The sequence below is a fragment of the Cinclus cinclus genome, chromosome 7, assembly GCF_963662255.1.
Source record: "Cinclus cinclus chromosome 7, bCinCin1.1, whole genome shotgun sequence".
Lineage (NCBI taxonomy): Eukaryota > Metazoa > Chordata > Aves > Passeriformes > Cinclidae > Cinclus > Cinclus cinclus.
Genome location: NC_085052.1, coordinates 6,392,995 through 6,537,173, shown reverse-complemented (window position 1 = coordinate 6,537,173; position 144,179 = coordinate 6,392,995). Strand labels below are relative to the sequence as shown.

The 144,179-nt window shown below is 40.3% G+C and overlaps 3 protein-coding genes across 3 annotated transcripts; 2 read left to right on the top strand and 1 right to left on the bottom strand.

Moving 5' to 3' along the window:
* The first annotated feature begins 2,795 nt into the window (after window positions 1-2,795).
* KCNK18 (potassium two pore domain channel subfamily K member 18) lies at window positions 2,796-7,294 on the top strand. Its single transcript, XM_062496808.1, has 4 exons — window positions 2,796-3,012; window positions 4,022-4,033; window positions 4,076-4,222; window positions 6,483-7,294. Exons 1-4 carry the CDS (start codon window positions 2,796-2,798, stop codon window positions 7,292-7,294), a joined length of 1,188 nt encoding a protein of 395 aa, XP_062352792.1.
* Window positions 7,295-34,542: 27,248 nt separating this feature from the next.
* Window positions 34,543-62,524, top strand: SLC18A2 (solute carrier family 18 member A2). The gene is made up of 15 exons (XM_062496738.1): window positions 34,543-34,747; window positions 36,545-36,896; window positions 44,225-44,283; window positions 46,441-46,524; window positions 48,860-48,952; window positions 49,348-49,437; window positions 49,595-49,638; window positions 49,713-49,773; window positions 53,129-53,224; window positions 56,073-56,151; window positions 56,390-56,441; window positions 56,850-56,913; window positions 57,928-58,047; window positions 58,609-58,742; window positions 60,585-62,524. The coding sequence occupies exons 1-15, from the start codon at window positions 34,627-34,629 to the stop codon at window positions 60,693-60,695; spliced, it is 1,560 nt and encodes a 519-aa protein (XP_062352722.1). The 5' UTR covers window positions 34,543-34,626; the 3' UTR covers window positions 60,696-62,524.
* Window positions 62,525-63,199: 675 nt separating this feature from the next.
* Window positions 63,200-116,066, bottom strand: PDZD8 (PDZ domain containing 8). The gene is made up of 5 exons (XM_062496737.1): window positions 115,146-116,066; window positions 98,767-98,889; window positions 94,655-94,757; window positions 68,822-68,984; window positions 63,200-67,793 (listed from the first exon to the last, which is right to left on the bottom strand). The coding sequence occupies exons 1-5, from the start codon at window positions 116,045-116,047 to the stop codon at window positions 65,608-65,610; spliced, it is 3,477 nt and encodes a 1,158-aa protein (XP_062352721.1). The 5' UTR covers window positions 116,048-116,066; the 3' UTR covers window positions 63,200-65,607.
* Window positions 116,067-144,179: the final 28,113 nt, after the last annotated feature.

Genomic DNA, 144,179 nt, shown 5'->3' with positions numbered 1-144,179 from the left:
ACAATATTCCCATCAGAATCAATGCTAGGTGTAAATAAAAGCAAACCATTTAGTCCATTGCCGTTTATTTTTAAAAAGTGCTGTCATCCTTCAAGTCACTTTGATTTTCTCTAAAAAAGGATGACATTACACTCATTGTCAGTACAGAACGGCGAATCCAGTGGTGTTTCATTGAGCAGGTCTTTGGCAATGTGGCAGGTGACTTAATGCAGGGAGAGTTTTACTGATTATTGAAAAACATTCCTCTCTGCCCAAACAATGACCTTCTAGGTTTAACCTATGTATTCTAGAAATATCAGATAAAATAGAAATTTCATAGTGAGGGTATTTTTACTGGAATTATTTAACTCTGCAGCTGTGGTCAAAAACTTCCCTTTCAAACAGCACCTTACAGAGCATTCACATTTGCCCTAATCAAAGAAATGGAAGTTGGGACAAGTGCAGGTTTGCTGCCCATTAATGTGAATAGGAAATGTGTGTTGCAAAAATCTCTCTCAATACAAGTACCAGTAACTCAATTTGGAATAACTTGTGGTTAGTGGGATTTGCTTTTAAGCAACTAAGTTCAAATATGTAATACAGCAATAGTGGGAAATGGTTTAGATTAAGCAAATAATGTAAAAATCATTTCTGGTTTTATTTTTATTAAATTTTCTTGTTGTCACAAGCTCAGAGCCTGATGCTGCAAATGGCTGAGAAGCTCCTGGGAATTGCTAAATACTTTGCAGTACCATGTGTAGGAGGAGGCTGAGAAGATTTTAAAGCACTTTGTAGGGAAGATGTTTATATCTGAGTTGTAGATGAAAAACTGGACAAATTGTATCAGAATTACCATATTGGTCAGTGAAAAATTTTGTAGAACATTAGTGAATATGTTGCCTCCGACAGGGGCCCATTTGGCCCAGTACCCCATTCTGTTTTTACAGCTGCAAGCTATTTTCAGTTCAGGGGGGTTATTGAGCCCTGCATGGTATGTAGTCAATATTAATGACTTTTCTGAACGTCCCTCCATTCTCTTTCATGTATGGAAACCCAACAGTCTTTGGCAAAGACTTTTCTAGCTATGTGAGAAATGGTCCTGATTTGTTTTGAAGCAGTTTTGTGCTTGCTTATTTTGATGGTTCTCGATTCTGCTTCCAGAAGAGGCTGCAGAGAGCTGATCCCTCACCTGCTCTCTCCAGAACACCTGGGAGACTGAAGACTGCTGCTATTTAGTTCCTCAGTCACAGTTTCCCCCCCCTGGGCAATGGCTGCTCAGTCATTCTTTGTCTGAAAGCTGTCCATACCTTCAGCCATCCTGAAATTTTCCTAGTTTTTAGCTGTGCTACTTGAGAGCAGGATAGCAAACCACATTGACTCTTCCAGGCATGTGCAACCCATGCACCTGGACAGTAGTAAACAGATGTCCAATGTTTTAGTCTCTATTGTAACAATTCCCAACACAAAGGACACCAAATCTATGTACATTATCTCCAAGTACCACCTTGGAGGAAGTTCTGTTGTTTTTGACTATTAATGACCATTACTAGTTTTTAACCCTGTGTTCAGGTCAGTGGGGAAAAAAAAAATAAAACAGAGATTGACTGCAATAAGAGGATTTATAAATCTGTTGCCAAAAAGCAAGACTGAGCCAACAAGGCAGATAACATGAAAAATAACAAGTACACAGGCTTATTTTTGTCTTAACCTTAAAAGTCTCTTTTTATAGTGGAGACTTGCATACTGATGATAAACTATCTTCTGATAGAATTTGCTGAGGGTTTGACCTAGAGGAAATCGTTGTAGTCATGTAGTATTTCTGTGTGGACATGTGGACATGTTCAATATATACAGCTCAGTAGGTCTTGGCTGCAGAAGACGGTTTCAATTTTTAATGAAAGATGCCTGGAAATTAAATATTTAACACCTCTTTCTGTGAAGTCCAACTCCCCTTACTGCCACTACAAAAATTGCAAAGGATACTGCCTGTTGCTCCAAGTTTTAGAGTGAAGGATGAAAAGAAAGGCTTTATTTTTAAAGCTGGATATAATTTGCAAAGATCGCTAACACTGAACTGAGTCTTGCAGTTCTGATTTACTAAGGTAAGTGGGAATTTCCCAACTGAAACTTTTATTTATATAGGAAGATTTTACTCAAGTGAGAACTAGGAAAAAGCTTATTGACACTTTTTATTTTATTTTTTTCTTGGGAGAAAAAGAATTTTAAATTCAAAAGACCCTCCCTGCAAAAATTGAGTGGTATAGAGAGATTCTGTAAGCTCTCTGAAAGAGAAATCAACTGTGCTACAATCTGCCCAGGGGTTACAATTAGTGCCATCCCTTCCTTTTGATTAATTTTAAGTTTTCCTGTTTGTTTCTGAGAAACCTTTAAAGACCTCCATCCCTTATAGTGAGCATTTTCCCTCCTGGGAGCTGGAAGTGTTTCTGATCTGTCAATGGGAAACTGTTTTTCAGGAGAAGAAACTTTAAGCACGAGTTGGCTCCAGGGGAAGCTGATAGGAGCTGGTAATCCATGTGCATTACGGTGCTGACCCATAATAATTCAGGGATAGAGTGGCATGGCGTCAACTGAGAAATATTTCAGGGCTTGATCAGTTGTGCTCCTTTCCCGTGGGGACTCGAGTGCAATCTTCACTTATAAAGACATGTGATCTGAAAGCCTGACGCAGAACAATCCTCGTTTTCACAGGAGAAGCTTTTCTTGGCTGCAAAAGCTTTTACATCCTCATCTTTCTTTCTAAAAGCTGTGTCTTCTCCACAAAATTATACATTAAAAAAAAAAAAGGCAAGATTAGGATGGCAACAACATCACAGCCTCTGCGAGGTAAAACGACATGTAAAAAAATATTTTGGGCAGTGTTTCCTCATGGCTGCTTCATTCTGTCTCTTGTCATCTATGCTTTTCTTGGGGCTCTCATGTTTTCCCACATTGAAGGTACCCGGGAAGTTACTGTAAGTGAAGAATATAGAACATTTCTGCAGAATCTGACGTGCCTCGCCAGAAAGTTATCAGGTATGTACTGGAATTTCAAAATGACTTAATTGTACAGGGAGCTACTCATTCTCTTGCCTTTTGAATGAGGGTTTTTTTTTTTTCTTTTAAAACATTCTTCAAAATACTAGCAGCTGACCCTGCAAACAGGATTTTCCCTCTGCCTAGATAATGACTGCTGTTTTCTTCCTTTACTGTGATTTTTGACTTCAAACTTCCCCAGTCCTTGTGTTCCTGCTTGGAAAGACTTTTCCTGAGATGCCTGTGTTCCTCCCTTTGCTCAGGTTACCCTTGCCCAGGTTCTTAATGAGCAGCTGAGATTTCTTTGCTATTTCCTTCAGTTTGCTGGGGGCTGAATCCTCTCTCTCAGAAAGCTTCTCCAGATCCCTCTTCCCTGCTCTGAGCTTCCCTACGAGCCCTCTGGTGATGGGATGCTCAGAGGGAGACAGGTGCAGTTCTGCACCCCAGACCCAGTGATGCTGACTGGAGGGGGTAGAGCAGAGAAGAAGGGTTAGAAATCCTCCTGGATTTGTGATGGGACTTGTGATGGGCATGGCGTTTCACTCAAGTAGCTGTGCTGACACAATGATCAGTTTGGGGTAATTAAATAATGTAAATAATGTCCTTTCAAGCAAGGCTCATCCACGGGGACGAGGAGGAAAGGTTGCAGGCTCTGGGATTCATAGCAGGGCACTGGGCAGTGACATTCAAGTGGTTCATATCTGTTCCCCACTGTTCACCCCACATTTCTTAGTGTCCTTGGGTCAAAAGAAGACTAATGTCCTGGGATGTCCAAAATTAAACAGGACATTCAGGATGAAAGCTGATTATTCAAACATCTTGTCCTGCTTCTCTATGTTTATTTGCTCCTTGTATTTTTATTCACGAAATCCACTGAACCCACCTGATTTTTTCACAGGTGGGGGTGAGGGGCTTCAAAGGGGAGGGTGAGAAGGTGAATTTTTTTTATCTTTTAAGAGCATATAAGCAAATCCTCAGCTGGAGTATTTTTCACTGGAGTAACAGGCAGACTCCTGGAGTGGTCTGCAAACACTCACTGTGTCTCCTGCCGTGACTGTGACAGATAACGTGACAGAAAATGAGAAGATGTTTAAGAACGACATCCGTCAGCTTTTCAACACCGCTGACCCAGTCTGGTTTATCAATCCAGAAGACAGATGGAGTTTCTTTGGGTCTCTCTTTTTTTGCTGCACAGTATTCACAACTGTGGGTAAGTACAGAGGTAAAGAAACACCCTTCAGAATCAATTCCTGTTGCTGCTTTTGGGAATGCACTTCTTCCAGAGCCTTAAAACCACCCAAAACAAACAGACAAAAAAACAAACAAACAAACGAACAAACAAAAACACTCCTAAACCCAAAGACCAAATCCCCTTGAATTTTTCCCCTGAGTATTGATGATGAGTCTGCAAGTAGTTCTGCAAACACAGACTGCAGAGACAGTTGAGTCACACAAACAAGTCAGAATTCAGTAACTAGTGATGGTACACACCAATTAACTGCATCATTATATGTATACTATAATATGTATTCATGTATGATGTGCACAGAATCATTGAACTAAAAAGAAATCTCCATTTTTTCAGTCAAACCTTTTCCTTCCCAGTGTTGTGTGTCCTCTTGGGTAATGTTTTCTTCTCTGGAAAAGGTAATTCATAATGCATAGATTGTTTTTCAATTGCTTCTCATGTCTAATTCTTATGTCTAATTAAGCTTTGCTCATCTGTGGTTCTGTAATTAACCACGGTGTTCACATTTCTCTGGGTTAACAGCACATGATAGTGTTTAAGTCACACCTTTGAAATCTTTGTCTGACTTCATATTTCAAAGGAGGACCTAGATCAAATAGAAACATCTGCTCTGATTTTGGCTCCCTCTGCATTGCTAAATACGACTCCTCCTGCTCATTCCCAAAGCCACTTTCATCCCTTTGTTAATCTTTCTCAAATGCTGGCAAGTACAGGCACTGTCTATCCAAATTTGTCATAATCAAAGCTGGATGGGAAATATTCCCACAGCATTGTATCACATTGCACAGACATTTCTCCCCTGCATTAGGATATGCTGAAGACCCCAGCATGGGTATGCATCTCACTGTAAAAGAAAAATGGAGCCTTAAAAAAGAGCTTATCCTAGGCAAGGAACAGTGAGAGAGCTGATGTGCTCACTCAGAGCTCTTGTGTGCTGTGTCACAGCTCAAACCTCAGACTCTCATCTCTTAGGTGAGTGACTGTTCAAACTCAGCTTCTTGCAGAAGGCAGAAGTCTGGGTGGTCAGAGACACACTGGGGATGCAACCAAAATCCTCAGGTCTGTGAATACTTCCTGGAACAAACACAGCAACCAAGAACTTTTCAAAGGGGATGCTTTATCAGAAAACTTTGACTTCAGCAAACTGATGAAAAAGCATATTGTTGGAAATGTCTTCCCTGGGTATATTTACCATTAACATGGGACTTGGCAAGTGTCCCCATACATACCAGCCCCTCATATTTATTTCTAAACAGCCAGTACTTTTTGTCTTCATAGCACTGAGTATTAATGCGTCTTCCTCCATTTTGACCTGAGTTTTGGGATGAGTAGAAAGCCTGGAATATTTGCTGCTAAGAGATGGAATAGGTGGCTATTTCCATTGCAGTGGGTTTGTTATTTGCAGTATTAGGAATGGATGAATCACCTTAGGATAGAATCAAATTATCTACCCTGAATTTTTTAGGACTATTGAGGCATCTACTCTGAAGTTTGATGGTCTGAACTGCCATCTCTTCACTGTCTGGGGAGGCTACCTAGTGGCTCAGCTAGGGTAGATTTCTGGATACCTAAATTTAAGATCAGGATAATTTTTAAGCCTGGAAAATGCACAAGGTATTTCTAATGCACATAAATCAACTAAAAGAGGAGTAAATAAGATCACTCTGTTCAATAATGACAATAATCTTCCCCAAATGCTTCAACAGTAAAGTTTAGCATTCCCAGTTAGCCTGTGGGGTAGAGAGTCACCAAGAATAAATAGTATTTCAGTGCCTCACAGCAAAGCAGGGACTGAGGCTGCCTTCAGAACAAAGGCTGTGGCAGCCACAAGCAAAAACATGAATGGATGAAGAGGATGAGGGAAACCATACCTCAGCATATGTGCATATGAGATTATTAAATCTCACAGGTTAAGTACTTGGCCTAGAAGCTCATCTAAGAAAGAGCAGGGTTTCTGAAGGGAGAGAAGGAATACTCAGTGTCTTCTGAAGGATGAGGAGAAAAATGGTTGTTAAAATTTAATACAGCTACTATAATACCAACATTTTCTCCCACTATAATGGAAAAGCACTGACTTATAATTTGAGTTTCCTATCCAATACGTTAGAGGAAGGAAATATAAGTACTCAAATTTGATTTAGGGAAAGGGCATATCTTCTGCTACCATTTTAAGTATCACATCTCTCTTTCTTTTCTCTTCCCCTTCTTGATCTTGTTCAAGGTTATGGTAATACCTATCCTGTGACACGGATTGGGAAGTATCTCTGTATGTTGTATGCTTTATTTGGGATCCCTCTGATGTTCTTGGTCCTGACAGACATGGGAGACATCCTTGCAACTGTCTTATCCAAGTCTTACAACGAGTTCAGGGAACTACAGTCAAAAATTCTTGCCTCTAAACTCTGTTCTGGATCCACATGTAGCAAAAGGAATGAACTGAAATCTAGGGCGCAGTCTAAAATAGTCATCAATGAGCCCCTGACAATTATGGAATTGCTGAGAAGTCAGTCAGGTATGAAACAAAGGCCGGTCAAATATCGCAATGTGGAACTTTTTGAAATGCTAATTGCCAGGGAGAATGAAAACACACAACCAGCAAGAAGTAAAAGCATGGAGAGATGGAGTTCATGTCCTGAACTAGCCAGGGAAAAGACAGTGTCTAGAGTAATAGAGAATTTCGACAAAATAGGAAAAGAGTTAGAAAAATTAGACGTGCCCATTGTATTGATGGTGCTCGTTATCTTCGTGTACATCTCCTGTGCAGCTGCTGTTCTTCCAAACTGGGAAAAAAATATGGATTTTCAGGAAGCCTTTTATTTCTGCTTTATCACTTTGACCACTATTGGATTTGGAGACACAAAACTAGAACATCCCAAGTTTTTCTTGTTTTTTTCCCTCTACATTATGATTGGCATGGAAATTGTCTTCATTGCTTTTAAGCTGGGCCAAGACCGCTTAATTGTCCTGTATAAAAAGGTGATTTCATTTTGTGCAGAGAAAAATCTGCCATCAAAGAAGATATATCCAAAATAAGAACAGTCATTTCTCCTTCACTTGTCAGCATTGGCCACAGCAACAAGATGAAAGTGTTTCCGTGCATTTCTGCCTTGGACTGGCAGGTGCCTTATTTTAATCTGATTTCCTCTGAGAAATGACTGTGAAATGGCTGAATACTTCTGGAGGCACTTGGTGAAGGCATCTCCAGGGAGTACTTCCCAAAGGGGTCCTTTTCCTAAATAATCAAAGATGCTGCATGAGCTGAGAGCTCTCCCTGCCTGTTCTCCTGGATATATTTTGCAAAGCTTTGACTTTCTGCAGCCTTTCTGTCCCCCTTCCCACTGCACGGCAATTCAGAAATTTTGTTTTCATACTTGTCCAAGCACGGCCCTGATCTCCTGGAAGGTCATGTTCTGCCACCTTCTCTGCATGCTGGGCCAGCCTGGCTGTGGCTGTCTGTCCTGAGCTGTGACACGCTGCTGCTGCCACCTGCTCATCTTCAGAGAGAGCTGGGGAGGAGAGGGATGGACCCAGCTGCTGTGTATGGCCAACATCACACCTTGCACAGGCCAGGGAAGTGCTCCATGGGAAGGAAGGACACCGCATTATCCCATCTCTGTCACCAGTCCAGAAACCAGTCAGAGAATTGCTCATCTCTTCAGGGCTGAAGCCACTCCTGTTCCACCACGATTCATGATGTTTGTACTCAGCCTGGAGTCAATTCATGTCCATGGTGTCCAGCTGCCGAGGTGCTCATGGCAAGTTCTGCTCCTGGGTGGTGTCTGGGGAAGGCACTCAGCAAACCTGGAGTGGTTGCAGCCCTGGAGTGATGCTCTGTGTCTTTGCTGCTAAAGGAGCCTGTGTTCAACACCGACTTCATAAGAGCCCACTTCTCACCCACATTTCATTCTGTACAGACTGCTCAACTTCTGGGAGCTCCTTGGCTCACCTGTAGAAGGAAAAGCCCACATGTTTCACTGGGATGTGGGGGAGATCCTGTAATTATATAATTGTGGAGCACATTGAGATGAGAATATTGTTGTTACTTCAAGATTTTGCTTATGTTATTAATAATTTGAATTGTCAATAATATCTTTCAATTAAAACCAATAATTTGGAATAAAAAGATATAATTAATATAAAAGAAACCACTAACTTTAATTAACCACCTTTTAACTTGTAGATGATATGCATGCCCACTAAATGTGAACATCTCTAGACAATAAAAAATGCTTGATTATGACAAAATGCACAATATTCTCCATTAGCGAATTTCGAATTTACCAGTTGGAGCTGAGGTTTTCAGAATATTGACATGCCATGTTATGTCTGTTGCACTCCATGTATGTGGCAATATGTACCCAGTTTTTATTAATAATTAGATGCAATTTAGCATTGATTATATGCAAGTTATATAATGCTTGATAGCAAATAAAAAAGTGATTTATAAGAATAAAAATAATAAATACAGAACTGGAAGAAACTTCAGTTAACTCTGTCATGTTTGCTGTGATTTTGGCCTTATGTAGCAAGTCCCTCTATTCATATCACTACTCTTATGTTACTTAATGTTGTGTCTTCAGATTAAAATCAGTGTAGAACTTCGGTACCATGTCACAGTTCTCAGAAATCAATGAAAGGACTTGCATGACACCATGGGCTTTGCATCAGATAAATGCACTTCCTGCCCCTCAAGCTTTTCCTTGGGATATCCTAAACCAGTCAGCATTTTTAATAACTGATCTTTATGTAATTTAATTTGTTTCTGTCTTATCAGTGGGATCTCATTTATGGAGAGCAGTTAATCCTGAATTTATACCCTATATATTTGTCATTGGCAAAGTACCTTAATACCTTCCCATTTACCTTATGGATTTCGGGAATTTTGGCTGGCTTTACAATAAGGATTCTGCACCAAATAATTCTAGTTATGACCAAGGGATGGCAGTAAACAGCTTTCTTTCCTATAGAATCTGTCAGTTAAGGGGAATAAAAATTGATTTTGTAGAAGGAGAGGGAACAAATCTCATAAACCATTACACTCTATAAACCAATAATGGACCTGACAGTTGAATACTGAGCACATTTCTGGTCCTTCCCCTCCCAGAGGATATGTAAATTTGGAAAAAACTTTATAGCCCAGGGTAAAGGATGAACAAAGATCGGGAACAACTTCCATACGGGACATGCACAGTAGCTCTCTAGTCTGGAAAGAGGTGAAAGACTGATGGAGGGATGTGTAACATTACAAGGGCTCAGAGAAGGGAAACAAGGAATGATGGAATGATTTTCAAACACCTCTCATTATGAGAGCTTGGGCTGACAAATGAATCCCACATGTGACAGGCTTAAGAAAAGAAACAGAAAGAAGAGAAAATGGTGCTTCACACAACATATAATTAAGCCGTAGATACTCCTTGTTATGGGAGAATGTGGCAATTAAAAGTTCCCATTAGATCAATGAGAGATGGGACAAAACCATGAAAGAAAAACTTTAAAGACAATTAAATGCAAAGATAACAATTCTGGCTCAGTAATCACTGAGTTCTAAATTGGGAGGTGAGGAGAAACCTCTCTACAGATTTTGCTGTCTTTGTTTTCTTCCTTTGCAACCTGCTATCTCTCATTAACAGAAAGTATTCTGTCCATCCTGTTCTGATTTCCATGCCTGTAATGCATAGAAACATACTGCTATAGAGCTAAAACAACACTCAGCAAATCTAGTGCCTGAAGAGACATTTAGTTTCATATTTGTGTGACGGGTGGACAAACCAGTCCAGTCTGACTGTGCAAAACATATCGCATCAAAAATTGTGATTTAGGTAACACAACCATTCTGCAGTAAAAGTAATGTGGTCATTTGGCTTGTGCTATGAACCTAAAGGAGGGTGGAGAGTTGGATACACATTGCATTGTCAAGTATAGCAAGGTATTTATGTCTTCAGTTCAGGTGTGCTGCAACAGTGATCCCACACAAACAGGAATAGCTGGGCCTGATTCTCTTACTCTCAGAGCTGGGAGCCAGTTTTCAGATGGCAGAGCAGTGTGCAGCAGCCTTGGCTGGAGTGACAGCAGCAGTTCATACTGCAGAGCAGGATCTGAATGTAAGTACAGTAAATACAGTCACAGAGTTAATGAAAATGAAACAAAGTAGTGAGTAATGGCTCATTTAGTGCACAAATATTTATGATTTGACTGTTCTTATCATGGACCAAATCCTGAAAGAATTTGCAGTCTCTGCCCAGAGAAGTTTTTATTCAACAAAATTGACATGGAGATCAGCTTTGTTTTCTTCAAAGCAGTACAAAATATCTCTTTTCATAAATTTTCCCCATCACGATCTGCATGAGATGGTGGATTAGATGTGAAGGGGCTTCATTGAATAACTCTTCTATCAGGAAAGACGTGACTGGTGGGGAAAGAGTTGCTTGATGTGTAACCCACAGCGGATATGAGTTATTACAGCCCCAGCTGGAGAGCTTTACAGATCAAATGCACTTGATGCTGAAGGATGCTGGATCAATCACCCTTGATTGGGCCAAGATGGCAGCTGTCACGAGCACTTAGGAGTAGAGGGTATTCCTGGTGTGGGAATCACAGGGGAACCATGAAGGAATGAGTAGAAGGAGTGGAAAATAATCTTTGTGCAGAAGGGGAGAAATGACAGCAGTGGTGGAGGAAAAAGTAATTTTCCGTGTAGATGTAAATATTGTCAAGAGGTGATTGAGACTGAAAATACAGAAAGATCTGGCTCCTCTGGCTTGGGGAAGTTTGTGCAGCCAGCTTGGGTGGAGAGCGCTTCTTAAACCAGCACAGTGGTTTTGGATGATGGGCTTTGGCACAGGTCTCACCACCAGCAGCCACAGCAGGGCAGAAAGTCTGTGCAAGGAATCCTCCTGAGGGATAAAACAGTGTCAGAAAGAAGACACAGGGTCTGGACTGAAAGGCCATTAATGAAACCATCAGAAACATTCCTCCTATCTTCTGCTTTGTCATTCAAAGAATGACATTCTGTTCAGAAGCATCTTTTGCATGAGCAGTACATCTGAGGACTCAGGAAATTCTTAATGGGATGTAGGACTTGTCATCTGTGTGCCAGTAGTTCAGATGTGGTCCAGATTTTAGTGGGCTCAACGTTAATAACATCTGATAACACTTTGATGGCTTTTATGCTTTTTCAACTTGTTCCAGGTGGAGATGCACCCACATCATAAAACACTGCCATATAATGAATGCTAATTGCATGTGTGGTGGCAGGCTCAGCAGAGGCAAAGGCTGCAACTCCAGCTGGAGCAGTCCCTGTAGTCCTCTTTGCTTCCAGGTTCCCAGCATACCTTGTGATCCTAATTTTCAGACCACAGGGAGCATCAAATGTAATACGTGTGGCTGTTGCATGCAATGTAAATGTTTTGTGAACCCAGAAGGATGGGTCTTGTCATTTAACCTGGCTTTCACAAATTAAGCACTTTTTGAAAATTTATTATTTTTATATATAAGTGACAATTTTTTTTTATTGCTATTATTGCTATTACTAAGCAACTCCACAGGCTGTATTCAGCAGAAGATACTATATTCTAAGACCACGTTTAAGTATTTAGCTGGGCTACCTGTCCATTTCTTCCTCACCTTATGCATCACTTGTAAGGTAGAAAAAATATTTTTCAAGCCATCCAACATAGCAGCCTGCATTTACACAGAGAGCAAGCGAGATCAGGTTCTTCAGGATAAATTTCAGTTCTCTCTGTTAAAGTACACAGGCACAGATAGTGGCAGAAATATGAGGCATTTTCTCCATCACTCATACAGCAAATCACAGCTATGTGAAGGCAGCAGATCTCTCATATATGAAGCCAATATTTTTAGGATAGCAGTCTGAGGTCTAAGTGCAAACCTTCATGAGCAATGAAGTCCATGAGTGTATTGCTTGTACGTGCCAATAACTGATTGTCTGCACGTGATTTTCATTAGAGAGTTTTGGGAAGTGCTTGAACAAATGCTGGTTGGCTTGTGTGCTTATGGGTTTGCATGTGAATCTGAGATTTTTCTTCTTTTTTCTTTTTCCTCTCTTTTTTTTCTTTGAGTTAAATATTCAGTCTCTGAGTAGATAAAACGTAATTCTTTTGAGGTTAGTTCAGGCTTTTTCAAACTGATTAAGCTCTCAGTGTCTGGCTGGAGACAGAATCCTTCCAACACTTGTCTTGTGCATAAAACTTTATGTCTGTACATTTTCAGGATGCACCAAAGTCCAGAGGAAATGGAAAGCAATGGGCAAGAAGGGAAATGAAAGCAAAGCAAGAAGAAAAGAGTAGAAATTTGACAGTGAAAAATGAATTTCTATGTTAAGCATCTACTGATGAGAAATCAGGGTAACGGTGCTGTCTAACAACATTGATTCATTACATTATCTTCTTCCACAAATTCCTGTGTGAACAGGAAAGCTGAGTGAGAGAACACCACAAAATCAGCATATAAAATTGTCAATGTACTTGATGTGCTGCTGGAAGAAAGTTCCTTTTTCTGCTGTGCACTGCAGACTGTCATAGTGCTCTCAGATCTGTGCCCTGTGGGGGAGAGCCATCCGTCTGCTTTTGTCACACATGGCAAAAAATTTGAGGAACAGTGCCAGAGCTGGAGGCTGGGGTTCTGACTGTGGGTACAAGACACTCACTTTCTAATATTTCCCCCACTTTATACTTTTCTCGGGGAAAGTAATAAAAGATGTTGCTGCTAAAGGAATTTGGGAGTTTGGGGAATTCAATTATGTATTAAACCTTCTGCTCACCAGCTTGATAATGCACATGATTTTAGGCTGTTCATCTCTCACACAACCATCCAAACTCTCAGGAGAGCACTGACTCCCTAGATTTCACTGATGCTTAATGGATGGTGTTCCAAACACACTTGCCAGCTAAAAGTTGCAAGTGTTTTCAAAGCAAATCTGAGTGTAGAGTAGAATTTTTGGCTGAACTGCAAAATGTTGGTGGTGAAGAGAGGGCTTTTGGAAAGGCTTTAACAATTCCACCTTTGAAGGACTCTGCGAGATGAACCATTTATGTTGGTAAGAAGGGAAGGACTCGGATGATAAAGCTCTTTGTGATCCTCCCATGCTGTCACTGTAACTGCAGCTTCTCACACAGAGACATGTCAGGTCACACTGCTGATGGAAGAGGACTGGCTTTTTCCAAGGCTCATTCCAAGCTTTTCCATATCTCCCAGGAGAACACCAAATAATGGTATGATTTTCAAACAAAACAATATGCAGCATTCTTGATAAAAATAATTGTTTCTCAAACAGTTTAAATAACCTTATGATAAGACGGCCTTGTGCTTCCTAGGAAGAGGAAATAAGAGAGCAAACGGAGGCTCATGAATTTTCCTCCGAGTTGAAGAACAGGACATAATTTGCTGTGCTAAGAAGTCTGATTTTCTGAATGTGTCTGTAAATAGTGAATGCTTGGACTAACATCTGACAGCCAACAGTACCTCTTTTCTTCTTCCCTGCAAGAAAAGTTACACTTCCAAACTGTTTTTACAGCAATTTTCTCTGCCAAGGAAATGAACACATTTTGTGCTCAAAGAGACTAAGGACTGGCACGGTTACATGTGTTTGCCTTCTAAATAAGCCACTTACAATGCTATTCAAGAAGTGGTCTAAATTCTGATCTTCTTGATATCCATGGCAAAGCTCACAGTGCTTTAGAAAAATCAGGTTAGGAGAGAAGTGACAAGTAGAATATGTTTTGCCATTAATCACTTTGATTCTGGTTTTAGAAGAGCCATTTCATGCCAAAACTGTTCTCACATGGGATGGTTTATTTCCTGCAAGAAACTGCCTAAATTACTGATTACTTGTCTTTTTTTTTCTCTTGAAAGGACTAGATATTTTTCCAGGTCAGCAGCACTGACCTGCAATGAGGACATGGTTACAGACTCTGGAGAAAAGGAAATTTCTCAATAAATCCAAGTTCTTCTTGGTCAAAGCTAGATAAACATTAAGATGTGTGGTATACCTGCATTAAGCAGTCATGTGGTCATTAATTTTCTTTTTTTGTGGCTATGTTTGTTACTGTCATTGGCTTTGAAGAGAGCTCCCTGTCTCAGAGTTCCCATAAAAGGCTCAGCATGTCCCTGGATCCTCAGGCAGGGCCTGAGAAATGTGACATGTTCCCTGGGACAGCAAGGCTCACCCTGCCATGGCTCAGGGATTTACTTCTTCCAAGGAGAAGCATGGATATATTCCCTCTCTTGGCTTTGTCTTCCATTGAAAAGGAAGCAGCAGCATCAATAATAACAACACTATAAACACTACAATGAAGGTAGTCATTAAACCCAGCCCCCAGGTGGCTTTAAAATAGATTTTAGGGATGATGTTCCAATAAACACTTTGACTTGAGCTTAATTGTAGTCCAGTGCTTTGAGAGTCAGGTATTTTATTTGTTCAATTATAAGCTTTTACTAATGGGAAAGGCAAACCATACTAGAAACTCTTCTCAGAGTTTCTAATGTTTGGAAAAAGGTGTCATAAAACACCATTAGGGAGTCTGTTCCTGTAAAATTCTCCAGCCTACCACTTCACACAGATAGATTTGAAGTGGCTGACTTTGGCAAATGCTACTTTGATGTAAAGGTCTCACCTGCTTTTTAGTCTGGATAGCATCACCATGGGGCTATACAACCTTTCAGAGCAGCTGAATTATAAATAAGGAGGCCAAAAGATTTGGTCCCTGACTCTGATTACACTTCCAGCAGTTTCAGAGGGAAGCAGCTTCACTGAAGTCTGAAAAAATAATGAAATTATGAACACAACATGGGGTTGGGGTCAGGCTTCTTGAATTCTGTTAATAATCATTATTTCTGGAGTTCATTATTTTTATTATGCTGGTTCCTTGGAGCATCTTAGATAAGGGCTTTAAATCCCCATTTATCTGAGAGTTTCTAGCTGCATGCCTGCTAGAAACTGCATGCCTGCTAGTGCATCTCTGTAACTAAAACAGCCCTTATCACTTCCTGCCTGTTCTGGCTGAGCAAGAAAGAGAAACTCCTTATGGCACGTGCACAAATATGTGTCACTGGGTGATTGAGTAGATCTGTGAAGCAGCTGCAGTGTATTTTAAAAAAAGAAGAAGCTGAGTGAAATAGGAGCCGTGAAAGCAGAAGCCTCCTGCACACCATGAGATTTCATGACACGGGAAGTGTCTGCATTGCCCATGTCTCGTGCTCCAGCTGTGACACTTCACCCCTCCAGCTGTGGTCCAGCTCGTGGACATTTGGCCTGGCCAATCAATCAGTGAATGCCCAACCATTGGCTTTGGGTGTTAGTATTTATAAATACCTGTGCTGATCTCTATATTAATCTCTTAGATAACTCTGAATACTGAGGAAAGCATGAGTTTGTCAGCCTTCAGACATTAATTTAGTTTTCATGATGATGGATAGCTCTCGTTCAAGTTGCCCGAAGTTGCCTGGAAAGCTGGAAGAGTGATGTAATCCAGCACAGGAAAAATTTGACAAGCACAGATCAAGGAAATCACTTTTCTCCTCTCTAGAATGAAAAATGTGATGAACTTGCAAAATTGCAAATCATCATCACATTTTATGAGATTGGATTAGAAGGCATATGTGTCGGAAAAGTGCTTATATAGGAGTGTTTATAGTAATATTATTATATTGCTCAGATTAAGTGATTTATAGTAAAAGAATTTGTACTCAGGGGTCCACAAGCATCACTTGTTCATAGATAAAAATTGCCTTAGAACTAAGCTGAAACAGGTGCAGAAAAGAGATCAGTCAGGAAAGCAATCACACTTCAATGCTTGTTATTTTTGAGAAGAGACTGAGACACTAATAGACCCTTATAGGAGATGTTTCAATTCAAAGCCTTCCTGGCTCACTCCCTGAAATATTTGTCAAAATTGTACAGAAAGACGATTAGCTGGAAGAGAGCTTCATGGCAAGAAGGGTTTGAAACAACATGATTTAATGAAAAAGAATGAAAATCAAAGCAAAGCACATTATAATGTCTGAGAGAGAGCTGGGTAATGCACAAATGGTCTGGTAGTAGGTTAAAACTGTCAAACCTGGGAGGGAGATGAGCTCCTGGGCATAGGACAGCTCTCCCCTCACTTCTGCAGGCCTATATGAGTCTCTGGAGACAGCAAAGCAAGATGCATCCTTTCATTCCTTTAGCTCTGCAGAGAGGTCTCTGGGTCCCTGCAGTCTGGAGAACATACCCCTGCTCCTTCCTGCAGGATTAACATAGCAATAACCTCTCTGGACTATTTGCCTTTACAAATTTAATTTTTAGCCACAGACAACACAGTGAGTGAAGGGATGTTAAATTTGTATTTACAAGAGGAAAGCAATATGCATGAAAAATTGGCTCCTCGAGCTCATGTTCTTTTAAAGTCCCAGAGCCTTTTAAACCAAACAGGCTCCTGAAAGGTGTAGGGCACTTTTCAGGAGGATCCTAAAAACAAACACTTCATGGCAAGCAGTCCTTAAATTCCTAGAAAGGCTTTCCAAGTCAGGTTGTACTTCTGTTCAAGCATGACTCAAAGAGCATTCTCAGTGAAGGATTTAGAAAGAATTCTGTCCAGGTGGTTTAGCAGGTCATGTGTTATGTAGTGGATGTGTTCTATTTTCTATGTATATTATGCTGTCTTGAGGAATGAATCAGTTGTATTTCAAGAAGTCTTTAGGCATCCATTAAACATAACCTGGAACCACACAACCAAGTGCCCCTCTCACCCTTGAGGCTTTCCACCCTCTGGCACGACCATGGATGTCCATAGTGAGAGAACAAGGTGCTGTTTACTTAACTCAGGTAGATTCCCACACTCAGAGTGACTGACAACAATTGCAAAACTCTTCAATGGAAAACCAAAGACCTTTAGTGTGACTCTATCCCTGAATAATGTGATTCCAGTCACAATCCTGTCATTCCAGTTGTACTTGTGAAGTCTTTGGAGATGCCTTTCTTTTCATTCACTCAATAAGAGTGATGAGACACTCTCTCTGTAGCTTTGCTTTCACAGCTCCACCTCTCTCTGGAGGAAAGCAAAACTGTTCTTAAGCAACTGCAAAAGGAAGGATGTGTGATGATGATCACAGTCTGACCTCCATAATATCGATCCTGGGAGTGAGAGAGCACAGATGCCTTCTGTTCTATCGTTGTGGAAGAACTTTCTTATTGATTTCTTAAGGATTCTTCTTTTTTTTGTGCTTTGAATGGTGGTAACGGTAAATAAAATTCACATGGAGGGGGAAGGAGCTGATTAAGAGAAAATTCTCATTTTACTCCTGGAGGTGAGTGTGCTTTTCACATTCTCTGTGTTCACTTACAGTTACCTGGAATTGCAAATGCCTCATATGTATTTTTATTATTCAGGCTTGTTGGGGATGTGTTGGAAATAGAATTTCCCTTTGGCTCGGTTACCCGAAGCCGCTAGATGGTGCAAGCAGACCTCGTTCCTTGGGAGGCTCAGTGCCACCAGATGGCACGGCTGAGATGGACCCAAATCCTTCCGTTTGTTCTTCAGCGTTCGTCTGCCCTGGTAACCAGAGAATGCCTTAGAAAATTCTATGCAGCGTTAGGAGCAGTGGGATTGTTAGTTGGGGACTTTAAAAGGAGGAGCATATGAACGAAGTTTAGGAAGGAAAGAATAACAAAATACTTTATCCAGAACCGTCAATCTGTTACTGGTTTTAAAGCAGAAAGGGGCCACAAAGATTGTTTGATGTGATGCCCTACGTTTATCCACATAGACAGAGCACAGATTTTAAGATGGTCCTTGATCAGTTCTTGTTTTAACATTCCTTTTAGACAAAAAAAATATGTAGGAAATATTGAAAAATCTCAGATTTATTAATTATGGCCATATGAATGGGCAAACAGAGGCACAGAAGATTTAAGAGCCACACAGGAGCTCAGGGCCAGAGCCAGAACCAGCAGCTGGGTCTGCTGACTCCACAGTGGTGCTGCTCCCCCTGCCTCTCTCCAATCCCTCTGCTGCTCCTCAGGAGATGAGAAGAGTTTCCTGCAGTGGAGCCTGGAGACCACTGCCCAGAGCAGGGACAGAGGAGGTGACAGTGACAGCTCCTAAGCCAAGCCCACCCAAACCCATGTGGGAGGCAGCCAGTGAAAACTGAAGCCTTTGCAACCCTGCTCACATGCAAGGAGAGCCAAGAAGGGAAAAACCACTGCCCACATTGCTCTGCATGCAGTGGGGGAAGCACTGGCTGGTGGCAAGAGAAACTGATGTAGAACAGGGCATTTTATGCTCTGGTTTTTATTCTGCATCAATTTAGAAGAAAAATGACCAAAAGCAAATTACAGCCTCCCTTGGCTTTATTTGCCCTCATCCATTGAACTGTGGTAATAATACCTTTGAGGGCTGTGGCAAAGCCTAATATGTTGTTTGCTTGCCATAGGAGAAAAGATTTAATTAATATCAGAGGAGGAGCTAGATTCTAATTCTTTGTTCCCATAATTGATCTCTACAGTGGTGTGAGGTGGGTAATCCCTTCAGGAACTCAGTGGGATGGTGTTTGTAAGCATTTCAGAATTGGGAACAGAGGGGGAAAAAATGGATCTGGTTGAAGGATACCCTGAATGCAGGATTTTTCTCTTCAGGCAGATCAGTTCCCCCTGCATTTCCCACCATGTGCATGGAAACAACCAGCAAGGAGGATGTTTTCAAACCACTCTTTAAAGTTGGTGTCACCAGTGGGCAGTCCCAGGGGTTGGACTTGGTGATCGCTGTGATTCCTTTCCAATCAAGGATATTCTAATGTATGAATCCTAAATGCCACCATATATCCTGGATGTGAAATTTATGTCTCCACTCAGATTTCACAGCAAAAAACCCCCTGAGATATCTCCCTCAAGGCACACAGTGCCTCTTCTCCTGCTTTGCAGCCCTGGTCTTTCTTGGAACCCTTCAAATATCATTTTTGCTTCCTGGGTTATCTCTGAAGCTAGCTCTGCCATTTCCATCCCACTGCAAGCAGTGATTTTTTTTCCTATTCTGCAGCCAGTCAATATTTGAATTGGCAGGAAGATGAGGTGTTTCAAAGGACAGATAATCTTTTATTTGTTCCCTTCCATCCTTGCTTATACTCAGCCCAGACTTCTGCTTAAATGTCTCCAGTTTCTCTTATTGTTATTTTTAGTGGAATTTAAGTTCCAATGGTAGAGGCCACAGGACTTGAATCATTCCATCCTATAGTCCTGGTAGCATGGTTGATTATAACTGCACGAGGCAGATCTGATGTAAACACACAAAATGTCAGCTCCTGCACCACAGCCCCACGCCAGAATAACACCGACCTTACCACCCCTCTAAATGCTGCTCTGGATGCTGAACTTTCCCTGCCCTGAATACAGGAAGAAATGTAATGCACAGGGGAAGAGAATGGCTGCCAGCAATGGGCATCAGTGCATGGGGATCACGGATGAAACTGAAGGAAAAGGAGATGTTAACCAGGGGTGACAGGCTCCTAAGTGTCATTCCCGGGCCATGGAGGGGACCGTGTCACCTTGGGTACCTTCTTGAGAGGAGGAGGGAGAATGGGTGCAGATCTCTGCTGGTGGCCCCGTGCTGTCCCCTTTTGCTGTCCCCTTTCGCTGTCCCCTTTCGCTGTCCCCCAGTGCTGCACCTTGCAGGGGTTCTCCGTGTTCGCTTTTGAAGAAGACAGGACGAAGGCTGAGCATGCAGACCAAACACAGCTGCCACAGTGGCCTTCCCCTGTCCTCTGTGTCTGCCCTCTTCCTGCCCCCCCTGCCTCCTCCAGGGCAGTTCTCACATCAGTTCAGACAGAAATTCGGGCAGAAATCAGGGTTGCATGGAGCAGCATGGATTTACAATGAGGGCTTCTGAGAAGGACCAGGGCAGCATCAGCGCTGAGCCCCTTGGGCTGCTCTGCGGATCCTGGGCTGCACAGAGGGGTGAACACGGACCCAAATCCATTTTCCTGACACAGATTTATCACTCTGGGCTTTGTCAGTGTCCTTATTTACTTTTGTGCAAGCCGTGGCTGTGACTCCGTGACTCGGGGCTGCTTTCCCAAGCAGTGGTTATTGTCAGATAAGAGCAAGACAAAACAGAAGAGCTGTTCACACTCAGAGGGAGAAGGGGACTGGACACGTACAGAAAATGAGCCCGAGTGTTCATTTTGCTATCTGCCCAGTGAATGTTGCTTCTCTTATTAGAAAAGACTGGCTGGAAAGCTGCAACAAAAGGCTTAAGGGTTGTATCAGACCAAGTAAATTATTTTGGTGAGTATTAAGTAATATTTATCATTTTTTTTGGGACAAACAAATTTTAAAAAGAACAAGATCTGTTTCATAGAGTTACCTTTGGAGCACCTATCACAAAAGCAGTGTGCTTTAAATGAGATCATATATCCATAGGCAATTTTTGGTAAGGCTTACAAGACCCAGAAAGGAAATGTTAACGTTTAAAAGATGTCTTTGCTGCTGTTTAATGATTTTCACGATACATTTCAGACCCTGCTCTCTTTCTGACCCTGCAGGTTGTGTATATAAAACTGACAAATAGAAACAGAAGCATGTTATCTGTGCAGCCAGGTAGAACTAAACCACACACAAAGGAGTTTCTAATACTATCAGCCTTTCAGACTGAATGGATTATTGTCTCACAAAGAAATTCAGCTGGATTACAATATTTGATAAACACCAGGAAGGAGCATTCTTCTTGTGCAATATCCACAAGGAGAAGTTCCAGCCACAGGACGTTGTTCTGCTTTGCAAACATTTCAAACACAGCACTGCTGTGGTTGATGGAAATGCTGTTTGGACTTAGGTGGTCATGCTCAGGCCGCAATGTAACAAACTGCTCAGCTCAGCTCACATAGAGGGGTGCTGCATGGAGTATTGATGAACCCCTGCTGATGTGTTGGTTCTGCTACGGAGGGAGCCTGGAGTCCCAGCCCAGCGCTGCAAGTCCTTTATGTCATGCACTGCATGACTAAACAATGTAAAGGCAATGCCTGCCCCGAGTAACATCTAATTACTCCAAACAGCAGAGGGAGAGCTGCCAGCAGGAGAACAAGGGGAAAGTGGCCCTGCCTAAGGTCAAGCAGGCAGCAATTTCTGCGTGCCACCTGTGCCAGGACTTTTGTACTCATCGTGGGCTGAGGGGGGACGACGGAGTTCCTTTAATTCTTCTTTGGAGAACGCTTTTGGTGTCAAGAACAGCAGAAGAGGAAGGACAATATATTTATTAAAAACATAACAGAGTCTGAGCATCGGCAGGGGAGCATCCTGAAGCTGGCACAGAGGTGCCCAAGGGCTCGCCTTGAGCCAGGCTCTGTTATTTAAAGCAGCCTGGTTACTCGTGGATGCTGCACTTTCCAGCAGGTGCAGTAAATGCAATTAGTTGCTATGGATATTGATTCTGCCTTTAGAACCTAACTTTGAAGTTGGTTTGGGTTATGTGAAAAACAAAGATGTAGCACGATGCTTTGCCTTCCCTAGGATTGCAAATTATTTCTTTTATCCTCGAATTTTCCTTTTATTGCTTTGCTTTCTTTCTTTCTTTTATTTATTCTTGTGAAGAGACAGTCTGTGCAAATATTGTGATTTGAAAATAGAGGCAATGGAGACAGCCTATTGAAAGCTCCTTTCATGTAGATGCAGGCTCTAGCAGAGCTAAATCAGAGGTAATTTTTTTTGCAAAGAAGTGAGGGTACCTGATTGTTTTTGACAAAGAGAAATCATATAGAAAGAAGAGCATAGTATTTAATTGCAAATGAAATTCTAGAGATGCCCAAGATACAAGTGGATTCAGCTGAGACAGTGAAAAGCCCAGAATACAGATGTCCAGCTTACAAAAAAAAGAAATACTATTTAGAAATATTGAGATTTGAATTTTGAATTTCCAGAACTCCTGAAGATTACAGGAGCTTGATTCTCCTGTGTCATAAAGTTATGAGGGATCTGCTATATACTTACATGACAATCTAATCAAAAACATGAAAAAGGTTTTATATTTTAAAAATCATTATTTTATTTAGGAAATTAGGAATATTTATTTTAGAAAAGTATTCAGTTACAGATGTGCAATATTGAAAAACTGTGCTCTGTTAATATTTTGGTGCTTTATATTTCTTACCAGAAACTTTTCCTTGTGGTGATTTTTGACAGTGTAAAATTTCCAAAGCATGCTTAATTTTCCCTGAATAAGAATTTTTAATAAGAAATCAGGAAAAGTTATTGGGAAACACATCATTACACATCAGTCAACTGGCACCTTCATAACTTCTTCACCGTCTTTACTGTAGACAATCTAGATAGTTAATTGTAATTGTAATAATAATTATAATTATAATTATGGTTATGGAGGTAATTTTCAGCTTTCAGTGGCTATACCTTACCTGGATTCCTCATGGAAAAGGCACAGAAAGAGAAGGAAAAAGTGAATGAAGACATGTTCTCCTGTTAAAATCCAGAGCCTTTTTCCCACATCAGGGCTTTAAATAATGAACTAAGCCAGAGAAGATATTCATCTTTAGTACAAGTCACTGTGATGCTCAGTCCATTTCCCTTTCAATCCAGAATATGTGGTCAAAATGGGATTTCTGCTTTAAATCTGCATATAATTCTTGTGTGAACCATCTGTACTGCCTGGATTTCATCCCACCAACTGCAATAATTTCTGAAAAAGCAAAACCCGCTTTCTTTATGCAAGAATTTCCTTTAATAAAAACAAAAATATTGTAGCCTGTAAACCTGGGACTATTTATTATTCATAAAGCTATTCTTGTCCATAACTTCTCACATATGATGGGAGTCCCTAGAAGCTAAAATCAAGAAACTGTGTGAAAATATTCACCAGCACAGAGTAATAAAACACAGTAAAGGGCCTGAAAGTTGATGAGAAGAGGCTACGAACCTGGTTCTTCCTTAATTTAGCTGAATGAAGCAAACAAACCTTTGGAAAATGAAAATGAAGAAATCAGATAATGAATAACTATAAAGGCTCATTAGACGTGCACCCCTCAAATTTAATTACCTTTAATATGATTTCATCAAATGTCACTGAAGAGCTGGAAACCCATCCTGATGAAACACTTTTCACCCTACAGTGAGGAGGTCTCATCGGGCTTTATAAATATTGACAATGACTGACTCTTCCTGCAGGGAAAATCTGGTGACTGGAAAATGTGGATGTTAAATTTAATAGAGAGCCCAGGCAGCGTCACAGGGCTGGTGGAGGTCGAGCCCCTGTGGCCCCACTCAGCCCTGGTGCCTGTGCCCCAACACCTGCAGCAGGTCACCTCCCCTCAAATCTCCAATGCAGGATGCTAAACACTTGTCAGATATGAATATCTAACTGTGAAACTTCCCTAAGATGTTTAAACTTCACAAGGATTAACTAACCTGCCCTGGATGAAAACAGCAGTTGTGGGGAGCCGCTGTGTAAAGCAGAGGAGCTACAAGGATTTGTGACTGTGGAAAAGCTGTCCCCAAATATTTTGTGTGTGATTGGCTTTGTTTACACAGGAAAATAGAAGGAAAAATGGTATAAAATCATATAGGTTTAAAAAAGTTATATAAAGCCCAAATTGTATGACAAAGAACATACTCCATGTCACAGAATCCTGATTTCACATAAGTTCTCTTTCCTTTTCAGAAAGGCAAAAATGTTTAAATAGTGAAAATCCAATACCTTTGATGTCATGCACAGAGGAATCCCTTCACTCCCTTTGCAAAAAAAAAAAAAAAAAAAAAAATCTCTCCCGCTCATGGGCTGGTTCCTGGATAAAGATGGATGTACTGAAGATTTTTAAATGCAGTGTTCAGCAAATCACATTTTTCGATTTCATGGCTTCTGTGGTCTCATCCATTGTGTTGCATTCTGCTGTATTAAAGAAAAAAATCTCTTGTTGCCAAACTAAGCCTTTTTAATGCTTTCAGGGGAAGCTCTGGCTTCAGCTTAGTTTTTACAGTTCACGGCTTCTCAATTTGAACAAATGCATCTTTTGATTCAGCACTGGCTCTGTTATTTGCAGTTTACTTTTCAACACCCAAGGCCTGAACCGCTCCCTGCCCGGACCCTTGTGAGCAAGATTGGTGCTGATCAGTGGCTGCGTGGGTCTCACCTGACACTCCCATCTCCAGGAGGGCCCTTGCTGATCTCTTTCCTCACCTATGTGAAAGCTGATGGCATTTTGCTCTGAGACCACGTGTTTCACACCTACACATCTCCCTTTCCACATGCCACACACAGCCAGCTGAGACTCCTTGCCATTGCATCTGTTAATTTCTCTTTTTTTTACCCATCTGACACCAAGCCGGCTTTGCTCCTCTGTTGAGTTACTTGGATAAAATGGTAAAAATAAAGGCATATGAGAAAGTACAGGTGTAAAGAGGTATTCTATTGATCTGCTTTCCCCTGGAAGATCCATGGAAATCCTCCAGCCCTTGTACCATTGGGGGCTCATCTGGGACTCCTGTGGCTCTGAGAAGCTGTCACTGTCAGCAGCCCAAACGCACCAGGAGAGTTTAGAACCTTAAAAACGGATTCTCACATGAAAATATGCAACAAGTTCACTGATGGCCAGAACTTTCTTCACTGCTTGGAGCCCTCTGGCTCATATTTGCTTCCTCTTTTTCTGGATGCATTTAACACAGCTTCACTCTTTTACTCGTTGTGTTCCCTTGGAAAATGTCCAGAAAGGCACCAGGAAAAGCTCAGTCAAATATGCTGCAATATAAATGCCCAATTGCAATGCATATATTTTATAAGTTTTTTTTAAAAGTAGGATTGAAAACAAAACTGCAGAGCTGTTTATTAATATTCTGTATCCACACCCACATATAAATGTGTATTTATATATCAATGTGAGATTACATGTCCGTGCCCATAGACCCCTGCATATATGCAAAATTATCTGTCACATTAAGACAAGACTCATAAATTACACAAGAGTCCCAAAAGCTTGAAACACTGACAGAAAACAGGAGGGAGCACAGCCAGTTTTGATATCTTCTGACAATAAATAGTAACCTTTATTTTTCACTAACGTAGCACAGGCCATACATCACATCTATGAGCAAGCCCTGCTATAGCTAATGGAAATGTATTCGTTAACAACAATTTATTCTCCTTTTATTTCAGGGTTCTACAAAGAAAATAAAATATGAAATAAAGCAGGCTTTATGCTAAGGGAAATGTAATTTTGAATTTGAATGCATTGATCAGGAAAGAATAATTTGCCCCATATTTTGGGGTCATTAGTGTGGGAGATAATGCAGCGCAGTCCAGCAGAGTCTAAGTTTAGCAGTGATATTTCTCATAGAGCATGAAGCTAATTAGTCCCTCTGAAAATTCCTTCTCAGTCCCTCATGGATTTCTTTCTGAAAAAAACTCAAAAAGTCAATATAGAAGTTCCTCTTAACACTATGCATCTCTAGTTAACTCTTTATTTTTCAGTGTAGGACCAGGACAAGTGTGGCAGTCCTGAAGGCTGTTCACACTTGTTACACTTAGAAACACACACACCTTTCAAGGCTTTAGTATTGCAGCCATTAATGAAAAAAAAAGGTGTGTGTGTGGGGGGGAGTCTTTGTCCTGCTTTGATTTTCTATTGCTAAAGCCAGTGCTGAGGAAAAGAGGATGTGTAAGAACCCCAGGATGTGCACCTTCAGGTCTGGGCTGCAGGCACCACAAGCACATGAACACTGGTGATAAATACACCGTGGATTTCAGGGGATCCTCAGGAAACCAACAGCTCTACTCACACAAAAGGGAATGGCTGTGCACCAGAGCCCTGCTCTCAGCTGTTTCCTCACTTATGATTCTTCCCTTCCCTTGCCTGCCTTCTATCCTGTCCTGCTTCCCATGTCCATCGCTTCTGCCACCTCAAAGGCTTTTGCAGACCAAACATTATGAAGCCATTTCTGCCAAGGGCAGCCCAGAGCAGGACTTGCACCCCTGCTCTAAACTCAGCCCCTCACAATGATTTCCTTAGCACTGACATGTTTTCCCTTCAGCTGAGCAGCTGCAAAAAATTACAGGCTCTGAAATCTCTGTGTATTGTTCCCTCTGAGTGGTAGGGATCTGCTGGAGCCAAGTTCCCTTCCATATGTGTAAACTGTTCTCCCCAGGAATACTCTTGCTAACTCTGCTCTAGCCAGCCACTGCCAGATTATTTCTAGGCATTAAAAGGATTTTCTTCAACCAAACACATTTAGGATTTTCTAATAGCAATTTAAACCTAATCTGAGAATGTCTGGAAGTGGAAAATGACTTCTACATGCTGAGGATAGTGTTCCATTACCAGTAATTTATTGTCTTTAAGAGCATCACTGGAACATTTATTGACACAACAAAACACAGACATTTCTGGTTTATTGTAAAATCTCATTGTGCTCAGCCATTTGTGACTAAGCACAGCGGTGCAATTTATACTCCCAGGCAGGGCTTCCTATTTTTCCAAGTGTGTTTAGACTCATATGAAGATTGTATGGTCCAAGGGACAAAAAAAAAAAAATCTCCTGTTGAAAACCAGTGTAAAACCACAAGCACTTTTGGTGGAAGAAAATCAATTAAGATCTTTAGAAAGGAATTTGGCTGAAGAAAAAACTGCAGTGTTTCCAGCTGTGTATGCTGGTATCTAAGATATTATGACTGGTTTGCTGAAGCAAAGGGTTCTCAGTCATTTTAGATTGCAAATAATACTTTTCTGTGTTAAGAATTCAACAATCTCATGTAAGATATAAGCTTAATATTTGTCTCTTCATTGGTTCTAGAACAGACATTTCAGAGAAATATAATTTCTAATTAAAAGTTACACAAAAGAGAACTGTTCAAAAAGAAATTTTTTAATACTTAAATATTTATAATTATTACTAAGACATTTTCAATCCAGTCCCGCAAAGTCACATCTTGAAGTCAGGGATTATACATGAGGGTAACTGAATACTGGAGTAGAAATCCTCTTTGAATGTCATCCATTAATAGTGGGTGAGGGAACAAGTCCCTGGATGGTTCAGGGGGTCTAAGGAGATCCTGAGTGAGTCCCACATGGCTGAGAGGCACAGCTCACGCACCCCACACTTCACTGATGGTCTGCTGCACTATTCAGAGCAATCTCAGAACTGAATTTTGCAAGGATTCAGAACTGTTCAACGTCAATTTTTAACCTTCAGATATTTGAGAAGCTCTTGTGCATTTTTATTTTGAATATATTTATTTCTTGGTACATTTCACCAATCGATTTGACCTCTATCACCTACCAAAAGAAAAACCCATTGACTTCTTAGGTTTGTCTGGGATTGCTCCCACTTGCAGAGGTAAGTAGGTGGCAGAAACCTCTTCTTTGCCTTCACATCTTTCCTGTAAGACCAGAATATTTCATGCAAAGCCTTGTCCTGTAAAACTAATGTGATTTTCTCCAGACTGGGCAGTTAACATTTCTCATTGACTGCAGTTATATCTAACATATTGCATTGAGGTCTGAAGAGTTTTCATTTATGCCAGCAATATATATAAGGCCATACAAAAGCTTTTTGTCCCCCAGCTGATCTAGTATCTTTGTTCCTGCATTACAGTTGTTTGTTTTCTTGCAAGCTCTGAATGTTTCTTTGTGCTCTTACCCCATAATTATTTCATTAGGACCCATGAGGCTGCTGCATCAGCACAGCACATTCAGCCCAGGTGTTGCTAAAATTATAATCTATGGGAAGCAATCACAGTATTCAGCAGCCTGCAGGTCACACCTGCTCGGGGTGGTTGGCTTGTTTTCCATTATGAATTTTCCACAGAGTTTATTCCAAGATAATACATTTAGATGTAGGTCTGGCAGGCAATTCAAGGATTTTAGAGTGGATTCACTTTTCATGATGGATGGGATTTGCACTTAGATGTTAATTAAGTAAGGCAACTTTTTTTTTTTCACTGATGATTGTGTATTTAAGGGACTCTATTGTGACATCATAATCCTTTAAAATGGCAGATGAATCCTATTTTATTTTATTGACACTTAACTTGACCTTTAAAAAGACAAAGTTACAGCTTGGTTTAACATTCTTAAAGCCAACTGCACGGTGTTAAAAAACAAGGAATGACTCCACAAGAATTCCCAGGGTGAATGGGCTGTGCACCATTACCTGAATAACTGATCTTAGACACACATATTCCTTTATGTACATATGTCTGTAAATACAAACTCATACTGCATTCTTACTGCTAAACATTTCTCTTAATAAAAGGAGTTCACAGTTTGTGCCTGGAGGGGACTGTGTTTTCTTGCAGAGCTCACACCAGTTTCAAGAGACATGTAAGCAGTCAATATAAACACAATTCACATGCAGAGACTGAATTCCTCTGAGCTCCAGGGATAAGAGGGATTCTACTTTTTTTTTTTTTTTTTTTTTTCCTCAGAGGCTTTTTAGTTTCAGACAGATTTCTGAAGAAAATAATTAGGTTTGTAAAACTGAGACTAACATTTCTTCCCATTGATCACGGAGCTAAGAGTGGCCTCAGGGCTGTGTTCACTCCAGAAGGAAAACCAGCTTGGAGAGAACAGATACAACAAAGTATTATTTAGCCTGGTTATTTTCCAGATTTTTATGTGCTTGGCAGAGCCTCTTTTATTGTCCAATGAAACATGTCAGAGCCAGATCTCTCCATCACTAACCTGTGGTCAGTAATACCAGAATACTCAGACAAAGCCTGCCGTGGAAATGCTAAAAATAGCTTCCCTGGCCATCTTGCAGTGTGATGGTTCTCCTGGACAGCTCTTGAGGACAGACACATTAAATCCTCAGTCCCGTGCAACTCTTGGTAATGTTTGCTCTCAGGAATTAAAAATATTCTGGGTGCAAAAAGCCAGCAGAGAAATGATGATGTTTTGGGGTGTGGGATGGAAGGGCCACTCCGTCCTCTCCTGTCCCCTGGTTCTTGAGGTTAAATTTTCAAGCAAGTCCAAAAGGTGAGAATATAGCTGGCGTTTTGGGAAACCATTGTCACTGATGGAACATTCATGATGGTTTTTCTGTCACTACTCTAGCTACCATATATATGTTGACAAATATTTTCCCATCTATACCTAAGCACTCTTTTCATGCTGTAACTTGTTCAGGTGTCCCAGGTGATATGTTCCCTGCAGGGGTTTAGACAGGGAGCAGGGTAAAGTGGTATTTTTCTACTCAAGCAGTTCCCCAAGTCCAGAATTGTCAAATGCTTTTTTTTTTCTAATGTGTAGAGCGCAATAGTTTAAAGAATTAAATTTAGAGACTTTTTACTGTAAAATACAATTTCCTAAATTTGAAATGCATTGAAAAACTCAGACCTTCGTTGACACCCTCACAATACTGCATTTTTTGATTTGTTTCCAGTGTGAAATGTACAAAGCAAACCTGAAGGAACAGCATCTCAGACCACTACTACTCTTTTGGGTCAAGAGTATGTGTGAATAATATTTCAGTATGAGTGCCCTAACTTGAAAAACTTTACTTTTCAAGAGATTAAATTATTTAGTACCTATAGACAGCCTATGCCATTATGTGTAAAAGTCCAGGATTTTGTCCATGACACATATATACACGTACGGTCTCCCAAAAGCATCACAACAAACCATTCCCTATGTATATTCATATTTTCATCTATTCTTCCACCACAGCTTTCCCACATCTGTAAGAACCTCCTGCATAGTTTCTTGGAGGTTGGGAAGTGTCTGCCCTATATTGACACTAAAATTAATGTTGTTGTTTCTATTCAAAGGGGAACGAGTGATATTTTACTCTGTTTTAGCAGCGACACAGGAACTGTTAAATCTCTCTTCTTCTCCCACATTCCCTTTCTCTACCCTGAGCATTTCCAGCTTTAAAAATTACCCCCTCAGAGCATGTCAGACCTGGTTATCACACACACAGATGTTCAGCCAAATAAATGCTTAGCATTATTGATTAATTGTTCAGTGATTCTCTTAAAAGCAAAATTTCTGCCTTTTTTCTCTCTCCTCTGAACATTACATGCCATAGTGAGTGGGCATATATGTAGAAATACACATCCACACATGCACCTTCACATGCAGGTTATAATTTCTTCCGATTAAAATATAATGCACACCCTCTGTGCCTGGAGAAGAGGAGATGCATTATTCAGTGGAGCTAACTACCACACAGTCTCACTGCAGAGTAATTAGCAGCATGACTGTCGGGCACAGAGGGGGAAAAAAAGTCTGGAAAGAGCTGTAAAGAATGAAAAAGCTGACTAAGTGCATTACTTGCTATTAGTAAAACATAAACTGCCAGGTATGCCTTCCAACTTAAATTGTAAGAATTATTTATAGCAGGAATTTTCCCCAGCAGCAAAAACTGCAAATGATTAATTCATACAGAAAGCTAAGTTAGTTATGAAGTATTGCAAATTAAAACTCCAAGCACTAAAAATAAATGCAAATCTTAAAAAGAGACAGCTTTAAAATGGATTACATTTCCCAAAGAAGCCAGCAAGGTAGTGCATTTCTCAGACTGGATTGTGAGAACCAGGAGCGTTTTTTTCTAAATTTCAACATTTAAGGAGCCTGAAGGCAAATGAGCAAAATTCCACTTCTCCCTGGTGCTTGCAATGGATTCTTAGAATGCTTTTGGTTGGAAAGGGTCTTAAAGATCATCTAATTCCAAAGTCCCTGCCATGAGCAGGGACACCTGCTTGACCAAATTGCTTCCAGCCTCATCCAACCCAGTCTTGAACACTCCCAGGGATGGGAAGTATTTATAAGTCCTGAAAATTTTTTTTTCTAAGTAAATATTTGCTTTTGGAACTAATTTCAGAGCTTTTTAATTTTACAATTTTCTTCTTAGAAGTTTATTTCACATTAATTTCTTATTACAATTAATAAAGTGATCACATTATCACTGGATTTAATAAGCATGTATGTAGTTAAAGAAGTCTAAGCAAATAAAAAGTAGAGACTTAGCAGAAAAGATGGAGCTGACCAGAATTTTTCAAAACATGAAAGCATTTTTGAGCATTTTTGCTCCACTGTTCTGTTGAAAGCTAAAATAACATCTGGAAGAAAAAAACTCCCTGGCTTTTCTTCACACTTTTTTGATCTTAATTTAAAATTACCGAATAGTAAAAATTCAAAATCATCAACAGCTGATTTGGCTGTGATCCTACCCCTTTTCTTCTTGCTCTTCAGTAGACACAGAGATGACTGATTAAAGACAAATGGGTATTAGTGAAGGAATCATTATTTGCCTGAATGCAGTTCATACCTGCAGAGCAGCAAACCTGGCAGGCTCTGCCCTGCTCCCTGCCTGGGGGTCACCACAACTCCATCAGCTGCATTGGTAAAGCAAAAGTATCCATGTAGCAGCAGGCATCTTCACATGCAAATGAATGTTTTTGAGTGCTTTTCTGTCTACCCATGCTAATAGCACAGGCACGATTCTGCATTTATATTTCAGCATAATCTATCAAAAAAATCAATTAGCTGAAGGCAAGAGAAGCCAGGACAGTAGGAAAGGGGAGTGATGTAAGACTCCAGCAAAGTGGGTAGGTATTGTCATTGTGTTGTAGTACCACAGCAGGAGAGGGATGAGGAGGGGAAATATGCCAGAAGAAAGGACTGAGAGAGGAGGCAGGAGGAAGGGAAGGTCCCCCCTCTCATGTCATTGATACTGAGAGACAGAAATAAATTGCTGCTACAGTCATGTCCCTCTTCAGGAATGTTTAGTAAAACATCTCATTTCTCTCCTCACATCTGCGTTTTGACAGCTGACAAAACAACAGCATCGCTGTTGATTCACTCTCCTGTGAACTGTTGGAAATAAAAAATACCCATGCCCACATTTTCCTGATAAAATATTGCTATTGACATTCCACTGACATTCATTCCACATTAATGTTGCTTCTGCTGCTGACCAGAGCTGGTGGTCCCCTCCTCCTACTACAATCCATGCAAGTTGTCAACTAAGTAATGTCATTTTTTTACTAAGTGCCTTCAGTATCTGACACTCAAAAGATGAAATGTTTCTCTTAAATTCAGTCCAGTTAATTGTATTTTTCTATTTCCTCTGAATACAGAAGTCCTGTTTTGGAAATTCAACTTCAAATGTGAATGTATCCAACTCCTGAAGCTGCTGGTTATAAAAGTTTAAAAACCCCAAACCAATTATAAGCCATCATTCAAGAATCAATAACCTATTAATAGCCTTGGGTGATACTTGTCATGTTCTGGCATAACAGGATTTATATAGAAATAATACGTGGTGGACCTGTCGAATAAAATCAAAGCTACCCGCATGAATACAAAAAGAGAGCTGAGCTGTCAGCAGATCCTCTCCCACTTTTCATTCTTTTCAGAAAATCTGTGTATAGCAAATAACTCACTGTTCTGAAAATTTACTCCCATTGCCAATTTCACCCAGAGATGGGTTAAGACCTTAGAGAGCAATTTAGACCATAAACATTTATCTCCTATTATAACTGACATTGGCAATATTCCAGTGTAAATGTCTTTTGTTCTCCATCTGGGTGTTTATAGCATGAAAAGGCTGCTGCCACACAGGCACCAGCAGAAGTCTGAACACTCTCCGAAGAAACCTGCATCAGCAATGAAATCACATCACACCAAAGATGGAAACCACTAAACAGATCAAAATGCGCTGCAGGCAATGTAGCTACAGAAATAAATGAACTGCGTAATGATGATGTCATTATCTTCAGCATGACACTGCGATCTGGGGCTGCTGAGCTCCTGAGGACACTTCCTTTCAGTGGGTTTTTCCAAAAGTGAAGCTCTGTGAAGCAAAGAACAGTTCACAAGTTCATTATTTAGTGACTAAAAGAAAAGAGTGTGTTATGTGACACAAAAGACAAGAGTTTTACAAAAGTGGAAACCTCTGTTAGAATGTGTTCCTTGGCTAGTTCAATGTGGTTAACCTCTTTTTAATATAAATTGAGAAGAAATTGATAAGGCTGAGCCAAACACTTGGAATGCCACAGAGAAGGGAAGAGAAAAGAGAGGAGAGGAGAGGAGAGGAGAGGAGAGGAGAGGAGAGGAGAGGAGAGGAGAGGAGAGGAGAGGAGAGGAGAGGAGAGGAGAGGAGAGGAGAGGAGAGGAGAGGAGAGGAGAGGAGAGGAGAGGAGAGGAGAGGAGAGGAGAGGAGAGGAGAGGAGAGGAGAGGAGAGGAGAGGAGAGGAGAGGAGAGGAGAGGAGAGGAGAGGAGAGGAGAGGAGAGGAGAGAAAAAAACTTGAGGGAAGACCTCACTGAGGTCTTTAGCAACCTCATGAGGGGAAGCTGAGAGGAAAATACTGATCTCTTCCCTCTCATTATCAGTCACAGGACTCAAGGAAAGGCATGAAGCATGAGTTAGGGGAGGTATAGATTGGATATCAGAGGGAAGATTTTCTTCAGTGGTTGGGCACTCAGGCTCCCCAGGACAGGGGGCACAGCACCGAGACTGCCTGAGCTCAGGAAATGCTTGGACAATGCTCTCGGGCACGTGGTGGGATTCTTGGGGTGTCCTGCATAGGGCTGAGAACTGGACTCGATGATCCTGGTGGGTCCTTTCTGATATTCTATGATTCTACAGGGTTCCTAATTTTCGGCATTTGTTCCGTGTGGCTCTCCAAAGGCTGCAGTGATGCTCTCCGACGTCTGAGCAGCGACTTTTCCCTGCCCTGCCCCTGTTCTGGCACATCCCCCTGGGCACACAGAGGCTCTGGCACATCCCCCTGGGCACACAGAGGTTGGCTGGGCACACAGAGGCTCTGGCACATCCCCCTGGGCACACAGAGGCTCTGGCACATCCCCCTGGGCACACAGAGGTTGGCTGGGCACACAGAGGCTCTGGCACATCCCCCTGGGCACACAGAGGCTCTGGCACATCCCCCTGGGCACACAGAGGTTGGCTGGGCACACAGAGGCTCTGGCACATCCCCCTGGGCACACAGAGGCTCTGGCACATCCCCCTGGGCACACAGAGGCTCTGGCACATCCCGCAGCCCGACGCGCCCCGGCTGTCCCTGAGCATCCCTGCCTGGGGTGGGGGCACAGAGAGAGAAGGGCAGAGAGGGCAGAGGAGGGGAGTCCCCCCAGCTCTCTCTGGGCTCACACGGGGACCAGAGGTGCCGCCCCCTCCCCTCTCCTCTGCTCTCCCCTCCTCTCCTCCTCCTCCCGCTCCTCCTCTCCCCGCTCCTGCCGAGCCTGGCAGCGAGCGCCCGGCCGGGGAGCGCAGCGCGGAGCGGGGCTGGGCTGGGCTGGGCTGGGCTGGGCTGGGCTGGGCTGGGCTGCTGCCCGTGTCCCCGCCCGTGTCCCCGTGTCCCTGCCCGTGTCCCCTCCCGTGTCCCCGCCGGTCCCCGTGTGAGCGCAGCCGGGCCGGAGCATGGCTTGGGGCGAGCTCGGGCTGCTCCGCTGGCTGCGGGAGAGCCGCCAGTCCCGCAAACTCATCCTGCTCATCGTCTTCATCGCCCTGCTGCTGGACAACATGCTGCTCACCGTGGTCGGTAGGTAAAATGGGCTTGGGCTTGTTTCCCTCCCCCGGATCCTGCCAGGAATGATCTCTGGAGGCAGATGTGCTCCCCGAATGCCTGATTGATGCTCTCAAACCCAACATCTTCAAACACTGATTAATTGACTTTTGTTTGTAACAATGAATTCCAGGCATTGCGAACGCACCGCCGTGGACATCAAAGTCTTGCTTTATTTCCATGTTAATTGCAAGATAAGGAATGGTATAAAAAGGTTTTAATAACTCCTTTTTTTTCTCTTCTTCTTCTTCTTCTTCTTCTTCTTCTTCTTCTTCTTCTTCTTCTTCTTTCTTCTTTTTTTCTTCTTTTTCCTGCTAAACGCCACTAATACTTCATAGAACAACAGATAACAGTATTTTTAGTTCATCATCGTTTCTTTTTCCTGTGGTCATGCAACTGAAACAACAGGCTAGATAACATTGGAGATGCCTGTTTCCTTGTGATAGTTCCTGTTTCCCCCCACATCAGTCTTAAAATGATAGGTTAATAAGAAAACTATCTAAAGTCACTTTTAAGAAAAGCACTTCTATCAGTCAGCTTAATGAAATAATACAAGTTTTGATCAAAGTCTAAGATCCAACTTTTAATGGCTTTAGTGTCACAGTGTCAAGATTCAGAAATCTACTCAAATAAAACTATTGAACATTTTTTACTGGTAGACTTAGAACTCCTCATATTCAAATGTTTATATGAATTGAAAGAAAATGGTGCAGAGAAACCAGTGGCTCAGGAACGTGCACAAAACAAACACACATGAATGCACTTGGTTCTCCTGCAGGTTACTCAGTCTGTGCAGAGCCAGCTCTCAGGTGATGCTGCAGACTCAGACTCCTGAATTTCTGGAAGTGGTTTCAGCTTAAAAGTTGATGCCACGAGGTAGACCTTAATATTTTTTTTTTTTGCAAGTTGATTTTGGAATTTTTTATTTACATTAATATACTTCCATATAAAATTATTAATATTGAATAACTTGTTTAGTAATATGCAACCTAGAAACCCTAGAAATTAATATAATTTGCACACTTGAAAGGCTGGGCTTTTTCAGAACGAAATGCAAGATGGGAAGGGGTTATTCTGTCACTTGTATTAAAATGAATGAACCTGACATCTGTTTTTATGAACTGTGAAATCCTAATGTCTGAGATACATGTTAATGCAATTAAATTGCAGCTAAAATACTAAAACATGTAAACATGGGTCCTTTTGGATTATATTTTCAATGTAAATTTTAAAATAATGAGACATGGAAATATCAACATATTAGTTTTGATTCCTTGATATAGGTCTGTTACCTTTTTTCCTTCTTATGGCTGGTACCTATCAATATTTTCATGGTTTATTTTAAAAATGTTTTTTATTATATTTTTAGAATTTGGTGTAATAATCATTCCAATGCTCTTATTATTCATGTTTTGCAGACTAATAAAAGGACTTGTGCAGTCATGTGCAACAAAGAGGCTCCAGACATGGGTTTTGATACTTCTAATATTTTGCTTAATGATGTATGTACAGAAAACCTTATGGAAATATTATGAAAATTGGCAAAAAATAAAGAATAATGTAAATGAACTTTTTGTTCTAAACAGCACTTCTGAGTTATGGGTGTGTTTTCTCCCATGAGCAAATTTCTCTTTCAGTTCTGTGTTCCTGCATGTGCTCTGTAGGAAAGCCTTGTATTTCCTGATCAATGGCGAAGCAAGCAAGACAACTTGGTGATTCCATTTACAAATAACCTGATAGTAAGATGCCAATGTATTCTATTTGTTTTTCCAGTGCCAATAATTCCCAGTTACCTTTACAGCATCGAACACGAGAAAAATGCCACAGAAATCCAGACTGCTAAGCCTAACCTACCCTCAGCAACGATGGACAACTTTCAGAGCATCTTTTCCTACTACGACAATTCCACGATGGTCACTGGGAATGAATCTGACAAGACGCAGCCTGGAGAGCTGCATCGGACCCAGACAGAGCAAATGGTTGTCAGTGTGACTCCTTCCCCCTCGGACTGCCCCAAGGATGACAAGGAGCTGCTGAATGAAAACGTCCGAGTCGGTCTCTTGTTTGCTTCAAAAGCAACAGTGCAGCTGATGACCAACCCCTTCATAGGGCCCCTGACAAACAGGTATGTTGCTGCTGCTGCTGCCCCATCACTGAGGATTTCACACTGATGGTTTAGCCCAGATTAGTATTTCAAACAGATTGTCCCAACTGGCCCTGGTTTACTGCCTTCTTGCTTTTTCTGGAGGAATATTTTAGTGAAATACCTTTGGTGAACACTTCTAAACACTTACATCCTTTCCAAACTAGCTGCACATCAGCCATCAGTATCACACACTTTTCCTCCAGCTCCTGAGACCTTGGGTTTTTATAGAAACCTTTGTTAAGATGGTGTTGAAATACGTCCCATATAGTTACAGGAGGACAAAAGACACTGCAGTGTAGTATTCACAAAGACTGTGAATTGTCAGTATTCATGTGACACCCACATTAGGCAAAGATCATATTGAAACTGTAGGCAGGCTTCAGATCCGTTCCCTGCTCTCACTGAGATGAGCAGCTCTTGGTGAGATTTGGTGTGTGGTGGTTTGGAGTTGTCTAAGGTGAGAATCAGTGGGAAATTTGTGTGGACTTCTGTGAAAAGTGAACAAATGTCCAGCTCTGCTGATGCCATCACTAGGTTCAGTGGGTCCCACATTCCCATCAGTACATGACTCTGCCCAGCCTTCTAATTATTCCCTCTAAATTCTTGCTATGATGATAGATAAGGTATATAAGATATATCTTGATATAATGTCTTGAACCAAATATGTTAAAGGGGACTTTACAGAAAATGTATTTGGGCCAGGATCAAGCTTATAGACACCGACATCAATGACTTAAAGCCCCTCTCCAAATGCAAGTACTGATGATGTTTACATGCAGATTAAAAACATATATAAAATAATTCGAAATTTTGATGCTAATAATTTGATTTCATTGTTAGCATTTAGTGTAACCACTGCCCACAAAAGCAGCTTCAGTCTTCCCAAACAGATTATGAGATCAATCCCTGCAGGAAATGAACTCCAAACTGTATTAATCAGGTCATTGATCTGCATATTTCTTATGTAAGCTGTTTTCACAGAGAATTATTCCTTGCAGAAAATAATATGCAGCACAAATTTGTACTTGTAGCACACTTTTGTTTAAGCAGTCAATGTCCATCATAGGTGACAATATTTAAAACAACCACACCCTCCAATGCCAGATACTTCATATTTTGAAACCTTGTGCAGATTTTACAGCATATATATATGTTTGTATATATATAAAAAGACAGAGAGAGAGAGAGAGAGAGAGAGAGAGAAAAGGGTCTGAGTATTTCCTTTCAATCTAATAAAAAGTATTCAGTATCCAGCTGAGGGCTAATCAGTAATTGGACTCAGAGTGTTATGTATTCAAAACCTGTGTCTGATCTGTGGGACTGATCTAAACACAAAAGCTTTAAATGAGAGAGACAGTTCATTTCTCTCTCATTTCCTCTTATCACCAGTACATATCACCTACACAGATATAAGTATGCCAGCACAAAATTACTTTTGCACAAATATTGCTGCAAGTTGAGAAGGATTTTTCTTACCTGCATTGTTTAGTGAGGATATCATTGCTCCTCTGCAGGTAAAGTAACATAACATCAAGTAATGTTTTTATAATAGTTCTTTGGATGTGCTTCTAGATTTTCCTAACTGCCTAAATTGTCGCCCTATTGATATTTGCTCCTTTGCTGTTAGCACCACTATTTCTAGAGCCTGCCAAAGCAGGAGAAAGGTGTGTGGTCACACCTCTGCCCTGGAGCCAGCTCCTGGGTCTTGCATGGAGCATCCCTGGGTGTGGCAATGAGGCCGGAGGTGTTCTTGCAGCATCTCCCTTTCCTGTTAGGGGCAGGGCTGGCACCACATCAGTGTGAACTTTAGCGCTGGGAGCTGATGTTTCCTCCTGGAAACATCCTGCAGGTTTTTGCCTGGGGCAGGGTGTGTGACTGCAGACACAGAGGCAGGTTTGTTCACATGCCCAAAAAGTGTGAGAAGGAAAAACAAGGAGCAGGTCATCCCACATGACAAACTCTTCCCTCATACAGCTGAAGTGGGTGCCTTAATGGCAAAGGGGCCCTAAATTAGATTTAGGGTTCACTGGTTTTCTTCCATGCATTATTTGTATCTTGGTACTGGTATCTGCCTTTCTCCTGAGAAATGTTCAGTAGGAAATACTAGTTAACACATTTATCAATTAACTGTAAAAGTTGTTGGATACCCTCCCCCTCTTAAACTGACAATTTCTTATAACAATGTATATGATCAGCTAAAATTTGTGATGTTATAAGTCAAACAAAAAATATCTGGATTATCATTAGAAAGATTCCTCCTTACCACTGATAAGCTGTTTGGTTACAGTTAAGTTTTTTTGCCTTTATTATTTCTACAAAATTCCAGCAAAATATCGAAGCTTAAGGAGAAATGGAAGGTTGTTTCAAGATCAGTGTGCACAGTTGGTTAAGAGGCCCAGTAAGTTTCCTTTCCAAATGAGCAGCACCCTGTGCACACTGACAAATATGTCTGTTCAAGAGTGGTTTAGGATTTTAGTCAAGTGCTGGTTTTCACCAGGCACTGGCTTTGAGTCCTTGAGTTTGTACAGCCAGTAGTAGGATGTTCTACTCATAGGAGGCTGTGCAAATAATCACTATTTTTAGGTTTTGTGAAAGTTTTGGAGGCCTGTTTTCTCTTCTTTTGTAATTACTGAAGGTGTAGATTTTCCAAAACAAATTTCAGAATTGGTTTCTTTCAAGGAGTGTGTTCTGAAAAAACCTTTCTTATTTAAAGCCCAGCTTTTTCTCATGGAACACCAGACACACCTGGCTCAGAGAACAGGTTTGCAATTCCTGAAACAATGCAAGTTCTCTCTGCCCTGACAAAGTCCTAGCAGAGCAAACACTGGTGATGGCTTTGCCATAGGAAGTCAACAACACACTTCCCACCGTGGCACAGTTTCAGGGCAGAGCTGATAAGATTTTGTTTTTCAGAAGCACATTATGTTTTTCCTGGCAGTGAAATTTGTGAGAAACCGAACACAAATTATACAGCATTTGACACAGGGCTCTTTGTGAGGAGGATGCACTGGCATGGAGAGTGAAGGCTCTGTCTAAAACTGTCCAGTGAAGACAGTGGGCAAAAGGCTGTCCTTTAAAACTAACTGGTTTATCCAGCTGCTCTGGAATGGGTGCCCAGAGCAGCTGTGGCTGCCCCATCCCTGGAAGTGCTCAAACCAGGCTGGATGGGGTTCTGAGCAGCCTGGTCCAGTGGAAGGTGCCCCTGCCCATGGCAGGGGGTGGGAAGGAGATGGGGGTCTAAGTTCCCTTCCAACCCAAAGCATTCTGTGATTCTCTGATAGACTCCAGTGCTTTTTTCAAGCTCTCACCAAGCTCTGTGCACCAGGCTGTGATTCCAACTGTGCCAGCCTCTCAACCACCACAGCCAATCCATGCTTCTGCCCTCTGTGTCCCCTTCTTTTTTTCCATCAGTCTAAAATAATTGTAGTTTTAGCCTTGTTCTTATTCATATCAGCCTCAAAAACCATTAAAAAAATTGTTATCTATTTTCATCATCATGTCATTTTGACACCATCCAGGCTACAGCTTTGAACTCCTTTGCATGAGAGAGAGAGAGCGCAGCTGGGGCCACGTGTTTGTGCCCAAGACACACACAGAGAAGGAAGCGGAGGAATAAATAACATTTGTCACTACATATTTACAGTTCAGTTCCTGTGTGAGCTTTTCTTTCAGGTTTTGGCAGGAGATTGAAGTGACCAGTTCTGCAGATCATTCTGTCCCTCTGCTGTCCCCGTGCTCTGGCATGGGGGTGGGGAGCATAGGGACCACACACCCTGTCCCTGCTAACCCTACACCTGTTCCTTTGTAACTCCACACATATTCAATGGTTCACTGGTTCAGAACCTCAAGGAACATATTCTTGCCATAAATCCTCCCCAGTCTTCACTGCCAGTGAAGAAGAGAGCCAGAGTGCCAGCCAGCCAGAGCTAGCAAGGGGTGCTCACATGGAGCTGTGAAACAGCAAGGTTGGAATCAGTGGATTTGCAGCACTGTAATTGATAATTAGGGTCTAATAATCCACAGCTGCTCACCTGGTCAATGTAACCTTTGTTGTGCTGTTGCACAGTACCAGCAGTCTGTTGTCTTATTCTAGAGTAGTCTTGTTATTGAGCATAAATAATTTCCTGAGAGCCTTACAATCTGGAACCACAGTGACTGAAATGGAGCTCATTTGGGCATTCTCCATCAGTGGCAGCCTTTCCTTTCCCTCCTTCAAGTAGTGACTCAGACTTTTCCAGAGATTAGAAATACTAGTAATAAGCACTTTTAACTGCAAGTAGCCTTGGTGAGACATGCTGGACTCTACTTCAGAATTGCTTGGAGGGTTTCAAAAGGAGTGCCCGAGAAAATTATATGCTTGGCCATAGTAACAAGAAAAAATAAGAGTGAAGGCAGGATGTAATATTCTTTGGTGTTGCATAGATGCAGAGGAGCAAAATGCAGAGGTAATTGTGATGAAAGGTGCTATGTCATGGCTGAGGAAAAACTGCATATTCACAGTTTTCACATGGCAAGAACATGAATGGCCCAGAACCAAGGGCCAGAATCACTTAATTGGCTGTTACAGGTGGTGCCTCTCTTTTTTTGACTATTTATGTTGTCTAGTGCACTTGTTCAGCAAAACCTCCCAGTCTGGGCTCTCTAACATCTGTAGAACAGACCAGGGAATGCAGCTGCAGATCAGACATTTGTGGTAGCGCAACTGCCAACTAATTAGTGTTGCTATTTCAGGAGGAGCAGGGTTTGCTGAGAGGCAGGGTTTGTTGAGATTGCCCAGGAAAGGACAATCTGCTTATCTAAGTAAATGTCAGCTGGATATGGACACGACTGTCCCCTGAGAAAGCCCAACCACAGCTTCTAGAGGTTCAGCAATCCCATGCAGGGGCAGCACTCCAGAATTGTGCATCTCCACGTTGAGGGGGATGCTCTGGGCAATATTGTCCTTCCAGAGTATTATAAGGACTTGTTGAACTCCCACCCTCTGCTATGTGTTACTTTCCACCCTGCTGTGTCCCAGTTTGTCCAAGGAAAAGGAAGAATAATATCTACAACTGCAACATTTAAGAACAATTCTTGAACAGCATTACACTGAGCATTAGAAGTGACTTCCAAAATGCTTGTTTTCTTCCTGCCTTCAACCACCAGAAAGTTCCCAGGTGTAGGAAGCCTATTTATTGTAGAAGTTGAAATCTCCTTTATTCAGTATGATAGCACTGCTCTGTGTTTAACTCGTGAATGTTTAGGAAGATCTCACAGCTCATGCCCTTGATGTAATGATGGAAATGTCAATGCAGCAGCCAATTTGGATGGCATTTCTCTTCATGTAAATAACTGAATATTATTTCAATGTACTTGTAGCAGAAGAAAATTGCTATCTCATAGGCCCTGTGTCAAGTCCATGAATTGCTTGATTTCTGTACTGAAAGCAGAATTCTCCCCCACAGTGCCCATCCTAGATACATTTGGGGTGGCTGTGACAGACCCAGCCCTACTTTATTTTGCAGTGGGAAAAAGCTATAAGAACCTGATAATGCCCGCCACCAGCAGTATCCATACCTGCAGGGTTTATTTTATTTTATTTTGTCTGTACTACTATTAATACTTTCTTTAATTGAAAAACTCAAAATCAAAGCAATTATGATCAAACTCTCTGTGGCTTCTTCTACCTGGGCCCTCTGGGAAGGGAAATGCTCACTTCAGCTCTGAGGAAGGTAAGAAGCTGGCAAGAAGTAATTTTTTATTTCCTCATGTACATGGAAACACCAGTGGAGACAAGCATCCCATTGTGTAATACCTATTATACACACAGCAAGGGAAAGGCTGGCTTAGAAAAAATCATTCACTTTGAATAAAGCAGACAAAAACGTATTGCTCTTTTATATATCATGTCGAAGGTACTGGGAGATTAAAGTTATTATCCTAAGGCCACAAGAGAAGTTTGTGACAGGGATTTTATTTGCTTTAGAGACACCAGTTCAGGTAAGTGGCACATGAATAACCGGTCTCTGCTGGATATTTACGACACCCACTTACAGATTTCAACTAGGAGAATCTGTGCACTTTGTTTTTATCATATTTTAATGCAGTGATGATTTAAGGCAAAATGCCATGTGAAAGCTCTATTTATTTCATTCACAAGAATGGGACAAACAATGAACATTGAGCTCTGCACTTTAGGGAGTTTTCCATTAACGAAGGTCCCTGATTGTATAAAACTATTAATACAAAGACAAAGCTCTGAATAATTATTTTGGTTTGCCTATGTTATGACTACTGTTATTAAAAGGACCATTATTGACCCTTCCATTTGATGGTCCATTTGATGGACCTGCTTTAACCAGTACTGCCAATTTAAATGCACAACACTGTCAAATAATTGGAAACTGAAATCCTTTGAAAGTACTCCTCTGAAAAGCATGATCCATTGTTGAAGAATGTGGCCATTAAATAATGTCCTGGCAAATGTATTTGAGATGTACAATCCTACAAAAATGAAGCTGTGAACAAAGTGTGCTGGATAGAATATGCACACTGTCTTCAGAGCTACCTAGGTTTTGACTCTAGGGTAGATTTTTAATGATGTTAAAAATAAATTATTGTGATTTTTCTTTTTTTGGTTGAACTTTTCAGTTTTATCTGCTCAAGAAATGTCTTTGCTTTCCAGCCAGGAAGTTCTTTATTTCCTGGAAACTTGAAAATACTTGGAGCAACTAGCCATTTCTACAGGCTGTTTAGAGCAATAATGAAGAAATGGGCTGATGAAGAAAGCTTTGATCAGCTCCATTTCTAGTTCTAAACCCATGGAAAGCAAAATATTATTCTCAGGCTCTTTGGGACTCTTCCAGTGCTCCTGAGGCAAAACTCCCAGAAAAGCTGATGATAAATTTTTCCAGTGAAAAAGCCATTGGCTTGACTATGTCTCATTATAATCATTGTCTCACGAGGATGGAAACAGATGAGCATTGAAACGCGACTGGGGTATTTCAAAGCTCAGCACACTCAGGGAAATCTTCCCTTGGCATATCTTTGGCAACCTCTGGAGGCCCAGAGTGGTTTTATTTGGAACAATTTCGGCAGAATGAGAACAGGGCAGTCATGAGAAGGATTTCTCCCAGGGATTTCAGATGCAAAGTCTGCTGTGTCAGATGAAAAAAAAATTGTAATGTGGACAAATGTGGCCATGTGGCCCACAATAAATAGTGTAATAAGTACAGGTTGGGTTTGTGTGGTGTGTGAACTCGTGTAAGACTAACTCAGAACCTCAGTGGGACAGCCTCAGAAATGTGAATATTCCTTGTGTTTTCCAGAATAGGCTACCAGATTCCACTGTTTGCTGGCTTCTGCATCATGTTTGTTTCAACAATCAGTAAGTGTCCACATCTTGCTTGGTCTGGCTCAGGCACAACTTTTAAATAAATGCTCCATAATAATTATCACTAGGAATTTTTCTTGTTGATGTAGTTTCATGATGTATGGGGACAAATTTCCAAGGAAAATTTAGGAGAGTCAGCTCCATGTTGATGGTGGTACTGATGAGATTGAGCAAGCGCTCTCTTGGGAACGGGCTCTGAGGAATCACATCTCATCCCACCTCGGAGGGTCTCTGAGCTGAATCTTCCAGGTTTCTATGATCTGGAGCAGTGCTCAGACAGTTTTAAATAGACAGCCACGGGAGAGCTGTCTTGCAAGGCCCAGAACAAGCAGATATCATGGGGGTTTATCAGAAAGATCGTGAGGCTGCAGTGGCTCATGAGCAGAGTATGAGTCAACAGGAGCACAGCGTTGCTAAACATCACTGTGGGATGTGCAAACAGGAGCACAGCCTGCAAGTCAGCTGAGATAATTCGCCTGCTCTAATGGCATTGATAAGGCTTCAGCTGCTGTTTTATGTTTGGTTTTGGCCTGACATTTAAAGCTGTGGCCCAGACAGAAAGAGGACAGAGAACACCAAAGCTCCTTAGAAGCCTATGAGGATCAGTGAAAGAACTGGTTTTGCCTCAGAAGGCAGATGTAAGATATATTAGAGCCTATGACAAAAAAAAAAATGGAAGGGGACAAACAGTTTTCCGTGTCCACTGTATATAAGAAAGAATAATGAGAGGTTTCCCAGAGGAGATGTGGCTGCCTTGTCTCTGGAAGTGCTCAAGGCCAGGCTGGAAGGGGCTTGGAGCAGCCTGATCTAGTGGAAAATGTCCCTGGCCATAGCAGGGGTTTAAGCCAGGTGACCTTTAAGGTCCCTTCTAACCCAAAACATTCTGTGATTCTATGATCTTAAAACTGGATCATCAGGGGGACTGAAGTACTAGAGAGGATGACCTGGTCTTAAAGCCACTGACAGCTCTGTGTTTTAGGAACATGTTAGAAGAATTCTGGTTGGGATGTAGGTAAGAGTAGTGAGCCTAATTCATGGCAAATGAGAGAACTGATCTGCTGAAATGCTTTTTTCCCTTTATTTTTCTTGATTTTTATGTGTCCACAGAGTATGGATTTTTGTGAAATGTGGTGAAAAGCCCCAGGAGGCACAATCCCACAGGGCAGGTGGGAGGAGTACATGTGGATCCATGTTCAGCTGGTGCATAACCCCTGCCTGCACCTTAACCTGCCCAGCAAAAATTCCTCAGGTGCCCAACAGATGGGACCTGGAAAAAAAAAAAAGCTCTATAAACTCTCTGTAGATGTAATGACACTAAGAGTGACATGGGCTCTATGAGCAGAGATGTGGGTGGGTTTCTGGGACACTCCTATTTTCCAGTGTTGTGCATGGGGAATTTAGCCAGGCTGAGTGCAGCATCCAGGGGCTCTGTCCCAAAAGGCAGAGAGTGGCTGAGGGTGAAGCCTGGGGTTAAATCTCTTGAGAAAAGAAAGAGTGGCACATCCTCTGGTGCAGTTTCTTTGCTATTGGGAGGAGAAGGAACTTGCTGAAGGTTTTGAATGGGGGGATTCTGGCATCCCTGCACCTTCAGCCAGCTGTGCTCCACACATCTGGCACGGGGCTGGCAGCAGCAGCAGGGAAAAAAACCTCTCCCCACCCACCCATTACTATAGAAAAAATCGGTGAGTGTGTGTTACATCCTGCCTTCCCCGAGTGCCTCGAGCTCCAGACTGGGCAGCTTTAAATGAAGCAGTGTGGAGAGGTGAGGCTGGAAAAAATTAGAAAAGTCTTATTACTCCTCCTGTGTGCAGCTGAACCAGAGCAGATGTAATCAAATCCTAAGTAATTAGTTAGAACTGCTTGGGCTCTTGCATTCTGCATTACCTGGAGGCTTAGACACCTGAGAGCAATCCAACACTGACGTGTCTAAATGCAATAAGAGAAAATAATGCAGTTAGCATTGGAAGTGGCACAAGTCGCTGTAAACACTTGACTAAATTGTAGGAAGTTTTTGTGATAGTTTCAAGAAATCTAACTTTTTAACCTAGTTAGAGTTAATCTAATTTTAAAAATTACCTCAGTTTTTTTTTGTTGTTGTTGTTGTTTTTGTTTTGTTTTGTTTTTTTGTTTTTTTTTTTTTTAATTCTGCAGTGTTTGCCTTCTCTGGAAGCTATGCACTACTATTTATTGCCAGGTCCCTTCAAGGAGTGGGTTCCTCATGTTCTTCTGTGGCAGGTAAGAGAAGAGATAATAGAGGAAATACAGATCACTTTCAGCCACTTTTAAAAATTGAATTTTGTCAGCACACTTAATAATTAATACAAAAATATTCAATTGACTCAATTTCATATTTGGCTTTTTTTTCTGTCTCTTTCATATAAAGTAGCTCAAAAGCAAATGTCTTCTAAGACTTCCTTGGTATTTGGGTTGCAGTAAGGAAGAGCACAAAATGAACTGCACTCTCCCTGGGATTTCTGCACCTGTGTCTTCAACATTTTAAATTCATTTTTAGCCATTTTAAAGGTCACTTTGAACTTATGTTGGGGCTTATTACAGTTAGAACAGCAGCTTTGTCTGTTACAGAAATTTCTGTTATAAAATGTTGTTTGTAAGGGCTTACTATACTGACTGCCAGTTTGGGCTCAGCATATCTGAACCACATTTCCAAAAAAAGTGTCTCATTTTTAAATGAGTACGTAAAATGGAGTAGGGGTTTTCAGCCCAAATTATTTGAGCATTCTTGAGGCTGAGGCTGGGGAAAAGATGTTTTGTTCATGCTGAATATTTCGATCTTGGAAAAATTTCCTGCAATGGCAGGATCTGACATTGGTTAAGGTTGCAAGTCAAGTTTTCCCAAGGGAAGATGTGCCAGAATCAAAATTATTGTTCATCTGTAACTCAGTCCCTGTGCAAGGGGGCACCTTGAGCTACGGGCTCTTAGGTGAGCACAAGACTTTCTTTTTCTCTCAGCCAATGTACGCAAAAGAGCAGAAATGGCCAGGGGACCATCTAGTCCACCCCTTCCTGAGGGCAGGATCAAATTAGTATCTGTTATTCCTCATGCACACTTGACAGGCAGGACCTCAGAAGCCTCCAGAACTGCCCCCAGCATCCAGCTCAGTGCTTTAAGTACCTTTACAGTCAGGAAGGTTTTTTTTTCCTGATGTCTCATCTAAAAGGTCTTTACTGCCATGTGAACTTATTTCTGCTTCCCATCCTTCGGAGAAAACAAAGAACAGTTTATTTATCTTCCTGGCTCTTTCATACTGCAAGACTGTTATCACCTCTCACATCAGTTTTATCCTCTCTGCTTTTAAATTGGAAGTCCTGCAGTTGTCCCTCAGGGATTTTTGTTCTGAGCCCTTGCTCACCCTCGTTGCCATTCTCTGCATGGTCTCCAGGCACCCCCAGATTTCTCCCTGTGCTGCACCAGAACCAGACCCAGCTCTGGGAAGAAGCTCTGAGTCCTTACAGGGCCACCAGCAGCGAGAGTCTCATCATGTATCTCACAGGCAAAGGAAGTTTTGTGTGCCATTGCTGCCAATAATTTACTCCCCTGCATTTATGCGTGCAGTCATTCCTTTCTATGTGTACAGCTTTGTGTTATTGTCTTTGCGTTGCCCCCTCATACTTTTTTTTTTTCCAGAATGTTTCCGCAAACCCCACATTCATTGAGAATTCGAATACAGTTCTTTAACAGCTCTCCAGCTGTTCATGCAAACAATTTGATGTCATCCATTCTTTTCAATAAACATGGTAATTCACACAGGACCTCTGCTCTTTTGATGCAGATGATGGATGGCACTTACTGAATGATCAACCATGCAATGCATTGTTTTCCTTCTCTGTGTAGCTGCAGACCTTATTTACTGAGTCCTGTGTAAATCTTGATTTAAAAACAGAATTATTAATTTCTATACGGGCTCTTCTGCAGCATTTACGTCTACGGTGTCTGAGTGCTCCACCAAAAGAAAAGCAAATTAGGCTTCATGTTTCCTTTTGTGAAATGAAGGTTCATAATCAAGTGCAGAAATAAGGCATAAAGGTCAAAAGGATCCTTTAATTTTTTGATGCTGAACTTGAAATACTCATTTACAAAGCAATCAGCTCTGCACAATACCTCATGCCCAGAGCACTGTCCACAGTTGGAGCTAAGTGGTCACCAGACCTCTATGCACTCCAAGTATAAATAAACGATGGTGAATACTTGTCAAAAGCTTTGTTTCTGCTCATTGGGAAGCATCATCTAAAAGCTCTGTGACAAATAGATGAATAAAGAGTCTAAAAAATAAGGCCATCACTAAATTACCTGACAAATACTGCGCAATAGAACATGGACCTGGGGACCATGAATGTTACCAAAACCATTTTTTCTTGGAAGTTAATTCTATGGGGAGGGACTACATAAATATACACACACACACACACACACAAAAGCACTTGGTCATTTCTGTATAATGTTTAGGAGGTGTGGCAAATCATGATCATAAACTGCAGCACACAGATGCCTAATTCTGTGTTGTGCTTTTTTCTTTTCTTTGTCTCCTTTTTTTTTTTTTTTTAATTGTAGGAATGGGTTTGCTTGCCACTGTTTATACAGATGATGAAGAGAGAGGCAACGCAATGGGAATTGCACTTGGAGGCCTGGCTATGGGAGTATTAGGTCAGTGAGCTGGAGGCTCTGCTGGCAAAAGAAACCATCCCCCAGCCATCCCAAAGCACGTTCCTGAGACCCCTGAAAGCACAGAAGGGTCTCATTGGGTGTAATGGCATTGTGCACTCCCCATTCTTGGTGCACGTGAAGAACAGCTTCTCCCGCAGCAGACATTCCCTGTGTGGATACACGTGTCAGGCAGTAGTCTCTGAGATGTTTGGGTATTGTTTACATTGCAGAGTGTTTTGGGAAATGAAGAATATGATTATTGCCATGGTCAGTGATCTTTGTGGGGATTTTCAGACTGGATTTTTGGTCACTGTGTGCCAGTAGCACAACGCCCGGATGCTCGCAGGGGGTTTGTTCAGAGTCCTCACAACTGTGTCCTTTCCTCTCCTTGGCAGTGGGCCCCCCTTTTGGGAGTGTCATGTATGAGTTTGTGGGGAAGAGCTCTCCTTTCCTGGTGCTGGCAGCCCTGGCTCTGTTTGATGGAGGTCAGTAGATACCCAGAGTCAGCATCTCCCCTTCCATCCCTGTTCCTGCCATCCATCCCTGTTCCTGCCATCCATCCCTGTTCCTGCCATCCATCCCTGTTCAAGCCATCCATCCCTCTTCCTGGAGGAGTGTTACAGCATTGATTTCTTTCCACAGCTGTTCAGTTACTTGTTCTGCAGCCCTCCAGAACACAGGCAGAAGTGAGTATTAAGGTAAAACACTGCAGGAATGGGTGTCACTTTGCCTTTCCTAATCCCAAGATTTTGTTTCACAGAGTCAGAAGGGGACACCTTTACTGACACTTTTGAAGGACCCATACATCATTATTGCAGCAGGTACCAGACCTTTTTTCCTTTTTTCTCCTTCTTTAAACCAGCCATTGATGGTATTCCTGGCCTCTTGGCATGCCTTGGGCTGAGCTGCTTTAGCAGTGTTGCCATTTGCTGGTTTATTTCACATAAAGATTGAAGAATGTGTTGGTAATACAGGATGAATGTACTAGTAGAAGCACAACAGGCAGAAAATTGGAAATAAATGTGTCCTTCCAACTGAGAGGCCACTAATGACTTGCAGGTGCCTGCTGAGGCAATGAGATGTGGCCAGGAAACTTCCTGTGAGGCAAGTGTCTTGGGCCAGGGCTTTCAGAGTGAGGGATTGCCAGCACATCACAGGCAGGCACAGGGAATAACACTGAACTTGGTTTCTGTTTGAAGAGGGAGGGAGTGAGTTGGGTCTCCTGAGTGTGAATTGTACTTCAGAAGAGGTCTGGGTGGAATGGTGAATGGTGTTTGGCATTATAATGTTGTCTAATGAATTTTTCTGTCTCGAGAGAAGTTTGCCTTTTTGCATTGCGCATTGTTTATGCTTATTCTGAAGTGTGTAATTAAGCTTGTCCCTTTCTAATGTTGAAAAAATACCTGGAAACACATAATTATTTTCACAGTTCTCTTTCTTCATCCTAACTTGTTTGTCCAACAGAGTAATTCTTCCAGGCATTTCTGTAAGTTTTCTGTTTCTTGCTATCATAGGGAATTATCATCACCTTAACTCTGTGACTTGGTTTAGCAGTGACTTAAGTTATACAAACCCTTTTTCTTGAGAAATTCTTGGAGCATGAAAAAACTGCTGAATAAAAGTATTTGAGGGAAAAATACAGCAAAGACAGTGCTTGTCATAAGAGATCCGATTTGTCATTCAGCTATTTCAATAATTTCTTTTACAGCACTTAAAGCATATAAAGTATGAGACAGTCCCTCCCATGGATTATCAGTGAAATTAAGGGGAACACCTGGGGTCTGTGCCTCCCAGGACAGAGGCTGTCCAGTGCTTTGACCGTACAGATGATGCTGATATTCTCCAACTTCAGCCTCTTCTTGCTTTATTTCCCTTGCAGACCAAATTTGGTTTTGTGAGAGCTGAATGCCAAATGCTCTGGTTTGTGTCAGAGGTGATGCTTCAGTCTGTGCCCTCAGTACCCACTGACTAGGCAGAAGAAATATCACTGACGTGTTTTGTCACTGCTGGTGGAAGCTCAGGGAGTGAAATCAGTGTAATCCTTGAAGCCAAACCTCACTGACAGGGATTACAGGAAAACCAGTGCTGCTGCCCAACAAAGTAGCATGGACAGACAAGTTAGTTTAAATGATCATATTCAAAAACCAGAGCTGAGACAGAGGTCATCATGAGCACGCAGGTCCTTGAGAGGGTGTGGGACAGCTTTTCACTGGGTTCCTGCTCTTCCACAGAAAAATGCCAGTGATGTCTGTGGCATTCTGCCAAAAGCTGAGGGGGTTCTTGGCTGTGGAGATGGGATTCAGCTGGAAGGCAGCAAATTCACACCTTCTTTCCAACACAGGACTTCAATCTAATTCAAGGGAGAAAAGATGTAGGATTCATGCCCTTGACACATGGCACTTTAAAGAAAGGTCAGCTCCATGCAAGACTGAGGGAAAAAAATTACTTTCTTTTGGGGAAGCTTTGCTGATGTAGCAGGCTCTTGGACTTTGCCTTGAGATTGCAGAGTACCAGCTCAGGCTCTCACTTTTCTCTTGGGGCACATTGTACAGACCTGAAGTACCTTTATCACCATATCCCTGAGTCCTTTGGTGAGCTCTGGTGATGCTCCCTGGCCTAAGGAGATGTAGGTGCCACAGCTGTGTGCAGGCACACCTGTTTCTCCTTTCTTTGTGAGGTTTGTTCACAATAGAATAAATCCTTTGCTGTTTAAGCTGTCTCAGTTAGAATGGCCCTGCTTCCTCTGGCTGTACTTTGTGCAGACTGTAATGTTTTTTCCAGCATCAAGGAAGCTGCTTGAGCATGGTTGATTTGGCTTGGAAGAGCCCCAAGTTGTTTAGCTGGGGCTCCTCTCAGACACACTTTGGGAGCTTGCACCCGAGTGGAAAGGTTGGCTTTTGTCTTTAGGGCAAAGCAGTGCTGAGCTGTTGCTCCTTGCCTGGGGAAGGGAGAGAGCCAGCTAGCCAGCAAGTTCATTTCAGGAATTGTGGAGGCACAGTCTAATATATTCTGACGGGTTTGAGCAAAGAATGACATCAGTGCTCATTTGGTTTTGAACCTTATGATGACGAACTCCTTCTCAGAGAAATAATGTTTCTCTGACCTCTGAAAATTGTAGCTTAAAAAAAAAAAATTTGTATCGTAAATGACTGGAGGAGTCTAGAATATTTTCCTGAAATTCAGAGATTGTAAATATTAGGAAGAAAGATGGGAATACAATTTTGAGGGTGTCACTTCCAGCAGTGACTTCCAAAACCCATTTTGTAAGGGATTAACAGAGGGGACATGTTCTGTTGCTCTGCATTAAGCTTTGAGTGCCTGAGGGTCTTTTGAGTAAGTGTGAAAGGAATCTTGAATCCAAAGAAATACCATGGGGTTTCATGATCCCTCCACTAAAGCTGAAGTGCACCTCTGAGGAGAGATGAACGTGACACAGACCCAGGGGAGCAGGGGTCTGCAGGCAGTGGTGTAGGGCAGAGCTGAGCTGGCAGGCAAGCCTGAATCAGCATTTCCACCATTTGTCATCCTTTGTGTCTGGGTTATTGAAGGTCCAGGAATTCAAAAGAGATTTGTAAGCATTTGAAATTCATAGGGCTGTGCAAGCTCAAAGCCAAACCCACGTTTGCTGCACGGGCTGGCTGACTGCTGACTGTAGGATCTCAAGAGAAAATTCACATTTGTGGGGAACAGACATCCCTGTGGTTGTATCTTAGTATTTTTAGGATCAAGACCTCCATGTCCTGTCATGTGATGTAGACATGACGTCTCAGATGACAGAGGCATAGGGTCAGAGCCTGAGCCTCTTACACAACAGGGCTCTGGTATTGCCCCAGGAGACCAGGTAAAGACCAAGTGATTGTAGGTTTAGCTAATCATTTGTACAACAGACCTCATGAACTTTCCAAATGTCATCAAGCTCACTGCAAACTTTCACATTATGAAGTAGCTTAACCTTTATTGTGGAATTTCTAGGAGAATAGAAACATATAAAAAGTTATCGTTCAGTGATTTTTACACCGTGTTCTATTTAATGTTAATCACCACCTGGCACATGACAAATAGGGCTGTAAAAAGTGCAATATTTTATGTAAAAGCATCCATTCTTTGTGTGGCGTTTTTTTTATAGTCAAAAGAAATAATTATTACTTTTCCCCCCCCTCCCTTTGTTTCTTTAAGGATCAATCTGTTTTGCAAATATGGCTATTGCTATGCTTGAACCAGCTTTGCCCATCTGGATGATGGAGACGATGTGCTCAAAAAAATGGCAGCTTGGTAAAGTACAGTATACTGTTTGCATCTCTGTATTTTGTCTATTGAATGTCTGAATTCTGGTCCTGTTAAAGATTCTTTGCTTCAGGGAGGTAATTTTTTTTTTTTTTACAATCTGTAAAATGTCAGTGTCAAACTTGCACAATCACGAGCACTGGTGTGAAAGACAAGTCCAGTGGGGTGATGTTATTGCAGTAAGTCTCCTGTAATGGGCTATGCTCACATTTAAAGGAAAAAGAGTAGCAGGCAGCCTCAGGACTGGGTTAATCCAGCTCCATGGGGAATCCCAGCACTGCTTTTGGCAGTGAATGTTGCCCAGGGCAGCTGCAAGGTGCCTGTTGAACTGCAGAGCCAGCCTTGCAGAGCAGAACCATTTGTTTGTTTTTTCCCCTGCGGGGAATCCCTGCTCAGGTCCTAGTTTGAATTGCCCCAAGCAGGCAGGCACAGAGATCTGCAGCAGGTGTTTGGTGCAAAGCACGTTCAGGGCAGCACGCCCTCCTCCCAGACTGCTCCTGGGACATGTGGGAGAAAGATGGACTTCTGCTTCAGATGTGGCCACAGATATACAAGGAGCACTTTCCCCTGGAAGTGATCTGTTTGGCATCCTTTAGTGGTTACTTAATCAACCCTTTCATCAGAAAACAACAGGGAGCCCCACCCTGGATCTCGTTGAGACTTTTAGCAGGGACACAGTCTTGGGTAGCCAAGTCCACAGGCAAACATGGAACGTGCCCCATGTATCCATCTCCACTCCAGAGTAAAGCTGGGGCAGTTACTTTTTGAGGTGAACAGGAGCAGGAAAAAAACCACCAGAAAGTGGATTAAATTCTAGTGAGTGACAAACAGTGTGTGAGAGGTCAATGTGAATCTGCTTAAGTGGAGGGTGCCCAGCCTTCATCTATCTCTGATTAACTTAGTGAGGCGTTCATGAGGGTATTTTTAAATATCAAATCAGTGTATAGTCTGAAAGACAAAGAAAAATCCTTCATGAAAATGATGTTCAGCTGATATCCCTGCTCTGTGTTAATGTAGATGTCCCTACACGCTGTAGAAAGCACAAACCTTAGTTCTAATTAATGCAATTGAGATCTCAGTGGCCACAGATGCAGTTCTTAATGCACTGCTGAACCTGGCAATAACTTCTAGCCTGTAATACAGCAGAATCAACATGCAAAGTTAGGCATTTTGAACCTCAAATAGGAAAAATAAATATTGCCTCTCTACCTCCCTCACCAGTTTCATATTACTGATGAAATAGAAATGAGTTTTTCAAATCTCTTCACGGAACAGAGGTTACTAGAAGGAAAAATCCATTTTAAATTAAGACTAATTTAACCCTTTAATGATACAAGTAATTGACTCCATTTCACTTTGTCTCATTTGGCAGCATTAATGAAAATTTTTAAGCCTCTTAAACTGTAAATTGAACTGCAGGGTTTTAAGCAAATTATTATCTTATGCAATTGGAAATCCAGCTGTTTGAAGCATGATCTGAAGAAGGTGTAAAGAACCTTGATTTGACCAATGAATATTACTGTGCAAAAAGCCTATTTAGAAAATTATGGTTCTGCCTCAGTGTACCACAGCTTACAGACCAACCTGTACGAGTCTTATTTAACAAGCCTTTGCAGTATTGTTTCTCTTTTACAGCTGTTGAGGTCTGCTCTGTGTGACCATTTGGCATAACCAGATAGCTCCAAGCAGTACTGAAGTAGCTGTGGTTACGCAGGCTAAAATTAAATCTTTCCCCAGCACCACCCCTGTAACCCACAAGGTTTTTAATCACAGGATATTGCTGTGCTAAAAATTACCTCCTGATTTTTTTCTTATGAATATATCAGAGGGATGGGAGAGAAGATGGATAGGCAGGAAATGAGAAAAGCTATGTTGCCTGGTGAAAGATGAGGAGCATGTACAAGTGAAAGCAATGGTTGGATTGTGTACCCTGATGTCATGGCTGCTTTCTAAATCTCTGGTCCTGCCTGGGACTTCTGTGTAAGGAGAGGATGAATCCTCCAGTACAGAATGTAATAACTGGCTTTTGAACCAGATGACAACATCTACTCCAGATACAGCCACTGCTGTGGCAACCTCAGAGACAGGGAAACATTGCTGGTGCCAACAGTGTGCTTTTCCAAGTGGAGGTGGGAAATGAGAGAGAGAGAATTTACTCAGATGTTCTCATCTGCAAGCTACTACAGTTTGAAAAAAAAATATTTTATTTAAACCAATATATAATTTAAAAAAATGTGTCAGCTAAATAATTTTGATACAATTTTAAAAGGTGTTTTACCCTTTCTTTATTGATTCATGCTTGACTTCAGTCTGTGCTTGACCAAGGCATGTCAGAGCACTGCAGGCTTGCCTGGAACAGGAAGCCTCATGGCATCCCCAGGCTTAGAGGGGGAACTGTCACTTGAAAAAGCCACAGCAGCACTGCTGTCCCCTCCTGCAGGGGGGACTCACCCACCCCTGAGCACCCTGGGCTGCTGCATGTGCTGAGCATATGCTCCGTAAGCCCTGCAACTGCAGGAGAGTTGCTCTCCTTGACCTATCCCAGAACTTATTGTAGTCAGATATAAACTTTTCGCTTTTTGTTGTTCTGTCCCTTCTCCCAGACCAGTTGTTGTATCTAATGCTGAAAAACTCTTTTCAAAGGCATCATGTTGCTGCTGCATTTCACAGATGATGCCCTTAGATTTCATGGGAAGGCTGCAACAAACCGGATATTTGATTCTTTGGGCTCTATTAGATGTGTCCAGATCAAAATTGCAGTGTCTGGGATTTATTAGTTTCTTCTAACACTTCACAAAAAACCTTGCTGATAAAACATCTCATTCATATTTTTCAGGCGTCGCTTTTCTTCCAGCTAGCATTTCTTATCTCATTGGGACGAATCTTTTTGGGATACTTGCTCACAAAATTGGAAGGTATGCTTAATTTAAAAATGCTAACCATAGTCCAGTCTCTTCATGTACCCTTTCCAGTGTTTCCCAAGGCAGTTTATTGATAGTGGAAATTATTAAAGCTTGTTCTATCGGAGCAAAATTGCTTTTTTTGGAACACATTGCTACTTTTGCTGTGCTTCAGACATGGTTTTGAAACATTCAGGATCAGCTCTAACATCTCATTATCACCCATCTCTGAGTGATGTTTCTTCTTTGATAGGTGGCTTTGTGCTTTGCTCGGGATGCTAATCGTGGGAATAAGTATTTTATGTGTAAGTAGACAATCATGCATCTTTTAAATCATGTGAATGTTTGCGAACTCATCTTCAAATATGCACTTTTACCATGAGAGTTTTATGACATGTTATTAAACAATGCGTGGTTAATAGGTTCCAGATCAGAGTTTTGAGTGCTTTCCAATTTCAGTGCTTCAATTATTTTTAGAAATTATGACTCTGAGAGAAGCATGCTCCTCTGTTGAGCTGTCACTCAGCAGTTTATAATTGTAAGTGTGTCAGTGGCTTAATGGCACAGTTGTCTGAAATGACAGCTCAGAACAAGGATCAAACTCTCAGGTTTGTTGGCCATAAGTACTTAGAGAATTTATCTCAGAAAAAAGAAACGAACCTCATTAGCATGTGCAGCATGACATAATTGTCTGTCCAAAATTTCTTTTATAGGTACCGTTTGCTAAAAACATTTATGGGCTCATAGCACCAACTTTTGGAGTTGGATTTGCCATAGGTAAGAAAATTTGCAATGAGTTCTTACAATCTGTTGTTTCTGTAGAAGTGATTTGATATGAAATTACACAGAAAATCAGTTTTGTTGCCTGAGCTGAGGCCCAAACTCGCAGGCAGAGCAAGGACTGAGGGCCAGTGCTTAGGGAGTTTGAACCAGGCTGCTTTAGACAAGCTGGACACCCCAAGCCTGTCCAGAACTTCTCCATCGACCTAAACAGATCTTTCAACCTCTCCATGAATGTATAAATGAACAGAAATGAAGCCATGCACTGCCCCAAACCCAGTCTTTCCTGTAGTGGAAAAGGATTTATATAGACATTTCCATGGAAAAAAAAAAGGTTCAAATTTTTGTACGTAAAGAGGAATTCCTAAGCTCATACACATGCATTCTTCAAGTAAGGTGTGTGAACTTTCCTTACACTGGGCTGCAGTGGGGACCCTGCCTTGCTCTGTGCAGGGCTCAGCAAATGTTCTGGGGCATCTTCACACGAGGGATGTGTAGTGAGGAAAGAAGTATACAGGCACAAATTCAGATCCCAAGTATCTCAGCAGTTTTGTGAGCTGTCTGTGCTGTTTCTTGCCAGAAACGAGGGTGTGTATCAAAAGACATGACAAAACCACCATAAATAATTTTGATTGACTGGGGGCTAATGCTGTCTTTTAGGCCTTTAGTCAGGGCAAGGTCACACCAGATAACTTTCCCCTACTTACTTGGCAGGTGATGTGAGGTGGGAGCTTTGCACAGGCAGTTGGTGGGAAGTGTGTATACACCCTAAGCTCACATCTCTCCTGTCCTCTGGCAGGTGCCACATGTACACCTGTACACGTGTGATCCCAGACACAGCAAAGACCATAAAAAGCAAAGCTAATACAGGCTATTTGTACACAAATCTTTTGCTCAGTTATGAACAAGCATCCTTTTAGCTGCTTTTGCATGTTTCTTAGCACACAGTTCACCAAGATGTTAAAAGAAGGGGAAGAAAAGGGCAGCATTTTCCTGAAGTCTGTTTTGCAGGGATGGTGGACTCTTCCATGATGCCAATCATGGGGTACCTGGTGGATCTGCGCCACGTGTCAGTCTATGGCAGTGTGTATGCAATAGCTGATGTTGCCTTTTGCATGGGTTTTGCCATAGGTAAGTCCAGCCTTTCCCTGCCTGGAAAGCAAAGCGAAGAAAAGGGGAATCTGCTACAATGCCAGGTGTGAATCTCAGTGGTACTGGCAGATTTTATGAGAAGAGGTTGTTATTTTCGACAAGAAATCAGAGCAGGGGGAATTGTGTTTAGCATCTGTTCCCCTCCTCTGCAGCGGTGCTGTGCTCACTTCATGAGCTGTAAGAGGCTTGAGGGTGTCTGAAGGCACTGAACACAAATGGCATACTCCAGGAAAGAGGCCTTGGAACATTTAAAACTAACACCACAGCTGTGTTCCAAGGGTCTGTGAGGGGAATAACTCCCCACTGACCCGCTGCCTCCTTGAGAGGACACAGATGCCCTCAGGAACATCTCTAATCTCTTCAAGGAATGTGGGGTATGGAGACAGGAAAGTTTTATGAGATAATTGCAACCATGTCTTTATGTTCCTCAAATCCATTTGTAAAATGGGGGGTTTGTATACAAAACTACCATTGTTTAAAGTCACTGCTGCAAATTTTGTGTCTGAGCAATCTCCAGAAAAGGGTTTTTATCTGTACAAGGTCCTTCTGCTGGTGGTGCCATTGCCAAGGCCATTGGATTCCCATGGCTCATGACAATTATAGGAATTGTGGATATCATCTTTGCTCCCCTGTGCTTCTTCCTTCGGAGTCCACCTGCCAAAGAGGAGAAAATGGTAAGGATAACTTGGTTTCTTTTAAAAAAATTTATTTTTTTTTTTTTCAGTGAAACAAATGATAACTTATATTTGCGTCTTTGCCTCTAACATCCTCAAAACGGGACCAACACAGTGTATTTCACCCTCAGTTATGAACTTTGGAATGAACTCCCCCTTCTTTTTACGTCCAAGATGTATAAAGGCAAGCCTTTTATTAATTAGATGTTACAAACTTGATTTTTATGAAACAGGGTCCTGCAGACATTCCTGTGCAACAGCATACACTGGTGGAGTCAGTAGAGAATTCATTTCTCTTTTCCTTGAAGAGCCAGAACCATGTTGGCCAATTAACCAAATTATTCCTTTATGTGTCTCAACCTGTTTTTTCCCCATGGTCCTCTACAGTTTGAATCATCTTTATTCCTCCCTCTCCTTCCTTCACACAGGTCACCTACACCTACAAACTAACTAGTGGCTTCTCTTATCTAATCTGTACCACAGGGCAATGTTTTTTGTTGTTTGCTTGTTTTAAAATAAATTTGTCAAAGCCTTAATGTTCTGGAACACTCAGTGCTCCCCTGCCACTGTAGGGTGTGTAAGAACAGTGTCACCATCTGTAGGTTTAGCCCACCCAGCTCTCCATCCTTGCTCTTCCTGAAAGAGGCTGGCCTGGGCCCAAAATGTAGTTGCTGGTTGTTTATTTGGGTGAAAAGAAACTAAAATTTTACATGGTCATGGTCATATTCTGCAGTGGCACATCTCTGCAAGGTAAGGACAGCACCTGATGCTTGTGCTGCTCACTTTGTACAAGCAGAAAATGGAAAATTGAATCCTGCTGAAACAATGGTGTATGTGAGACCACAGACCTTCTGTTTTGTTTGTATTTGGACTGCAGAATCCCAGAGATCCCAGTTAATCCCTTATCATGACCTTTGCTGACTGTACTGGTTTAGTTTGTTTTGGTTTTCTTACATTAAATAAGGCTGAGGAACAGAAAGGGGAAAAAAACCACATCAGCTGCTCTTTCCTGGCAATATAAAATTTATCAAGTACTTCCACGGCCCCTGACACTTTCACTTGTAACATCACAACCCCTGAAGGGACAGGAGCTCTCCCCGTGGCTCCAACACCTTCTGGCATCTGCTACCTCGTATATCCTTAAATGCAAAATAGCTCCTGTTCCCAAAGTGGCTCATGGCCATAGAATGATGTCCCAATTCTTTCAGGGTGGAGGAGAGTCATAAGGAGGGTCCCAAAATTGTGGTCTTGGCATAATTATTAACCCCCACACTTAATTACACTCAGCATGAAGACTACACAGCTGCTCCAAAAGTCCTTGGGAAATTTCAACCCAGACAATTTAGTATTTTATCTGGCCCTCACCATGATTACCACTTTTAGCTTGCTGTGGGTGTCAAGGCACAGTATTGAGACCACCACTCTTGGCATTATCCTCAGGCTGTTCAGGTCTCCATAGAAAGAGGGGACAAAAGCAGTAAAAGAGAATTGGCTTGAAGCAGTAGGACTCTTCTTGACCGTTCATCCAGGTTTTAATAGATGGAAATTAATTATGGGAGGGGTGAACTACTGCATCTGGAGGGCAGGTAGGTGTATTTCAATAACACCTGGGCTGAAATTCTGGAAATATAAATCTTCCAGAGATGTCTTTAGCACCAAGATCCCCCAGGTCACACAGACCTGTGGACTCAGTTTGCCCTAAATGCAATGAGTTTGGGCTCCACCTCAAGGGAGGAGAGGTGAATCCCTGAGTGGTGCATGCAATGTGCTGGCTGTGTGGTGGATCAGCCCCAGCCTCAGCTGGATGCTAAGCAGAAACACTCACACTCTGTTTTTTTCCAGGCAATACTCATGGATCACAACTGTCCTGTGAAAACAAAAATGTACACCCAGAACAACATCCAATCCTACCCCATAGGTGAAGAAGAGGAGGAGTATGAAAGTGATGAATAACAGAAAAGCCATATAGCATATTTAGGTGTACAAAATGCTGTGGTTCATGTGAAACATCTCATCCAGAAATAGGTTTTAGCTGTACTGTACATTTAATAGTGAAATGGTCAGAAAAACCAAAGGTATATTATTTATTGCCCGTGACTATAAAGCAGACTGCAAACCGCCTTACTGGGGGGAAAGAGCTTTTATAGACCATTTGTATAGTGTTGCTCTCTGTGTATTTAATTTTTTTGAATATGACACTCTATTTTTTATTAAATGTGTAGTATAAATCTGTATAAAATATTAATTTCAACTATTTGGTTTCTAAATTCACCTCCTTGACAGTATTTCATATTTCATTTGAAGTTATAAGTTACTGTCAAACTTGAGTCTTTCTTATTTGATTGGAAATTTAAAGAAGCAACCCTCAAAGAAAACCTCACCAATTTGCATCCTTTTAAGTGACACCCTTGTAAATGCATGGAGAGGAGATGGAATTCAGAGTTTGGACAGCACTATCACTTTTTTCATTCAACTTCAGGTCATAATAATATATATAAAAAACTAAGAGGCACAACTTGTCTGCCAGTTTAAACCGAGTTCTCCCTGAACCACCAATGTTGAGGAAAACGTTGTTAAACAGATGAGTGTATTGCTATTATTGGTATTTAACAAAGTTTTAATCAAGCAGTAGTGCAATATGAAGCCCCCAAACACACACCATCAGGTAAGCAAGGTGGTATGAACATGTACTGTTCCTTTCCCTTAGCAGGAAATGTAACAGCATGAGGATGCCTTTTATATTTCTATCTTTTGGATCTTTTAACATATTTCAGCTTTATTTTAGTTGCATCCTCAGTGACTGGTTAGGAAAAGCTGCAGTATGACAGTAGTCTTAGCACACACTGAAAGTGAGCTGCTAACTGGAGCAGTTCAAATGATTCTTTTACATGCATTTACAGATACATCTAAAAATTCAGTGTACATTTATTTCTTAAAATGAGTTCATATATACTCTTGGCTTTAAAAAAAAAATGGAAGAAACTGCCAGTTTGTTGCCAATATTGCTTAACTTTGGGAAAACAGTTCAATACAGGTGAAGTATTGTATTAGGCAGTCCCTGTCTGCACTTAGGAAAAACAAGACTTGGAAAGAAAGCATTTTAAAAATAATCCCAGTGTTCTTCTCAACCACGGTGTACCATTTCATTTGTAAAACGAAAATCTTTATGTGCCTTCTCTCATGTAATTGCAGATGTTTTATGTACTACAGCATAGATACTATGTTTACATATAGTTTTGTAAAGCGTATATACTATGGTCAAAAAACATGAAAAATATAGTGGATCAAACTTCAAGTATTGCTCTGTCAACAATTATGCATTCAGAACACATTAAATAAAGTTATCTGACAGAAGTTCATGATCTATTGTAATAAAGTGAAAGCTGTCAAGTGTCTCAGCTGGTGGGAAAGCATTTCTCGGAGCTCCTTCAGAAACCAAGATTCTGTCCCATGATGAACTCTTCACTGTCACCAAGTAAGTAACAAATGTGCACATCAGTGACTCTTTACATTAGGCTCAGATTTTACTGTGATTTGCATACTTGAAACTTTGCCCCAAGAGATTTTATTTCACAAGACTTCACTGAAGCCTTTTAATCAACATAAAATTGTTAACCTGATTAAATTTGAGACTATTCAAATTTGAAATACCAGTGCAAGATTTCTAAGTTATTAGACAAGGTGTTCATCTTTTTGCCAGCTGCTCAACCAGTGTATTTCTTGAATTCACAAGTATATAATTCAAACACAGCAACTCACACTTCTTTAAGAGCACAGCAAGGCCTCTCTCTTCATGGTTTTGTATTTTTGTGCACATCAAAACTAAGGAGAAATTTGTATTAATCTGCAACATGAGTACAAGACCCAAGGAGAGATTAATGGATCACATTCCTCTTTTGCAGCTGAGCCAGGTTTCTGCTGGGCCTTAGGGAGCAACATCTTCCCTTGATTTGCTCAGCAGACCAATGCAGTGCAGTGGCTCCCCGCCTTCTCTTGCTCCACCAGATGAGGAAGACTAATTAAAATCCACACAGAGAGTCATGTTTGGAATCTCTGTGCCTCCTTTCCCCCTCACTCCCAAATAAAAAATTTAGCAGTGGTTTTGGAGTTTTTGAGTAATGAGTAACTGAACCTTTTTTTGGTTTTTACTCAGAAAATACAAAAAAAAAAAAAAAATATCCCCCTTCTGTCCTGGAAAAATGTGGAATTTTCCTGTTTTTGTATATTTTGATCTCTATCAACTCAAGTGTAATAAAGACACTTTATTCATTTGCTCCCAGTACTTATTCCTCCTCTGCAGCTGTAAACTTCCACAGATGCTTTATTTCAAATTTCTCAGCCCAATTAATCCAGTTATCAGTAGTTTTATATAATGCAAAATGTGTTTTTCCCCGACAATCCTTTCTTTACATGGTGGCTTTAGATGATAAGCTACTGCAATAGAAGTGCTTAAAAAACATTGACACAATGCAAGGAAGTTGATAATTTAGCAAAACTATTTTATTAAAGCTTATTTTCATGATAAAATAATAGCCAACAATCATATTAGGCAGGTCTTCTGCAAATGTGTGTAGCTGCCACCTATTCAGATATCATTAAGTCAAGATATTCTTGTTTTCTGTGGTATTCTTTATTTTCAGCTATTTACAGTCAAGCATGAAGCAAAGATTACATCAGGAATGTAGTATTACAATTACCCCCTTGAGATTCACTGCTTATTGTAAATAATGCCAGATAGGAATTCATGTTTTCCTTCTTATCACTAAAATACAACTATTTTGCCCTTTTTCCATTCAGTATATTTAAAAATATTGCACTACATTTAATTTACCTCTTACAATCATCATCATTAGCAACACTATACAAGGAAAACCATATCCAGCTCTTCTTACCCCCTGTGTTACACGAGTCAATTTAGAACCAAAAATGTGGTTTTGAAATCAGTATTTGCATTGTTTTCACAGCTCCTTCATGTGCACCAGGGCTTAAATGAAGCACTTGGATATATTTGAAAACCTCTGTAGTAGTCTGTAAGAGCAAACACTGATGGGATTGAATGCAGATCACCACCAATGGTAAGCCACTGAGAAAATGGAGTGGGGAAGTCCTAATATGCATCTCAAGCAAGTACAGGTTAAATAACTTTTTGACAAGAAGGGAAGCTAGTTTTGTGCGATTATTTGCTAAAGCTTAATTTCAGAAGTGTGTCACATGCCTGTTTTAGCATGGATAGTGTTTTCCATACATCAGCTAAGTAGTATCAACTGCCCAGAACTCACAAAAAAGTGCAAGTAGTTGCATGACTGGCAGTAACCATTTTGTTTAGAAGCACAAGCACGCTGTTCCATGATGAAAACCATGGCTTCTTAATTTTGCCCATCACAAGCTAAACCAAGAAGCAAATTTAAAGAGAGGTACATTATAAATGACCTCAAAAACTAAAGGAGTTATTCTACCATCTCAAACTCCACTCCCACAAAGGCATTTTTTTTCTACTACCAGCAATACCAGTGATAATGATACAAGTATCTAGCACAGTACCTAAAATAAAGATGATATTTTATACAAAATTTCTATACAGAGAAGATGAAACAAACACAGGTCTCCAGCAAATAAATAAGAACGATGGCCTTAGCCAGGTGATGCTAAGATCCACAGTTTACACATAGCACAAGACCAGACAGTTCTTTTCAAAAGCAGCTGGCTGAATTTCTTCCTCATCTCTACAGGACTCACAATTTGACTCAAATAAAACATGTTATATACACTATATGACATTTTGCTGACAAAGGTGATCCTTCTACTCAGAACTCTATCTTCTGTCTGAGAAGCTGAATGCAACTTACCACTCTATGATTACTCAAAAGTGTTGAGAGAACACTAGTTACTTTGTATTTTGCACCTTAAGCTTTCCAAAATGATAGTCTGCAGCAAAATATTAATTTCTTTATATTACTTACACCATGATTACATGCTTTTTCACAGAAGGCAATGAAACCTCCAACTCTTACGAAGAACAACTTTCCTTTATCAGGCTATCAGATAATACAACATCACAAACATACAATTTTGTTTTCGAAGGCATGAGCCTCTTACCTTGAAAATATTCCCAATCAAATTATTATGAGATACCAGTTTATACTTTGATATCTAACAACAGTCCAAAGTTCTAAGGAGGATTTTTTTTTAGCATAGCATTACTATATTTTGTGTTAAATACAAACTACAAAAAGTTCATGTATTTAACAAAAACATGGAGACAAATGATAGGCAATGGTAACTTCAGTAAGTATCAATAACAGACAAAATGAAAGACCTTTTGTTTGGTTTCATGATATGTTTGGCAAAAAATACACAACTACCTAGAAGACATACAATAAAACTGTGATCAACGCTTAAAAGCCTGGCCCCTTGGTGACTTCTGTGTCAGTCATCAGCTTTAGGCATGCAACAAGCTTATAATGTTTTCATCATACAATGGAAACTAAACATTTTGAAAACCCTGCCTGTTTCCCATTGAAAACACTAGCTAAAAAAAAAGTAATACAGAGAGGGGAAGTGGGAGCAAATAATACATTAAGGAAACCATACACATTGATGTGAAATGGTAATGTTACATAATTAGAAAAAATAAAAATAAGTTATTAAAAATAAATTTCCAATATAAACCCCCAAAGTGTAGTTTTGACCAGCTAGTTTAACAAAATGATGGTGCTGTAGCTGGAGAAAAACCACTATTAGGAATTAACTGTGGAGAAGCAGGACACACACATTATACCAGTGTTTTAATTTAATTTCTGTGTGTTTGGAGTTAAGTGCAAAGTATTCTTTTAGTCCATTCCTGCAAAGACTAAATATGTAAATATCAGTCTACTGATTGAGGTGGATCAACTGGTTCTTCTGATATGATGTTCAGTGTTGGAGCCTCTGTCAGACTGCCATCTTCGCTATCCACTTCTTCTGCTATACTGGGTTCCTCAAAATCTTTAGTCACTTTTTTGGATTGTCTCTCTAAGAACATGTTCTCCAGGGACTCTATATCCTCAATGCCTGCCCTGTAGTGGATCATCAGCAGCGTGAGGGCCTGCAGTCTCTCACCCGACTTAGCCAGCGCAGCAGAAATCAGGGCTTTTTTCCTCGCGTCGGCCGTCTCTTTTTCTTCTTTAACGAGCGAATTATTATTTTCCAGCTCTTGGTCTATTTCATTCTGCAGCTTATCCAACATAAACTCCAGTTTCTGGAAACGCTCCTCTGTGGGTAAACTCCTGTAGAGATCACGCCCTATTTCTTTAACAGCAATGAAGACGCTGTCGTCGAGGCCGCCCTCCTTGCGGACCAGCTTGATGCCGGCGCGCTTGGAGGGGCTGCTGGGCCCGCTGAGCTCGGTGTCGCTGCTCTCGTTGTCGGACGTGTTCGGGGTGTGCTTTGGTGAAGGCTCGGCCGCGTCTGGGCCCGGCTCGGCCAGGCGGGTTTTGGGCACTTGCCGGAGGTTCAGCAGGCGGGTGCTCGTGTTGATGATGTGCCTGGTCAGACCTGTAGTTCTGTTGGCAGACTTGGCCTCAGAATCAACCCGAGAGGATGCGGCGGCGGCAGGAGCCTCCTGTCCCTCCGCTCTGCCGCTGCCCACGGTTCGATCGAGCCGCTTTGCAGCTCCTACGCAAAAGGGCATCTCAGTTAAACACTTCTCTTGACATTTTTTATGGCAAACGTAAGCACAGAGCATGCACTGCGAAGCTGCTTTAGTCCACACTTTCTTTTTGCAGTAATCACACCAAGTTGGATTCTGAAACTGAGTATCTTGAAAGTTATGCCTGTTGTCTGTGAGAATTTGTCCTGAGAAAGGATCCTCTTTCTGAAGGGCACGAGCTTCTTCTTCTAAGTGACTCTCCCTCTCTTTCTCCAGATATACACTTAAATCATCAATTTCACCTTCTTTTAAATATTTGAATTGTAAGGTTACATCACCATAACAGAATTTTTCATTGAAACCTTTATGAGTTGTCAAACTCCGCAACGCTGTTCTGGTGACTGCTGCTTTAGGCGTAGGAGCATCCAGTTGAAATTTCCTAACAAATTCCATCGAGGACGTAGCTAGACAATCTAAAGCAATTTCTTCAAGTTTTATGCTTGCATATCCTAAGCAGATAAAACCACCTGCTTTGAAAGGGTCTCTGCACCACAGGGCAACATTAAGGTACTTATGGTATTTTTCTACTTCAAAGAGACAGGAGGATGCTCTCGTCATTGGCCATCGGCCCTGACGGGTTTTATAAGGAATTTCTGGTGACTCCCACGTTCGATGATCATCACTATCTTTGCAGCTACGTGCATTTTCTGTAAGTCCATCTTTTAATGTATCTTGCTTTGGTGCTGTTACTACTTTTGATACTGCTGGTTCTTCTATCTGATCAGTAATTTTAATTACCTTCTCTGTGGACTTTTCTCCATTATTTGCAGGTGGAGGTGGCCTCTCTGGTTTATCAGAACATACACTTCCAGTTTCTAACACATTTTGGCTATCAGTAGACAGAACAGGCTTTATTTGTGGCCTAGGTGGCACAGGAGGCTTAGTACTAGATCCTTGTGACTGTTTACCCAATGGCTGTGATGCATCTGAAACCTCAACAGTTTTAGGTGTTGCCACTTTAGCCCCATCTTTTTGTTGCATTTTTGATGCTGCCTGGTGAACTCCTAAATGCAGTTTTCGATTCAGGATGGGCGATATAGTTCCAAGAGGTTTAGCAGCAGCAAGAATTACTACAGATCGTTTGGGACTTGGAGTTGTTGGCAGATCTTCTTTTTGGTCAGGTGAATCACAAGCTAAGTCTTCAAACTCTGAATCAAAATCTTTGCTATCAGTATCAGCTGATAAACTATTCTGGTCATCTTCTGCCTGTGCCAAGAAAGTTGTGTCCTCCAATTGTCCAAATCCATCCTGCAGTGCTGAGCCATGCTGATTATACCCAACAGGCCTTTCATAAAAGACTAAAACTCTGTCCCCAGCTTGTCTAATAAGCTTCAACACTTGGACAGTTGATGTGATTTTAACACCTATTAAAAAAAAGGACAAACATTATTAAGTTCTAATTATGAAAATAATCTAAGTGACCAAAAATAGTCAACAAACACATTGTTGCTCAGTAATAAAGTAAGTCAATTATGACAGAAGAGCTTAACTGAAATGTAACAAATGGATTCTTTCCATTTTAGTCATACAAATATGGAGCTGGAAAAAATAATTACATAAATACTCCAGTTTGCTGCTCATAATGATACTGTAATCTTATATAGTAATGTTGTTCTGATATGGAAACAGTTTTAACCTTGCTCTTGCTGTAAGTTTGAACTTTTCAGCAGTAGACATTTAACAGAGGATTCAAAAAAGATGGGTATCTTTTAACGCAGTTATAATTGTGAAACAGGTTAAAATGAAAATAATTCCAGTATGTTAATGAAATACGGGCATAATACTACATTATCAGTGTGGCTGGAAGGAGCTGAACCATCTTCCAGAGCAGAATTTTCGAGCCATTTGATGTATCTCCAAATTACATGCAAGCCAAAATATCTTAATGAGCACACAGTCCAAATAGAGTCATGCAGGGGATCACATAAAAATGACACTTCCTTTGCTCTAAAGCAACCATCAGTTATGTCTTCAAAGGAACTGAAAACCCTTTTAAATTACTGGAGTATTGCAATGGGGATTTATTTAGGCAGTACCTAAGCAAAAGAACTCATTGTAGCTCTAGTCTGTAAAATCTCTGTAAAAGGTTAAACTTCCTGCTAGCCCAGTCACGTTAACGTTTTGGCTGGTGCTTTTACTGTTTTGTTGTTTGTTTGTTCTGGTTTCAATGTTATTGCCAAATGTTTATTCAAGCTTCTTTTGCCTTTTACCTAAGAAGGAGTAAATAAGTACACAAGAAAATAAATCAAGCAACCAAAGACCTTAAGCGACCATAAATACACAAATGTTAGTTTTTGAGTGCCAAGCACAACTGTAGATGTTAAGAAAGGGAGATTAGCTCAACTGCATGCAACAAGATAACCCTTAGAGTGAAAGCTGCCATATCACTCACTGCCAATTGCCAGCAGTCTGTCTCCTCTCTGCAGATCAGCAGCTGCAGCAGGTGAGTTTGGAGTCACAGTTTCGATGACAACATGCCCTGCATCCTCCTCCTTGGACTGCACAAGGCGCAGCGTGAGCCCAACGCTTTGCAGGTTTCCTTTCACAAGTTCTGCCTGCAGAGAAAGAAGTCAAAAGTATCTCAGTAAAGCTGACCGCAAGGATTTGTGGCTACTAAGAACTATTTAAAGAACAATTAAATAAAATTATACTGTTTTAATATTAAAAACAAATTATTATTTAGGAAAATGCATTAGGGCATCCATTGACTTCACCTGATTAACTGTCAGCCAACTAAGTTTACACCTTTGGAGATATTCACAAAAAGTCCCAGTCCTAAATAAAATACTACCATTAAACACAACCTCATTAACCATTTTATTAGGAGCACTGTACTATCAATCTAGGTATCACTTTGAATGCTGCCTTTTGTGTAATAAAACCTAACACTATGAGCAGCTCTCCAGTAGTCTGTGCAAAAGGGTGTTTGGAGTGACAAAGCTCTTATGTACTTGCACATTGCTTAACTGTATTTAGGACAAATCTCAATTAACAACAGCCTAAAGAGTTTTTTCGAAGAAACCAGTTCCTCATACTTATCTTGCAAAATAAATACAATTTAAATTTTAACAACCTCAAATACCTTTTTTTTTTAAAAAAAAAAAAAAGGACAACTGAGGTACAACCTCTGTAGGTGACTTTCATATGACAGACCTAGGTAGTGATCAATTATTTACAGACCTCAGTGTCTGAGATATCCGGCAACTTTTTTCCTAATAAAAGTAGTCCTTAATGAATTTAACAATATAATTTTTCCCCTAAAGCACATTCCTTTTAGGCTACTTCAAATGACTGTCTACCATCATTCCATCAACAGATATTCTATTTGAAAGGAGAACTCATATGTTTCAGCGTCAAGGATAGAAATTTAATTTGCTTTTTTGATTCCCAAGAAGAGAGAGGCAGACAGTGCAGAAACCTCCACAGGAAATTTTATATTTGGTTTCAATTTACTGAGTTCAGGTAGACAGCCTTCTTCTCAGGCCTTCTGCATTTACTTTGTTGCTATTCAATTGTGGATGTTTGAACTGTCTGGAATTGAGCCTCCTCTTCAGAGGATGTGTTCGTTTACTCAGTTTGTGCAATGGCTTTCCACAGATGGAAGTGGATTACTTAGCTCAGTCCATGGCTCTCTCCACGGCTGCAAGGCTGTCACTCCTTTCCCATAATCTGCATCTTGTTGTTTTGTAATTGTAGTTCAGTTCTCTATAGAAATAAAAATGCTGTGCTGCTTGGCAGTTTGCTACAGAACAGCACCGAGTTTGAAGAAGCAGACTTGTGAGCAAACTTTCTGAGCTTTGTCACTACTTTCTGCATTTCCCACAGGCACCTACTCTTTTTTTTCCTCAAACTTCTATTGTTAATACCCAGTATTGTATGTAAGAATAACAACACCACTATAACCTTAATTGCAGTTCCAAGTCTTAAAGGTTATTCCAGAATGAAACAAGTAAATAGTTGCCTACAGAAACAACACGGATGGAGGTTTCGAGTTGATTTTTGTTCAATTGTTTGTTTAAATGCCATCCTCATTTACACCAAAACTACTGTGACATAATTTCAAAAAACCTAAATAATAAGCTACTAAGTGTTAAGAAACAAAGAAGTATTAAAAATGTCTGTGGATGAAAACAAACTTTAAAAAAAATTGCTATTCTGCTTTAGCCCTTTATTTATATGCAATATAGCTTTAAGCTAGAAATTCACAAATGTTGCAATGTGCTGTAAGGAAACAACATGAACAATTACTGCAATTTCAAACAACACTAATTGAATATTTTAACTGTCAAAAACACAAATGACATGAATTTGCTTTGGCAGCACACAAAGCTGCAACAAAAACAACATCCAAAGATCACAATAATATAACTGCACATTCTTATCAAACAATGAGGAAACCATTATTTCTGAGCTTTGCTCAGAGTCCAAGCACTCAAATCTCAGTTTTCCTATGATGGTTCCTTTGTAAGTCTTGCTCTAAGTGATTAAGCTAAAAAAAAAAAAAAATTTCCAAATCATTGTGTTTGAATAGGAGAGGAACTATCATAATGAAGATCAGGAAGTAAACTTGCATTTAAGGAATGCTGACAAACATGAAAATTACAAAGGGCTGCAAAACAAATTATAACCACTTTCCCCCCTAATTTCTGTTAGTGCACTGAAGTAGAAAGCTGTTTAGTGAGAGAATTCCAGGAAAGAAATGGATGCTTAGAACAGTGAAGGAAAAAAAAAACAAACAAAACAACAAAAACCTCAAGATGGCTTTCCTTTTAACACCCTGTTATTCTGGCCATTTAATTATACTCCTTTAGGAAGTCATCTATTTTGACTGTATATAGTTTCTTCTGAAATCTTACATTAGTTCTGTATCTTAAAGTCCAGAACTGGAGTTAGCAAGACAAGATGTTGGAGAGGCATGGCCTGTCCAGGGTAGACATCCTGTTAGCTTTGCATGGCAGCAGAAGAGACACTGCTGTGAGTTTGTTCTCCACAGGAAACAACTCATGCCCACTCATCCTCTGAGCAGAGCAGAAAAACACCCAACCACTGAAGGAAGGGGGCCACCACAACCCTGTCACACGAGTTACCTCAGGAAAACCTACTCCTTCTCATACAGTTGGTATTTTCTCATCCATTCAAAGAATGGCCCAAAGTGGTAAGATTTCTCCAGAAAGTCACAAGTCTTGTCTGAAAGAGGATGTCAGGAGGAAGAGCCAGTGTCGCAACATCGGACTTTGTGAAGAAAGGCAGTAATGATCTCTAACCACCGTTGGTACTTGCAATCATGGCAAAGCACGTGATGAGCAGATATGGAGAAAGGGCATAATTAGACAGTAAAAAGGAAAAAAGGAAAGTTACCAAAACCTCATTTTTAAAATGTTGTCAGTACAGACTCTGATGCTCTTGAGTTTCCTTTGAATCCAAGGACTCCTTTGAGCAGAACTACACAGTGGATGACTTAACAGTGAAAATATTCTGTAGTACAAAGACTAGAAACCCCTGAGGTGATCCCCAGCATCTCACCCTTCCCTCCTCCTCCAGGGAGAGACCACATGAAAGAAATGAGGGACAGCTGGGACCCAAGATATGTAGGTATCGCAGAACATTTGGCTCCCATGCAGGGAGGGACACAGCCTGCAGATTACAACACGTATGACTCACTGATGGCAAGGAGACTTCCAATATTCCAGCAGTATCTGATGGAAAGCTGTTTTTGGAAGAAGAGTGCCTTTGAAGGTAACAAGCAAAGTTCATCTCAACTTTTTATTAACCTTGGCACAGTCACAAGCTTTCTCATGAAGTAAAGTGGTTTTATTTATCAGCCCAAACCAGATGAATAGTTTCCCTGATTATTCCTTCTGGTAACTGCAAGAAACACCACACTGTCTCAGGCTAAGATGAATGCAGGTGAAGACCATTTGGAGCTCTCAAACACCCCCCACCCCAACAAGCTCACTCACAAACCCAAACATTTTGTACACCCAGCACAGCTACTTTATGCCTTTCAGCCTACCCTTCAAATTATGACTTGATAATAAATGAAAAGAGCCAAAGACATATTGGAACACAAAACATGAGGAGGATGAAAATCAACTAAATGGCACAGAAGTTAGAAGAAATTTGCTGATAATGAAAGGACATTTATTACCAAGAAACCTTGCTGCAAGGGAGAAAAACTAACAGCTGCACTCAGAAGAAAGGGAAATTTTAACCAATTAGCTATATCATATTAAAGCAAGTTTATTTTAATTTGATCTTATTAATAGCTCTGTCTTATTAGGTCCTGCAAACCTTAGTAGGTATTTAAATAGGAGTGAGACAAAGCAGATATTAGTACTTCATTGTCAGTGACAGGCATACATTCAGTGTATTTTACACTGAAATAGTTAGAGCTAAACTATATCACAGAACATAGAAAATGTACCTTGAAAAAAGAAAGCAAGCAATCCCAAAATTATTTATTAAATACTTGTTAAGATTAAGAGCCAACAAAATAGGAATGACTATATGACTATCGGGGGGGGGTGGGGAGTGATTTCCTTCATGTTTTATTTAAAAAAAAAAAACAAAAACAAACCAAAACCTCAACAATAAAACAAGAGGGCTCAAGCTGTCCATTAACTTTAATAGAACATTTTGATGTGGAGCTGTGAACGTTTGACTTTTACAGGACAATGTCCATAAGCATTAATTCCTCAGGAAGGCTTTAGTTCGTTTATATGCACCAGTGTACGAGGCACTGCAGAGCACAGCCCCAATGCTACTTTCAGTTCAATATTGGACATATGCTCTGAAACAAAATACAGGAGAAAATTATCTTCTGTCTCATAGCCTTTCCTTGCCTCAGCCTTGCTTGTCTCAAAGACAAGCAGTTGAATGTCAGTGAAAATCAATTTTCCTAAACCTTTTCAATCGTACCAGTACTGAACTCCACAGTGATTAATCAGAAGTTTATAGCTTGCTAGTATAATTTAAATTGCCAAATATTTACATGAGTGTCAAAACACAATGTAGTTTTAATCTTCATATGCTTAATAAATTATCAGTCTGAAATAATTTGCAAATACAATGGCATGATAAATAAACACCCCTTTTACAGGCAACAGACAAACATGATGCCATCTCCTTTACTTTTTATTCCAAATCTGTATATATGAAGTTAAATTATTATTTGATTCAGAGATAAGAATGCCATCAATAATACTGTAGTCTCGTAAGTAGAATCTAAGTTAATATTAGATACAGCACTTCCATTCAGAATTTCTAAGATAAGACATAATAAACAATGTCCCTTAATAAATACAGAGATTACAACATCTAGGAAAGTGTGTAAGACAATCTCTTACCAGCAGTGCAATATCGTTCAGCTAAACTTTAAAAACTATTAGGTACATACAAAAATAGAAAAATCACAAAATCAAGTCATAGCAGGATAATTAGAGCATTAAGACTTTTGCTTTTAAAGAAAACTGCTTATTTTCAGGAACTAAAAAGGAAATTGTTGTTTTTATAAGCTTAATTTGACACTGTAAAATCATTTCCAATAGTTCTAAACTTGCTTAACTATTTGTAAGCATCAACATCATAAATCTTTACTAGAATTTAGTAAGCATGTCATTTTCCTTTGAATAAATGCTAAGAAAAGCTTGATCACCCAAGCACAAACAAGAAATCTAATTTTACTGACTTTGTATCAACTAGAACAATACTGTTTTTTCCAAACTGTTCATAGTCCCCATCAGAGGTATGTAACACACACCATGCAGCAGAAACTGAACCCCCATCAGGGCTGTATGACAGATAACTTTTTTTTTTTTTTTTTTGGCCAAACCATCAGAGCTGCCAAAGGGGATCTTAGGTATTCTCGCAAGGTATAGTCTGACGTGTTTTGAGGAAAAAGAAGTGAAAATATCTGTGACTATGTCTGTAAAGTATTACATTCTCCCAGACAACCCTGCATGCCGAGAGGAGAGGAAGGAATATTTCATGTCAAAACCCCCCAAAACATTAAAGTCCAAAAACAGGGAAGCAGTTTCTTCTCTTTGGAAGACTCAGTATTTGTATTATTGAAAAAAGGTTTTTGGCAAACACCCTTAGAACACTGACTTTAGTATTATTGCTTTTTTCAACCCTATTACTGAATACAGTTATTATATATGACCTGCACAGCAAAGAGACTGAGATTATTTACAGGGGAGAGGAGGCACTGAGAGGAAATGGGTATCGGCAAACTCATGATTTGCTCCTTAGAAACACTGGACACAAAAGAAATCAAATAATTTTCTTTTAATGTTCTGGGAGGATTTCAATCTATGCTTTAGAAAAGGAGTAGATGTTTTTCTTCTTCTTGTGACACAGCCCTGAAGCCTACAAAGAGAGCCTGTGCCAGTGTAGCACAAGTATTTTCCAAACCTCTTCCCCAGCCCTCCTGTCCATGGGGCACGATAACCCCAGACGTGTTCTCATGTAAACCTTGACTAAGGAATCCATGATGGCAGAAGCACTTTCATCTCCCAGGCATAGAGAAAACTCCCAATTACAGAAAGAGACACATTTTCTGAGCATTCAACAGCTAACCCTGCTCTTGGGATGCTTAAATAGCTCCGTAGTCAATAAAGGATGCCCTAATGATCAGTTACAAACTGTGTTCATTGTTATGTCTTACACGTGCACAGGTGTAATGATGCAGATGTGTGGATGTGCCTCCATCTCCAGATTTAACCCGTGTACTTCCTTTAGCACACTCAGAAACGTTGAAACACACTGACAGAAGGTTTACATAAAATAAAAAGCTAGAGTAGTAATATTTACAGAATAACTAGACTATACAGTACGACGGTCAGCGAAAAGGAAGGAAATAATCTCTGCAGTCAGATTAAACCTACATAGAAAATTGACTTAAGTTATTTTCCTCCCCACTAGAAAGAGGCATTAATTACAAATCACTCATTAGAAAAAGACTGATGGTAATGTAATGCAAAAGATAACACATTGGCTACTTAAAACATCAGTATACATTACTAGAAGCAATACTCTATTCTAAGAAACCAACATGCACTAGAAAACACATTTACAAACTTGGAAATTAATTTACTGATTTGCGAAATTATTTTTTTCAAATAATTAATAAAAACCTGCTTGAATAAAAATTGGATTTTTTTTCCATAATTGAAGCTAAATTCTAAATCTAAAACTGCTACTGTTCCACAATTTGTATCAAGACTCCTATGACAATAACTAGCCTACTCTTCCTTGCTATGTGATCCTTCCTCCATACCAAAGATACACACATCTTTAGTATCATTCAAGTGGAAATTTTAATGTATTTTTCCATCATTCCCAGGTTTACATTGATCCAATTAATTTCAACAAACATTTTGGTTTGCCCCCCGCCCCATTTTTTTAATACTTTGACAAAACATATTAGACAAATATGTTGAATGAATATGTATTTCTTCTAGATATACAGAATGGTAGGTGAAGGGGGGTGCGCATGATTTTTTTTTTTTCAAAAATAACTAAATTTATTAATGCATTTAAACATGTAAATAAACATATATGTGTGAATAGAACTTCCAATTTAAAAAATCAAAAGGAAGCTATCTGCTGCTTATTAAAAAATCCTGTTGAACAGCAATCCCAATTATTGGTTTTGCACAATTCCTTTTACAGTCATAACTGAACACCTGCCAAAAAGATTTTTATGCCCATTTTGCCTGAAAGAAGAAATTTGATGATACTATTAAAAATGTTAACACACAAAACCAAAATAAATTTGGAAAATCTACTAAAATGGACTGCTATAGTAAGGAGATATCACCAATAAAAATAAAATTTCAACCACATTTTCTTAATTTCTCTTTCTGTTCTGTGCCTCGTATTTGATAGTTAAGCCATTCCTTACTTCTACCCAATGTCCACTGTAGTAATGGGTTGTAATGGGTTTCTGAAGCAGGCTGATCCTTCAAATTTCAGACAGTTTTAATTAACTGGTTTTTTTCTTAACCTGGTGTTCTGCTTTTCTCCACTGCAGCTCTTGATCTGTGCTGAAACCCCGTGAGTCAGGAAGGTTTTTTTCTATTCACAGCTGTCCTGAGCAGACCTCCACTTGCTTAATCCCCCCCAAAAAGTCAACTTTTCACACTGCTCACTTTCTCTCCAAAACCTCTGAACAAGAACACACTCTGCCATGAAAACAATTTTCAGCAGTAAAACAAAGGAATCAGCCAACACTCGAAATCATCGAGACTCATTATTCACACAATTTTTCTAGCACAAATATCAGAAAATATCTTAAAAAAAAACAACAAAAAAACCAAACAAACAAACAACAAAAAAATTTCTTCATCTTCTTTCCGTTAATTCAGCATTGCCCATTTTGCAATTTCTGCATTTTTAACATGCATTTGCATCCCATACCCTATCAGCTCGAGCAGTTTTATAGGACTGGCTACACTTTGAATGTCACTGAATGAACAGCCACCAGCTGTTTTGTGGAATACCACAGAAAACCAGATTTTTGATGACTATAAAACAGTGAAACAAGGGAAGTGGGATGTTCTACCTTTCGCTGTCAATCTTTGCAGCATTGTGAATTGTGGTCTGTGCATGGGGAGACACAACGATCTCAGACAAACACTGCATTCTTCCCATTTGGTTTGTTTTACTCTTAGGAAGAAGTGTACTTATGGACAAAGGTCATGATATTTTCTTACTAGTCATTTTAAATAGCAAGCCAGTGGGACTCATTTTCTGTTCTACACGATAACTTGTAAAACCCAAAAAACACAAGTTACAAAATATGACCCTAATTTCATTCTGAAATGAGTTGCACATTGGACCAAGATCATATTTAAAATAGCAATTCATTAAGGCCACAATATGGCAAATGTTATGCACATGTCTAACTTCACCATCATAAACTATTTGTCTGAAAATAAATGTGACAATTCATCGCAGGAAAATTAAACATCTGCATGTCTTCCTGATGAGCACTGAAAACTTTTGACATCAGCAAAATCCAGAACAGGCTTGTTATTGAACAGGATGAGGAGCTACATCTTATTTTCCTAAATACTTCTGACACATTGCAAGTACTCTTGGGCAAAGTTACTCCTAAAAAATTGCACCTTCCAATTGCATGGTGAAGCAGGTTACACACATGCAAAAAGCAAACTGTTTAGCAATTATCATGAATTGCTGGGGCATTCTTACAGCAATTACAGGACTTGAATGGAGGAGCTAAAGACAAACAAGGCAGCAGAAAACCTGCATTTAACTTTGAAGTGTCAAAAGCAGGTAAAATAAAGGCCTTCAGTTTTAGGCGGAGCTCTTCTTTGCAGAGCAATTTAGCACAAACACCAACACAGCTCTTCTTTAAGTGCTCTTACTCACTGACATCCTTTTAATCTTTATTAAACCCTTTCCTTTGGCTCTGAAGGAATAGAAAAGATCAATTTTTTTTCCCCAATCTCATATATAAGCCTTTGATTGGAAAAAGGCTTCCTCTGATATTGCTTAAGCATTACTTAGTCATTATATATATATATTTTGTGCAAAATTCAGGTAGTCTAATAAGAAATACTGAAATACGGTTACTAAGTTCATTAATAATACCATGTGTGACATCAAACCAATAACAGCTTTACCTTGTTCTGAATCACTGCATTGAAAATTACAGACAAAGGAGATTGATGAGAACCTGTGAGTTTATGCACTGTGAATATGTGCACATGAGAGGGGTCAGCCCAGGGGTTTGTTAATCTCTGAGATGGAAGCTAAAAAACTGAAAACAGTTGAGTGTATGCACTAAAAGTAAACCTTCTAAAACAGCAATTACTTATATGTACCTTGGAAGTGGTGATAAGACAGCTACTATAAATCTTCCTGCAATAAACTCAAAAGATTGGACTATCAGAAAAAGTTCTTTATAATAGAAGTAAGACACAGTGAAGAGTTTTCTCCACACACAGAAACTGCTTGGCAATTTTGACTATCAGTCCCAGCAGCATTAACTACCTGAATACTGACATGGATATTGCCATCAAAACTAAAAATATAAGTTATTATCCACTGGGATTGCAATAATATGCATCATATTCTAGTCTCCATGGAAATAAGATACACAATGTAATTTATATGCACTAAAAAGCAGTAACTCTTAGATTTCAATAATGGGCTTAAAAGTCACATTTTAAAGGGCTTAGAAGTTACTTTTCCGACTGAAAATCTACACTCCCACAAACAAAATATTAAGACAGCAGAAAATACAAATTACACTCTTATCAATAACATGGCCAAAGCAACAAGGACCTCACATGCACCTAGAACCTCCATAATCACACAGTTTGAAATATCATAGCATTTAGGAGAACATTTTGGTTTTTCTGCACTGCAGAAACACTATTTTCTTGGCAACTGGTACATTTCTCATCAACATTAATGGCTAGATGGCTATTAAGGCAAAGCACAAGCCTGAATAATATCCTGTGTGACCCACTGAGTGTTCAGACTCCCACATTCCCACTGAACTAGCTAAACCCGAAGGAACTAAAGCAGATGTAGCAAAATGATCCGTGATCTTAACAGCTCTTCAGAGATTAAATGGAAGACCCATCTGTATCAAAATGAAGTTCCTGTTGCATACAAGCCCCACCCTTTGCCCAGTAAAACCAGACCAACACTTTTCTGAAATTCTGTGTTACCATGGCCAGAAGAAATGAGGATTTATATTTAACTTATTCCAAATAACTGCTGCAAGAAGGCCAAGGTTTTGTATATAATAATCTTTCTGTACCAAGAAAGGCAGCCAAACCACACTGAGTTGTTTTCAATTAAATTCTGGACAACACACTGCAGTATAAACACACAGCTATACACCCAGTAAAGGTTTCCACGACCATACATCTATTTCTGGTTATTTTGTTGAACACATCACATCAAATCAATTTATTTATGGTTATAGGGCACAAGTCGCTGGCAGGCAGTGAAACAGCAGCTCAATGTCACATCTAATTAGTAGCACCAAGACAACAGCACACCTAGAAACCAAATTTTCATTCTGTTACTCATGACCATCGCTTATAAAAACTGCCACAACTATTAAACTGAAAATATCTTTACATCAACTCAGTCAAATATTGACAATTCGCTTTGCAAGAGAAATCAATATCCAGCTCTATCTCCTCTGAACTTGAAAAATAATCCAGATTATTTTTAATACACATAAAGATCAACTCCAAATAGACCCAGAGAATGATTTAGAAACAGAACGTTAGCTGTAAATTGGAATCCACATACCAGCCAGCTTTGCAACCAAGCTTCTAAAAACGCTTCATGAAAACCCAAACATCTGAACTTTTCGTAGAAAGGATCTTTGCAGTGTTCTCTCCACACAATCAACATGACCATGACCGCCTAATAAAAAGTAGGACTTCCTTTCCCTATAGGCAGCTATCTGAATACAAGAAAACAATTTGTGCAACTACATCTTCTCCGGAAATCAATTTTAGATCTCAAACCACTAACACTAAAGCATGTAAAAGAGCTGAAAAGAAATATTCTTCCAGAAACAGCTTATTAGGAGTAAACCCAAAAAAAAAAAAAACCTTACAAGAGAAGAGAACACTACCCTTAGTGGAAATAAAAGTTCCTACCTTCTGACCTTTTTCTTTTTCAGTATCTTCTGACTCAGGGAAGTAATAGATAGCATTTCCTCATTTCCCTTTTGTAAGGTAAGTGAAAGAATGAATAGGAAATTATGTCAAGCTTAAAAACTTCTTTTACTTCAGCACTCACTATAACTTCATACACTCTGGTTTTATGCTCTATTATTTTTAAATTAGCAACATATTTTATTGATAGTTGGTGAAATATATATGAAAAATACCCACGGGATTTCATAAAGCAGTATCTTTCTACTTCCCTTTTTCCCTTTTCTCTTCTGTCACCAGAAACCCAGCTTGCTTGGAACTGTGACCAATTACCTTTTCCAAAGTATTCAGAAATCACTCATTAAATTGAAAATTGAACAATGGATTAGTCAATACCGTACATGGATTGAGGAATAAATCTAACTTTAAAAAAAAGTAATACTGAAGAAGATAGGAATAATTCAGCTTACTTAATAATTTCAATGAGTCTTATTATAAAAGAAGAAGAAAATTGCATCCAAGAAGTTGATGAAAACTTGTGAAGTATTTTGAATACTTAGTTCAGAACATGGTACTATGCTTTTTCAATCATCACTGTAAGGTCATTGGTGAAACAGCCCAAAAAAGGCATCGTTCATAAATAGCACATTCAATACTAAGTATTCAAAAGTCTGAGGTTTCTCTTTTAAAGTGATAATTTAAAAAATATTTCATTTGAAAACCTTCAGGCTTAAGACATTAGGACTCTATAGAAAAAGAACAATGTGCAGTGTGATGAATGCTGAAATACCTCACAGTAAAAAGAAGAGTAAACCCAACAAAATTCCTAATAGCAAAGCTTCAGGATACAAAATTACAAATTTAGTCATCAGCTTGCTCCCAACATTATAAAGCCACTTTCCTCACACTGGAGTTCAATATTTTTATAACCTCTACAGCACACTAAAAAAACCTACCAGAAAAATTATATTCAGTTAGGGTTTAGGGGGGAAAAATAAAGGGGTCATATAGATATGGGAAGGGAAAGGAGACTGGAGATTGGGGAAAAAAAATCAGATCTGGACAAGAAAATTGCAGTTTGTAAATCCATGGCTGCAATTTGATGGCAAAACACTTCTTATTTTCCCATTCCAGTGACCTCTGATTAATAAAACTTAACTGTTTCACATCAACTACCAAGAAACCAATGGATTTAATTTAAAATTGATAATTTTCAATCATTTGCATACAGTGTTAAATTTCTTAATATATTACAATATATTAAGAAAGGAATTGCCTTTTTTGCATGAAGAAGGAAAAAAGAAAAAATTACTTGGGAGCTAAGAAAGTAGAACTATCGATGCTTTATTTTTTTACTTCTTGGACTACTTGGACTTACACCAAAAAGAAAAATCATAATGAATAAACATGTGTATTCATCATGCACAGCTTACCCTTCTTCATGAACTCCTGAAGTCCACAAAAGCAGCCTGTGACTTACGTACTTTCATACCATCTGATCAAGAGCATTGCAAAGTAATTAAACCTCAGGTAAATCTACACTATTAAGCCAGACAAACACCAAAATTAACTGTGATTTAGATGCTTTCAGCAGAAGCATCACTGACTGTCATTTTCATACAAGGACACATTCCTAAACTGAAACAATGTTTTGCACAGAAAGCAGTCCAAGATTAAAAATGGCATGCAAGGATCATAATCTGAATACAATGATAACATCAACTAATGAATTGTTAATAATTATTGAAAGAGATACGGTTTCATTACACAGAGAGAGAAGAGTATTAACTTTTTTTTTGCAGGCCCTCCTCCAAAGCAGCTGCCAGAGCTGTGGTCACAGGGGTAAAGCCAGCCCTGACGGGGACAAGTGGCAGTAGTGGCAACACCCACCCACGGCCAAAGGTGAGCGCAGAGGGATGGGGTGGTGCCACAGCAGCAGGACCCTCCTGGCAGCCAGGCTGTCCTGCTGTGGGGGGACCTGACAGCCAACTCACACCACAGAAACCCTGAGCTTTTCAGCTGGGCTTGCTGCAGCTCTCTGCAAAGCACCCACTTCACAACCCAACATCTTTTTATTTCCCTTTCCCGCCTCTCTCCTCCACCACCAGATTTACAGCCTGCTTGGGACCGTGGCCAGTTACCTTCACCAGAGAATTCACAACTCACTCATTTAATTGAAAATTGAACAAAGAATTTGTCAGCACCATACAATGCCTGAGGAACAAATACAACTTTAAAAAACTCATACAAATAGTGAAGCTCTGAGGACACAGGGTGAAGGAGACTAACAAGGACTACAGCCAAGCTTGGCCACCTTCTTGGTCTAAGTCTCTGTCTGGGTAAACAACTTTTTTTTTCCAACAGAAGTTCAAATTCTATTTTATAAATAACTATGCTTTCTTTAAAAAAATAAAATAAAAAATAAAAAAAGCATTGTACAGGTATACAGACACTCAAAGTATCAAGTATCAAAAGTATCAAGGATCAAAAAAAGTGACATAGCTAAATTAATACAAAGACAAGACTTTTCCAATGTGCAATGAGACACTTTGAAATGGATATCAAAGTTACACCTCCAGATTTCATTGACAGTCACTCAGTTGACATACCAACCTCAAACCTGTGTGGCTAAAATACAATTTTCTGAAATTCTTAAATAACAAAAAATTGCACTACTAACAATAGTAAGTTAAAAACAAATCTATACACTAGATAAAACCCCTAGCCAACATTCACATTACAGAGTATTCAAGATAAATGGGAGCAATACTCAAAAATGCAACTAAAGATATGCTGGGGAAGAGGTGAAGTGATAGAAACTCAAAAAAAAGCTTGTGTGCATCTACAATGCACTCCTGCACATTTTGCATATCAGCCACACACTCCCTTACAGAAAACATAGCTTTAAAGTATTTCTGACCAACTGATAGTTGGCTGCCTGCTCATTCAGCACTCTCAACTCCTATTCCTTCCTTAAGAAATGCTATGTAGAAATGCATGATACCTAGAGATTCACAAAAAGAAGCACACTTTAAAATTCATGACTTATTTACAAAATTTTCACTTTTCAGTAATAACAAATTAATGACTGCTCTCCTATTCTGGTTTTATGCTGCTGCCTCAAGAGAAATCCCACTTAAAAAAATTCAATCTGTTCTACTGACAGTAGAAATTTATACTCCTGCACTTTGCATTTGTCAATACATAACACTTGCAGCTTACCCAGTAATCTGCAGAACTGCTAGACACCAGTCATCAGGAAAGCACACAGCAAGAAAAAAAGAATCTAGCTTTCAAAAGGAAGAATAATCTCTTTCAGAAATTGGTTGATAAAGTTACTCCCCAGTAAAATGCAAAAATAAAAAATAAGAAAGAATGACAAGTTTCAATGTCAATGTCAAAGATTTATTTCTGATACAGACAGAAGAGAAGAAAAAAAAAGGAATTTGCTTGCACTTCTCCCACATTACTTTGCTGAAGAGGCCCAGGATAAAATCTGTCAAGACCCACACAGCATCTTTCCATACACTGTTCTTCCTGCAGCCACAGCAGCATTTCATGGATCTTTTCTATTGTAGATTTAAAATACGTACCTCAGCATTTGAAGAGTTATACACCAGGTTGAGGATTTGGCAAAATCGAAAGAGAATCCTTTGCTCCACTAAATTACTTCTGAATGTGCAGAAAAGTATGTATTGTGTCCAGGACACATTTCCAGTGCCTTTAAAAGTTACTACTTCCATCTGTTAAAACAAATTCCAAAATAAAACTAATCTCTGTAGAAGTAACTTTTTTTTTGTCTTAGTGAGAATCAGGTTCTTAATTTTCTAGTAAACCTCATTTATTTTCATTACAATTACTAGATATAAGGGAATATTGTTTTAATGACCTGTCATTAAATCTGTTCCTCCTAGCAGCTATTTTTAAAGCTCAAGAATTAATTACAATTCCTGGTTACCTCAATCATAGGCAACCAAGACTTTTGGTTCCTCATCCACTTCTACACATCAGTTGGCAAGAATCTGAATGCCTCTACTCACAACAGCGGCCAAGAGCTTGCTTCTAGTTATTACAAACATTTTTAGAATGCTTCCTATTTCAGATACTTTTCCAATAGTGAAAGCTTCAAGAAATCCAGTGGAAATACAAATATTTATCAAGATTGGCAAAAAAACTTGTTTAAAAAAAACAAATTCTTTTCTCAAATATTGTTTTGCAAGAAGTAAAAATCCCTCATAGAAGTTCCCATGTTTTGGCAAAACACCCACTGTGGCCAAAATGAAGAAGTTTAATATTACTTTTTCCAGCGGGTCTGTACCTCAGATGTAATCTTGATGCAATTTATTTAAGAATTTTTAGGCTAAAACTGCCTCCAGCCTTGACTGCCTGCTACACAAAAAGTTTATTCCATCTGAAGCCATTCCTACAGATACATTCTTAGGCTAGTCTGAAACCTAAATTAGTCTTTTTGTGAATTATTTTTATTTAACTAGTTGAAATCAGATCGTTCTGCAGTCCTCCTCTCCCTGCATAACAGCACAGTCAGTCACATACTATTTAGCAAAAGTGAAAACACAATTTGAAGAAAAAAGGACTTTTTACCAACGGGCACTGCCTGGCTGTGCTCAGGAAGAGGAGCTGAGCCAGCTTGGCACTGACCTGGCTGGAGCTGGGACCAGATTACTTCCAGAGGTCCCTTCCATTCTAAATCACTGACTTGGCTCAAACAGATACCACTTTACTCTTGCTTTGGACTATATGAATATATGTATAGATAAAAAGAAATGCTTGGAGTCAAGCCAATTTTTCTGCTGAATGTTTCTGACAGTACAACCACATATTTCCTGGGAGTTTCTCAAACCTGTAAATAACATACATTAATCAAGCACTTAAAAAAAAAAATCTACATTGGCCAAGTATTCACAGCTACTCTACTCCCATGAGCTGACTTATTCTTGTCTTACTTCCTCTTCTCTCTGTTTATGCAGAACGGGTGCAGGCATTATCTATCACTGCACATGGTCTCCTGCACCAAGCTGACAGTCACTATTTGCTCTTCCTGACTGCTGAGCACAGAGCACAGTTTTTAGTTCAGGCCAGCCTTGTGCTCTGGAGGCAGAACTACCCACGGTCCCCAGCTCCCGTGCTTTGATTAGCATTAGGAAGTGCTCGTGCTCCTGGAACACACCAAGTGCATTCCCTGCAGAGGAAGGTGCAGCAGTGTGTCAGCAGTGGTGCTTTAAATGCTAATATTGACTGAGTATTCCAGGAGGACAGAGCAGAAGCAGAGCCCAGCAAGATGTCCAGGACTGTGTGGAAGTTCTGCCCCCAGCCCCGAGGCTGTACCAGCTCTAACAGGGGCAGTCTAAGCACCCTACTGTCCACTTTGCTTGAAAATCCGTTCTCCAAACTTCCTCTCATTTATTTATATGTACATGCCCATAGAGAGAGCATGAGTACATTCTCTACATGAGTCTGGAATCCAGAAATGGAGTAATTGCCATATTGGTGTGCTTCCTAGTCCCCAAGAACAGACCATACAGCTGAAACAGAACCAGACACCACATTTCACAGAAATACCAGTGACTGAACAGCAGTTTGTCACTTAAGCAAGTTACTCGCTGTACACTTAACTAGTCCAGCAAAATCCTACTGCAAATGTGCATCTCATTTAAACCAGTGGAAATCACTGGTTTGAAAGGGGGAGATTTACAATGGAGATGAACCACATGTTTGTTTGCATTGAAACTTCTGAACACAATAATCCTATGCTCCCTTCACATTGTTATGTAAAATTATTGTTTTTAGTTTACAAGCTGCTGTACGGACTATTCCTGATATATTCCCACAGATGTGTGATTTAACTACTGTGGAACCTAGAAAGAGATTTCTGCAATTGCTCTCTAAACATCAACTTTGTTAATTCTTGACTCTGCTGATGAACTTCAGGTGAGCCAATTCCAGTTTCTCAAAGGTCACTTATTGTATTTGCAAGTATCTACATCTTTTTAATGCATGGTCAACTTATCAATCAGACTTCCTTATACATTTAACTGAAGTAGAGCAACTGACATTTTTCATTATATATATATGTTAATGTACTTATATTTGTGCACAACTTATACATAAAAAGTGCATATGCATATTTATAATATATATGTTTTTAGATTTTTTTTTATAATTTTAAAAACGCAAGAAACAAAACACACCAAAAATATTTCTGCATATCTGCCTCAAGTTTCTTAATTCTTTTCTCTCCTTCAGCCAAGGAAAAGCTAAAGCTTTGATTAACATCAAATGGATCTGAGGATGCACAGACACGAAATTTGTTCCAAACTAAGCATCTAAAAATAGAAATGGATGACATAAGTATAGATCTGAATATGCTGAGTTTTAGTTAAAGTATCTATGAAGACACAATTCATAAATTCTATTTGTCCAATACCTATTTACCCAAACTCTGACAGAGACAGCCTTTTACCAGACTGCATTAAGGGAAATGCTCCATTTTCTAAGGATGATTTTCTCCTGATCACTTCTGATCTGCAGGTGGCCTTTGCAGAGCATCATTCTGTTCCCTCTAACCTTAACACATCAGGTGACCTTTCAGTCATTTCATTTGTATGACGGGAATTGGCAATTCCAGGTTTGATCCCCAAGGCTTTTCCAGGACAATTGCTGCACTGCCCACTCACAGTATTCTCTTATTGCTCTCTGCCATCATTACAGAGCTCTGGGAGAACATGCACTGCGCTTGTCTGAGGACATTTTTGCTTATACTTTTTTTTTAAATTACAGAAACCATTTTTAAGATTCTCAGTCACCATTAAGAAGCACTTATCTTGCACTGATAATTTTCTTAATATTCACTTTTGCCTACAAAGTGAGATTCCACTCCTGCGACTCTACAGACATATAACAGTCACAGTAACTGGTAATGCAGTAACCAGTGAAAATTAAAACAACAATATAAATGCATCACTGCTCTCATTCCCTCTGTTTGGCCTCCACATGTTGTAGCATGTAACTTGTAACACTGAGACAAGCACATAATTTCTGGTTCAGCTTGTGATTGAAGAGTGAGAAAGAAAAAAGATAAACAGTCATTTAATTAAAACAGTCATAACAATTTGAGATAACCAGTTAAATAATTACATTCTAGGAAGGCAAGATGTGACACATGGAACAACATTGCATAACCTCGAGTCCAAGAATCTGAACTGCTTAAAACATTTAACTTCATAAAAACAGTTACAATACATTAGTGTATTCAGAATAAGGAATTCCTCCCACAAAATTAAAGGCTTTCTTTGCAGTCAGTCAGTGCACTTTATGCCTGCATTTTGACACTTGAACCAGAGAATTTAAAATGACTAGACATCAACTAACTATTTGTGGTGTATGAAAATTCATTTATATCCCACTGAAGAGCATCAAATACCTGTGTTAAAGAATGGTAGGCTTAATAGTTAAATAATTAATATAAATAATCATTTTACAGTTATTAACTAAGGATATTTTAAAAAATTGCCATTCCAAATTTCTTGCTAGTCTGCAACCTGATGATGCTTTTGTTTAAGATAATGTAATTGTTAATTTAGCCAGTGTAAACGAAAAATAGGAACCAGAACCAAGCAGCTGAGATATCTTGTATGGTCTTCTGAGTAGTTATTAATGCATTGATAGTGCATTAATACAGGTGAGTTGTTCATACTCGGAAGCAAGGATAAGATCAGATTCCTGAAGGGCAGAAGTTAAGCCTCAGCTATTCTGTGACAACTACAAGCACTTCCCTATCTTTTGACAATTTACAGAAACTCCAATGTAATTTTCTCTTCCTTAACTGCAAGATGAACTTCCAGATGATGAACTGCTTGTGGCAGCAACGCTCAGACACAAGTTCCCACCGAGCAACTCACAGTCAGAAAAGAACAACTCTGCAACTCTGTCAAGTGAAACCTGCACACATCTCACACAGATTTTGGAAGGTGACTGGTTTTCGGAGAGTTTGTGAGCACCAAGTGCCAATACCTTGCTATCTCTTAACAAATATTTTTACTCAGAGCCATGGGCCTCTTTTCCACAACTTTTTACCCACTCCTGGGCTTTCTCTCTGGAAAATGGTTCTGTTCAGTAATTACACATTCAAGCACAGACTCCCCTTTCTTCATTATTTTGGGAGACATAGCTGCTCACCAATGGAAGGCAAACAGCTGTCAGCCTGCCCAACTTGATGAGGTCCTGATTTGGTAGGGAAACATTGCAACATCATTAAAATCCATACAGATGAGTAAAATAGCTCCAATCCATTTACTACCCCCTTAGCAAGAACAGATCCCAGCCTCTCAGTCTGAAAAGAAAAAACCTTTATTAGGAAAAGGCTAGCTATTATAAGGTTATCAGAGAAAATATATTTAAAAAGTAAACTGGAAGGCTGAAGAGGAAAACAAGCTGCATATCAGTGAGAATAGAGCCATCTTATTTTTCCAAAGGTGGCTGTAGATATCTATGTTTAAGTAAGTCCCTCCCCTTCCACTTCAGCCATGTGAGGCAGCCTCCAACCCAAGCTGCCAGCTCATCTGGCCATGCACCTTTGCAATAGGATGGAACAAAATAACTGAAAAAATCATTGCAGAAATGCTGAATTACCCAGGAACCACTCTGTGTACTCTGGTCAATAAAACACTGTTATCTCTCTTACAATAAGCCATACTGTTTATACAAACAAAATTAGCTTTCATGCATCAGCCATCTATTTATTTAGCAAGATCAGCTATCACTGTAAATCAATTTCTTTGCAAATGAGAAAGACAGCTGCTGTAAAACCTACTTAAAACTATTTACTGTATTCAGTATTTGGACATGTTGCAGAACAGGCAACAAGACTAGGGGGAAAGAAAAAACAGCCACCAACATCATGTCTGGTGACATTCTGAAACAGTCTTCACTTTTACAAGCACTTCTAAGGAAAAGGTATAATTTACTGTTTATTTAATAATTACGTATCTTTAAATATGAAACAGTACATTAAAAAGTATGACAAGAAAAATTTACAACTGAAAGGCAAACTGGGTACTATTAGAATGATACATAAAATAGAACTCATAGAATCTGTACTACAGGTTGGCTATTCCAACAGTAAAAACAGAAAAAAAGAGTATTCTTTTCATATCAGCCCCATATAAAGTACTAAAAGAACAGAACTAATCCCTGAGCAAGCCTGAAGTTTCATGTAACTTTTGTTCTAGAGAAGTCATACAGGAAAGTCTTCCTAAGGACAATTCACCAAACATAACCATCTAAAAGGCTGGAGCCTCTTTCATGACTCTGATGAATCAGGAGGTCACTGCCATGTTTTCAGAGGTCAACACTTCACAAAATACCATCTTGGAAGACTTCAGCTGGATAGACAGTATCACCAATGGTATCTGCAATACAGCTTGGCTACAAAATCCCATGGAGATTTCAGCTGGAATTAAATGGCTTCAAAACAAACACAAGACAAGTATCTGGTTGCAGAAGAACTCCTAAATCCAAGGACCATGAATTAGCCTTGCTGGCAGTTGTCAAAGTAAGAGCTGGGGATGGGGAAGTGCAAGAACAGAGAACACTAAGCACTGCTCAGCACAGCTTCTCACTCACATTATTTTATTCATTAGTCTTTTCATCTACTATTTTAAATTTGAGACTCCGAGTCAGATTCATTGCAAGCAGTCAATATCTGCAGCACTCCAGGAAAAATCACAATGTCAAATTTGGACATAGGAAGAAAAAGAGAAGGGAAGCCCCAGACTTGGATGCACATGCTACATTTAGTACTGTCTGCTGCCAAATGCCAGTGTGGCAAGTTCCAGGTGCTGCCTGCCCCAAGGAGGGTGTTCATGGCCAGGAAGCAGCACAAGACAGCTTCTGATGAGCAGCTAAGAAAAATAACTGCTCATCAGAAGCACTAGGTCAGACTGTGACTGGAATGATGGGACTGGTTCTAAAGAACTATCTGAATATACACTGAAATAAACCCCTCTGTCAGTGGGGTTTTGGTGGGGTTTTTTTTAATATTCATATTCAACAGTCCCTAAGCAATGAAGAACTACAGTGCATTTCCATAGAAGGTTGTTCATTAAATCACAGTAAAGCTTTCTGAAGCCCCAAGTCAAAAAGCTTAAATGTTTAGGATGAGACTGAAAAAATCCTGATGGCCTTCAAGTTTATTTGAAAGACAGATTACAGAATATTATGTAAGGCACAAATCTCAGAACTATTCCCCATTGTATTTACAAATATTACCGAGTTTTACAAGATCATGAATTTTCATAAAAAGTGACATTTTCAAAAAGCTTTTCTTGCTTTAATCCTCCTTCTTTCTTTTGATAGGATTAAATGCTGAAATGGCAGGCTGTTAAATAAGCAGAGGGGAATGCCAACTGAGAGGCATTTAACTCCATGTATTCACAAATTAACATTTCACAGTTCCTTTAAATTTTGACATTATAGTTTAGTACCTTCAGGCAACTCATTTTAGAAGGTGCTGGATTTGATTTACATTATTTTTCATTTCAGATTCATACGTTATGGTACTGGAATACCTTGAAGTTTCCCTTAATCCCTGATAAAGGAAATCTAGTTTTATGAAAAGCTGAGAAATATTGCTCTTTTTTTACTAAAACAAGATTGAAAGATGGTGTTACAGGTCCTCCCCTTGAGTTAATCCAGTGCTGACCACAATGTTCAGAATGCACTGGAGAAAACATCAAGCAGTATTCATATAAAAAACACTGGGATGCTTACCGTAATTCTTTAATTCTTTTTATTATTGGATTACTTTAGGAGTATTTGTGTGCTTCTGAGACAACTGCTGCAAGACTGAATCCTATGGGCTACCAGGTGTAGCATTTTAGATGGGAATTTTTGCTTTGTAGAACATGAAATGCAGTTTCAGTGTTGCTAAAGTTACTATTTATTGAAGAGATTTTTAAAAAATTGTAACAAACAACCCTCAGCCCCACCAATAATAACTCCCCCCCCCAATACTTACTCACTGTAGAAATAAAAAAATGTGGAGAAATATGAACCTGTGGCTATTGTTACAGAACCACCTCAGACAACATAGTTGACTCCAGAGTTTAAAGGTGTTCCCTCATATTTTTCTTGGGTCATGTAACTTATTTCATTATCAGTACTGGTTCTCTTGTGCTCTGGTATATCTATAAAAAGGACTTTAAGAGAAAACTTGGAACAGATACATTTTTGGTGTGCAGTTGAGAACCTCTGCCCATTACTTCATACTACTACAACCAGTAAAAAGCACAAACCATTTACAGTTTACATATGTTTTCTGGGTATAAGCCTATCAGAAAATACCAATCTCTTTGCAATGGTTTCTACAATTTCTAGAAAACTACCTAATCTTTATCAGAAAAATCAGTATGTAGCTAAAAGAAACAGTCAAACAAAGATTTGAAGAGCAGTTCATAAGAAACAAGATTCTCACTTCAAAACAACTGCATTTTTGAATCATTCTTCTCTACAAAGGTGGATCCAGAGAAAAGCACCAGCATCTATAAAGCAGTCCAGGGTTCTCAATGCACTGGGTACTCAAAAAGCTACCTCAGGTGTCTGCTACTCCTACTTCAAGTTCATTCCATGTCCATTCTTCTGCCAGTTCTAAAGAAAGCAGACTATGTTTTCCTTTTATACATAAAGAAACTTTGATTTCTGCTGAAAAATCACGCTGTTCTTTCACAACACTACACAGGAAGTGCTGACTACACAGTGTGACTGGTAAAGTCACAACAAGAATCTCACCAGGGTGGAGAGGGCACAGGGTTCACTCTGAACAGATGTGCTCCAAGGGAAAATAGAACAATTCTTTTTGTTTGCAGAAATCAACCTGGTACTGCTGACTGGCAGTCCAGTGGACATAACCATCCACATTTATGATACAGCCTCCACTTCAGACCTACAAGCATGCCTCTCATTATTTAGATATCTCATGGTTTAACCACAGAACACCTGTCTGGTAATCCAATGCTGCTAATGCTAATTACTGCATCCTATCCATACCTTATTTTTACATAGCAATGCACTGATTAATGTTAATTCCAGCAGCATGTACTAGTAATTAAGGTATTTCAGGATGTGTGTAGGTTTCACATGGGAATGTGCCAAATCACTCTGAAGTCTTACTCATGTTTCAGATTTGACAAACATAAGCCTGAGACACATATGTATTGTAACAGACACTTCAATAATGCTCCTGTTATATTCAATAACATAGCATCTTTTTTCAAAATCAATTGTGACATCTACTAATGTTCCATAAATTCTGGGATCAGATTAAAATCTTGCCAAAATTCATTACAAAGTATTAAACCTGTCTAATCTTTTATCACTACTACTAACACAATAAAAAGAATGAAAATGTCAGGAAGTATAGAAAGTCATGAGAATTTTCCTCAGGAACGTTGTAGAACATAGCTGAATCAGGGGATTTATTGTCATGCCTTTGTGAGCCTTGTGTAAGTTAGACCCTGTTAAACCAGAATGTATCTTTTAACTTTCCACTTCACCCTTGTCTGCTATTTTTCCTTCATAGTTTCTGAAGTTATTTATTCTAACTCTAACATCTCAAGTAAGTATTGCGCATATGAGCATTACAAAAAGGATGTAATACTAGAAAGATATTAAGTATGGCCACCAGCTGACTCAGCTAATACTGCATTAGGGCTAATAATCACAACTAAGGATAGAAGTGAACATTTTGTTTGGAAAAATAACATATTTTTTTCATTATAACTTAATGTTTAACTACTCACATGGTTAATATTTCTGAAAAGAACAAACTAAGTTCCAGTGCTAAATGTTCCTATTTTGTTGAGGACCTTTGAAAATAGTCTTACCACTCAGTGTGAAGTCCTAACATTTTGTAACTTAGCTTGCAAATTTAACTGGATTTCCTATGGAAAAGAGATTTCCATAATTTCACATCTGTTGAATACAAATTGAGAACCAAAAAAGTAGTTCTGCAAGTTGTTAATTTTCAGTTTCCATATTGTCCCATACTGAGACTTTCAAAAGCAGGATCTTTAAAGCAGGCCACCTTCCCAGGGGCCTTAAGTTCAAGGTGGTTGAGCACAGTGAATTCTCCAGTGCCAGCTGAGCTCGAGATGCAGCAACCCAAGCTAAGGAGTCCTGCTCTCTGGCCATGTCTGCACACACTTAATGAAGGACTGCACCACAGGATGCACAGAAAACCCTCCATACATTGTGGGCCAGATTTCCAAAAACATAGGACATTTTCAAAACCTGCCATTTCATTTAAAAACCTGCCATTTCACTTTAGATATTGACACAGAAGATGAGTTGTTAAGAGTCTCTCCCTGAGTACTTTTCCATAGTTTTAATAGGAGCCATTCCACCCTCACTCGTTTACTCCTGCTGCCATCTGCTGTCACAGACACATCAGTGCCACAGTGTCTGTGGAGCGATTTTCCTTTTCTCTTCTGTTAAAGCTTAAAAGAATGTGTTACAACACTGCTACTCAACCTCTAAAAATAATCACATGCTAATTTGTCTAGAGGAGTGTACTGGTAAATCAATGCATTGCCACCTTCACTGCCAGAGCATCAACCCTGCAGATCTGTGCTTGTTTTCTCACACAGCTGTTGCTCAGCCATACACCCTTTTTGGCAAAACATAATATAAAGTTAGCTGAAAACAAGCTGAAAATGGCATTTGTTATAAGGATTTTAGACCAAATGCAAAGCAAAATTTAAAGGTGGAAAACTGAACGAGATGTTGATTCTGGATTCTTGCAGCTCCAGTGCTGGATGCTGGTCTCCAAACACAACTCCAGTCAGATGTAACAAAGGCACAGGCTTAAGTTAGTGGCACTCAGCAGAGGGTAAAATGCAGGACAGGGATTTTTGTTCCACTGATTTCTTTACATGAAACCAACTGTTAACATGAAGTCTTTTTAAAGCTTTGGGGGGTTTTCTTCAATAAGCACACTACTTATTGCTCAGCACAAGCCCAATTCAATTTGATTACCAACACAATATCCCTCTAATGTGAAACTGAAAGGCTCTTTCATACATCACACCTCTTCTTTGAAGAAATAGAAAAAAGATCATTCTCACCCTCACACACACAAAAAAAGGCAGGCAATCTGCAGGCTGTATGCTGCTAAACACCTGTTATCAAGTGCAATAATTAGTAAAACACTACCTTACAATACTTACAGGCAAAGCCAGGTGAATCTTACTGCTCTCTAAACACTGCCCCACCCAAATATAAGAGGAGTATAAAATGCATATTTTCCATTATTTGTTTTAACACAGCTGGACAGCTGACAGTATATTCAAACCAGGCACAGTTGTGAGAACTGAACACAGTATTATCCATACATGGTAATTTGATAGTGGACTAAAAAGTAAATAACTGGTCTGCTATGGTTTGGGTTTGGCTTTTTGTGTTGTATCACCCATTTGATTGCCTAAAGACACAATTTGTAGACAATTATCAAGAGCATTAGACAAACTGCAATATGCAAAGATGACACCTTTTTTTTTTACCGTTTTAATAGAACTTCTTGATTTTTCTTCCCAAACATTACTGCTCAGCTCCATGGTGCAATGAACATTTGTTTCTCTTTCATAGGATCCAAACACCAGTAACCTGAAACAGAAAAGCCTATTGTAAGAACTGCAATACCATTACATATATCCCAGATAGCACATTAAATTCCCTGTTCTTCATCTATACACTATTATTACCAATGTGCAGATGCAGAAGTCCAGAGAGAACAGACTGCACGGGCACGGCCTTACACCAAAGGAAAGACACTGCCACCCTCTAGTGGAAGAACTCAAAAAATATAAAATATAACAGAACGCTTAGCTAAGGGGTTTTTTTGAGTTGACTTTTTTCCTCCAGTTTTTATTTTTTTCCTTTGTTTGGTTTTTTTTATGGTTGGTTGGTTTGTTTTTAAATAAAGTGTTCACTTCGCATTTTTCCATGAAGAGCTTTTGTTTTAAGAAGAGCAAGAACAGCCACCAGTCTTCCACTTTAGTCCTAAACAACACAATGTGAAGCTCTTGTTAGTTTAATAGAGTGCTACTGCAGATTAAAGTCAGCTTACTACTGCTTATATTCGTATTTCACTAAACTGGGATCTTCTTATTTATGATTTTTGTAACATTTAGAACAAAGCATTATGATGATTATGCATGATACCCTAGTCCAGAAGGCTACCAAGATTTCCAGACAGATATTAGTACTAGAAAAGAAGAAAAAAAAGCCAGATTATAAACTTTAGGCTACAGAACAGCAATCAAGTTGTTCACAGCTTATCTCACAGTAGCTGGAAGCAGATAAACATTTTGAAATAAAAACTTCAAACAAACCTTACTCATTCAAAAGAGCGGTTAGATTTTAATTCCCCTTAAACTTTTTAGATACATTTGACAAGAACAGTTTAAGTTTTCATCCCAAGTATCTTATTTGTGATTGTGATGTGTTATACAACTCTTGAGATGATACAGACAAAAGCTGTCAGAAAAATATGTCAATTTTCTGTTTATCTTGACATTGTTAAATAATGATCCTAGGTTAAATACTTATAATCAGGAAGTACTTCATGCATACTTCATTTCAGATGTGGAGATTTGTAGTAAACTTACTGAGAAAATTAAGTTATTGAAGACAACTTTCACCCATAATTAGAACTGGTAAAATTAAGACAACCCAGGGGCAAACACCTCTCTGACTGTGACAGCTCTCAAGCTTGCTTCTGCTCACTAAGACACACTCTTAGGGAATTTTTCAGGGGTACTTATGGCCCCTCTAAAATATCAGCACAGGATCTATTTTGCTGTAGTGGATCGAAAAACAAGCACATGAGATAGCTCAAAACAGGAACAGAACCATTTTTAGCCAGAACTGCAACGTAAGTCACAAGCAAAACAAAGAGCCATGTTGAGATTTCACCTTCCAGCAGGACAACAGCACCTGCTAACCTGCTGGAAGGTGAACAAACACATCACAAGACAGCCAAACTACACATTCAAATTGTAAAGAGCTCTTCATGCTGGAATTTGGAGCCCAATTTACTATTTCAAAAAGACAAAGGCAAAATTTTAACTTCTGCTACACTAAGAAAATTTTTGTTTGAACAGTATCTCCACTAATATGCAAACAAAGGTGCTGTACCCTGTAAGACAGCTGCACATAAAGACTGACTTTAGTATATATGACTATATATTAAAGAAATATCTATATCCTACAGATTGAAAAGTGCCCACTTTATGGCAGTTTTGGAAGTGCATTCTTGCCCAGTAAAATCAGACTTTATTAGCTTTGTTACTTTCTTCACAGTGTTTCCTTTAAAAAAGAAACCAAACCAAAATGTAACTAAATGTAGCTTTTGCTTTTCCCTTTTTCTCAGAAGTTTTAAGATGATGACAGATAACAGCATTTTTGCAACAATTAAGTTCTTTGAGGGCATCAGACTTTCTGAAAACTCAAGATTTTTGTATAAATCAGATAAATATTTGCAAGACATTTTCCTTATTAGTTCTTTACACCAAAGTTCTCATTCTTTCATTAATTTATGAGCAAATTTGATTTTTCTTTCAACAGCATGACAGCAGAAAATTGCTATGGTCAAGCCTACAATTAGAAAAGAAGGGCGAAAAGTGCAAGTATTTGGTGATGTGAAGAGTATAATTTTATTACACAAGCCATTTATAACATAGAAAAAGTTTGCTAAATATTTTACCACTATAGTTTCATCACTGATGTCCAGATTTAAATGGGAGAAGCAGCAGAACTCCATTAACTTACTAGATGGAAGAATTCTACTTCCAAATTCTGTAAAGGTCATCTACTGAGAAAATTTATAAAACCTTCTGAGGCACTGAGGAAAACTGGAAAACCACACAGAAATTAAAGTGATCTTTCATTCTGGAATGAGAATGAGAGAAGGAAAAACGTTCAGGTCCCTCTGGCAGATGTAAGTGCAAAAGCCCTGGATGTCAGCACCCAGTGCTGCACTGGGAATTGGCCCAGCCAAACTTCACACCACTTCTAGAGGGCTGATGAAAAAGGGAAATTTGATCACTGTTACTTTTATGTATAATAGTGTATGTTTCTTCTTCAACTACCAAAATTCTCTGTTTCTACCTCATCAATATCTTCAGATGCAAATTAAACAAGAATATTTACTCACTGAGGGACTCTACGGACAGCAGTTGTAGCTGTTTAGTTCAAGAAAAGAATGGGACAACTGGAAGGTCTGAGGAATTACTGTGGGTCCAACAGTAAGATTATCTTGGCTGAGAAGTGTCTGTTGAGACAACTTTCAAGTGTGTGTTGAAAAATTCGACGCTGCATAAAACACTTGGATTATGTCAGACCTGACAAATCAGCAACTGCATCCTCTCCCAGCCATCTGATAACCATCTGTGACTGCTGGAAGTACTGGGAGGTCAGATGATGATGTCAGACTGAGCAATATGAGTTCTCAGTGCAAAGAAACTCAAGAGTGGATGCTGCACAGTGTTTCAGGTTCAGGAAAGACAACATTTAAAAGATTACTTTCCAAACCAAGAACAACTGCACACAGTGCAAGGTGGCAATTTGGCCCTCGTGATAAAAACAAATGTAACACTAGGCTGAAATTGAAGAGTTGCTATGAAGAGAGACCAGAGTTTCCTTACTCAGTACAGTCAAAGGGGAAATGCTCCTGGTGGCCAAGGAATGCAGTTATTTAGTATCCTTGGATCATCCACAGAAAACACCACAAAGATAGAGAGACAGGTAAGAAGGAATTTTATCACAAAAATATAACCTCTGCAGCCACCACAGAAGCCTTAGAAGCAGATTATCTTCAGGAAATCCTCATCACTGATAAACCACATTAGTACAGCAAATACAGCTCAAATGGTTGTAAAGTGCTACAGAAAGAAAGTGCAAAGAGGAGTTGATATGGGAATACAAGCAATGAAAAGAACAGATTAAAAGAAGAGTATTTTTGCAAAGCAGTTTAGTCCATAAAGAGTAGAACTGCACATGATTAGATCAAAGCCTTAGCACTACTTGGATAAGATCAAACATAACCCAAAAGGCCTGACAAAAAATCCCCAACAAGCCAAGAGCCCACACACCTTTTCTCCAGCTTTGAAGAGAATAATATTCTCTTCAGTGAATGAAGGAAATAGATTTTATTTCTTTCCATTATTTTGTTCAAGACCAAGACAATAAATAATGCCTTACAAAAGTGATTTGGATTTATGTAAGACTGAGTGAAACCATTATTTCCCTTTGCTTACATAACACAGCAATATAATTACAACATTTATATTGTCCTGGAAAGAGACTTGTAATTTGGTGTGACAGAAAAGCAAACCAAGCAAATAAGAGGAGGCACAGATTAACTTGTAACCAGGCAAAATTCAGAAAGGCAAAGGCTTGCCCCCACACAAACTGGAAGTGTCTCAGAATGTAACTGCCACTTTCATTTGTCCATTTTTACTTCAAGAAAAGTACATTTCTTGATTAGAGTGCAATCATAGCATCAAAGCTGCCACTTTGTGAATCAGAACTGGCCTACAACTATAATTACTACAACTGAGGAACCATGGGTTCTTGCTTAGTCAAGAGTGAGCAAAAGTGCACAAAAATATACCTTGTACATTCAATTAACGTGACCTTCAGTCGACCTTCTGTCAATAGAAAATCCTGTATACAGAGGTCTCTATCTTCATATTCATCAGATGGCAATACTTGACATGGAAAAAAAGGCTTGAACCTGAAAAATATAGAAGAAACTTCTCTTAATTCAAATTACACAACATGAACACACAAAAATACAAAAAAGTTAACAGGAAGATAATTAATCTTTAACACTCTGTAAAAAGATAAATACTGCCATTCCTGCGTATTCATTGGTCAAAAGGAATGAGTAGGAGCTACTAAAGCTTCTTGAATGCAGCATATTGGACAACACAAACAAAAATTGCTCCACAGGAGTAGACTGAGCTACATTTACTAGCACAGATAATTTTTAGGAAGTGGGAAGCTGGTAAAAATCACATGGTATTTTTATGATTGCAAACATGATTTAACACAAGAGTCCTATTGCAGTAAATATCTTACCAGGTCTTTATCTGCATAAACATCACAGCATAGAAAGATAAAAATATGCTATGACCCTAAAACTTAAACTTTTATGATAGTACTGCTGGTGCACCCAAACGAACAGCTCACTTTAGTTACACAGACTGACTCTTCTCTCACTTTGTAAAAAACTTAAGGTTGCTCTTCTTAGCCAGTCTTTTGGAATAAAGACACAGGTATTCTAAACATTTGCCCTTGAGCTTTATTTCCCTCACTGCAGCATTTGATTTACAGGAAAAGCAGCTCATGTTCAAGATAACGCGTGTAAAACACCAACTCTCTCACCACATAATTCTCTATCTTTGATTAGAAAATGCTGAGTTATAAATACCAGTTTGGTTTTTAAGTGACAGTGCTGTGGTGTTGGACACAGCCCTGATCTGAGGGAGGGGAGGAGGGGGAGAGGCCGCACAGTTGCAGCCCCCTCACATGGCTGACACACACAGGCAATCCCAACAGCAAGGGCCACAACCCTGCACAAAGAACGGTGTCACAGCGTCTGTACTGAAGTTTTTGGAACAAAACCCTCTTACAGGGTATTCCTTCCTTCTGTCTTTATTTACTGCTCTCATTTCCTAGCACTGCCTTGTGCTTTGGTTTCCATCCTCTGTCACTGATGCAGCCTCCCAGCAATTATTCGTGTGGAGGCTCACAAAGAGCAGGAGAGGAGCAGCACAGCCTGCAGGATGTCTCTGCCATTTCATGAGAAAGAAGTCTTTCATAAGTACTGTTTGCTCAACCAACAGAGGCATCTGCTTGTCACATTCAGAGATCACAGTATGTTCAGGAAACAGTCACATGGAGCTGAACTGAAGAGTTTCAGAAACTCAAATAAATAATTAAGCATCCTTTAACTGTCAGCACACACTTGGGGAGGGAGCTCCATGCTCTGATTCAAGACACTTTGGTTCTGTACGAGCAACAGCCTCTTACAGAGCCATGAGAAAGACATTTCTTTTGTTCTCTTTGTGAATAAACACAACTCAACACTCCAGCTATTTTCCTGAAATCCAATTCAACTTCTAACTTTAATTTGGTTCCAAGTTTCTCCCTTATTAACTCTTCATGAAGAAAACAATTTTGAAATGTGTCAAATAAAAATATTCAGTTTTAAACACTTTTTTTTTTAAAAAAAGTCTTGTGCATTAAAAATATGAGGTTATTAAATCACTCTGGCCACAGTTCAGGATTATGAGTTTACCACAAACAACTAACTCAAAATATGCCTTGTTCAAGTATTGACCGATCTGGTATTTTACTCATAATCTTCCTTTATAGTTCTTGAATTACTAAAGTAATAGCAAGCATCACAAGGGAAGGAAAAAAAAGCCACAAAGAATCATTGTGCTGATTCTACAAAACTTTGTACCACTTCAGAGCCTCGTCACCTCCCCACTCAGACTCAGTCACGTTTCTCACTTAAAGCAAAAGCAAGGGTACTCTGTTCTGTTAGGAATGATTTTACCCCCTCAAAATATACACTCAACTCAGAATTTGCTAGGCAGAAAAGAGTTAGGCAAGCACACTGGAAAATAATGCTAAGTTTTGAGTGAATAGGTACTTCTAGGTTTGAGAATTTTTAAGTACAAATAAACTACTTTCAATTAGTACCAGCAACTGCCAATATGCCTTCTCCCAAACCTATTATAAAGATAGTTTTCCTTGGGAGAAAACTAACAACAACCATTCTGAGCTTCAGTGACTTACTGAAACAAAATTTCTGGCAGGGAAAAAAGACAAAGGTAGAGGATTCAGTAGGTTATCATTAGCTCTCCCAATTTCTGCAAATCCTTCTGCTTAAAAGTGCTGGCATTTTGCTTATGCATGCACACATCCTGCAGGCCATTTACAAGAACACAAACCTGGAAAAGTCTATTTCAAATGCTAAAAGTAAGAACAAACATGAAAAGCAAAATAAGAGACTGTAACATTCCAGTAAGGATGCAGACATATCCATCTACACTTTCAAAGCAAAAACATCATCCTCAAGTGACTTCAGAACAGAGTTAGTACAATGCACACGGCAAGCCTTTGCTGCAGCACAGAATAATGAAACAATCCCCAGAAAAAGCCATTTTCCTTGCTATATGATGACAATGTTTATTGCAATTTTGATTTCAATTTTCAAAATACTTTTTAAAAAAATTATACAACAATGAATTAAAGAGGCATTAATTCTAAAATACCAATACAGTTATATATAATAATATATAAAACACTCAGCAGTGCATGGAGGACTTTGTGCAGCACTACTTAAATTTTCTACACATATAGGATTAAAATGTAGTCTCAACATCACATTTAATTTACAACAAGCACTTATGTTCACATTCTCACCACCACAACTGATTTTCAAAATCATTAGCAAAAAAAGAACACATCACCTATTTCCATTGGCACTAGCACCATATAAAGAGCTTAATATTCCAGGAGAAATGCACTTTTAATGTTTCAGAGTTGCTCTGAAGCCCTCCAATTTTATATCATAGCACTTATCTATTTAATTTACAGAGTTTGCTCATTTCCAAAATTAAACACTGGACAAATTACTATTTCTTGTAGATTTCAATTACATACCAGGAAACTGAACTGCTGTCAGAACATTTAAGTGCAAGACAACATTATTTATTTGGAAAGACTTTCCCACTGGGAGCTGGTGAACTAATACAGACCCAGATGGGGACCGCTGGTAACTGGTGGGACCATTCCCTCGTGTTGCAAAACCACACACAGGAAATCCATGCTCCCAACAGGGTCAGGCATCACAGGTTCTCCCATCCTTCTCCCCATGGTAGGAAAAGCCTGCGAGCTTCCACACCTCTTAAAAGCAGGGCACACCTTCTTACAGAGCCATCATCCCTCTCCTTCTGTTTGGCAGCACTGCAGCAGGCCAGCAGTGGATGCTCAGTCTGCAGAAAGTCTTTAGAAGTGCTTTATATTAAATGCTTATGGTGTCTTTTCAACTTGTTTTTAAATTAATAGAGTCCCTCCACAAATACATCTTATTTGTCCAAAGGTCTGAAATTCAGGCAGCACACTATTAAGAAAATGCTAGCCAAAGCCTAGCGTTAATATGAAGAGGAATATCCATTATTCAAACTTCATGTGACATTTTAATGAAAAAAACCCAACCCTACAGAAACAATATTTAAAAGAAGCTGTAGCATAGCGAGGGTTTCTAACAAATACTGCAAGACACAAACAGCAAAAATTCCTTCTTCACACGAGGAATTACTCAGATGATTGCACTGAAGGTAATTAGGATAAAGTTACTGAATTAATATACAGGATTAAAGGTAGACACTAAAATAGCACAATACTAAGCTCTTCCACACACAAAGCACAGCAAAAATGTTTCCAGCCACTGCAGGCAGTGTCTCCTTGACCTGAAAGACTTCTACACTCCATTCATGCCAGACTTCAGAGTTACTTCAGTGGCTCATTTGCTCTTCAGTGACTCATTCCCTCTCATCACCACCTCCCTCAAAGTCTAGATCAAAACTGTATCCAGAAAAACCCCGAGCACACCAAGCTTATTCCCTTCATTTTGAGCCTTCCAGCTCCTGAATGGGGAGAATTCTCCCTTCCAGTTGGCAGTTCCGGAGGCAGAACTCATCTACTTGGAACAAGTCTGGATTTGGTGATTTAATTTTAAAGATGTCTGACCTACATTCCCTTTAATTTAAATGCACTATTCTGTGATGATTGTTTTGTGGTCCTTTAGACAACTTTTAACAGAAAAGAGGACAGAAGTATTGTTATACCCTACTTTAATTAACCTAATCCCCAAATTAACTGCTCCCCTCAGCACCTACTTAGCAATATTTTTAGTTGAATGAGGAAATCTATTGAGAACTAAAAAAAACTGATTTATCTAGTATGATAACCATATACTTTGGTGTCTGCTCATTGCATGAGTTAAGAATATCCAGAATCACAGTAAAAAACCCAGCAAGAAATTTTTCAGAGCTAAACAGAGACAGGAATAAAATTCAAAAGCTCTCAGTATTCCATCTCCTGCTTGGAGAAGCAGAAAGTCTTAGTTTCATTTCTGAGTGCAGGAGGAGGTGGGATTTTGTAGAGCTTTTGGTAAGAAGTGAGAATATTTTTCTAGAATAAGCTATAGGAAAAGTTTTTAAATTATTCCAGTTTTATAAAGGAAGTTTGGTATCTAAAACAGTGTTTAAAATTACTGATTATCAGTTTAAGACCACATTAAACACTTGTATGAGATGAATCTTAGCACTACTCTATTGACATAAAGATTAAATGTTTTCAGTTTTGGGAATTTTTAAGTTAACTGAATATTTAAATTTTAATAAAAACCAAAAGATTTTAAGCCTCAGAAGAATCAATCAACCAAAATGCAAGTATCTTCAGCTACTTTGAATGCATTACAAGTCTTAATTTTCATCTAGAATGTTAAACAAAATTCTATCACAATATAAAGAGAGACTGTGTTTAGTAGATTTCAGTTTTGCAAGTGCTACTTTATGTGAAGAATCTAGTACCTATAATACTGTTGAAATAAGAACTGCTGGATTTATGGTCAGTTTGGGGATTAATCAAAAGGTTCAACTAACTGCACAGCAGAATTGAGCCATTTTTAGATCCTGTTTTTCACCTGAATCACAGGAACACAAGTCAGGCACTTGTAAAGTGTATAAACTTCAAAGAGTGATTGAGACCAGATATTTTAATATATAAAGAAGTCCTCTACTCCTACACTGCATGTAATTCAAGATGAACTTTTACTTCTACAAAAATTCTAAAATATTACAATCCATCCCTAGAAAGACACAATCAGCTTAATAAGATTTTAAGTGCTTATCAGCTAACATTTATACTTGTCAGGTATTAGAATGCAAACAGCTTATATTTCTTCACACTGAAGATATAAAAATGAGGTTTATCCTTATTTTGAAGGAAAAAAATGTAGTGGTACTGGTTTCTCTATAGATTTTATTATAGGTTTTTACAAAAGCAATTCTCCAGCTTCCACTAATTTCTCAAGGAATAATGCTGCTGAACTGTATCAGTATTCACACTCAGGGGACTTCAGCAATTCAAATTACAGGAGATTTCTATAACGATTAAGACTACTTTCAGCTTTACTCATAGCCATGAAAATCTGACATACAAGCAGCCTGAAAAAACATTGCAGTAAGAGAGTGTTTATTCTCTAGGGAGTTTTATGGTAAACTGCAAATCAGATCTAGTAATCCACCCACTGTCTTACAGAATATTCTGCCACACACATGTAGGAGGCTCATACACAAGGTCTCACTATATGAACAGGTTTTTTTTTTTTTTTGGTTAATAAATCAAGACCTCAAAAGCAAAAAAGTCAAGGATTTTACTATTCTTTTTTTCTTCAAAGAAGTTTCACACATTTCCAGATTCTTAAAATAGTCTTCTTTCTTCTCCGTAATTCTAAGGTATACAGAATCATACACTTAAGACAAGACTCTTCTCAAACTTCAATTTGTTCTTGACTCCCACAAGAATAAATAAAAGAATAAATGCAATCAGTCTAGTAGCTTCTTGAAAAAAAAGATCATCGATTTTTTTTTCCTGTTTATATGACAGAAATTGCAAATATGGCATGACAGTCTTAATGATATGGTTTTACTGCCTATATTGGAACAGCCACAGGTTAAAAAAAAAAAAATCTTACCAAAATTTCTTTCTTATCAGCACAAACCAGATCAACTTGCCCATACTTTTTTGCATTTCAGGAACACTAGCCTCCCTAATTCTAAATTCCCAAAATACCAAAAGAGCTTTGGTAATTCAGTGCCTGTTTGAGCCCTGGGTTTTCAAGTTCTGTTGATTCAAATCAAAGGATGAAAATCCTGCTGTAATTCAGACAGGATGAAGACAAAATTTCCCTGTCTAACCAAAAAGCCTGAATTGTTGTGGCTTTGCTCCAAATGGGAAAGAAAATACACAATGTGCTTATGTTCACTTAGAGCTCAAAGAGAAGTAGGTGTGGTTTAGCAACCAGCTTTTAGGCATTCAAGGAAAAGAGCAGCAGTAAAAAAAAAAAAAAAAACCAAACAAAAAAAACCCAACAAAAATAAAAAGCACATACACGAGAAAGCAAATAAAACTCACACCACTCCAAAACTCTACCTTCAGCCAGCTGGATTAGGGATTGGTCCCAGTGACTGATGGTAGGCAAACATTAGCTTTTGCTCCCTTCAGCAGAATGTTCTCTGATAAGGAAGTCCTGAGTCTACAAACATCAACTGTCTGCAGTCCTGGTTAGAGCAAATAGATAATGTTCTATGAGAAGTCTAAGCTCTGAACACCACTCACTTGTTAAGATGAGGAGCTTTAGTCCTCTGCTCTAAACCCTAGCCTATACCCATGTGAACAAAAGTGACATCTCTTAGGCTGCTTAGACAGAAAACAACTGTCTCGCTGTTGAAAGCAGTCTCTGACAGCTGCAAAAAAAAAGTGAAAAAATATTTGTATCTGCTGTGAATTCTAGGCAAGAGAGCTTCCCAAGGTTTGTCCTCACTCCTCCAGTTAGTTTTAAAAATGTTCAAACTGCAGAAGCTTCTCCTCAATCTACATTTATCCAGTCACTTCTGACAAAACAGAAGACGCTCCAATTCACAGCCTGGGAGCTCAGGCTTGGTAGTAGCATTTTCAAAGCTGAGATGGGTGACAGCTCACCCTGAAGCTGTGAGCAGCAGCCAGTAGGGGCCTGGTTTGCAGAGAGCTCAGGGACTGCAGTGGTGGGGAGGGCACGAATGGCCCCAGGACACACCATGGCCATGTACTTGCCAGCTGTCTCCCAAGCAAAGATGACACCACAGCAAGTCACAGCGTTTTAATAATAGACCCATACTGTAAACAGGATCAGGTCACACAGAAACTCAGTCTGGACATGACCTGTGGCAGCACTGCTGATAATGAAACACAGGAAGGGTTTGTGAGGTCAGTTAGCAGGAAGGATTCCTGCATTTTCCAAATCCTGCATCACTCATGGCAAGTCACACTTAGGACTTGTGATTACATTTGATAGAAGCAACTGCTCAAATTATGAATTTGGATACTTTCTCTAATTTGCCCTTCATTCAGAAGAACAGAGGAAAAGAAAAAAAACATCTGAGTTTTCGTAGTATTGTTATAGAAAAATACCACTGCCTAACAATGCTGTTCCCACCCCACCTCCCTTTCTAATTCACTGGGCTCTTTGCTTGGAAACATTAGGCTTGTTTTGTCTCTTCTAACATATTGCATCAAGTTTTGTTAGCAAGTATGCAGTTATTCTAAAAAAAAAAAAAAAAACCAAAACAACAAAAAAACCACACAACTGTTGAAGTTTCTGGAGTCATTTCCCCTGGTTAATTACTTAGGAACTATTCACCAAGCCAGATCATCCAGAGGTAAACCAAACAACACCAGGAATTCCAGTGCCATGTCACAAGACTGGGAACTTCCATTTCTACTCTTCCTATTTGAGCTCAGGCAAACAGCAATAATGGTTTAATAATGGTTTAATAATCGTTTAAACCATTTACTGCACAACTGACAGTCATGAAAAAGTCCATTTTAGTCTTTATTACTCAATGGGTTTCCTTTAACATACCACATATAAAACATGTGACAGAATACTTTTCACAGGTTTAAGCATAATTTAGAGCATTTTACTTATGTGGTAGTAGTTACTACCAGAATTACTATCTTAATTTCACTGGCAAACACCCCATTATCTTGAACTTGCCATTACAAAAGCAGATTTTAGTATTTGCACACATTTCCTTCTGAGTGAGCATTTTTCACAGCAATGTTGCCATTTACACTGATGCAGGAAAATATCCTGCTTAGTATTAGGTCTCAGTTAAGAAAGTCAGGAACAAAGTATACAAGTGTTATGATTTCCATTAGATATCATCAGCTAATTTTTAAAAGACAGAAAGAAAGAAAGAATATTTTCGAATTTGTATCTCAAAGTGTCCCTGTAAATTTTTCAGCCAGAGCAACAAAAAACTGCCAAAAATTAATTCCCAAATTACTATACTAATTTAGCTTTATGCTAGCCATATCTGGCAATTACTGTCTTTGAGTGTGTATAACAGTCTGATTAACTTTCATCAGCTGATCAGTGTAATATACTCTATTTCAGACAGAACTTTATGACACCTGGTAATTCCTCAAAAATGTGTGAACTGCATTGCTGTAGCAGAATTCCTCATCCAACAGCTTTAGTGGAGAGAGCTGGGGACACTGCTCCTCATTCCAGCAGCACTGAACAGGGGAATTAAGATGTTAAGAAGGTAAGTTGTATCCAATAGTTTTAAGGCTAAAATGAATTAGAGCAGCTAGTAGGGAAAAAAAAACAAACAAACAAACAAAAAAAAAAAAAAAAAAATCCAAACAAACCAAGCAACTCTCCAGAACCCAACTCAGGGCTGAGCACAATTTCTGTGCTTTTTTTTTTAACTCGCAAAATCTAAGGTTTTCCCTCTCTCTTATTCTCTGCTGTGCCCAGCATCTCCTGGAAGTTTGCAGAGCTGTGTTTGTCCACAGACAAGTCTAAAACACTGCCAACCTCCAGCTGGGTTCTACAGCAAACAGTCCTGAGAGGACTTAACTTAGGCAGGGCTGCACAAGGGTAGGAGCCCCTCCAGAAGGAAGGGTGTTTAGGGAAGCAGATATATCCAAATGGCTTTGGGCAGCTGTAGGAATCCTTATCATCACACTGGATCATTGCTTTTTTTTCTGGATGAAAGGATGGTTTGAAATAATCATGCAAAGTTGTTTTGTAGTTCCTCAATTCAGGGATTTTAACAGACTGGGGTGACATAAATTATCTATTAATGTAGCCTACCTATGTGGGTTGCTAATTTCTCCCCATACTCGGTTTAGAAAATAAAGCTTATTAATCTGAGAAGAAATGTTAAAGTCTTTTACTACACTCAAGAAAAAATAATATTGGGAATACCCAAATGTCGAAACAGTTCTAAACCATACAAAAGTGGACATGAAACTGTAAACACAGGAGCATATTGGGTGACTTTAGGCCATCTCTGCAGGAATGCAGAATAAGCAGTTTCCCACAGAAAACCAGAACATGAAAGGACTGGCTCCAACAGTGAATCCAACAGCTTGAGGCTGAGCTTCCCCAGCACTGCACTGCTCTACCCCACTAAAACCTACTGTCCTTACCCAGGCTGTGGTAAGAGCTTTCTGATCAAGTGTCATTTGCCAATATAAGATTAACTGTTTTATGCGTGTAAATATATATAAATTGGTTTGACAAAAAAGACTCCTCCATTTTTACATCCAGTGAGCTATTAAGAGCTACACAACTTCACAGATAAATTCTCTGTCTTCTTCCTTGAACTAATCTCCTTCAGGAAAACCCAGTGTTCACTTCCATGTGACAAGTGGGGAACATTAATCGTACTGTCTGTGCACAGAGAGAATCTAAAAATCATAATACACCTGTAGAAGGGGTTCAGAGTAGCCCAATTCCAGAGCCTGAACACACCTCCCTGCTCCAGCACAGGCTCAGAACCAAATCCAGACATTACTGAGCTGTAGGCACCTAAGAAAAGTGTTTCACTCCTATATGATCTATATTTTGAAATAAGTTACCTTTCAAAAATAAACACTACTACTGCTTATTTCATATTTTCTTTAAATGAACTGAAAGCAACACAAATCTGGACAACTGAATAAAAAGATCTATATTTGTGTTCACTGAGCAACATGATCAGTTCAAGATCAGAGTCCAGAAGAAATGTGGTCTCAATGCTGGTACATGCAGAACACCATCAAGTACTAAATAAATCACAGCAGATTCTCCACAGTCTTTATTCACTATCCACATGAAAGTTCATTGCAGGACTAAGATCAAGTAACTTTTAATACAAAGCAGCAAAGGATTAAATGAGGTAATTTTCTTTACATTTTTATTGTACAGTGTTTTATAGACCATTTCAAGAGGCCCTATTTTCATGTCATACCAATTATGCCTGCTGGATTTCTATGTGCAGCAAAGGCAGGTACTAATCACCAAAACATATTAATTTATCCCATATCTTCATCCATGTCTCCCTCCAACTGAGATTTTCTCTTTGCTCCATACCTCTGGTCTCCCAGTGTTTTAACTAATACATCTCAAGTCAGTGATGTGTTAGTTCCTCACCCTTGCAGGTAAGAACAGAAAATGTAAGATTTACTGACTAAGCACAGAAAAAGGCTCACTCTTAAGCTGGGAAGAATACCACCTGTATACTGGGAAATGTCTGGTATGTAGCTGGTCACTCATTAAATCTGACTTTGCTACAAACAAGTTTCCAGCTGGCATTCTTTCAGAATTCCATCTTTCCAGTGTGAAAACTCATGAAGTGCTGGAGCAGGGGAAGATGACTAAAAATGTTTCAAAACCCTTAGAAGCACTGGATTTGAACTTGCTAGCTACATAAGATTTGCATACTGCCATTGTACCATACAATTTCATACAATGTGAAGAAACGACTGGCTACAGACAGATGCACTAAATTAATTTATTACCACTTTGCCATTAGCAGAAAATAGTCTGTGCTGGCATCCTTCAGGGCAGTATCTCTGGGACAGCCTGAAAATCATAGTGCTGCTTTACCATCAGTTTTTGCAGAGCAGAAAGAGACTCAGATCCTGGAGGCTTTTTAATGCTTTTGAACAATAGATGACTTTTGTACCTAAAACAGGCATAATGTTAAAAAACCCAATAAATAAAACCAACAAACAAATCACCCTTCTTTCCTTTCAGCAGCAGTAGGAATGAGAACTTCAAATAGGAGTATCTTACACATTTAACTAGTGAGAGATTCATATCAACAACAGTAGAAATCCACTCAGGAAGAAAAACCCTCCCTTGGTAGCAGCTACAAAGAAAGATCTCTGAAGCAAAGACATGATCACAGTCCCAAGATTGATTATTTCTGGTACTCCTGCCTCATCATATGAATAATACATGCTTTTTTAAAATTTATACTTTTTCCAATACCTCCATTTCCTCATTACAAAGTAATTTCTGTTGTAAAACACATTTCAAATCAATAGCTATTTACATTACTTCTAGGCTTAAGTTTTGCCAAAAATAGGAAATTACTATGTAACTCTCAAATTGCATTCTATAGTGGTAAATAAAAATAGGCTTGTCTAATTGTTCTTCCCAGAGAAATTCAATATAGCCCCAGCTTCCAAGTAAACATAAAACTATTTAACATGACTAAATATATTGTAAATGATCAGTTCTAAGGATAATTCATGCTGGAAGCAGCCAGAGGAGGTCATCTAAACATCCAATACAGAAATGGTAGAAGTAATGCTTTGTGAGAATACTTATAAAGAAAAGAAAGTTATTCCCCTCTGTGGTAGCACGCATTAAGATAAAACAGTTTCTCAAAGCAGACTAGTATCAGTACAAAAGATTTGAGTTTTTTAATGCAACAAACTAAGAAACAAAGTGTTCCTAAAACATACAGAACTGATTCACTGCTTAGGCAACACGTGGTGTTCATAGAAGCTGAATGGAAGAACTTGTACAATATTTCACTTGAGAAAAAAAAAAAAGGCACTGCCAGGTTTTTTTATGTCATTGCTTAAGAAACACCAAGAAGCTAAATTTTGGCAGAAAAAGGACTTTGCATGTACACAACAGGCCCAGTATCTTCATTATGGTAAAGTGTATTTCTATTGCCTAGAAGGGACCAAAACCCCAAACCTCTCCAAAATCCAAAAGCAAGATCAGGATCTGTGCAAAGGAGCAAAAATACATCCAAATATTACAAACAGGCTGGACACAGCATAATCAGTGTACTGATAAACCTGAGGTGAGGGGAGGGCACAGTAAGGCTGTCACCACGAGCAACTTAATAAAAGATTAATGAGCAAGGTCAAGCTCATTAGAGAACTAACAGAGATGAACCCATGACTACTGCAACAGCACCATCATGCAGGGAGACAGACACCTGATACAGTCCTTACTCTATGCCTCTAAATCCCAAACTGTGGCAATGCAAGGAACTGCACCTTAGAGCTAACCACTTTAAATGCCACTATTAAAAGGACATTATAAAGTTAAAACCAAGATGAACAGTGTCCATAGCATTAAAGAACTGTTGAGTGCATACAATGAAAAACCAAAGGATGGACTCAGGTCACAAGACAAGATAAAATCCACTTTGTGCTGACAGCATTCACTGCCCTGGTCTATTAAAAGAAACCTACATGAAAACTAGGTTGCATTAGATCTTCCCCACATCTGAACCAGATACTGCTCTGACATACCAATGCTGTTTGCATTTCTGTTATAAAGCAACAAATACATTAGTATGATCTACAAAAAAATTAACTATTGCTATTACCAATTGAATTGCATAAATCCTTTATCAATTATTAAGGAAAAAAAAAAAAAAAGAAACCTAACCCACAAAACAACCCAGCCTACATTCACTGGATTTTACCAGCAGCCCTACCCAGGGATTTACTCAAATTGTACTACACAAGACAGCAATTCGCATTCAATAGCAGAGCAGCTACAAAACAGGGTGTTTTGCCAGACAAAAACACATTTATTAAAGAGACAGAGAAAAGTGATTATATGCTATTAGAGTAAAACACAAATTACTACTTATTAGTTTAGACTAAAGTGCAGCCCTTCTTTTTCAATTAGTAGACAATTGCTTTTGTGGAGAAAAATGTGTACAAAATGCTAGACAAACTTTAAATGCACTTACTAGGCTACACTGCCTTTCCCTACAGACTCTCAGGAGTGCAGCAGGAATGCAAGATGCCTTTTCCTACTTGGAAAGTACAGTTATGCAGATCACACAAAGTCTGTAGCAATGGAAGATACAAAGTAATATCTTACTCATGACTGCTGTGCTGCATAAATTTTGTACCTGACTGGAAAGCATACAAAGTACTTGTGTAGTAATTCAGCTGTAGCAACAGACAGTACACATATGAATAAACATTTTTTAAATACAGTATTTTGTAATTAAATAACAGGGAAGGCCATGATCTGTAACACAAACAGTTACAGGATGTTCAAAATCAACTACTGGCAAAAGTTCTCCTCATATGCCATTCACCACCAAGTAATAACTTCTAGAAGTTGTCTAATACAAAAGACAAAGAAAATGGTATATTTTATATGCTAATTAAGACCTTGAAACATGATAAATCTCTTTTGTGGGCTTCATTGTGGAAGCCAAGAGAGTAGCAAAGTGCCCTTTTTAACCAGAAGAAGAGAGAATTCCTCACACTCCCAAGTACTTTTGTTTGCAAAGCTGTAATCACTGCTATTCCGAGTTTTGTTTACAGTTACTTGAGCAAGAGAAGGGAGACATCAGAAAAGTTTTGAACTTCACATGGAAGCAAACACTATGTACTTAAGGACATATAGGCAACAGCGCAAAAAAAAAAAAAAAAAAAAAAAAAAAAAAAAAAAGGGAGAGAATAATCACATTCCACGTAGATGAGAAACTTTTAAGCCTTAAGTAAGGTAAGAGGTTATTAAGCACTTGTGAAACTCCTGACTTTCTCCTATATATTCTCTGCTAAAAAAATATATTAGCATACCATAATCCCAGATCCAATGAAATCTTACAATTCTGTTTAAAGCCCACTTTTGCATCTTATCAGCAAGAGACTTGATTTTCCAAACCAGCTTTCAGTAACACCTGAACGCTCAGCTCTGCTTACCACCTAAGAGTTATTGTTACTACTCAGCTGTTACCAAGTCTGGGGATTCACCTGCCTTAACTCAGCTGCGACAGGCTGGGGGAGAATCTGTTTTATTCTGTGTTCCACAAAACCTTGGGCCACTGTGGACGACTCAAGGTTCCCCACCTGAAGCTTTAAAGGCCATGTTATGGACAGCTGGAACACCAATGACCCAACCTTCGTTCCTTAGGATAATTCCATTAGTGTGACTGAGCTTTGTGTCCTGCCTTAGTGCCCCCCTTCACAACACGGGGGGCTGGGATGATACGTTCAGTACATGGCATAAAATGTAAAGGTCAAAAGCACCATGTCAGAGTTGGACACTGTTTCACTGAACACAGCAGGCTACCAGCCCACCGTCTAGTGTGAAAAATCAGCTACCATACTGCATTTTCCTCGGAAGCTTTCATAGATTCCCAACTCCTTCAACCAAAGAGAACAATTTAAGTTAGCTGTTAGTTCTTCTTAGTTTTGTATTTATGCTTCAAATATCATTCTTGGTATCAGTTACCTTCTATCATCACATTTCTCATTTCTGGCTCTGCACTCTGCTTCTTTCCTTATTTGCCCTTCTAGTCCCTTCACACACACCTCATTCATTCTTTACGGTGGCAGAAAGTTTGAGAAACACGGGGAAAATTGACTATCTCCAAGTAAATGGGAACACCTCACTACCCATGTTCGTGTCTCAGAAGCAAAGTGAAGATGTCTATCTTCATTTGCTGAAGGGGAGGAGCACAGGTTGCACAGGAACCCTAAAAATTTGTCTAGGGAGTGCAAAGTTCATTTGTTCTTTCTAAGTGTGCTGAGAGTGCTGACTCTGCACCACGACTGTACTATCCCAACCTCTCCTTCGGGCTCCTCTCCACAATTTACAGCTTCACTCTTTCTAAAACGGTAAGAGAATGGAAGCAAACTTGCTGTGACAGCTTCCCTGCTGTCCAGGGATTGCTCTCTTCTGGAGAGCAATTCATTGCCTCAAAATTTGAAATAACGACTACATTAGCCAGAAAAACTATTATTGTCCTGTCGGGGCTACCTAAATCTTGGATATTCTAAAAATCCACTTTCATGACAGCACTTATAAATTCAATTGCAGGGGAACCAGCTGAAAAGGCTTCAAAAATTACACCACGACAAAGCTAATTACACTTCGAAACAGGCATTTTCAGTTATTCAGCGGTCATGAATTTTTAGGGAAAAGACTTATTGCAGAAGAATGCGATAAACAAACCTAAAATCCTTACTTAACATGTAACAAAAGCTACAAAGAAGAAACAAAAGAGATAGGAAACATGGTATCCTAAGAGTGGTAAGATATAACAAAAAGGAAGCACAGCACCTGAGCAGGGGAAAGATATTCAATATCAGTATCAGAAGACAGAAACAAAGCACATATGCCTCTTGCCACTTCTGCTACAGAAGTATCAGTGCTCATTTCATTATATTCACTATATACTGCAGTCTGTGCTGCATTCATAAGAGAAAAAAAAACAACAAAACAAAAAAAAAAAAAAAAACAAAAAAAACCCCAAAACACGAACAACCAAAATAACCTAAAAGGTCCCCCAGTTTTACTTATCACAGCAGTGGGGATAGTTCTCTTATCAACTTTCAGACTTCCCCCTCCCCCTCAAAATTACTGAGGGAATTAAGTAGACCAGAAAAGCAGCAGACTGCCTGTATCATGGGATGTCAAAAATACTCCTTAGACAGTTAACTCCACCGTTTCTTATGTTAAGTAATAATCACCTCACTTCTAGAGATAAGCATCAGCCACAAGTCTTGCCCTAGTGGCTAACCAGTAGGAGAAGCTTGGGAGGACACACCAAACACACACATTCTCCATGGAGCCATCGTCCTACCTCTTCCAAAGAGGGATATCATGGTCATATTGTCACACACCTGACAAGATCACCAAACCTTTCACACGTATTAATTCTGCCACTTAGTTGCACCCAGATGAGGGCATGTAACAACCTTATTATGCAATGGATTCTTCACCTGTTATAAATGGAAAATGATCCTTCTTTTCACAGAAAGCTTCTGCCAGCAGACAAACAATGTACTGGGCTAAATACACACTAAGAGCAAAACAGCACCTCTGCTGCTCACCACCCAAAGCAACGCTGAGGACGCAGGACAACTCACCTGATTTTATAACTGGGTAAGGTGTGCTTGCGCTTAATTACTTTCTTGAACTGGTTCACTATGATGGAAGTGAGCTGAGGCATGGGCCTCCCTTCAAACTGAGACTTCACCTCAAAGAGTATCACAGGGTCGTCCATAAAAGAGAAGAACCAGTGCGTGAAGGGCAGGCGCGTGAAGACCAGCTTCAGCTTCCCCATGACCCGGGAGATCTTCACGAAGAGGTAGGCCGACTTGCCGAACACCAGGTCGGCATCGATGGCCAGGTGGAAGCCACCATTGTACTCCAGGTCTACCTCAAAGCCCAGCTCCTCGGGACAGCCCTCCTCATTGCAGGCCACCGGCCGGATGAGCTTCACGGATTTGAAGACAGGCAGGACATCGCCTAGAGAGACCTCCCTGAGGCTGAGCCCCTCCAGCACCTTCCCTGTCATCTTGGCCTGCAGCAGCTCCTCGAACTCCACCTTGATCTTCTTGATGACCCAGTCCCTGACCAGGGCAGTGTCCCTGAGCTCCCTGAAGAGGAAGAGGAAGATGGCATTGAGGAAGTGGCACGTCTCCTCGCGGGAGGAGGGGGCTGGAGGGGGCTCCGGCTGCTGCTGCTGCGGCGGCGGCTGCTGCTGCTGCTTAGGGCCGGGCTCGGGGCCCGGGGCGGCGGCAGGCGCAGAGACCGGGGCCGGGCTCGGGGCTGGCTCCGCGGACGCCGGGCCACCGGCCGGCTCCGCGCCCTGCAGGTATTCCCTGAGGCCGTGCTCGGGCGCCACGCGGGCGTAGACGATGCTGCCGTAGGCTCCGTCCGCCCCGGGGGGCTCGGGCTTCCGCCTGTAGATGAGTAGGAGCTGCAGCAGAAGCGTGAGGCAGCAGCCAGCCAGCGCCGAGAGCAGGATCACGTACAGCAGCGGCATCCTCGGGCCTCCGCGGTGCCCCGGGCGCGCCGCCCTCACCGCGCCGCCGCCATCGCGGGGGTCGCGCCCGCGCCCCACCGGCGTTTAACGGCCGCGGCCGCCAGGGGCCGCCTCATCCGGGTCCCCCCCCCGCCGCCGGCCGCGGGGCGGGGCGGGGCGGTGACCAACCAGCGGTGCCGGCCCCGCCCTCATCGCGCTCCGATTGGCGAAACCGGCGGGTCGCGTCATGGCGCCGCGCGCCGCCGTGGCGTCACGGCGCGGCGGGCGCGTGCGCGCGGAGAAGGGGGAGCGGCGTGGGCGGGGCGGGGCGCGCGGAGGGGTCACCCACGGCCGTGAGGGGCGGTGCGCGCTCCCGAGGGCGAGTCCGGGGCGCGCTCCCCAAACTCGCTCCCGAGACCCGGTCCCGGGGCGCGCTACGGCGGACCCTCCCCCGGAGCGCGCTCCTCGTACCCGTCCCCGAGACTTTCTCCTGGAGCGCGCTCCCGAGACCGCCCCCCGGTCCCCGCTGCCCTGATTTGCTCCCGGGGCGCAGTCGCGACTCCCGGGCGCGCTGCCGAGGCGGCCGCGAGCCGGCGGGCCGCGGGCGGTGTCGCGGAGCGGGCAGGGAGTCCGGGACGGGGCAGGCGGCCCGGGAACGCGCCGCCCGTGGGAACGGGACCGGTGTCGGTGGCGCTTGGTCACCCGAGGAGGCGGTGGCTAGGAAAGGACTTTGAGCATCTTCAAAAATCGGCGGGTGGATGGGGATGGTTTCTGTGAAATTGCTCCGGTGAGGGGCGATGAGATAAAGTCTGTTTTCGTGGGAGTTGTGTGACTTCCTAGAAACCTCCTCGTTTCCTGCTGATGAGAGATGCTTTTAGCACATTATAAAAAAAAAAAAAAAAAAACAAAAAACAAACAACCCTGCCTAGACGACATTTTACCCAGCTCTGCTATTATTGGTGATAAGATACAAATCTGTTTCCGTCCCTTCAGCTGTCGTGCTTAAAAGTCGTCACTGAATACATGAGGGGGAAAAACAAATAAACAACAACAACTAAAAACAAACAAACAAAAAAACAGAAACCAACCAAACCTGTGGAGAAAAGGAACATAAAGAAAAGAAAGCTGAGAGCTTTGCATGGTGTTTCAGCCTCTGAGGTGTATGAGACCGCTGCTGTCCTGTGGGTAGGACAACCAAGGAGAGAGGCTTCTTTTAGGAGAAGAGGAGAAAGAGAAGGAGAAGGAGGAGAAAGAGAAATCTCGCTGCCCAGGCTGCTCAGAACTCTTCTAGGGAGGTGACAGATGTGGTCTGTGCAGGAGGCACAGCCCTGCAAACTGGGCACCAGGAAGGATGGACACTACAGCACTGCTTTAAAAATCAGTGAGCGAGGATAGAAAGAAGAAACGTGACATGAGGCAGGGCTATAGCATGCAGGAAAAACGTGACTCTTCAGAAAGTAATTTTGAACATTTTGCGAGGTTAACTTGGAAGAGCTATTCAAATTCAGCTTACAGAATTGTCATGGAAAATAACTATATTTTTACTGGAAAATATAAACATGTATCCAAAAGAAAGTCCTCGTTTTAATCCAGCAAACTCATGTAAAGGGCAGATCAAAGCTGTATATACTGCTGGAGAATGCACTGTGTCAGCTGTACACTGTTTTACCAGGTGCTTCCCTTTGTCAGGGGTAGTCTTTTCTTTCAGTCTCGAAATAGAAGTTTTATGATTTCTGAAAGGCAACCGCAATTGAGGCAAAAGTTAAATGATTAAGCTTGTTTTATACACTGTTTTTTTTTTATTTTTAGCTAAATACCTAGCTAGAAGTTCTCAGATAATGTTATATTTTAATAGACTAACAGAAAACTCATGCTCGCACTGTTGGTTGTTTTTCCCCCCAACCTCCAGAACTGCTTAAAAATGCAAACAAGAGAAGAAAATTTGAAATTTTATTACCAAGAAGATAAAAGCTCTCTTCCCCATCCCCCTTTGTAAAGTGTGTGGGGTGAGAGGATTGAAAAGCTCTCAATGATGTAGTGCTGTGGTTTGAAACTAGAGATTCAGAGTATGAATTTTTTATAGGTCTTGTGACAGAAAGTTGAAATGCCTGGGTGTTTAACAGAGCACATCTATAGAAATACCAGAGAGGTCATTAGTCCAACATTTGAGCTGCTCTGTTATGGGCCTTTACCATGGCTAATATGGGCATACATGGTAATAATGGAAAGGTTTGGGATTTGCAACTAAATGGCTTTTCAGATAAGGGACTAATCTATTCAAAAAGGCAATAGCAGCCTTGCTTTTGGGTCAGGAGGAACAGCAGGAGGATAAAAAAAAAATAGTCACTTTGCAGATGTCTCAATTGAGTATTTTCTTCTGTTAGACAAGCAGAATAGGGAATTTGGCACATTCTGTGCACCTGATGGCAGCTTAAGAGCCTCTGAAGTGTTCACCTCGGTAATCGCTTTTCTTCTTCCCCGGGAACATTTTCAACAGGAGCTGTGTTATCTTAAAAGACACGTTATGAAGCAAGAATCGGGCGTGTTTTAGCATTTTCAATGAGAATGAGAGAATGGAAGGAAATAGCAAATGTGTTAACGTGAATACAAAATGATTGTGCAAAAATGTTATATAACATAGGATTGAACTAAAAAAATACTTAAATTTGTCAAGTAGAGGAGAAAAAGAAGATTCATGTTAATATCATCTAAAAAGGGCCTTTAAAAGCATATTTCACTTTGGTTTCCATTTGGAAGATCTTACTTGCATTTTCTGGAAGTTTAGAGAAATAGAAAGGTTTATGTAGTCTCACCAGTTTCACCGTGGTTACACAGAGCTTTGTAAAACTCTGTAGAATGTACTCAATTGTTTACTCTTTGAATAGCTGGAAATTATTAAATGGGACTCAAGACATGCAAAATGAAAAGGCCTATATTTATACTGATCTTTTTAAAAAATGCTAGGAAATATTTTATTAAAAGGGATATTTTACCTGTTTAAACAGGGAAAATACTCTTTTCATTTGTAAATCAATTTAGTACATGATAGCAGCAAATCACTAAGTGTAGAGCTTCAAAATTAGTTTCAACATTTTGCGGGAGATTTCAACAATGATGATTCACAAAGATTGCAAAATATGTAGAGTTCCATAATTGATAATAAAGAGCAAGTAGCATAAATTCACAGAAGGGATGTGTTTGAGGCAATTGTCCTGTTCTAAGCAGAGAGTGGTGGTGCCTTGGGAACATTTGTCTCAATTCATCTCACTCATGCCTGATCCAAGGATCACTGGGCTTTAGGAGCATTTCCAGTAACCCCAGGCAGCAGGATCAGGCAGAGCTGCACACTTTAAAGTTCATGTTGTGGCACCAAGGAAAGAAACATCCACATCACAGTCTTGGAAAGGCAATTAGAGATGGGGTGGGTTTTATTTTTTTCAAAGCTGCAAAGTAGTCTAAATAGATTGTTTCTCAAATCAGGATGTTTTGTAATGAGTGGTTTTAGTAATTTTCCTCATCACTGGACTGGAATTGTTGCCTTCTTTTGTAATATCTGTTGGCAAAATGATTTCATTCTTTCCTGGGCCTCCTATTGTTTTTTGTATTACATCTCTTAGAGACCAAAACTAGATTATCATTCTCATGGTGCTGCATGAAACAGGATTTAGAAAGTGATTAAGTAAATTCATGAGGAAAAACAATCCATTGAAGGCTATTAAACACAAAGATTGCTGGAAGTTACACTGTGACAGACAGCTGGCGGGTGTCTTTTCATTTTGACTGTCCTCAGGCATCTACACATTCAGACAGGATATGCTGCACAGAGAGCAGCTGGTCTGCTCCAATGCTGAAGATATGTTATAAAAAAACTATATAGGAAACACAGTGATCAGTATTGCTTCCAGTTCTAGTTCTGAACTCTGCCAAGCACAGTATTACCTTAATATCCTACAATTCTGCATTTTATTGGTATAAACCTCTTTAAAAACACTGAAACTTCAGATCAGGTGAGATTTGCTTTGATGCCGTCTAAATTCCTACTTTTTTTTTACTTTTTTAAAAATTCTGCCTTTGAAGGGGCAGGTTGCACTGTGAGTCTGCTCCCAGAGCTGGTAGAAAGAGCTCACCCTGTTTCTAGCTGGTCCCTGGGGAGATTTGTTCAATTCACCTGGAGGAATTTGTCTCATGCCTCCTCTGAGCCTAGTCTTTGTCCAGAGGAGAATCCATTGCTTGGGGCTCCATATTAATTTCCAAATCTCTCAAGCACATTTCACTATTATAACCTAAATTCCCCCACTCAGAATACTGGGGTAAAAAAAGTACAGTTTAAAATAAAAAATACTCAATCATATTTAGGCTGTGTTAGTGCTACAGAGAACCACCAGCATTTCATCTGCCGGAATAAATCGTTTGCTCTATTGCGTTAATGCATCCACTTATCCTACTAAAAAATATGATACATGCATCCCCCAACTTCTAGCTATTTTTAAGGATGGCAACTGAGAGTTTTAGGAGGTTTTATTCCTATCCTAGAAATGTCTTGCTGGAAGATTTGTTTTTTCAAGATGGGAGTGCATATTACGTCTTGCTTTTTAGTGGATCCTACCTGAGGTACCCAACCCTCGGTTTTCAGAGATAATGAGAAATTACAGAATTTACTTTGGAATTGTGAATATATTGTGTGCAGCAGGAGGAAAAAAAACAAAACAACTGCATTGGCTGAGTAAAGATGTGGATGCCCCAAACTGACACTTCTGACAAATAAGTGGTTTTTAACTCTTGAATCTAAATTTGCAGATCTGGTATAATGTCTCACAACAGGAATATTGTAATTTATGAACAGCTTTGCAATCTTACCTGCAAGAAATATAGCATTTGTGTTGTTTGGTAAGAGCCCAAACATTTTGGATCAGAACATGTTAAAACAAACAAACAAAAAAAACCAGTAAGGGTTTGCATCCAAGATTTAGTTTGGCCCAAATAAGAACCCAGTATTTTCACTGAAGCTCATCTTCAATTATCTTTTAAAGTATGTTCTGCTTGTTTAATCAAGAGCTTAACACTTTGAATGTAAAGATGCTTTGGATACTTACTTCAAGTGGCTCATCATACTCAAGCTTAAAGTATCATGGTTCTTAATTAGGGATTCTGTTACTATCTTACACAGACTCTGGTTTTTATTATGTCATAAAATAAGATACTCTGCTTAGGAACTGTAGCTCTCAGATAACTTTTACAAGATTTAAAAAAAAATAAAATAGCTATTTTAATTGTACATATAACAAATTCAGGTTTTAATATTACCAGGATGCAAGGCAAACCGCAGATTTCCTTTATTCCCTGTCTGCTGTTACATCTTAAGTCCAGAAACTGTTACTTAATTCGCAGATGCAAGTGAGACTTGTCACATGTATTTCTCTTTTCCTGCATTTACTTTGCTGGCTTGTGGTATTCATGTAAATGCCAGCTTGTTTAAGGCTTGGGAAGTGGTATGTTTGTGACAGTGATTATCACATTTGTCATTTAGTGTTCATTCCAGTACCTTTTCCTTACATGCTCTGAAGCACATTCACCATCCTTACTCAGAATTGCAGGCACCCTCCCCAAGGCCCTCTTGCAAGCTCCCAAATTATCTTTTTCAGAGTGGAGATTGTTTTAGAAACTTCCCCTAATCCATTTCAAGTATAATTACACTATGGTCAATATGTTTTTGACGTTCCATAACCTCATATTATTTTTTTTTAATGCTTGGCTCATTTCCTGGATTAGTCCAAAGCAGCCTCTGGCTGATGGAGAGGCTTCAGGAAACTGCATTAAAAAGCAATTTTGGTTTGCACGGGGATTCACTGGCTAAAGGGTTAATACACACTTCAGGGATGAATGTGGGGTTTGAGACGAGGGTCCCTGTGAGGCTTTGTGTCTCATTTGCCTTTCATTAAAAGTGTAATCCCCTGCATCATTCCACAGGTAGTTGGTCGAGTCCAGCAGCCGCAGGTCCGGTCATGGAGCATCTGCTGTGTCTTGTTAGCCTCCAGATAAGCTCAGCCAAATCAGGCCACAGAGAGAAAGCTCCTTCCCTCCCTCCTTCCCTCCCTGCTGCTGGAGGTGATCACCCCTGCAGAAAGGTCAGAGCACACGTGGCCAGGCTGCAGCTACTGCAGTGCAGAGAGACTTTATCAGCCTCTATATCTGACCCTTTATCAGCCTCTGTGTCTGACCCTTCATCAGCCTCTGCATCTGACCCTTTATCAGCCTCTGTGCCCAACCTTTCATCAGCTTCTATATCTGACCCTTCATCAGCCTCTGCATCTGACCCTTTATCAGCCTCTATATCTGACCCTTTATCAGCCTCTGTGTCCAACCTTTCATCAGCCTCTATATCTGACCCTTTATCAGCCTCTGTGTCCAACTTTTCATCAGCCTCTATATCTGACCCTTTATCAGCCTCTGTGTCCAACCTTTCATCAGCCTCTATATCTGACCCTTTATCAGCCTCTGTGTCTGACCCTTCATCAGCCTCTGCATCTGACCCTTTATCAGCCTCTGTGTCCAACCCTTTATCAGCCTCTATATCTGACCCTTCATCAGCCTCTGTGTCTGAGCCTTTATCAGGCTGTATGTTCACCTCTTCATCAGCCTGTGTCTGACCCTTTATCCCTTTATCAGCCTCTCTTTCCTGCAGCATGGGGGGTGAAAGGGCTGCGCCGGAGGCAGTGGCAAAGAACCACCTGGCACTGCCACAATCCCAGCCCGAGGTCATGTCCTGGTATTGGAAGAGAGATTACTCGTGCAAATACTTGGTAATCCAATTTCAGCAGCTCCAGCCCTGGGCTCGGTGACATAGTGTGGCAAGTCCTGCCTTCCTGTAGCTGCTCACACCCCCCATGCACCCTGGTGCTGGTTCAGCTGGAAAGAGAAGTGAAGTAAGGGAACAGGAGATTTCAGGGAACCTGCTCCAGTCCAGTTCTCCAAGCTGGAGGGAGTATCTCAGAAATTTTAGCTCAGATTGGATTTTTCTCGAAAGAGGAAGATTCTGGGACTTTTCTCTTATTCACCTTAGCATCTCTGTTTGCTGCTAATTTCATAGAAGGTCTCGAGCCATTAAAACAACAACAACAACAACAACAAATAAAAAACCAAGAGAGATTACTGATCAGCTCACGTACTTTATGGGGAAGGTGCGTTTGGTGTAAGTGCAGTGGGCAGACATGACTGTAACCTGTCCCCCTGGCATTCCTTGGACTTCTCAGGCACCTTCACAGGGCTGTACCTAAAGCTGTCCATCTCGGCATCTGTAAATGTGTTTGTGGAGCTGAACCAGTCACTAATGCTCAAAGAGATCCTTTCATCTCCCCTTTTGTTTGGTCAGCTCTTCCTCCCCTCAACCCAGCAGTTTAAACTAAAATGAATATAACTTGTTCCAAGCACTCAAATGTAGACTAGGCATTTTGATGTAAATAAATCTGGGGGGAAAAAGTACCTTTTGGATCGGTGGGAAGCTCAGGGAAGGTAAATGGAAACATTTATTTACATATTTTCATTTCTTCCTACTAACAGGTTTTCACAACAGTCTTCCCCTGCCTGTATTGGTGCTTCTGTATTCAGAGAATGAAAATATGCACCTGGGCTCTCAAAGCTAATCTAGTCATACATAGTTTTATTCCCTTCACAACCTATTTCTGCACAAACTCAAGTAGATTTTTCTTCAGATGTCCCCAAGACTATGTTTAATGACAAATAACAATCACTGCAACCATATCTGAACTATAATTCTAATATATGTACATATATTTGTATTTTAATATGTATGCATATCAATTTGGGCTACATATTTGTAATAACATGAGTTACTTTGTTTAACTGTGTAAGATAAATAGCTATATTATTGAAATCTCTGTAAATACCATTAGTAACACATTTCAGCTGAGAAAGCATAACATTACAATTCCTGCCATTCTCCCTTTAGACTTTATTGAATAGTCTGGTTTCATACTACTCTGTCTGTGCTGCTACTGTTCAGAGCAAGACAAACATTGGCCAGATTTAAATTCACCCACAAACACAGCCTCATGTTTCACACTCAAGAAGTGATACATTTGAGAGGACAGAAGCAATTTGTAATGTCACAAACATTTTGCAAGTTGGAAAACGGTATTATCTCTGAAGTAACAGTGACTCCCTTGACATGGAGTCCTGGCCATAATTTTGAGCACTTTTTTGAACATTTTTTCATGCATAAGACATTGTAGAGGAATGGGCTAAGTGAACCATCTACACAGAGGAAGTAACAAAAATCAGTAAGAAAAATAGTAAGGAAAACCAGCAGACTGGGAAGGTTGTTCTAAAATTTGGATTATCAATAAAAGTAGATGTAAATCTCTGGCAGAAATGCAATTTAAATCAAGGATCTTCAAGTTCACTTCCAAACTTCTGACAAGGCAAAGATTCCAAATCCTTCTTAACTGAAGAACAATTTCCCCTTTTTTTGGAGGGGATACTATACTCCTGTAGCATCATTGGGCCAGAAGGCAAAGCTCATGGATGTTTGTACAATTTTGGATCTGTTCAACTTCCACTCTCTTTTCCTGGGCACTCAGGGATGCTGAGGATGCTGAATTGAGAAGGTGAAATTCCAATTTGCAGGCTAAAACAAGTGAGGAACCTGCTTGTCCTCAGCATCACAGCAGATTAGCATTTCCTCCTACTACCAGCCTACAACTTTTCAGTTATTCCCCTAATTTAAGAAGCATGTCTCTAAAACCACAGCTGCCTGAAATGCAGCCTATACACTTCTATTTGAATTTACTTATTGAGCTTTACATCTAACAAATGGAAAAACTGAAGCAAATATTTTCAATATGAAATTTAAAACTTCTCTGAAATAAGCCTTAAAGAAGCTTGGGTTCCTGAATAATTTCTGCTAAAATTTGTCATCTGTGTAAGGCTATTTAATCCAAATCAATATTAAAATATAAAAAAAATCCAGGAAGATGAAAAATGTCATCTAAAAAGTAAAACTGAACTTCTGTGAGGGCTATATTTCTAAATAATATTATTTTTATTGGAATGGATAAAGCTTAGAATATGGTGATAAAAACTTGTAGGGTTTTTTGCCAAGATTTTGACTTAACTGCTTTTGATCAGGGACATTTTCTCAAAAAGCTTTTGAAAAGAGCAGCCATATAACTACATGAGTACCAGCAATATGTTTTCTGCCATTGGTACTGTGACCCAATCAGCTCAGCTTAAAGACAAATAAAATCTTTAATGCAGTAATGTAGCTATTATTTGAATGCCCTGTGTTGAAACTACTCAGATTTTAGAGGGAGCTCCAAATGCATGCACTGCCAGCCATGTTAATGATAACCCTTATTTTTATAATAGGATTGCTGCATTTATCACCCCAATTACAATGATCCTACACACTGATCCTAAGCCCTTCTGCTTTTTAAAAAAGGCAGAATGTATTAAACAAGGGATATCTACAAAGGCCAGAAACTGTTAATGGAGTGCTGAAACTGTACATCTACAATTTTTAAAAGTTAAGAAATTGAGTAAAACTCCTCTCAAGTGCTGTTTAGTTCCACAGCCTGTGTACTCCCACCACCTGTACAAGTGGGAGTATTCTCAGTTTCTAGTAGTCTGAGAGAGAAATGTTACCTATGAAGAATAGAATCAATGCACATCACGTGCAGTGGCTACAATAAAGGTCTCCGTAGCAACATTGAGAACAGATATTTTTAAATACTCTTAGTCTTATGTTCATGGTTTTTTTTAAAATACAACTATTAACTGCTTCCACTGCAGATGCTGCTGTGAGCTCATCATCCAACAAAACTCCTTTGCTGAGGCTTGAAGGGATGATCCCTGCCTTGTTTTTCTGCAGATCTCCACAGGCTTGCTTTCCCCTGCAATCAGTTAATATACACTAAATATTGCCTCATTATTTATCAACAGGCAGCTGGTCTGAAAAACTAACCTGTCAGAGCTTTCTTTCTGAGAGGAGTCAGAAGAGCTGTGAGAATAAAAAGAATTTTTAAAAGGAAAATTTGAGCAGGTTACAGCAAAGAATCCACCAAAATGGTAGAAAACAAGAGACTTGGGAGGCTCATCATGCCTGGGAGTGGGGCTGAAGGAAGCAGAGTTGGAGGAGGAGGAGGAGAAGAGGGAGAAGAAGAAGAGGGAGAAGAAGAAGAGGGAGAAGAAGAGGGAGAAGAAGAAGAAGAAAGAAGAAGAAAGAAGAAGAGAGGAGGAGGAGGAGGAGGAGGAGGAGGAGGAGGAGGAGGAGGAGGAGGAGGAGGAGGAGGAAGAGGAGGAGAAAAGCTCCTCAAAGCTGTGTGAACTGTAGCAGGTGCTGCAGTGGGGGAGCTGCTGTGGGAGCAGAGCTTGATTAAGAGAGGAAGAGCAACAGAAAATATTTAAGTTTGTCTCAGGGAGCCGAAATGGCTGTTTCTGGAGGAGGAGAAGGAAGAATGATAATATTTTTCTGAGAAAAAAAAGCAGCATGTGAGTTTTTCTTGTATTTTCTTGCTCCTTTGGACCAGTGTCCCCAGAGCTTCACCCCCTGCTGATTCCAGCATAAAGACTGAGCTAAGGCAGGCCTGGGCTTCCAGACCTTGTATCCAGTATTTTTCTTTATTATCTCAGAGTAATCCTATTGATTTCCCCTGATTCCTAAACCCTGCAGAGTCAAAAAGTTTGAGAGGGGAATGTCGATTTCAGACAGGTAAAACAGGTAGAAAAAGGCTGAGCTCAGCCCTGTGCTAAGTGGTCCTGGGGCTTCATTTCTGAAGAGAACAGAGAGCTCTTCCTTTTCACTGTTAGCTTCTTTAGAGACAAACAGGAAGGACCAATAATAGCAATAACTTATAAACTGCTGTATGCAGGAGTGATACAGGAGTGATAGAGACGTACTGCAAGCCTTGGATTTCATTAATTAAATATAAACCTGCATACTGGGTAAAAAAGCAACCCTCTTAAGTTTGATAAGAGACTTCTGAGATGCTAGTCTTTCCTTCATCAGCTTAAATGCTTAAAACATAGTCTGGCAATACTCTCTGTACCGTGCAGAAATGATCTGCTTTGGAGGGAGCACAAACCAGGGAGCATGAGAGTGTAGTCATCCATTATCTGCTCTGTTATGTACACAGGGTTCTGGTCCATCTCTGGAGCAGCTTGGGCACAAAGGATGGCAAAGGCAGGGGAAAGGAATCACAGGTAAACATGTAAAAAATTGTGTGTTGAGAAGGATGGCAGGGAAAAAAAAAGGAGTGGGGATTTAACGGCAGGCCTTGTCAAGAGCAGGGTATGGAAAAAAGTAGGTGAAAGGAGGGGATAGGTAAAAGGATTGAATTGTCCCCTTCTAAAGCTCTTCAAGGGACACCAAAGGTCTTTAACAGGGATTCACAGATATGCATTTGTGCAACAGAATTGCCTGGGCTGGGCAGAGCTGGTTTATTTTGATGTTCCTGTCTCTTTGATCAGGATGGGAACACAAATTTCTTCAGCTAGTTCAGCTCTGTTCCTAACAGCAATTGTCAGGGACGTTCTCCTTCTTCAGGACTATATCCCCCTTCCACTCATGCTGTTTTGCTGGGAAAGCCTGTGAGAGAGCCTGTCGATGGCAATTTGGCTGAGCTACCCTTACCTCTAGGAAAAGGGCAGCCATCAGCAGCTCTGTGAACTCTTAATGCAATTAGTACAGCTCCTGGCTGGGAAGCAGCTGAAGATTTAGGACTAACTGCAAGGTCTGTTCAGGGACTGTGCCAAGGAGCAGCTGGACAGGCTGCTGGCTGAAGCCTGTTACACCACCATGGTTCGCAGCTGAGATAATTGCCTGTGTTTGATTTGACTCAGGAGATTTGTGGGCATCAGTACTTCCTCCACACCAGTTGCTCAGCATATCTGGTACTGTAATGTGAGCTCCCCTGCTTTCTCGTTGTCAGAAGGGCACCATCAAGGACATTTTCAAAGTGCATGCCAAGTTATTTGTGAAACCCTCCCAGAAAATTGAAAATACTGCTTTTCCGCGAGGCCAAGTTCTCATTTGATTCCTAAGTTACTCTCATCAGCATGACTCCTCCCACAGTAGCTTTCCTTTTCATGCCTTCTCTTCATGTCCATTTACTGGGGGGAAGTTTTTCATTTGACACAAAATAGGTGCCACTAAGAGCAAGCGCACGTTCAAGTTTAGGTGGTACAGATGCAATAAAGATTTAAAAGCAAGTTATTGCTGTCCTTCTCACACCATTGATTTTCCCCTTTTGCTTTCCCCACTTCTTACATTCAGTAGAGTTAGCAGTAACAATCTGTAGTTGATTTACATTTTGTATTTCATTTCGTTGTTGTTTTGGGAGGGAGAGGGGGGGTTGACACCTACAGAAATAAGTTTTAGTCAGAATTCATCAGCACAGTCCTGTCTTCGCTCCTTGCTCATAATTCTGGCTCAATAGTTTGTTTCTGTGTTATTCTCTGCCTAGGCTCAATATTCCCAGCTTTCAGGGTAGTTTTTCTTTGAATCTGCCCCATCCCAACATTTAAGGAGGGTGTTTTAATGATTTGGAGAGCAGACCTGGAGAGAACAGGTCTGTGAGGCAGCAATGCCAGGTTTCCTGCCTGAATTCTCACCACAGACATTAGCCAAGTTGCTTTGTATTTTCAGAAAGTATTTAGTCACCTGAATCCTATGAGATGGATTCTTCTTCAAGCCCTGAAGTCACATGTGTAAGATCAGGATGAATGTGCTTACTAAAATTACAGGCTGGTTAGATAAGTGGGACATATAGACACATCTGGGGTGGCTGGAATAAATATCCCTAACCACTATCCACACTACTGAGCTCATTCAGCTCCTGCTGGAGGCCAGGGCTGCAGGAAACTGCATGAGGTGCTATGGAAGGAACACAGGGGCATGGAGGGTGCTGTGGTTGCTCTCATTACATTTTCTCTCTCTGTGGTTTGGTGACTCATCTTTGACACTTCCTCATCTTCTCCTTTACCAACAATACCAAGTACCCTTTTCAAACAGCAAAGCATTTAGAAACACTGGGTTTGGGTAAACACTGTAAGAATGACTCTTGGTGGCTGTAAGAGTTCTGGTTTCACAGCTTTTCTGAGGAGTTCTTGTCTTCACGCAAACACACCTCTTTTCCATAGGACATTGCTTGCACAAGAGCCAACTGCTCAGAGTTTGAGCAGTTCCCCTGATGTACCCAGTGCTTCTCTAGTCCAGAATTCATGATGGATGATGAGAATTTGCAATATCTGATCCTCTTAATCTGAATATTTCATGCTCAATAAATCACGTACATTTCTTTTTCCTTATTTTCATCTGGGAAGAAAACATTCAGTGCCTTTTCTGCATTTGCTTTTTTCACTCTGCTTTAGCTACATCTGTGTCCTGATCCAGCTCATCCAAGGAAACAAGGTCCTGCGTGGGTCTGGCAAGTAGTGCATTGTTCCTGTGTGCTATGATGAAGTAGCAGGTGGAGAACTTGAAAAACAAGTTATTTGGAAAGGCAATTAAAATGCCAAGGAGTAACCTGCAAAATTTTGCTGGTCATGTAGACCCAAACAGGCTATTGCTAAATAGATGCTGTAGACTAACATAGCTGAGTGGAAGGAAAAACAAACACAGAATGGTCATAATAAAATTAAGTAGATTTTCATGTAGGAAAGAAAGGGGATCCTCTGTCTTATATTACAGATATTAGAGGTTTGTGGTTTTCTTTTTTAATTTTTTTTGTTTGATTGTTAATTTGTTTGGTTTTTTTTTTTCACTAAATGTGAAATATAATATTTCAAGACAGTAATTAAATGTTTTAAGAGTTAACCACACAGAGACTCATAGCTGCACCACTCAGATTTCCTGTGGCATTAAAAGCCTAACCAGCACAATAAAAATAGATTATCCTTTGACCAGTTCCTCCTGAAGATACTCTTGGCTTGAAGAGACAAAATATGGTCCAAAGCTTCATCCTCATAGGTCTTCTGGGACATGGGGCTCTGAAACTTTGTTCTTTTTGAATAGCAAAAGATGCAGAGCCAGCCTGAGCTTTCTCTAGGACAGATCAACATCTGCACATCAGTGTGTAAAACAGAACAGCAAAGAGTATGAGATCATTAGATCTTGCCAGGGTTTGTCTAGTCAGGCTTCCTGTAATGTGATGCTAAATCCAGCAGCAGAGGAGTACTGGAAAACCTAAGTGCAGTGCCTTCCTTTGCAGGCAATAATATGCCATTACATCTTGTCAGTTTTACTTATTGATGTTAAGAAAAGAGCTTTGCAGTTGTGTAGACATAAGCTAGCAATCATTACAATGAAGAAGATTTTCAGTTTCTTCCCTTTTTTGCACTCAGACTGAGCCCCCATTGAGGTAGAATCAGCACAAGGAGGCCTGAAGTTACAAATAAAAATAGGCAGCATTGAAGGCTTTTTTTTCATCTCTAGCTAATGATAAAACTTCTACCTTCACCAGGGAGCAAAACCCTCATTTCTTAACAAAATTTGAAGACCGTGAGTACATTTCTCACCATGCAGTTGTGGTACCTAACCTGTAGATAATCCACAATCTAGTAGAGAGGTACAAAGTAAACAGCTGAGAGAAAATAAGACAGCCAGAAAACATCACAATCATGTGCATTCAGAAGATCCTGAGGGAGGTCCACTCAAAACCAGCATTGAATCCAGTCATTGAATCCACCCCCCCTGGGGGATCCACTTCTTTGTGGTGCCACCACAGAAGTAATCCTGGCTGTCGCAGTACTGAGACTTCTCTGGACAGATGCACAATATTTTTGAGCATAACTTAATAAAGATTTTTGTACCTCCCTCTGTATTTCTCTTATGTGTTTACTGGGAGCTGGGCTGGTCCCTTTCTGTGGGATCCAGGACAGCCTTAGGGTCAGTGCAATATCTGCTCCACAAGGTGTATCCTCGAACATTGTTTGCATTTCCACAGGGTAAAGTGAGAGACCATTCCAGCTCAGGGATGAAGTAAAACTGTAGGGTAAAAAAAAGCAGAACAGGCCTTGTTAATAGACTTGGACAATGCTATAACATTCTTCATTTTGGGGAGGCAGGAGAGGGAGTGGGATGGGGTGAGGGAAGTAGTTAGGAAAGAAATAAAACTCTGTTTTCCTCCAACAAAACTTACTTTCCAGGAAGCTCAATGAATTCCACCTTTATTTCTTGCTACAAAGATGAAAAAGAAAAAGAAAAAACACCACAACAAAACCCCCAGAAACACAGCCAGCAGTTGCTGTCTGTGCAAATGGAACTGCTCCCTTCTCCACACATAGTAAGGATTAAGTCCTTATGCTCACTATCTCCAGCAGCAGGTAGCTGTCATGAATCCTTCACCATGGTAGTGATGGTGATCTCAGTTCTTGGAGAGAGACCAGGGCACCCCAGCAGAACCACAGCACGCTCCAACACAGGGCAGCACTACATGACCAGTCCACAGCTGTTCTTCCTTTCAGCCTGCAGCCACCCTCCATGCATATTTCCTCTTCTGCAAGTGGGTTGCCTAAGGACCTTATGCCTGCCAGGGATTTTTGGAAATATAAATAATAATAATAATAGTAATAATAATAATAATAATAATAATAATAATAATAATAATAATAATAGTAATAGTAATTAAATATACTCCAACTACCCCCTTTAAGGTTTCATTTCTTACTGAACTGCCAAACCACCAAATCTCAAACTTCTGAGAAAGCAAATCTTACTATTTGCTCTGAATTCAGCCAAGTTTAATCCTATTACATTCTATTAACTCCTGCTAGACTTACACTGCCTCATAAAGACTCTGCTGGAGACCAATACTGTCACTCACTTCTTCCTTTTTTACAACCACGCTGCTCTGTCACCCACCTGGCACCAATGACATAAAGCTTTCCATTTTTAACTCCTGCCATGCAGCCTGGTATTTTTCTTAGATGTGATTCTGATATCTGCTATTCTATTTGTTCTTTCCTGGTTTAGAGGATGTTTCCCATCCCATGCCAGGGGTTTACTCAGGGAGTAGCTCAGATATCCTATGGGTTCGGGTGCTGCTTACTTTCCCCTTCTCTTTCCTTAGCAGGAAAAAAATTCTCAATAATGATGGACTTGTTCTGTTCAGAAGGTTAAGCACAGGCACTAATTGTACTGTGGAAGTATTAGGAAGTTCCTTGGATATGACTTGGAAAGTCATCCCAAAATTTTCTTAAAGGAGCAGAACCTGAAGTTACTATGAATGATTGTTAGTACAAGCTGAGTAGAAATAGCTGTATGTGGATAATAGGAGCCTGCTGCCATCTGGGTCCTATTTGGAGCCTTAGCATCTTTTAAGTATAACCAAGTAGGTAGAAAAACATTACAAGAAATGGAAGCAGGACAGAAGTGAGAGTCATCCTGACAAGGGTGAAACAAAAAGTGACATGACAGAAGTGTCAGCCATCATCATGATGTCCTTAAACAACCACTCTGAACAGAATACAGGATGTTTTATCAGGCTGCTATCTCAGATGAAGCATCAGCAGGATCTGAAAGGCTGGCTTATGTGCCTCTGCTTTTTAGTTTCAGTACATATGTTTTTAGACTCAATTGTCATTCCTTAAAGCATCTGTATTCTAAATGTAAGCAATGAATAGTGGGCAGAGTTTTACTCCAGCTCTTTCCACAGCTGTGAGTTAAAGGTTTGGATCTCTGTGCAAAACTTGTTGCTCAAGTGTCTAAATATAAAACCCTGGCTCAAGCACAAATCAAGTACACCAGAGCCATAAACCAGGCAAGAGCATTACCAAAGCCCAGGGCTCAAAAATGAGTGAGCTCCTGCAGTGTAATGAGTTACTTACTGAGCATCAGTGGAGCCAGATGTTCTTGGCCTGTCTCATATTTGAAGAAAAATGTGTTCATTTAAATGTCAGCAAAAGAAGATTTAAGATAATGCATTTTTGCTGCGTGTTTGTGAGAGCCTAGAAGAATGCATGTGGTGGAACCCCCAGCCTCGAGGAACACACAGTAACTCTTCAGCCAACAGTAACTTGATTATCTCCCCCAACCCTGAACTGAACCACAGCAGCCACTTCAGATTAGAACTGAGCAAGAGGCACAGGGCTGCCAGAGAAGGTGTAAATTTAATGTCTTAAATTGCAAGTCTGGTCAAGTAAGAAACAATGTTTTACTGAGGATTTCCTTTATGGAGTCACAGCATCAGCACTTCACTAAAGAAAAGCCTATTGTCTCTGAGGGAGAGCTGAGCATTTCCTAGTGCACAGTTAGTAAAAAAATAGTCTGTGTCTGGCTCACACTGGGCTGGTCAGAATTTTACTAACACACCAAGAAACAGAATCGAGGTCTTCTCAAGTTCCCCAACTCATCCATACTGGCTGATGCACTCCTTGGTGGCCTGGTTCATATCCCCCATGAGGAGTCACTCTGCAACCCTGGCTCAGCAAGAAGTGAAGCAGAGTGGCTGCAATCCAAGACAGTCCCTGTGTCTCTTTGTTCAAGGTCAGGGAGCCATTTGGATGCTTGAAGCATTCCCTTTGCTGTATTTAACACATTGCAGGTTGGAACACGATAACATAAGGGGAAAAAGCAATCATGATGCAGAAAAAGTCACTCATGATGTAGGATTGCCAAATTGGACTTGGACTACCTGGATCTAGTGGCCATGTAAATCTTGGGAAATAGGACTGTGGAAGTTTTAATGGGTGTGTGCACTGTGTTTCATACATATTTCCTTTTAGAAAAGCATTGACAGCAGATCCTTCACTCATCATACAGAAACCACGACATCTCTATGACTCTGCCAAGTGCAGAAAGCCCCTTTGTTTAGACAGCATTGCCAGAAAATGCCTAAGAAGCCAAGGAGATGAATAGAAACCCTCTGAGAGCCAAAAAGCCCTTGGAAAAAGCTGATTAAATAAGCTGTCAACCTGCACAGACACCCCAAGTTCATCCATATTTTAACTCCAAAATACCTTATTGAGTGAATTTAGGTTATTCTGAAGGCCATCTATGGAGGGAACACTGTGTGGGTCGGAGCAGAAGAGTAGTTCCTTCTACAAGATTTTGAACTAGATCTCAAAAAAATGATCTGGGTATAATTAGAATAATGATCTGCATATATATATATACACACACACACACACACACACACACACACACATATATATATATATATATTTGCACACACACACACACACATATATATATATATATGTATTCTCCATTCACTTATAAATCTACATACTTCCTTTTTGCATCCACAACATTTTAGGACACATTTAATTAGTGGTAAATATAGCCGAAGCTGTTACATCCCAAAATTACTGTGGCTGTCTCAGTTTGTGGCCACTGGATGTCACTACTGATCCATTTCAGAGGACCAGCAGATTTTTCTGAGTGCAAAACAAATCCCCTCCTAATTTGGAGAAAATGAAACATTATTTTACTTCTTATTATTGTTTATAAGAACTTGACAGACCATTTTCCTAAGTCAGCATAGCACGCCTGTCTCTTTGTCTGTAACTGTGAAAGAGAACAGGCACAGACTGTTTCCTTGCATTGCCAGACAACTTCTTCTAATCAGGGAAGAGATCTTGGGATCCAGGGGGAAAAACTGCAGATTTGCATTGATGGTGCCCTGTCAAGTCTTCTTGGAGCAGAAGCACCTCCATTCAGCTCGGGCTCATGAGCTGGGGGATGCCAGGAGCCTGGCACGGGAGGCTGCTGGGACCCTGCTCCACACTTTCCTGGAGCTGGTGCTAAATGCCAACTCATCACCACCCTAGTTCCCTGCCTCCTCTGTGGAAACAGGGCAGATTTGCTTGTTTTCTTGGGGATGAAAGACTTATCCCGAGTACTATAAATTTTAATAAACAGTAGTGACAAAGCACCTGCCAGGTCACTAAAATGAGCTCTCTATAGATCCACCCAGTGTGTTGGACACTTGCATGGACGTTGAGAGCTGGATCTGCTTCTGAAGTCTTGCAGTAAAGGAGGTAGCACAGATCAGAGGACAAAAATATTCTGTTCTGTGATATCTTTGCTCTGCTCTTCTGGCATCCCCACAGACCAGAGGAGAGTCAGTGTGATAGGAGCAGATGAAATGGGGCTCTGGGGAGGGATGAGAGAAGATGACATCAAGATTTGGATGAGAAGGTGGAGTTTTATGGCAATAAAAGGCAAGTTAAGAGATTCTATGACAATCACATCAAAAAAAATAATGAAACCAGGAATTAATCTTGCTTCCCTGAGACCTCTGGGCAGATCTTATACATTTTCCCACTCAATGCAGTGCTCTGGGGGTCTGGCACAACCACTGGAATGCTCTTCTGAACATTCTGCGACTCCACCCTGCACTGTCTGAGTCCCATCTCATGCCAAGGTTGCTCAGAACTTCTCAGGAAAAGGTCTTATTTGCCATTCAGTATAGACTCACAAAACTTTTATCATTCAAGCTGAAAATTCCTGTTAAATTTTTCTGCCTCAAGGTGAGAAACAAGAAACAAGGGAATAAAACTATCCATCTATTTCTAAGAAAGAAAATTGAAAGAGAAATCGTATACTCAGTAGAGATTTCTAGAGATTAATAATTGGACTCTTCCAAGTTTTATCCCCTTTAGGCAGGCAAGGATCCCCAAGCCACTTAAAAACCAGGTGACAGCCTGGGAGGAGAAGGGAGAACAGGACCAGACAGCTAAATGGGATGGAGATTTTATGGACAGGGTAAATTAAATTGATATAGGCAAACCAAAATTACTGCATTTGAGCTTCTCCTTACCCCCTGGAAGTGTTTTGAATGCATTTTTGGTGGACCTTTCCCTTGTGACCCAGTTTGTGGTTGGGTGTTGTTTGGGGTGATTCAGGTATTTGCAAAAGCATAGATTTTGGAGCTGCAGGGTTCCCAAGCCCCATCACAAGCTCTTGAGGAGCAGAGAATGGTCTTACAGCTTCATCATCCAAGCCATGAGCTTGGTCCAGTGTGAATTACATCAGCTTGCTGAATTCCTGCAGTGACATAACCAGATAAAGATAGTGGTGACCAACACCCAGTTATCTCATGGAGCTGTGGCTCTAATGGGGCTGAGCCAGGGCTCTCCCCATCACCAGCCCACTGACCTCACTGGAAACCTGAGGAACTCCTCACATTTATGCTGGGAGGCTCATTTTGATTTAATCAGTCTGGCATTTTGCCAGAACAAAAATTTTCTCTCAGATTTTCCAGCCTGTTTCAGTAAGAGCTACAGGATAAGCCAAGGAGGTCTTCAGGAGCTCCTCTTTTTCCTCCTGTTTCCTTATGCAGACCCATGTTAATGCCGTGGGGGAAAAGCACCACCTGCAGAATTGTGTCAATGTAATGGGAAATGAAAGAAACACACATATCAGCACAGAGGGGGCACAGGGCAGGTACTTCCCCTAATCAGCTGACTGTTCAGAAAAAGAAGCAGCAGGACTATGCCCATGGGATCCACCCTTTTCATCTGCTAGTGGAAAAGCTACTTCTTTTAAGTCAGGGTATCCAGTGAAGTATGCTCACGCTACCAGTGTGACTGGGAATTTGGCTGGAGAGAGGAGGAAAAGCATAGAAAATAAACAAAACCAAAAAACGCAATCAAGCTTTTTGGACAAATTTGCTCCATCCTTTCTGACCCTGAATTTCTTTATGTATGCTGGGAGAGCCAAGCAGGCAGCAGAGCTCAACCATGGCATCTCAGTCCCAATATACTGCAATGCCTGTAGGGCATTTAAAGCTTTTGAATACAGAAGGAAACAAGGTGGATGGATGTTTGGAATCAAAGCTAGTGGCCTCTACACCAGGCCAAGAGATCTTTCAACTCCATTGCACTGCCATTGGTTTCAGCACAATTACTTGCAGAGTAAGAATCTGCTCAGCCTGAGAGAGTGAGAGAACCTGATCCCTTGTTTTCATCTGAAAATGTAAATTTTGGGACAAGGATCATTTCCATTTTGCAGAAGCTCAGTTTGGCTCTCTCTTTGACCATTCTGTAAAGCAGCATTTTACAGGAAAGCCATTTATTAGTTCAAGCCAGGGTACTGAATATCAACATTAAATCATATTGTAGAATAATAGAATTCTAGAATTGCTTAGGTTGGAAGTACCTTTAAGATCCCTGTGTCCAGTCATTAACCCGGCACTGCCAAAGCTACCATGAAACCCTGTTCCTAAGCACCGCATCTACTGGACTTTCAAATATCTTCAGGGCTGGTGACTCCAGTTCTTCCCTGGGCAGCCTGTGCCAGTGTTTCCCTACCAGCTCATCTTTGAGCACATGGGAACAACCTGCTCCTCAGCCTTGAAGATCTCCTTCCTGAAGAACGTCCAGCCTTACTGAACTCCTTTACCCTTCAGCTCTTCTTCCAAGGGTCTACATGAATCAATCTCCTAGAGGCCAAACTCTTCCCTCCAGATGACCAACACAGCAGTTCTGTGGATCCTCTCTGAGAATGAAAATCTCTATCATTCCATGATCCCTGTGCCCCAGGTGGCCTCCAACCATCACATCCCCCCCAGTCCTTCTCTGTTCACAAACAGCAGGTTCAGTGGGTGCCATTCCTGGCTGGCTCCCTCACCAGCTGTGTAAGGAAGTTCTCTCCTGCACAATCCTCACACCTTTTCCAGGGAGAAGTCCTTGTTCCTGTCTGACATTTCTCAGGTGTTTTCATGGTTTCTAACAGATCCATAACTCTCTTATCTCTGCTGCTGCACGAATCTCCATCTCTTCTTTCACTGAGAGAGCAGACCAAAGGGCCTCACTAGCACCCTCTAGTCCCTCTAATTTTGGGGCGCTGGCCCCAGGCTTGTCTCTAGCAAGCCTGGGTTTATCCCTTCCCCCTTCACATCTAGTTTAAAGCTGTCTCAGTGAGCCCTGCTAATTCCTGTGCAAAGATCCTTTTCCTGTTCTGACACAGGTGTACCCCATCTGTTGACATCCTGCTCAGTGTCATGTAAACCAACCCACGATCAAAAACCCCAAAATTCTGCCAATGACACCAGGCTCAGAGCCAGCTATTGATCTGCTGGCTCTTCCTGTTTCTTCCCTCGTCATTCCCTGCAACTTGAAAGATAGAGGAGAATACTGCCTGTGCTCCCGATCCCTTCACCTGTTGTCCCAAGCCCCTGAAGCCTCTCTTGATTGTGCTTGAAATTCTTGTCACAAATTTGTCACTTCCTACCTGAAAAATCAGTAATTAATAGAAATCCAACATCCATACCAGGGCAGAAAACTTTCTGTTCACATCTTTAATCTGGACTCCAGGAAGGCACAGCAGACTTCCCTAAGAAATGAGTCTGTTTGGCATAGTAGGACTTCTGAGCCCTTCAGGAGGGAGTATCCTCTGACCCTGACCCATTTTCACCAGCTTCATTTCACGGTCATTATATAGTAGGCTAGAAAACTTGAATTTTCCCAACAAGAAAGCAAAGAGGGAAGGAGCTGGCCAGTGCTTTCTGAGACACGTTGGCAGGATCCTTCCTTCCCCACTCCACTGCCTGGCATGTGGATGCTTCAGCATCTGCTGCACGCTTCTCTCTCCTTTCCTGGAAGTGTTGCTTTGTCCTGTGGAAACTCAAATACATATGATAATATGTAAGGAGCTCTTACTAGCTCTTTTTATGAGCACTGTGAAAGATGTCAGATGATTATCTGAGGCCTCCCTGCCAAACCCATGGCTTCAGGGGCACACATGGAGGCTGGCAAGAAAGGGAAATCCTATGGCCAAAAGCTCTTGGAGAGAGCAGTTTCTCCTCCCACTTGCAGAGACCATACTTAAATATTTGTGGTATCATAAATATGCTCTTTATTAGCGTGTGCACTAATAGATCTCTGGAACACAGCTGGGTTTGGACTCTTGGGCTGGTGAAAAGCAAGGTAAGAATTGTCCAGTGTATGTGAGGGGGTGTGGGGTGAGTGTCTACTGGACTCAGGGTCATTCTGTTTGACCCCATCCTGGTACTAAAGCAACCTGCACCCATTAAAGCTGTGGACTTCTGAAAATAAAAGTTTTTTTATCACTAACCTGGATGACTATAGCATAAACATTACACATAGGGAGGAAAAGTTACTACCATGGGGAGAAAACTTGGCAAAACAAACCTCTTTTGCCTTTTAGGTTATATAGCCACTCATGCACGCATGAAATGAATATAAGAACATATAAAGTTGATTATATAAACATAGCTGATAATATTCTGCTTACTCTCCATACAGTGATTTTATGCTAAAGGGTGTCACTTACCTAACATGGTGCTAAAGCCTCAATCCGAAGTCTCAATTCCCTTCTTCAGCCACGTTAAAACCCCTCCTTTGAGAAAGAACTCTTTTCCCCCATGCCCTTGCTTTCCCATGCTGTTTGCTCATGGCTTCAGAGAAGTCTCTTCGGTCTCAGAAGCTAAGGTCCTTCCCAAGAAAAGCAGATTTAAAGACGTGCTGAAGGATTCACCTGTAGCAGTTTGGTGTGTAACAAGACAGCAATCCCTCAGGGGCAGAGGGGTTGAGGTTGATTTTAATGCTTTTCTTCATATCACAGGGAAAGTTTAAATAGATTTCTGTGCCCTGAACATGAAACCAGTAAGAAGTAATTTCTGTTTAAGTAGGTGTTAGGAGGTAGGAGACAGTGTTATAATAATAACCTGTCTCATAAGCCAAGGAAGTGAGATGTTGAATCTGTACCCAAACAAAGAGTGAACCTGAGTCACAAGAACACTTTGTATTGCTAGGGCAGCTTTCACTGGAGAATTTCAGGCTGTTCCAGAGTGTTTTACCTACCTGGAGAGCCGGGGTAAACATGTGAGCTTACACCAAGTGCAGCTTTCCTTGGTGATGTCATGGAACTATAACACAGGGACTGGGACTGTTTCAGTATGAGCAGGAGGACAGAATTTGGCTCCTTATGCCTTCCTTTCACATCTCTTTTCCCTTGTAAATTAAGCTTTCATTCCACTTTATAGATGGGTAACTGATGTACAGACATCCCAAGGATTCGTCTAAAGTCACAAACTGAGGAAAGTAATGAAAAAGGACCCAAAAGTTTTGGCTTTGTGCTCTAACCCCAAAGAAAACTTAATTCAGCACTGGCAGCTGCTTGATCTTTAGGGCTTCTGCATGAACAGGGAGTAGTTTGGTTAATGAAATAATATCCCAGGCACATATGAAGACCAATTACTTGCTCTCATATAAACTCTCACGTATTCATGTAGAAAAAATGTTCATGACTCAGTCATCTGGGATGGTTCAGGCTACTCACCCTGCAGCATGAGGCGTAGGCATTGCAGTGGGGAAGTTAAAAAGGAAGACACGTGACCCCAATTACTCACAAGGAGAGGAATTATGATCTCAGATACAGTGGTATAAATCCAAAATCATTCCCCCCCTGAAGTAATTGGCATCATACTGTATTTTCTCTAACATACAGGAAATCAGGATGCAGTCTGTAATCCCACTTTGTCTGCAGAGCTCTGTGCAGGGAGAGGCTTTGCTCTCCTGCAATGGATGTTAAGTGATGGAGAAAAACAATGCTGAAAAATGTATAAGAAAAAAAAATGTGCCAAGGTTCCCTGTAGCAAGAGCAACAAATTACTAGCTAGTTTTAACAGTGTGCTTAATAATGATTTCACTTTTTAAATCAAGTTTTCTCTGTTTTTAATAAACAATAAAAATGAACTGATATACAGAAAGACTGTCTAGATGATCTGTATTTCAATTTTCTCTTTTTTGCTCTGGATATCACAAACACTGTGGAAGAAAGGTGTTGACTGTCAGGAAAGGTGAAGAAAACTATAAACTTACTAATTTACTGATGGACTTTGACAACAAATACAGATCTACTATTGAGGACATCACAAGTTCAGAGAAAAGATTAATTAATGTAACGACCACAGTGAACTGCTACTGTGGGACATGAGAAATTGTATGAAAATATTTCCATTAATGCAGAACAAAAGATTTAGGGCTCGAAGAGTGTGGATACTGGATGCGGCACAGCAGCAGATCACATAGAAAAATATTCTAAATAAACTCTCCATTTATAATTTCTGAGATTTTGATAATTGTAATATTCTTAACTTTATGGTTTCAGTAATTTGGAACTGACAGATGAGAACTTTACCCCTTGGGACTACAGCAAACACGGCAAGAAATTAACAGGGAAAGGATTCAGTTTGAAACATTATAGGCACCTAGCAAGTTTCCAGCACATCAGGAAACCCTGAATTTTTACAAATATGTGTGCTTTTAACATTTTCTAAGACCACAGAAGCAGTTTAAACGCATGTAAAATCATATTATTGGCAAATTGTACCAGGAGCACACAGAAGGACACACAGGAGTTATTCCTTAAAAACTCTGGATGTACAGGAGGACAGATGGGGTGCCACCACAAAGCATCCTGCCTGCCCCTGCTGCTGGCACTGGGAGGAACACAACATGCAGCTCCAGTGCATGGAACAGTGCTCTGTGGGCACATACTGAAATTTTTGGCTGGTCACTCGGTTCAGATTCCTTCCTGAAAATCTTGGCGCACACATCTTGTTGATATAATTTCATATACATATAAATATATATGCAGAGAACATGCTTGTGCACCAGTAAAGCTACAGATCTTGTGGACTTAGGAAAGTTGATACCTGTATTACATGCATGAATGCAAAGCATGTATATTTACACATGCATAAAATGTAGATGTATTTTACATATGTGGCAGCACGTGTGTAATGGAGTGTAACACAAGGTCCAGGGGTATCATTAGGAGACACTTAAATGAAGGTGGTGAGGAAACTGTTTACACTGGCACAGCTGAAATACTGGAGCCTCCTGCATTTTTGCAGAGAGAGATTTGAAATGTTTCTGTGGCAGATCCAAGAATAGTAAAGCCTTTCCCAGCATCGAGTACAGTCAAAGTGATGGTTTGCAGTCGCTTGCTGTGTGTAATTAACAACTCTCCATATCTGCATCAGTCAAAACTCCTGCTGTGGAACTTCCATGTGTCTGGTAACCCTGGCAGAGAAGTGGCCCCAAAAAGCCCCCAGCCCAGTGCAGCTGAGTGGGGCCAGCTGTTCTGTGATGCTTCATAATCACAACGGTGTCCTGGTCTGGTTTGGACACCCTGTATGTGCAAAAGCATAGAGCTAAAAATGAAGTCCTTTAATTAAGTATCCTTTATTACTAAAGTAATGAGTGTTTTTGTACAATTTCAGTTCGGGGTGATTTTTTTACTGAAATAGTAGCCCATCTCTGCACATCTGCAGTGTGTCCAGTGTGATCAGCAGAGAAGGTTCTGTACACCAGAACAGCAGCACCCATCTCCCACAATAAACTCATCTTCCCTCTGAAGAGGCAGTTCTGGTTTTCTCGTGGAGAGATGCTTACAAGAGCTGCCCCTCAAAATGCTGCTCTTCCTCAGCCTGGGACCCCAGTGGGAAGTGATCACTGGTCCTCTGGCAAAGCAGCAGCATCCAGGTCTCTGATCCAGGGAGAAGAAGCTGGACCTGTGGTACATTTATGAGATGAAGAAGAATGTGAGGGGGAAACATCTAAAGGAGCCCTGAAAATTAAAAGGTATCCTGTCAACACCAAGAATGTGCTGAGAGTTGTGTTTTGGCAGCTGGGAAAAATACAGGACCACACACAATATAGGACCAGTCTTCACAAACACAAGAGGTTCTGGCCCTTGAGAAGCTTTAAAGAAAAGGATTCTAGCCAGGGCTGCAGGAAAAGGGACCATTGTCTCCAGTGGTGACACACCTCCCTCACTTTTGTTTAGGGACCCTGAGTCTTCTCATCATAGACACAGTCCCTTACAGGTTCTGATGGGAGCACAGGGCTGTTTCCAGCAGCACCATCCCAAACCCCAGACAGGACCAAGACTGCAAGGCTCTGGGAAAGCTAAATCTCTAAAATTGCATAAAGATCTCTCCGCAGCCCTATTTTCAAAAACATTGATACTGATCTAGCTCCTCTTATGTGAAAGTTAGCTAAAACATTTCGGTGAGGGTTGTAGGGCTGCAGCAGAGCACTTTGAACTGCATTTTCCTCATTCTTAGTGAATAGAGAAATCTTTAATGGGGTATTTATTTAGTGTGCCAGAGCCAACAGGTGTAGGTAATTTGGAACTGCCAAGGACAAATCACCACGTGTAATGTTAAGACAGTTACTCCAGGGAGGAGAGAGAGAGGGGGAAGTGCTGTATATTAGCATAACTATCTCCTCACACATCCTCTCTCTTCTTTGCATAATATCCCAGTCTTGTGGGCAACTGCCAGCAAAATAAAACAATGATCCCAGCCCACTGGGCCTGTCATTATTGATTTATAAAATACTTACAGCTAGCTGCATTAAATGTGTCCTTCCATTGCAAGGAGGAATTACTGGATGTAGAGTGCTGGAAGTCTGCAGAGTTATTATCATGCTGTAGGAGTTACATATAAAGGCATCTTCAAAATACCTTTTTTTAGGCATTTTGATCATTTACGGAAATCCATCTGGAAATAAACGTAGCTGGCCTAATGTATGTAATGAATCTAATGTGCTGTTCTTCCACATTAAGGGTAAATCTAATAGGATGATTGAGTGGGGCCAAACTTCTCCAGGAAATTCCTTTATAATACATGATTGAATTATTGTTTTTCTATTAGGGCAGCCAAAACATTCAGTGTTCCTGACAATGCAGGATGTGTGCCGTAACTTTTTTGCCACTAAGCTAGGCATACTGTATCTGGACATATGCCCAGCTTTTTGAGTATTTCCAGTTGAATGATTTATTTATTTTCCAAAGAAAGGCTACATAAGTTACACAGAACTCAGTAGACTTCTTTTTTGGGTCAGACGACAGAACTTGGTGCCTGGCTGCCAAATGAACGAAATCTCAGGAATCCTGAGGCGTTTACAGCAAAGCTGAGATTTTCCTAATGGATACCTAAAAGTTGTGTTTGTGAAACTGCTAAAACTTTTCTCAATAGAAATTGTGTGCCTAACTCCCTTTGCAAATCTCTGTTTCAGGTCTGCATTCAGGCCTCTAATTATCCTGATTTTCAAAAATATCGGTCTTCCAGCTGCAACTGTATAATGTAAGAGAAGCTGAATGTAGCACATGTGAAAATTTGATTATTTATTTATAAGCCTAAATATGTTTCTAAAGTAT

Coding starts and splice junctions, on each gene's coding strand:
- KCNK18 (XM_062496808.1), top strand. CDS start 2,796: ATGGCAACAACATCACAGCCTCTGCGAGGTAAAACGACATGTAAAAAA. Junction 4,223..6,482: donor CACAGTATTCACAACTGTGG/GTAAGTACAGAG, acceptor ATCTTGTTCAAG/GTTATGGTAATACCTATCCT.
- SLC18A2 (XM_062496738.1), top strand. CDS start 34,627: ATGGCTTGGGGCGAGCTCGGGCTGCTCCGCTGGCTGCGGGAGAGCCGC. Junction 48,953..49,347: donor CCTGGCTATGGGAGTATTAG/GTCAGTGAGCTG, acceptor TCTCCTTGGCAG/TGGGCCCCCCTTTTGGGAGT. Junction 49,639..49,712: donor CCTCCAGAACACAGGCAGAA/GTGAGTATTAAG, acceptor TTTGTTTCACAG/AGTCAGAAGGGGACACCTTT.
- PDZD8 (XM_062496737.1), bottom strand. CDS start 116,047: ATGCCGCTGCTGTACGTGATCCTGCTCTCGGCGCTGGCTGGCTGCTGC. Junction 68,985..94,654: donor CAAGAAGTTCTATTAAAACG/GTAAAAAAAAAA, acceptor CTTTCTCTGCAG/GCAGAACTTGTGAAAGGAAA. Junction 67,794..68,821: donor CAGACTGCTGGCAATTGGCA/GTGAGTGATATG, acceptor TTTTTTTAATAG/GTGTTAAAATCACATCAACT.